Here is a 131629-nt window from a genome sequence, read left to right on the forward strand (position 1 = left end):
TTTAATATATTTATAAGTATAATTTTTTTTAAAAAAATAACTGCAATTATATTCTTAAACACGAATATACACACAATTATGCATAAATATCACATGATGATCTTCTCGTGCTTTTGGACAGGGACGTTTATAGAAAAAAAATCAGCACAAAGATGTCATCACAGCCCCCCTTTTGTGAGCCTGAATGCTAATTTCATAAAAATAAAATGTTCGAGATTTAAAATATTTCATTGAATTAGCATAGATTTTGATTAGATTGTAGAGTTTTCTATGCGATAAATATCAGTTTAATGAACCAAAACTGAGTGTCTAATTAGCATCATTTTAGTTCTGTTTTTTAAAGTGTTTTTTATTTTAAAAATATTAAATTAATATTTTTAAATTTTTATAATAGTTTTAATATATTAATTTTAAAAATAAAATAAAAACCTGAAAAAATATTGTTTTTATATATTGTAATTATTTTTTAAAAAACATTACTCAACGCTTTACCAAACAAACATGTTCCTCATAAAAATTAGAAAAGAATTTAATCTTCATAGATATAAAATGGTTTGTATCGAAAAGTGAAATTCAATTTTGTTAGGTAAATTTGGTGTCCATAACGTGTTTTGATAAATACAATCTCGATAGATGTAATGTGTTTTTTAAAGGTTTTTTATTATTATTTTAATGTGTTAATATTAAAAAATTATCTTAATATATTTTTAATTAAAAATCATTTTTTTTAAAAATATTATACATTATATTACCAAAAAAATATATCTCTAGAAAAAAATTAGAAAATAACTTAATCTTGATAGATGTGAAATGGTTTATATCGCAAAGTGACTGCAATTTTGTTAGGAAAATATTGTTTTTAAAATGTTTTTTTATTTAAAAATTTATTAAAATAATATATTTTTTAATTTTTTAAAATTTATTTTTGATATTAGTAAATTAAAACATAAAAAAATATAAAAAATAATAATTTAAAAGTAAATTTTTTTTTCAAAAAGGTTGTTGAATAGCCATGGCAAACATGACCTTTAATCAAGTAATTAGAAAGTTTGGTATAAATTTATTTGGATAAATTAACATGAATATCCGCTGGGATGATGAAATAGAAGTTTAGCATATATTTTGGGATAAATTTTCTAAATCAGATATAAAAAGATAATTAGAGAAATACCTTGATATATCAGGACAAATTGAGTTATCAACTTTAAATTAACTTAAATATAATACTAATTATGGATAATAGAATTTTTCCTGCCAGGGCAAGAAGCCAATAACATATTACATGCATGGATTTGTACATAACTTCAAACCAAAATCCAACCAAACTAATCCCACGAAAAGAAGTGGTCATCTCCCTCCCACTTTCACAACTTGTCCCCGTTCTTTCCAAAGAACATCCTTTTCTTCCAATAAAAATGTTCTCGGAATCTACCCCCTCTCTCTCTACAGTATCTATATCTCCTCACTGTCTCTCACAGCCACAATATCAAACACCTAACAATCACCCCTCTCTCTAACATTTTATCTTAAAGCAATTATCTTTCTTGCTGTTTATATATAACCCATTTGTTTTTACATGTTAAAGACCACATGGAATGCTTAATTATCCTCTAATAACCTGGAAGTCTGCAAGTTTTTCTGTCTCACAATGCATAACCCCTCGGCAGTAACCACCACCCAAGAATCAGGCTCTGTCTTTGAACTTGTAGCTCAAATGGGTGGCTTTGCTTTTAATAGAGCAGTTCAAAGCATAAACTCAAATGGGTTATCTTTTTCTAGTTCAGATTTTCTGTTTTTTGATAGCCCGGTTGGTCTAAAAACGAGAAAGGTTAATGCTTCATTGAGTTTGAGTAGTAGAAGTGGTTTTAGAAGTGTTTGGAGTGAGTTTAATAGGACTATTAGGCTCCATTCCGAGAGAATCCCAATTGGCTTTGCTTCAGTTCAGATTGGTTCAGGAGATAATAATGGTAATAATAATATTGGTAGCAATGATGGTAATAATACTAATGGGTTAAGAGATGATGGATGTGGTGCTCTTTTGGATGATGGTGTGCGTTTGAATGGTGTAGAAGGTGGGAGTCCTAAAAGGGTTCTCATTTTGATGAGTGATACTGGTGGTGGTCATAGAGCTTCTGCTGAGGCTATTAAGGCTGCCTTCAATGAAGAATTTGGTGATGATTATCAGGTCAGTTTTTCTAATATGATACTATATAAATTTGCTTTCATTGCTTAGGGAATATCTCGGTGCATTGCCAATAGGGAATTAAAGGAAAGGAAATGGAAGAGATTTTTTTTATCATTTGGAACCTGAGAAAATGACAATTTATGTTCTTTCAAGTGTTGTGCAGCTATTATGTTAATTGAGTTTCTACATGTTGGTTTATGATAATGAAAGTAATGAAAAAAGAAAGGACTGTGTATCCAGTTCTTTTTCTTTTTTTCTTTTATTTTTGTGGTTTGTGAGCAATTTAGTGTAGAAGGGGGGAGTGGTTAGTTGATGATAGGATACGTTTATGTTGATCATGTTCTGTGTGTTAAGAGTGCATGTCGCAGGTGTTTATTACTGATTTGTGGTCAGAACATACGCCTTGGCCATTTAATCAATTGCCCAGAAGCTATAATTTCCTGGTGAAACATGAGGCATTGTGGAAAATGACATATTATGGAACTGCACCACGTGTGATTCATCAATCTAATTTTGCTGCAACTTCAACATTTATAGCTCGGTGGGACTTTCTATCTTCTTTGGATATATATCTGTTAGTTATATTTCCAAGAGCAACATCAGCTTTTGTTTTATCATATATTCTTGGTGGAAAAAAAGGCACTATCAGTTATAATTCCCATTGGGCAACTCTAATGACCAAATTTTGTTTGTATTTCTTGTCCTGATTCTTCATCATTTTCTCAGATGTTGAACTTGTATTGTTTGTTCAGGATAGTTTCTATGGTAGCATGCAATTCTGTTCTTATTTGATTATTAATTTCTGTTTGTGGTAGAGAGGTTGCAAAAGGATTGATGAAATACCAGCCTGACATCATTATCAGTGTCCATCCACTGATGCAACATGTTCCTCTTCATATATTGAGGGCAAAGGGACTTTTACAGAAGATAGTTTTTACCACTGTTGTCACCGATCTAAGCACTTGTCATCCTACATGGTTGATTCTGTATATGCTGTTTTTGTTGTTTTAGCGGTACCTCATTATTAGAATTTTGATATCTTACATCTGTATGGTTAGGTTCCATAAGCTTGTGACGAGATGTTATTGTCCATCAACAGATGTATCAAAGAGGGCAATGAAAGCTGGGCTCAAGCCCTCACAGATTAAGGTTTATGGCCTTCCTGTACGGCCTTCTTTTGTGAAGCCTGTTAGACCAAAGGTTGGTTATCATTCTAGTTGAATACTTACCTATTTCCCTTGGGCTCTTGGCAGCCTGATGTATTAACATTGCACCAGTATTGAACAGTTTTATTCTCAGGAACATGGCTTTTATATTGAAGTTATGTTTTTGTGTATGCAAACTTGAAGTTGAAGTAAGAAATGATATCGAGCAGGTTCCTTAGAAAGACAATTTGACTTGATAAAACTTGACCCTAGGCATGAAAAATAAAGTCATTAATTTAACTCCTTTAGGTTATTTCACTTGGATTTATTAGGGTGAATTAAGAAGAGAACTAGGAATGGATGAGGATCTTCCGGCTGTGTTACTGATGGGAGGAGGGGAAGGGATGGGTCCCATTGAGACAATTGCAAGAGCACTTGCGGATTCATTATATGACGAGAATCTTGGAGAGCCCAAAGGTCAAGTCCTCGTGATATGTGGTCGCAACAAAAAGCTCACTAACAGATTACTCTCGATTGATTGGAAGGTTCCGGTCAAGGTATCAACTTATTATTTTTCTCTCTCCCAATCAGAGTCTCATGATTTTTCCAGTTGAACTCTAGATTCTATTTGTGTCACAGAGTTGGGCAGTGCTTGCTGCCCAATAGTCTTTTTCTACTTCTCACGACAATGATTCGAATCCTCTTTAAATAATCCACTGCTGTCTTCTCATTGATATAGTCCATCAACATACTGCAGCAGTCATTTGGATGACTATAGTGTAGGGATTTTACATCTCTTTCATATTCACAAGGCATTAAGCATCCTTGTGCATTCGTAGCCAGCCACTAAGGCATGCATAGTACTGAATATGATGCTCCATCATATAGGTGGAGGGTTTTGTCACTAAAATGGAGGAGTGCATGGGCGCTTGTGACTGTATTATCACAAAGGTTAGCTTCCCATGACTCTGCTGTTATTTTTTCTTCAGCCTCGTTATTATCTGCCATCTTGTAATAACTATGTTTCTGCAGGCTGGACCAGGGACTATTGCAGAAGCAATGATTCGAGGTCTTCCCATAATTTTGAATGATTACATTGCTGGACAAGTAAGTCGGCTAACTTTATTGTAGACTTCAGCATATTATATGCTGTAATCAGGCTTGAGCTCCGATTGGTTTTGGCAATGCTGCTCTAGCATACGGAAATCCCTCATTGGCAAACCTGCAATGCGGAAAGACCCTAAAATAGCGATACCAGACAATTGTAGGATGAGGCCTGTACTCTGGCAGGATCTCTGATGTGTGCTCTTTAAAAAAAAAAATTAGCTTAATAACGAGTAGCAGTGCAAGCTCTATCCTTCCTGAATTCAGGGAATTGTGCATTAAGGAAATTAAGTATATTGAAGTCTTATGGAAAGGGCCCGAAGCTAGGAATATGATGCTTGGTACCGAATTCAGCCAATGTAAAGTCATAAGCATTATCCCTCAGGGCGTTCATTGCATTTATTAACCTCCTTGTTCATCTTGCCAAGATCCTGTTCATCTTGCCAAGATCTCTAAGAAATGACTCAAGTCAACCTCTTGTTTGTATCATACCTTTTAGAGTGATCGGTATCAGACAAGGTTGAATTACCAGTTAAGATGCCCCTTTCTCCTGTATCTGCATGGATTCTGCATAATATGTTTCTATAACGTGGATGGAATGTTAGATAATGGGTACCCTGAATACATTCTTGTTGAAGCAGCACTTTGCAGGTCCCCAACTGTGCATGCTTTTAACTCTCACCTGATCTTTAATAATACAGGAAGTAGGCAACGTGCCTCATGTGGTAGAGAATGGATGCGGGAAGTTCTCAAAATCACCGAAAGAGATTGCAAAGATTGTTGCTGAATGGTTTGGTCCAAAGGCAGATGAACTCAAGGCCATGTCACAAAATGCACTGAAGCTGGCCAGACCTGATTCTGTATTCAAGATTGTCCATGATCTCCATGAGCTGGTTAGACAGAGAAATTTTGTCCCCCAGTATTCCTGTGCTACTTGACATTTTTCACCACCTATCAATTTTGACGAGTTCAGAGTGGTGTATAGTGGGTTAACCCAAGGCCTGTTGAGCCTCCCATTCAAGCCAAAAAAAGAAAAATAGAGCCATGTTTGTTTGCTGGAAAGTAGTTTTTTTTTTAAAAGTGAATTCCGCGAAAGTAAATTCCAGGAAAGTGAATTATTTTCCGATGTTTGGTAGTGTAATAGAAAATAAGTTGGAAAACATTTTCTAGTGTATGTTAATGTCATGAAAAATGAGCTGGAAAATAAGTTATTAATGTTTTATTTTCTCAGTTTATTAAAATAATGAGGAATAAATCTTACAAATAAAAAAGTTGAATGAGGATGAAATTGAAAAAAAAATATAATTTCATAAATTATCTCAAATAAAATAAATAATAATCAAAATAATAGAAATCAAATCTAAAAAAAAATGAAAGATGAAGAAATTAAAATAATAATAATAAATATTTCATAAATTATTTCAAATAAAATAAGTAACAATCAAAAGAATGAGGACTAAATTTGATAGATAAAAATTTCAATAAGAAAATGATAAGAGAAAAGCAAATAACAATTATAAAAATGAGAACCAAAGTTAATATAAAAATTAAATTTTAAGAGATGAAATTGAAAAATAAATATTCAAAACAAAATATATATAACAATCAAAAGTTTGAGGATCAAATTTAATATAATCAGCAAATAATATGACATTTCTAATTTTTTCACAACTTCCGGAAAGTGTTTTCTGTCCAAATTTTTCAGGAAAACACTTTCCTGGAAACCAAGCCAAATTATTTTTTGACTAGAAAGTGTTTTCCGTTAACCAACTTTCTTAATGACAAACAAACATGGCCTAGATTTGCCTTTTCAATCTCATATCATTCGATGACATTGTATTGATTTCATACCCCTTCTCTCTTTGTTTTTTTCTATGAGTGTCTGATATTGTGGTAGCGGTTATTTTTTAAAGTATTTTTCATTTAAAAATATATCAAAATAATATTTTTTAAATTTATTTTTAATATCAACATATCAAAATAATATGAAAACTTAAAAAAAAATATTAATTTCAAGTAAAGAAAAAAACTAAAAATTTCAATTTTTTAGAAAAACATTTTTAAAACCAAAAAACAAAGAAGACTTCCTCCATTAATTCCATTATTCCATGTACTATTTTCCTTTCTTTTGTGTGGCGTGTAGTGTATTAATCATCACGAAATAGTCCCCCAAATACAGTTTAGAAACAAGATTACGCCTGTGTTTCCCAGTGAAAATCATCATTTTAATGCTTTTCACTAGAAAACGGGCACTAAGAAGATGGCATGAGGATTAAAAGGAAGAAAGGCAACAAAAAAAAACAATTATAAGAGGGTCAATTAGGCAGGGGAAAAGTATGCATAGGAGTCAAAATGACCAAAAACAAGTAGGGGGACCAATAGTGATTTTTGGCCTACCTGTGTACTTGGGCCAAGTATGATATGACGAGGTTGAGAGAAATCTAAAAGCCCATTAAGGATCTATAAAAACCCTCAACACCCCGGTGTTCCTCACCATCTCTCAAAAACCCTAGATGACTGCACAGCCGCTTTATTTCATTTTACATCTTGCGTCTCTTATGTTTCTTCCTTCTTTAGGGCCGTGATGAAGAGTGCTTCATAATTCTGACACCTCTTGTATGAGAGGAGCTTTTCGGAGCTCTTCTTTGAGCACATACAGCAACTCTCTGAGCCATCTTTTTAATATTTTTATTTTCTTTTGGGATTCTTGACGTTTTAGCAAGAAACTACGAAAGATATCTTCTCTCTGTAGTGATCCCAGATTTCTTTTATCTTGAAAGAAGATTTAAAATTAATAGCTTTATGCCTGATATAATTTGGTTTGATATATTTCACTGGCAAAGCATGAAAAAATTGTTTTATTATGGATCATAACAGCTGTGATGTGTCCTTGACATGAGCCGAACCACTGGTTCAATGCATTTTTTTCCAGATACTTTACGTTTGCTGTTGCAAGCTATCAGGCAGGCCATCTTTAAACAGTTCCTGCCCTCCTGCATTTCTCCATTGACCATTTCTTTAAACCTCTGTTTTTGAGACAGGAAAGCCAAATCATGATGCCAGACCCTACTCACTGTGAACAATGAATGCTTGGAACTTACCTTTAAGATAAGAAACGGTGTCCATTGGATTTCCACCAGAAAATCCTGGACCTGAACAGATGGTGGCCGGTTTTAACCCTTTCTCCTCTGCTCTTTTTCAGCCGGCTGTCTGCCCTTGGCTTTCCCAAGGCATCCCAGCATATTCCAAGGCTCATCCACTACATTTGGTTTTTTAACACCGGTAAATTTAACGAAGTAACCATCTAAGTTCCCTTTGATGCGAGTAAGAAGTATATTTTGACAAAAAAAAGGGAGCAAGCACAGCATTATGCAAAAACTAAAAAATTGATGTATTTGTTTAATTTAATGAATAAAAATTACACGAGTTAATATATTAATATTAATTATATGACAAGGGAGCTTTTGATTTTTCGATTTAATTATATGACAATGAAAGAAATATATCGATTTTTGATTGTCGAATAAGAGATATATAAAATATTAATTTGTTGTTTCGATGATTTGACATCCTTTTATAAAATTATCGAAAAGCTATTAAAAAAACATAATATTATATATTTTTCTAAAGGTTTTAACATTTTGACATCTCTCCAAATTTCAGTGTCGATATACATCAAATGAAACTTAACAAATGAAGAACTTTCAAGGATGCGAAGTAACTGAAACTGTGTCCCAAAGGAGAACTGATCCCTGTAAGTACGAATACAGAATCCACAAAGTATTGCCATGGCATCTGAAACTCGTGTGGTAAATCCCTTCGATTTTCTTTTCCAGGGAACCTCATGAGCTGCCGGTCTTCTCAAGAACTGGATGCGTTTGTGTTAAAAAATCACCACTTGTCAGAAGTTTCTGACTCTAAGAAAACTGAAAACATCAATATTTTTCATGTTATCCGTATGAACCCTCTGACAACGTCACACAGCGAAAAGTCCTGTTCTAATTCTGAAATCTTGACAGCATCCTCGCCCCAGTCAGTATCAAACTCGAAAAAGCAATATTGAGGCGATGATAAGAGCACATACTCTTACAAATTAGCTTTCCTGGACACAGGTTTTTGCAGGTTTTATTATAGCAAAAGTTTCGGATAAATTCTCTGTAAAGAGGGAGGTTATTTTAGCAGAGGCTTGTAAACAAAGAGGAATTATACACACACTTCGGGAAAAACATCTCTCCCACCTGTTGTACCATGAACAAAAGGAAGCAGCCGCTTCTTGCCCTGCATCTGCCATGCTAGTCTGTCAATTGTATTTACTGGTGCAGTCATCCTTCATCCATGGAAGTAGAGTTTCTCATTTGAAATTCGAATAAGTTGCTAAGACCTATGCTATAATGATACCATTATCTCACAGAGGTTAAGCTCTAGTCAGCTTATAAGCTTCATCTGCCAGCTCTCTTTGAAAGGCATTTTTATGATAAAATCTACTGCAATGCCCTTTTACAGACTTTGGCACTTTTTTTTCTTTTCTTCACATGTCCTGGCTGAAGTAGCTAAGAGATTACTGTGGCAGCTTCTGTTTTTTTACCAAAACTCTCTCGGTTCAAAATTTAATTTTATTTTTAAATTGATTTTTTTAGTGTTTTTAGATTATTTTAATGTGTTGATGTTAAAAATAAATTTTAAAAAATAAAAAAAATATTATTTTGATATATTTCCAAGTAAAAAACACTTAGAAAAACAACCATTACTATAATACCAGAAAAACTCTTAGTAAAATAATTTCTATTTTTTACATTAAACTTCTAATTGCATTTCAAACCTCTTTTTTTTTTTTTATAAACACTAAAATAACATGTTTTTGTATTAATAGATACTATTTTCATTTATTTTGTATGTAAAAATTCATTTCAAAATAAACAATTTTAACTAATCATGTCTTTTTTTAAATTTATTTTTTAAAAAACTAAAATTATTTTTTAAAAAACCTATAATTTTTTAACAGCACTATAAAAGTTATCACAACATGAAACAACCCACCAAGATTACACTTGGTTGAGCTACTTCCAGCTTCCTATCTGGACTTGAAAAACCTAACTAGGAGGGTGTTTGACTGAAAATATGAGTGATTTTTTTTTTAATAAGATCCACATAAAAATTATATTTTTATTTTTACGAGATGTGATTTGTGTTTTAAGAGAGTTGTATCTTAAAAAAAAACCAATCATATGTTCAAGCCAACACATGCATGTGGACTGTCTTAATGCATCAATTAATCAAGTTACTAATCAAATTATTTTAATAGATGTGTGAAGATTGAAGAGTCTTTTGTTAAATTAATCTAAGCATCAATTAATCGTGTTTTAATCTTAATTTATTTTAATCAAATTATCTTACTTCCTAGCATTACCAAACACAACTTCCTTACAACCATGCAAAAAGATGGTAAAGGAAAATTGACAACTTTTAAAAAATTACAGGGGTATGATTGAAAAATCATAAATTATTGAAATATAAGTGGAGTATTAATGAAACTACAAGGGGGGAATTATAGTTCATCAGAAAAAACACAAACACATATGACATAACAAAAAACCGAACCGTTTTTTGTTATTTTAAGAGACTTCCGTTTACAAACCCGCCACTCTTCTTCTCTTCCTTGTAAGCTCCAAAATATCAGAAGATCACGCAAAAAAACAGTCGAATCTGACTGAATTTGCAAAACCAATCGAATGGACAAAGGGAAAGCAGTGATGGGATCAGGGAGAAGATGGGCCGTTGATTTCACTGACAATTCAACCACTCCTTCTTCTCGTGATATCCCTGATCCTCCTGGCTTCTATCGCACCTCTCAAGAGCAGGTACAGTTCCCATAATCCCCTTCTCTCTCTGTTGATTTGATTTGATTAATTTTTTTTTTGTTTTTGTGGGTTTTTGATTGTGATATGTTTTGCAGGATGATTCGGCCGTCACCAAGCAAAAAAAGGATGCTGAAGCTAATTGGAAATCTCAGGTTTCTTTTCTTTTTTCTTTTTATTTTTTGGTTAAAATCTGGGGTTTTGTTTTTGATTGAAAAAAAATTGTGGGTTTTTGTTGTTGATTTATTGGTTTGTAGGAATTAATTTATATGCGTAGAAATAAGAGAAATTTCGCGATTTACGAGTATTACATTTAGTAGCTTCAGAGATGCATGGGACTGTAAAGAAAGTTGATATTCTATTTATAGAGGGTCTTAACAAGTTCAAGTTTTTATCTTTAATGGGTAGTGTGTAAAAGGGTAGAATATAAAAGGGAGTTACTGTGAGGATTATTTTGTGTAGTTTTTTTGAAAAAATAGCTTAGCAGCCAAAAATATTTGGCAAAATAGCACAGTTTGATGAATGAAGATTTCATTTACCTTAGCAGGCTGCTCAAGCCTGCTACAAAGCAATTACTATACCAACTAAGGAATCAAATAACTATTGCAAACTCCAGTCAATTACAAATAGCAATATACTTTGAATTGTTCAGTGCCTTCTGCAATGGCAACGTCTTATATAGCGTCAACTGGACAAAATTCTTAACCATCTCTTTGAGAGGTTCAACAGAGAAGTTGTCTGGCACACTGAAAAAAACCCTGCACCAATCACATTTCTGTAAGTTGGAAAGCTGCAAAGCATGTTGGAGTTTACATTTGTGTAAGAGATGGATTAAAACAATGTGATTTTTGTTTTCTTAGAAGAGATAGTGGTTAATGTGTTAGTTTATGATCATGAAAAGATTGAGTGAAGGCACTGTAAGTTAGTATGGTGTGGAAGTTTGAATTTGTGGAAAATGCGATTGTCAAATTCATGAGTTTGTTTTGAATCTGGATATTGTTTATTTGTTGATAAAAGGCGATGGCTAAAAGCAGCAATGATTTGAGATAGGGAAATTGGGTGAATAATGGAACAGCAATAAATGTTGTTGTGAATGAGGGAAAGAGAGAGGGATTTTGTGAGCTGAGTGGTCAAAACTATGGGGTCTTGAATGACACTGTTTTGAATCTTGAAACAAGTAGTAAACCGTAGATTTCAGGTTTGGCTGCTCATAGAAAATTGACATGGCCAAGGGACGCATATGCCTTTTTTCCTGCAAGCTGTTAAGTACAGCTCTGTGCTGTTCATTGATCATAAATTACTTTGATTTACATGTTTCTGAATTATTATTTTCTTTGAAGTTTTTAAATGCTTGTATTGTTAAAACATCATCTTTGATATGTAAACAGAAAGCTTGGGAAGTGGCACAAGCCCCCTTCAAGAACTTGCTAATGATGGGTTTCATGATGTGGATGGCTGGAAATACAGTGCATCTATTTAGCATTGGGATTACTTTTTCTGCTCTTTGGCAGCCCATAGGTGCTCTTCAAGGAGTTGGGAAAGGTAAGCTGGTCGGAGTCCTATTTTTTACTGCTCTTTTTCATGTTCCTCTATTCTGCTCCTTGTTTCTATTTGTCTGGAATTATAATCTAGGAAAAGGGGGGGACAACACACATTGTCTGCCATCAAGTTTTTCATGCCTTCATGGTACTTCTGCCAAACCTTTATGGGTATAAGGCAATACAAAATTAAGCAGGCATTCTGTATGTTCTAAAAATCTTCGAATTCTACTGTTGGTTTTAGGAAGAAATCAAGCTGCTTCTATTACTCTCTTTTTCTCTATATCTGGGAACTTCTCTAACAATACAAGATGTCTTTCAAAATTCAAACCAGTACCCTGTCCTCCCTCCAATATGATATTATTTGCTACCATCCAGCTCCTATAAAGAATATATTGTAGAGGGATTGTATCAATGTTCATCAACTGCTTAATCTGTACATGAGAATCAGATCATTTTATGGGCAATCTGACTAGACCCTTCTTTTTCACTCGATAATTTCCCTGAACTTAACCTTCAGAGTTTTGTTTTTAACTATCTTTATTCTGTTTATTTTCTAATATGTGGCCTTTTCTTTTTGGCTCTTTCCATATTGACCTTGTTTTATTCACTAACTTTCCTTGTCAAAATTTGTACCTGCATCTGCCATGCTTTTAGAGTGGGTTGGGATTAGATAGGTTCCCATAATAGCTGGCATTTGCATCTTTATGCCCTGAAGCTCGTTAATCTGATCATCAATCCCTTCTGATTTTCTTGCAGTTTTTGAGCCATACAAAGACAGTAAAGTGGATCTTCTTGCACCGAAGTTAGTCTTTATTGCCCTAAATTTGGGTGGTTTAGCATTGGGTATTTGGAAGGTAAGATGCATTTTCTGCTTCTTTCTTGCATGGGTTACAGTTTGAGAAAGAACAAGAAAAACAGAAAATTCAAAGCTATATCCAACAATTTGTTTTCATGTTCAATTTTTATATTTATTTTTGCAGCTTAACACATTGGGACTTCTTCCTACACACGTGTCAGACTGGGTTTCATCCCTACCCCCTGCTAAGGTTCATTTCTTCTTCCCAATTTCAAGTTGCAATTAAGCATTAAAAAGAAAGGAGTAGAAAAGACAGAACTAACATGTCATCCTCCTTTTGTGTGTTGCAATTCGTTTCTTATATTGTGTGGTAAATGACTTCTGGTTGGAGTAGAAGGTTTTTCTACATTTAAGACTGAGGGCTTTTTAAAAGTTTTTGCCACTTGGACTCTATGGCTCCGGTGTGTGGATTTATAGTAAAATATTCGTTATTTTTGCAAGGACATGGATACTGCAAAATGTGTTGCCTATTATTGCTATCCATCTCCATTCACTGGATGGTGCCACTATTCTTTCTTTAAATGCTTGAGACTTTGACTTGAATCAGTAGTTATTTTTACATTCTACAAGAAAAGAAATACAGAATTGAGCCAATTATGAAGCCTGTTAGAGTAAATTAAGAAAACCAAGGAGAAAGGAGATTGCTCGGCTTCCACTCAAGCTCTGCAGATGGGTCCTAAGAGTTCCAACCAAGCTCATGCTTTGTATTTTTGTTTTTATATGCAATCTCTACCAGAGACTGCCACAACTGGCCGCTGGATATAACCTCAAGTCATTATCCCAAGGACACCAATGATCTGTGATTCTGTCTCCATATCTTGACTATTGCTATGCTGTGCTCTTTCGTTCTGCAAACTGGGGGTTTGTAGTTCATTCAAAGATCCTCACATGTTGAAGAGATGCTACAATTGCCTTTAAATGATTGCACGTTGCCTCATCAAAGACTCAGCAATTTAGTTAAAAACTGTTTTATGTCGTCAAATTTGGAAGCACAAATGTTTTTGAAGTCTCTCCTCTAGGACTAGTAACCTTACCAATACTCGTGTACTTTCTTGTTTAATTTTCAGGAGGTTGAATATTCAGGTGGTGGTATTCCTCTGCGCTAGTGTGCTTCTTTTATATCATCATTCACCATCTGGTGGGGAAAAAGAAGATCCCATGGCAGGACCAGATTTGGATCTATTCTTGGCTAGTGGCTTGTTATTCATGGGTGTGGTCACCATGACAATGTACCGTTTAGGCTGTTTTAAATTTCTTAAAACCAATCAGACATTAACAGGCTTGGGTTTGTAGCTATGGCATAAAGTAGATCATTGTTGAATTTGAGGTAATAAACTGATAGTCCTTCTTGTACCTGTGATAAATTTTGTCCGTCTTGGAAAATTAATGACATTCCCAAATTTCCTGCCATGATGTTTTCGAAAGCTCTGTCTTCGAGAGAGAGAGAGAAGAAATATTTTGCACAGGAAATGGAGAAGCAGATCTTGACTCCGAGTACCAGGATGACGGCATGTTGTTCATTAGCTCACAATCACGGTCACGTATATGCTAGTATTGGCATTATTTTTTATGGGTTTAATATTGATGTAGCGATTAATGATTAATTTTGAAAATATTTTTTTGTTTAAAAATTTATATTAATTATATTTATTTTTTAAATTTTATTTTGAATAACAGCACATTAAAAATAAAAAATTAAAGCAAATAAAAAATTAAGTTTTTTAAAGTGTTTTTTAAATTGCTTTACTTGAAAAATCTATCAAATTGTTGTTTTTCTTTTTAATGTTTTTTAAATATTTTGTTATATTAAAATTAAAAATTAAAAAAAATCTGAAAAAATATTATTAAAAAAATATCATACATCATAATATTAAACACAATTTATTTTTAAAAAATCTTTTCAGTGATCATTTATGCAGTAATCATTTACATGGGATGTAGAAATATTATAAAAATTATTTTTAATTTTTTTTATTTAAAAGTATAATAAAATAATATATTTTTATGATATAAACATATCAAAACAATATAAAAATACAAATAAAAAAAATTAACTTCACTGCACAAACAATCACTGCGGCAGTATAGGAAATGAATCTAATTATTACCCAGATTGAAATCGAATAGATCCAATTTATTTTTATAGGCTGAAATAATTAAAGAACCATCAATTAAAACTTACCACCTTGGTTAAGAAGTGTGGTTAAAGAGAAAGACATTAGTTAAGAAGCAAACCTCTTGTTCAACTCAAAGCCTCTCTCACTGTTTGCATACATGTTAAATAATCCGAAAAATTAGAGTCTCTATATTTTTAATTCAATAAAAAAAAAGATGATGATCTCATATAACTTGATTGAGTATTTAATAATTCATATGGATTAACTAGACTTAATTGGATAAACATGAAGAAAACCCCATGTCTCATGAATTTAAAACTATATTTTGTCTAGATCATGATTTCAAAAATATATTATAACTTCACTCACTCACTCTGCTCACTCATCGTACTCTTTTCCTATTCAACTTCCAAGTTGGATCTATGCCGTCCAAACATTAAGATGTGGTTAAAAACTAACCGCAGATAGATAAACAGGTTACCAACAACTCTCTCGCTCTCTCTCTATCTTGTCATCTACCAAAACGCACCAATGGATTTCACAGCAGATCAACTTCTTCAGTACAATGGTACAAACCCTTCAAACCCCATATATGTAGCAATCAAAGGAAGAGTCTTTGATGTGACAACAGGCAAAAGCTTTTATGGACCAGGTGGTTCTTATGCAATGTTTGCAGGCAAGGATGCAAGCAGGGCTTTAGCTAAAATGAGCAAAAATGATGAAGATATCTCTTCTTCATTACATGGACTTACTGAGAAGGAGATTGGTGTGCTTGATGATTGGGAAAAGAAGTTTGAGGCTAAGTACCCTGTTGTTGGTCGTGTTGTGTCTTAGAAAGATCGGAGCAGTGTGGTCAATCTGTGTTTTCCAATAATGGGTTTATATGATTTTTGTGAAAGATTGTGACTTTTGATGTTCTTGTTGGGTTTGGATAGTGAAGGCTGTGTGTGTGCGCGCGTGTGTGTAACGTCTACAATTTGGGGGTTAATGAATAAATCTGGGTTGTGTGAAGTTGAGTGTTTTGTGTTTGTTTAATGCTTTACTCAGAAATTATGTTATTTTAGTACTATTAGTGGTGCTGTTCTAGGGGATAATGGCTGTTTTGCTTTGTTGGCTTTTGATAGTTTGGCTGTTTTTTTTCTTTACTGCTTGCAATACCTTTTGGTCATTGCAACTTGATTTTATTCATTTTGTGGGGATTGTTTTGTCTGTTCCCTGGTGTATGCTTTTGTTGATTAATAGCAATCCTTGCTTTACTTGTTATGGACAATTAATGGAGTGGAAAGAACAATTTTGAGGTGTTGCAGACGTGGTTGTTTGATGGTGGGAAAGAATGCTAGTACGTCGCTGCTGAAAGAACAGGTGTGTGCTTTGAATAGGACAATATTTGACTGGTGGATCTATTAGGAAGTGCAACTTTTGAGTATTGTCCATTTTCAGCAATGGTTTAGTTCATGTTGTTCAACTAGGAAGTTCTTATCAAGTTTTAGTTGTGTTGTATAAGCGTTTTGTATTGTTCCATAATAGCCTGATGGTGGATATCATTTACTAGATATGAATGAACCTACACACTTGAAAATAGATTTCACCAATATCTGTAAGGAAAAGGTTGCGAACATGGGGATAGGTTTTATAAATATTTGTATATTGAAAAGTGAGTGATACTTCACAAGAATTGACTCGTGGGAAGTTTCCATTTGATTTGTTGATGTGCTATGGCTGTTTTCTACTTGATTTGTTTGAAGCCTTTTTAGTATGAAAGAACCATTCATAAGGAACATTCGTATCAGTTGCCTGGAGAAAGTAGAGTGTGTGGTGTTGCAATTTACAAATGGCAACAATTTATGCATGCTGTTATGTGTGATATTTGAGAACTCGTGCCTTCTTGAATGCGCATGCCATGTCTTTTGAGTTTATGTTTTAAGTAGCAGCAGAAGTAGGAACTTTTAATTAGGGCTGAAGTGATCTGAATGTGACTTGGAACTCAGAAGCAGACTCATTTATCAAGTGATTCAGCATATGAGAGCTGGGAATCTAAGGATGAAGATGTATCTCCTACTCTTGAAGGCTTTAATGACTTGGAGAATGCCACGTACCTTGTTGTTGGATGTCTTATTTCTTGAGTTCCTAGCTTTTATTTGCTTCTACGCGTATATGCATCTCATTATGGTGACTGGTACTTTTTGCTGTTTTGTCGGTTTAGGCGAGGATGGTTGTGTCAATGCTAATAATCCATGGAAGGATGGATGGATGAATATGGTGACTTAACTATTAGCTTATCCTCCTCCCTTTTAATGAACCAAAACTTTTTAAGATGTACGAAGATGGAGGATATGGATATTGTTGATGTGCTGTGGCTGTTTTAAACTTCATTTGTAACCCTTTTTAGGATGAAAGACCATTGATAAGGATCATTCTTACTAGTTTCTCAGAGAAAGTTCTGGCACTTAGATTTTTAGTGTGTGCGCTGCTATTTTCACTAGAAACAATTTAGCCTTCTCGAGTAAAAGACTAAGCGATTTAATAAACTAGCACGTGAGAATTTGGATTCTAAGGATGAAGACTTCTTCCCTACTCCTGAAGGCTTTAATGACTGGGAGAAGGCCAAGCATCATGTTGTTGGATGCCTTATTTCTTAAGTTCGTCGCATCTTTTTGTTTCTACGTGCATGCGTCTCATTATGTTGACTGGTAAGTTTTGCTATTTTCATTGGTTTAGGCAAGGAGGGTTATGTCTATGCTAATAATCCATGAGTGAATTGATGGATGGATGATGAATAACTAGCTCGGGATTTGTTGGCATAATCCATGAATGAATTGATGGATGGATGATGAATAACTAGCTCGGGATTTGTTGGCTGCTTCAAATTCAGGGTAATTTCTTTGTACTTCGGTTTTGTACTCTTGAGTAGTTGATATATCTCAAGATTTGTTGGCTGCTTTGGATCTGGAGTACTCTCTTGATGCTCTCGATCTTTTTCTTTGAGTTGCCGGCGTGCCTTTTACCTCCAACTTGGGTTTACTGCGAGAATTGCTTATATCTTGGCATCTCTAGCTTCGCTTTTTTGCTGGTACCTTTTTGGCTGGGTAGATGAATACTGGGTTCTCCTAACATTGGCAGTTTTAGGCCCCATGTTTCTTAATGAATCAAAGATGGTTGACTGAAACAAATTATGGACGTGTTTGGAACGCAGCTGCGGCTGCGTTCTCAAAAGATTTAATTTTTTTTTGTTAAAATTTAATATAGTTTGTACGTTTTGGATTATTTTAATGTGCTGATGTCAAAAATAATTTTTAAAAAATAAAAAAAATCATTGGTATGTATTTTGATATGAAAAGTTATTTGAAAAACATCTACAATCACATTGCCAAACATGTTGTATGCCGTGTTGTTTTCTACAGTTTCTTGATGAATATGATCTACAGATCAACTCCATGATAGTTTTCCACACTTGCATAGAACTGGGGCACTTTCACTTTCATTAGAGGTACTACGCAGTACGCAGAAGATTAAACTCTAAAGTCAATGTGTGCCAGGTTAGTCCAGTACATTGAAAGAATCATTTTCCCCCCAAACATGTAACATTCCTTTCAAAATGAAATTTGAACCTGAGACCATGTTGAGAGCAGAAGTGCTGCTCACAACAGATTTATTAGTCAGATCTTGCTATTGCATGCTGCACTGACCCCTGACATGATAAACCTTTGTAACCATTGATCAGGGAAATGATAAGACCCTCTTCAAACTCTTCATTCGAGATTCTCGAGTAGATTCTAAAGAGACTACCAAATTTCCAGGTAGAAATGAAGGGAACAGGACGTGAAAAAGGGAAACAATGGACAAATCCCGTTAACAGGCCAGCGTTCCGATCATTGTCTAGACCCTCGTATAGTAAGAGGATACCTAATTATGTTTTATGTACCATACCAAGAAGTCGATATGTCCGAGTGGTTAAGGAGATAGACTTGAAATCTATTGGGCTACGCCCGCGCAGGTTCGAACCCTGCTGTCGACGTTTTGTTTTTCCCTTCATGCCCTCGCAGCATATACAACCAACCTTACACTGTAGACGCATTGTCTTTATCGTAAATTAGCCCGTAGCCTCAAAAGCTGCATGCCCTGGCAGCATAACAACCGTCCAAGACACATTAAAAAAAATATATTATTTTTAATATTTTTATAACCCAAACGCATTTTAAAAAGTACTTTGGTAACGGAAAACAAAACTACACTCTAACAGAGTTACCAAACGGGGTTAAAAGGAAATGAGAAGCAAAGAGGAGACATATATATAGATATATTGTAATGAAGGGAAACGAGAACACAAAACAGTCGATATGTCCGAGTGGTTAAGGAGACAGACTTGAAATCTGTTGGGCTTCGCCCGCGCAGGTTCGAACCCTGCTGTCGACGCTTTTCATCTTTTGACTTCTGTATTAAAAATTGTATTTTTATTTGGTCCTTGAAGTTTCAGATTTTATTAATGTGGTACCCGTACTTTTTAATCTTGCATGGATCCTCCATTAAGGTTTTTCTCCATTCAACTTCTTTCCAACTTACGATTAGTTGACGGAATTGGATAGGTAATGAAACTATTTTAAGAAATTTTCTTGAGTGAAGCCTTAATGTTATCATAATAGTAATCGGTATTGAAGAAAAAAAAGAATTTAATTTTGAATTATTTAAATTTTTATTTTAACCATGTATTTTAAAATATTTAAACTATGTATGAATTTTATTTGAAACATGTATTTTAAGTACTTGAACTATGTATGAATTTTTATTTGAAGTATGGATTTTTTTAATGTATATTAAAATTCCTTATGATTTTACGATATGTTTTTACGATTCAAGTTTATTTTATATTTTTCGTGCCGTGTTAAAATCTTAATTTTAACAACCTTCACTGAAGAGAATGAATTTAAAAAAATAAAATAAAGGAGCTATATTGATAAAATATCAAGAGTAAAGGGATCACATATACCATCAATTTTGTTTTACTTATAGGATATTGATAGTTTATATTGGTTTTGATCAAATCAATAAAATTATTAAAAATCTAGTTAGATTAGCTGAGTTTAATTAGATTAATTAATATCTTATTTAATTTAATTAGAAATATTAGCATAATTAAACTTTTAATCCTGAATTTTATAACGATCGTAGTTTAATACAAATTTTAAAAATTAATTTTTTATTTATCAATGTGGATGTCTAGGTCAGTTTGCATGTATTTCTACTGATCTTATGAACCCTAAAGTTAATAATCATATAAACTTTTAATGATCTTAATATTTATGAGGCTAAAATTAATAAATTCTAACTAGCAAATCTAAAACATGATCATTAAACTAATCATGTTAAAATTTTAACATTGCAAAATAAAAAAGCAAATGAAAATATCTTTCGTCACAGTAATTAAGATTTAACTCCAACATCACTGTAAGAATGTAATCTTCGCATGAATCTCCAAAGTGTTCTACTTCCGACTAAACCAAAAAAAAAAAAAAGAATTTAGATCTTGATGCCAGCCAAATAAACCAGAGAGAACTGTGCTCTGAATCAATAATTGCTGGAGGTGTTAGGTTGTCCAAGCTCAGTCCCATGGAATGCCCTAACTGTCACAGGCTATTATCCTCTCACTTTCAAAAGAAACTTCCACTGAGCACTAACACCTTCTTCTGTATTCAGATATCCCATTCCATACCCTTCTCTGTAGAAAACCCAAATCATCCATGGAAGGCTGCCATGGACAAGTGGTGCCTGCTACATCATTGACCCAGTCTCTATATTGTTTTTTCTGCCTGCTAAATTATTATTGACATGGTATCTTTTTAGTACTGTGTTAATGGATATTTTTTAAAATATATTTTATTTGAAAATATATAAAAATAATATATTTTATTAATTTTAATATTAATACATCAAACAATTCCAAATAAATAAATTTTTGCCAAGGATTCGGACCCCGTTCCCGGACGGTATCTTCGTCAACAAAATGGACGGTTCAGATTCCCGTAAAGGAGTGAACAGAGTCTTTTCATTTGTATAGAAAGTAGAAACCGAAGGTTTGTCTACTCATCAGAAACAAAATAGAATCTCTTCTCTTCAAGTCATTCCCTAAAGGTCCACCAAGCTTTCCTTTTTTCTTCTTCTTCATCATCATCATCTCTCTTTCGTCAAATCTAGAAAATCCCATCTAAATAACAAACTTGCAAATCTAATCTTAGATCTTTCCTCTCCTTTATTATATCTTATGGGTAGTTCTATTTAAAGATTGAGTCTTTTTGTAACCGAAACATCAAAGTTACTGTTTTTTTTATTGATTTTGTCATTTTGATCTAATAAGTCCTTGTTGTGTGGTAAAAGATCAAAACTTTACCGTAATTATTTTCATGGCTACAAGGAACTCTGTTTCTGCAAACCCAAAACCCTGTGAACATCTTGCAGATTATAAACTGAGGCATGGCTTGGGTGGATACAAATCCATTCAAAAGTGGCTCAAAGCAAGTCCATATGGAAAGACAAGCATTAAAATGTGTGAAACAAAGATGCCCACATGCCGTTTTTGTAGTGGGTTTCATCAAGGTAGACTGTTTCTGTGTTTGATTTGTTCTTCAATGTCTTGTTCGGACCACACCCTTTTGCACACTCAATCTGAGAATGGTCATGATATAGCTGTTGATATTGAAAGATCGGAACTTTATTGTTGTTTATGTAGTGATCAGGTCTATGATCCTGATTTTGATAAGGTTGTCGTGTCTAAAAATATTATGGATATGCCAAGTAAGACACATGATAGTGTTGTTGATGATTTAATGAGGAGATCAAGCAAGAGGAGGAGGTTGAACCCAGTGGTGGATTTGGATTTGAAAAGGTCCAAACTTCTGGTTTCAATGATGGATCGAAGGGCGAAATCGTGCTATCCGTTGGGATTGAGAGGACTGAACAATTTGGGGAGTACTTGTTTCATGAACTCTGTGTTGCAAGCATTGCTACATGCACCACCATTCAGGAATTACTTCTTGAGTGAGAGACACGACCCCGAAACTTGTAAGAAAAGATCATCAGATCAATTGTGTTTGGCTTGTGATTTTGGTGTTATTTTCTCAGCTGTGTACTCAGGGGATCGGACTCCTTATAGTCCAGCTCAGTTCCTTTACAGGTCTGACATTGTTATATGTATGCACCCTTTAGTTTCAGTGTGTTTTGATAGCAAATCAATTCTCATTATCATGATTTTGTTGGTTGATTCATGCCAAATTGTCTACCATATCTGTTTTAGACCGTTGACAGGCAACGTAATCTTTCAGATTTTCTTTCTCTTACAAATTTTAGTACATTCACATAGCTTGTTTATTAGATTCATTTTTCCCTTCAATGTTAAAATAGACTGGATCCCACCGCTAGCAGAGTCTTCAGGAATTTTAAGCAAATTTTCTTCTCTTCTCTTAGATCTCTGATTGAAATCTCATTATCTTGTGCTGGAATTGGTTGTGCCTTGGGTGTATCACTGATTGTAATCGGAAGTCTTCTGTGATGGTGTAGTGGCTGAGCTGTTTGTTGTTCGGATTTTGATATTGATTTGAATGTGGTTTAGATCCTTTCATAGGCCTTCCATTTAATCTCCCAGCAGATGTTTGGAGATGACTTATGCTTTAGTAATGAAATTTTGTTTCTATATGAAGTTGGTGGCAGCATTCAGCAAATCTAGCTAGTTACGAGCAGCAGGATGCTCATGAATTCTTCATTTCAGTGTTAGATGGAATCCATGAGAGAGAGGGAAAGGAGAGGAATTCAAATAAAGGTAATGCCTCTAGGTTCTGGGATATGGTGTACTTTCTACTTTGTGTTGTGTTCTGTTTATCAGATGATGGTGTTTAGAGATGATATATGGTTTCTTGTCTCTTGTTTATCAGCTAACACCTAGAAAATGATTCCTAGATGCATTAGAGTATATTTGGGATTTCTACCAAGTAGTTTTCCTTTGTAAGATAACTTCTGTATTTGATATATTAGACACTTTATTCTAAAAAATTTGGAGGCTGATTCCTGGAGTCTGTGTTGAGGAGGGTGTGGGAGCAGGGTTTCAGCAAATGACTATGGATATGGGTACAAGGATATGCTGCTGTTCTTGTTCCCAATTTCTGTGAAATAACTTGTGGACAGAAAAAAAAAACTTTGATTTGCTTGCAGTATCCAGGGTGCTAGGGGATGGTTCATGCAGTGGTGAATTTTACTTAACTTGTCATCTTTACTCTGATTTACTTACAATATACAGATTTTTTTGTGTAGATAATGGAGGTTGTCAATGTATTGCTCATAGGGTTTTCTCAGGGATGTTGAGATCTGATGTGACCTGCACAACTTGTGGATTTACTTCCACAACTTATGACCCTTGTGTTGATATTTCGCTCAACATGGACACAACCAACTTCTCTTCAGTGAACGTGGCTAACAAGTCTGTTAGAGAGGACACAGGCAGATCTACCCTTTTGGCTTGTTTGGATCTGTTCACAAGGCCTGAGAGGTTGGGGTCTGACCAGAAATTGTACTGCCAAAATTGTCAAGAAAAGAGGGACTCGTTGAAACAAATGTCTATTAAAAGGCTTCCATTGGTCTTGTCGTTACATATCAAGCGGTTCGAGCACTCTTCCCTGAGAAGATCGTCAAGAAAAATTGATTGGTACTTGCAGTTTCCTTTTTCTTTGGACATGACCCCATATTTATCACCCTCAATTGTCAGGAACAGGTTTGGAAATAGAGTTTTTGGGTTTGAGAGTGACAAACCAGATATCTCTTCAGAATTCGAGATTTTTGCTGTTGTCACTCATTCAGGGATGCTAGACTCAGGTCATTATGTCACTTATCTGCGCCTACAAAACCAATGGTACAAGTGCGATGACGCTTGGATTACTGAAGTTGATGAGAGAATTGTGAGAGCAGCACAATGCTATATGATTTTCTATGTGCAGAAGATGCTTTATTGCAAAGCAAATGAGGATTGGAGCTGCATGCCAATATCCACAAGGAGGGACCCATTTGTTCCAATTGCTGGTTGTTGCTAACAACAGTTTTCAATTATGGTGATTGCCAGGATGTGAAATGACTTTGCCAAATGCGTCCAAGGTTGGTTATCTGTGCCTGTGAGATGAAAGAAATGGCCAAGGTTGGTTATCAATTTACTTTGCCTGGAATGATAATACTGCTACTATCAAGGCTAAACCCTCCAGAAGTAATCAAGATTGCAGATTCTTAAAGACCAGCCATTTGAACAAGATATTGGATACCAATTTGAATCATCCCCAGATTATTTCTCAAAGACTATTTGGCATTACGCTTTGAGAAATTTTGGCAGAGAAGAAGCAGCTTGCTTCTTCGTATGACATTCTCGTGGCTCTCCTTTCCTGATTTTCTATGGGAATTCTTTGACTGCAGGCCAGTCATGCTCAGAATAAATTTTATGTAGCAACTAATGCAATCACTTATTCCTGAATGCATATGTTTCTTTTATGTGCTGTGTAAACTATTGGTTTCCAAGAATGAAAAGCAAAGAAGCTATAACTTGCACAGACATGCTCATGCACTATCTTGGTTTTCTATCCCTGCAAATAGCTTTGTTCATCTATTACTAAAACGAGAGAAAGTTGCCCTTCATGTTCAATGCTAAGCGGCGCAATTTGACAAAATCCGAAGGTGTAGGTAAAAACTGAAAGTGCCGTCTGCTCTGCTGTAAGAAGGCCAGCCGCTGCGCCAAGCTAGTTGCCCAGCTAGTCATCAATTATCCCATGAGTTTCATGGGAGAAGTGGGCAGCCAGCCAAATACAGTGCATTTCTAAACTTGTTTGAGAGGATTTGAGCTTGTCTCTATAATAGCATGAACACTGTGACTCGTTTGATTTTACCTAAACATCGGTTCAATGACACCAGAGGTCATAATGGTTAAGCGGATGTTAATATATCATCTTTTTTTAACAAATCGTTGGTGTAACTCGAATCCAGACCTCAAGATGAATGGATATTCTTTTTAAGAAATAATTTGGTTATTTTTAAAAAAATATATTAAAATAATATTTTTATTTTATTTTTTAAAATTTATTTTTTATAACGGATATTAATCAAAACGATTTAAAATATCAAAAAAATAATAATTTAAAATTAAAAAATTAAAAATTAATTAATAAAAAATACAAACACCACAATTGGTTATAAAACTCCAAATGATCTATCCTTTAGGTAACATTTGGAAATGCAGCCTAGACACTATTTGGGAAAAAATAAATTATTTTTATTTAAAATTAATTTTTTTATATGGTTTTTTGTATTTTTGTATTTCTTAAATTCCAACTGAAATTTGTTCAAATAAAATAAGTAAGATTATATTTAGAATATTATTATATTAAATATTATTGAATGTTGAATTTGTTTTCAAATAATATTCTAATTTTTTTTATAATATATGTACATGATCTTTTTATATAGCTCTTCATAATGTTTTTTGAAATCTTAATCAAGATTAATTAAAGTTTAGTAAACAAAATTATATTTAAGATATTATTCCATTGGATATTATTCAATTTGAAATTTATTTCCAATTAAGATTTTAATTTTTTTTTTAATAATGTTAACGATCATTTCATCAATAATTATATATGAATCAATATGTAGTCTCTTTTTATGTTTTTGGTCATAAATATCTTATGAAAATGGATTTTAAGTGATTATTTTTAACATTAATTTTTTTTAAAAAAATTGTTATTAAATTTTATTCAATACTATGCATCTTATAAAAATAATAAATTTTTTTTTTTAAAAAATAACATTACATGAATCAAAAAGAAGATTTTGATGAAAAAATACACTTTTTTCCATAATTGTATTCATTGGATTTCCTGTTAATTCTTTATTATTATCTCACAACTAATTAAGAAAATAGATTTCAAAAAATCACATATGACAATGCATGAGTAATATCATATGCTTGAGTATTATGATGGTATAACTAATTAATAATTTTTTATATATTTATTAATTTATGTAATTCTAGATTTATTTTATTAAATACATGCATCTATAAATTTTTTTTTAAAAAAACTAATGAAGTAAAGAATCGTCAACTATGGTCAAATGATTATTTAATATTTTTTTGATAATATAAGGATGGATTAATAATTTCCTTCTAATTAATAGGGACTCAATTATATAATTTACTCTACAAGACCGCCAACAGACTTTTGCTCTTGTTTTTTGTCCCATTTGGCAACTACTAAAGTAACCTTGGACTTCTAAAATCCTCTCTTGATCAGACATGACATGCGCTTCCGAAACTAGATCCATATGAACCTGTCCCTACTTGAAGGGGTGCAATGGGAGTCCGCCACGTGTATCTCGTAGATGGTAAAAAGAATGGTTATCTGATTTCTTCGCAGTTGATTGGTTTCAGCACAAGGAAAAAAAAAGTAGCCAATCATATATGATTTTTTTAATTATATTTATTTGAGATTTTTTGGGTAAGTATTGCCTTATAGGGCATTGCAGCCATTTCTTGCAAATGAAAATCTTGCTTAGGTACTAATCTTCTGGTTTAGCAGCTTGATTGGTCAATATGGTAATTAGCAAGGGATCTTTCTCTTATATAGAAACTGCCTCCTCTTTGTTTGTTCTATGTTGAAAAGATCTGTCTTCTTGTTGTGGATCATCAATCCTTACAAAAACCAATAGAGATCAGAGACATTAGCTTCTAAGCTTTTAGATTTGAAGAAGCTTAGATCAGAAACGACTGAGTTTTGAACTGGGTTGCCATTCACATTTCTTGTACCCTCCTTGGAAAGTCTACATCTTGCAGAGATATTTTGCAAGGCTAAGGAAACTTATTGATTTGTTAGTAAAATTTGTGTCTTGGGAGCTTTCAAGTTGAGCCCAGGTTAAAAAGTTTTTTACTTTTTTATAGGAATTCAGTCAGTTGCAAGATGCACAGTTAAGGAAAGATTGAGTTTTGAGGTGATCAGGTTGTTTTTCTCTCCTGTTTTTTGTCATAAAATAGTGAGTTATGGTGGAGGATAAAAATTTGGAAGCCTGTAGTGAGGTTGGGGGGGGAGAAGATGAACGAAAAGGACGGTTCTTTGACTGTTTTTGGACTCCAATTTATTGGTTCAAGATGCTCGCTAATGAGACACATTGGAGTTTTGTATTTGGTGTATTGGTTGTGTATGGCATAAACCAAGGACTTGGTGGAGCTTTTAATCGTGTTGGCACTGACTATTACATGAAGGATGTTCAAAAGGTGCAGCCTTCTGAATCACAGATTTACCAAGGAATCATTTCAATTCCATGGCTTGTCAAGCCTCTCTGGGGTCTCCTCACTGATGTTCTTCCAATTTTAGGGTACCGGAGGCGGCCTTATTTCATCTTTGCTGGTAAATTTTACCCTAGGGCTCTCATTGCATCTGAATGTAATGGGCAAAGATCTTATTTTGTGGTATTGCTGGTTTCATTCTTCAATTTTAGTTTGTAAATGATGCTTTATAACTTTCATTACTTGTGTATGCTTTTGTTGGATTATTCATTCATGCACCTGGTAATCGATCTATATGGGTCGACATTATGCCTTAAAAAGTGGAAATTTAGGCTCCTCTTTTAAGTGCAGGATAAAATATAATCCTGGGCACTCTAGTTTCTTAAGTAGCATGCTTTATGTTGAAGTGTTTGATGGTTTTGTATGATATGGTGAGAATGAAAGTGGCTAGTGTAAGTAACTATGCCCAAGTAACAATAGGCACGTATCAATTGTCTCGTTGAACTTGGGTGGCATACAGGGAGTGAGATGTGTATGCTGCTGGAACTTTAAAAGAAGGGAAAGACTCAGTAGTGTTTCTGAATTTTTAGAGTGATTCCTATGAAGTTTACTTATTTTTTATAGAGTTGTGCATACATGTTATGTGCATATTCGAAGGAGGTCATGCGGACACAATTTAGGGTGTGATCTATAGTTCCCAAGTTAACACAATTTAAGATGATTAATATCTACTTAATTAGGTAACTGTTTCAGAAAATCATCATCTCAGTTGAAATAATTGAGCATATCTTGAAGGAGAGATTAAATGGGTAGGATGTGTTTATTCTAAACAGGTTGAGGATAAATAACTTCTCATCTGAGCCACATATCCCATAATTGGTGTGGCCATCTTGTGACGGGATGCTTATGTCTTCTGGTGCAGAACTTGGTTTTCTGAGACATATATGGAGCATCTTTTGTGGCCTTATGAATTATACTAGTTTTACCTCGTAGAATGAAGCAAATGCTCTCTGTATGTCATTAAAGAGCGACAGTATGCGGTGCCTTCATTCTAAATTCAGAACTCTTGATAGTCCAAAATAGGAATCTACTTGATTTTCCCAGTACGTTATCATTTGTTAATAAAAGCTTGTTCTTTTTGTGTTTGGTTTCTATAATAGGTCAGAAAACTAACTCTTTACCCATCTAATGTAAATTTCAGGATTGCTTGGTGTGGTCTCCATGCTCTTGTTGTCGTTCCATGAGAACCTCCATATTGCATTTGCTTTGTTGTCATTGACAGCTGGTAGTGCTGGTGCAGCGATAGCAGATGTAACCATCGATGCCTGTGTGGCTCAGAATAGCAATACTCTCCCATCCCTTGCAGCTGACATGCAAAGCTTGTGTGCTCTCAGTTCATCCATTGGAGCATTAATGGGATTCTCTCTCAGTGGTATTTTTGTGCACCTAATTGGCCCTAAGGTTGACTGCTGTTTAAGTTCACTGTCCATCCCCCCAGCACTTTCTTTTCGCTTTTTCATTCTTTTCTTTAAAACAATAAATCAGTTTGCACACTAAAACTTGGATATTTCCTCCTCTTCCCTGGTAGGGGGTGTTCGGCTTGCTATCAATTCCAGCTGGACTTGTATTTTTAGTTGGAATTTTGCTTGATGAGCCCTTCATGCCTAACTTCTCTTATAGACAGGTACTCTTTGCAGCTTCTGTTCACCCTTTGTCACTTCTAGCTTCATATTCTTATGTTTCTCTTTGTTGCTCAGGTAAACCAGAAGTTTGTGGATGCCGGTAAGGCAATGTGGAGAACTTTGAAATTCCCAGATGTGTGGAGACCATGTGTTTATATGTACTTATCCATCGCATTGAGCATAGATATCCATGAAGGTTTGTTCTACTGGTATACAGACTCAAAGGGGGGTCCATCTTTTTCTCAGGTACATGGTTCTGCATTCATTTTCCCTGACCGTCAAGAGAACTGAGAACCGATTGTCAAATTGACTAGGTAAATAGCTACTCATAATGCCCTCTTATGCAGGAGACTGTTGGTTTCATATTCTCAATTGGTTCGATAGGATCTCTCTTAGGAGCATTACTCTATCAAAATGTTCTGAAGGATCACCCATTTCGAAACCTACTTTTCTGGATTCAATTGCTATTTGGTTTGTCTGGAATGCTAGATTTGATGCTGGTGCTGCGTTTGAACTTGAAATTCAGCATACCAGATTATTTCTTCATTGTCATTGACGAGAGTGTGTCTCAGATGATTGGAAGGCTAAAGTGGATGCCCCTTCTTGTGCTCAGTTCTAAGCTTTGCCCCCCTGGGATTGAAGGCACTTTCTTTGCTCTACTAATGTCAATTGATAACGTTGGACTCCTCTCATCTCAATGGGGCGGAGGCTTTATTCTTCACTTACTAAAAGTTACTCGGACAAGATTTGATAATCTCTGGCTCGCCATTTTGACCCGGAACATATTGCGAGTCACTCCACTTTGTTTACTATTCCTTATTCCGAGAGGTGATCCCAACGCTTCAATACTTCCAACTGAAATCTTAAGTGCAAAAGAGGAGCCTGAAAATGAGAATATCGAATTAGTGTCCCTCGTCAGCAGTGTTGATGGTAAATAGCTTAAACAAGATTGTTCAAACTAAACATGTTCAAGTTTTCTTAGTGCAAATACAGAGGCCTATGCTAAAATCTCTCAAGAACACAGATTACTGACTTTGGGGGATCTGAAACAAGAAACTGCTGCGAACAGCGCAACGTATAATTGCACTCGTCATCTTCTGATTTATTTTTTGAAATCATTGTTCAACCTGATAAGATTGAGTTCAGAAAAGATGCCTGAATTAGCAAACAAGGAACGTTATTTTGTATTTTTTCAACACAATCATTTGATTCCGTTTGTAGGCAAATACTAGAGAATTTTAGTATGTAAAAATGCACTGCAGGAGCACTTGGGAGTTGATTTATATAAGCTCAAGAAATATGAACTATATTTTAGCAGCTGCATTAAGCTTCTCAGCTTTTACTCGAAAATTTCTTGGATTAATTTCATGGAATGAGGTTCTGCTGACACTCTTTGTTTTTGAGTTTGGAAATGTGTTTTAAAAGTGTCTAGCTTGGAAAAACATTAAATTAATGATTTTTTATTGTTTTTTATGGTTTTAATGTAAAAAAAAATTGAAAAAAAATTATTTTAATATATTTTCAAGTAAAAAATATTTTTAAAAAGCATCTTATACCATTCCATATACCATTCCAGATGTCCTGAAGCAGATTTGTTAGCCAAGAGAAGAGTGGGACTCTTTTAACATAACCTGCCATCTCTTCTCTTTTCCAAAGATAATAGGGTTAAGTATACATGAACATACCGCAGGTGGATGGCCATTGACACATTGACCCGAGACTTCACTAAACATTAGGGGAGGAAGCTCGAAACATGTTCTTGTAAATATACTAGTGTAGTGTTGATGTTGCTGGCAAACTTAAGAACCTAACAAGAACGAGACTTGGGCTCTCTTTAGCATGATTTTTATAGATTAATTTGTGTTGTTTTTCAAACTATTAATTTATAGAAAATCAAAAAAATATTTGATTATAAATATTTTCTGATATAAAATTAAACGCGTCGCAGCACTTTAGATGATGAGCTTTCGTCAGATGCTTCTGATCTTCTGGAAGATGAGAGGAAGGCGAAGAGCAACACTGCGAAAGAAAAGGTTATCAAGAAAACTACGTGCAAAAGAGTCTTTGCAACTCCGAGGTCACTGTACTTGGCCAGTTGCAACGCAAACTGATGAATAGCAATGACTGCCGGTGTTGAAAAGAACAGGAGGGTCCCACATAATACCAAGAACCCAGAAAAAAATGATTAAAAATCAACTCATATTAACCAGAAGAAAAAAAAAACAAATCATTGCATCAGAGAAAAATTATACATTTGATGACAGATTCAGAAACATGTGATTTAATGCAGTAATGAGCACGAATTTTAACAGGAACTGAAACACAGCCAATATAAATTTAATTGTGAAACCGAAATACATGGCTGTTGGAACAAAAAAAAATTCAAGGTAGACATTCTTTAGCATGCCATGTCTTCTTGGTGTTAAACGTCCCCCCTATAATGTTCATAGGATGATCACATGTTGCACGAGGAATAATAAAATCCCTGTCTGCACACACCAATAGGCTCATTTTACGCGTCTCCTCCTGTCCCTGTCCCTGCTTCTGTCATGATCATCCAGCTCTCTGCTTCCACTCTTTTCCCGGCGATCACGGTCCCGTCTTTCACTTTCCAATCTCTCCCTATGCCCTTCCCGGTCCCCTATTGAGTCATTTCCCCTCTCCCTGTCCCTAAGTGATAATTTTCGTTGTGGGCTTTCACTTCTGCTTTCATTGCGGTGTCGTTTTCTTGAAGAATCATGATTATCACTACGTCTATCCCTCCTTTCAGAAGATATGCTCTCTGCAGTTTCAAAGCAAAGGGAAACTATTATGTTTTCCAATTTTAGAGTTTGAATTGTTCTGGCGTCTAGGCTGACCAAATACACCAAGCAAAGAAACATGTGACTAATGACCAAATCAACAGAGACAGTAAACAATATATATAAAACTTGCAGAGCACAGGGAAACAAATATCCTAACCAATGGAATGTTACGGGAAAGATTCAGTCTTGCAAACTGATCACTTACTTTTGCTAGTGACATCTTCATTAGAACTTGATAAGCCATATTCAGACTCCAGCCATTTCCGATGTATTGCAACTTTCCCCTCAATTTCCACTGAACTTTTCATTCCCCGCTCCTCAAGGGATTCACGATACTCAATTAAAGCAACTTCCAAACGTCTCAATTTTTGTCTGCAATATCATGAGCCAAAATCAGACAAAGCATAAACATGAAGTGTGCAATAGTGCAAATTGGTTATGCCAAGGACAGTTATACATGACTGCCCTAAACAGGGACAAAAGGAGGGAGTGGGATGGAAACTCAATGTGACAAAAGATGATGTTTCCAAAACCAAATCATTTGAGAAACAAATAGGTATGATGACCATAGAAGAAGTGGGTATGTACCTCTGCTCTTCGTTCATTCCACTATCAGGTTGTGTTGGAATGTTTGCATCAGTTGCGAATTCCATTTCATCTGCCTTACCTTGACCATCACCAGCATTTTCACTTCCAGAAGATGAGTAGCTCAACCCGAGATCCCTAGCACTTCTCTTTTGTTCATCGTCACTTTCATCATCATCTCTAGCCCATTTAGATGCTGGCAGAACAGGATCGTTCTTCTCTTTCTTAGCAAAGGCTTTTAGTTCAGGTTGCTTAATCGGGAGGGTTGAAGCCACAGATACAGAACCTTTGTTCTGAGATGGCATCTCATCCTCCCCATAAACATTCCACCCTGTCGATCCCACTGGCTCTGCTTCAACATTCATTTCTCTGTGAACACTTGAATATCTACTGGAACTTGAATTGCTCTGAGCAATTTTCAAGTCATCATCTAATTCATATCCCCTTTGTTTTTCTGCCTCTTCCAGGCTCAGCAATCGTGCCACCATCATTTCTCTACCACCAACAAGCGACAATCCATTATGTCTGCAACGTCTTTCCAACTCACCAAGAGGAAGATTCATTAGCTCCTTCACAGCTGCTCCTTTGCCCATTGCTAATGCAGCATCTTGATTGATCTTTCCCCCTTCAACTGCGTCTTCTGAACTACTTTTTTTCTCTATTTCAGGTGCATCACCACATATAGAATGAAAAGGGATCACACCAGAGTTACTAGAACGAAGAAAAGTAGCTCGTAGTCCATTCACATATGCATCTGAAAACAGAAACCAATCTGACCATACTTGCAACACTTTCAGAACCCGTTCCTGTTGAAAGCCACATGAGCTCATATTTAAAGCGCAGAAAAGATAACAAAATTGGAACTGAAAAAAAAAATTCAGTATTACAGCTCACCTTAAGGGCCTCAGCAGTAATCCTTCCAGTTATACTACGATACAAGTCATTGAAGCTTTCCATTATGTCAGGTAGAGCAGCTTCAAACTTAGTGCGATATGCAGATGCATTTTTTACAGGAGCACTACTATTATGAAGGATGTCAGAGACAAGCATGAGTCTTGCAACTTTTGTTGGAATGGGAGTTTCTTTAAGTGTCAAAGATTCTGTCAGAACTTCAACTACCTGCAGGGCAAAACAAAGAAATTAAGTACAATAACAATCATCTAGATAAATAGCACCAATGCTTCCATTATTTATTTACTTATAAGATGGATCTCGACATCTCATTTGCAGGTCTAGTTGAAACAATTTGTAGGCTAATGACAAAGAGAACATAAAAAAACTGGATCACATAAAGTGCTTTTTGTGACTTCGATGGAGAACAACAGAAAATGGTGCGCACTCAACCATCAAACAATGTATGAAAAAAGATAATGAAAACAAAATGCACTATTATAAGGCTGCACCTCTCCTGCAGCATCAGCATTATCCAAGGAAAAACCCATAGCATTATCCAAGGAAAAACTCATTTGCAGGTCTAGTTGAAACAATTTGTAGACTAATGACAAAGAGAACATAAAAAAAACTGGATCACATAAAGTGCTTTTTGTGACTTCGATGGAGAACAACAGAAAATGGTGTGGACTCAACCATCAAACAATGTATGAAAAAAGATAATGAAAACAAAATGCACTATTATAAGGCTGCACCTCTCCTGCAGCATCAGCATTATCCAAGGAAAAACCCATAGCATCCTTTATCTGACTTCTTTCCAATGTTAATGCACGCAACATATCCTCAAACTCATCCCTTTGTGGATCAGTCAGTGTTCTTTCAGAGTCAACTCGCTGAAAAAATTCAATCAGTTAAATTAACTCTGCAATTATACAACTTAGGAAAGCTATTCCTACCAGAAAAAAAGTAAACATACCCTGCTTCTCCCAGCAGCATATGTACTACAAGACTCCTTTTCATGCTCCGGGCTCTTTGCTGTGGGCAGAGGTGGTGGCACCCATCTAAAAAAAGGATAATGCTATGTTATTCTCCAGTACAACATAACAACATATTCAAAATTTTACACGAGTCCTTCAGAAAAGGCTAGCACAAATAGCCATTGAAATAGTAATAACCTTCCGCTACCAGTTATCATGATAAAAGGCTCTGTTCGCCACCTTTGAAGAGTATCACCCTGCAGGCCAAGCATAATTGATCATTCTCAAATCCGCATACAGGTGAGTAAATGAAATGATAGTTTCTCTTTGCAAAAGAGATCGCTTATAGGAAATTTTGCATAAAATACAACAAGTAAAAGAAATCAAGAAAGATGATTGTGGCCACTGAGAAGACAAACCTCAAAAGTTTAAGCATAGTATTGAAAATATGAGATCTTGGATTAAATCCTATTTGGAGGGAGGGGATGTTTACGACATTGGGAGACCTATCTCTAGTTATCAAACCAAGGTCCAATGAATGTCGAAGGGCACTGGAGAAATGGCAGATGCCATAAAATCTAGCACTCTCAGCCTCATACAGTAAAGTAAGGTCATTTTTCTAAGAATGTCAGAAAATTTCTATAAAAGAAGTACAAATACATCTGAGTCCTGTGATCCATGCATACAAGAAGGTATACCTGAGCAAAAGAATAGAGCCTCCAAACATAATAAGTATGTTCTTTTGATCCAAGCTCAAACAAGAAGTTGAAAAGAGGATTCCCACGACCCCTCTGCATGATAGCTTGTTCAAAAGCACATCCTCCATCGAGAACATATAGAGCCATTGTATCAATCACATGGTGGAGGTGATCATCCTCAGGTGGAGCAACCATTATATCAGGAACATTTGGAGTAAGAACCTAGACACCAAATTAAGTCACTAACATGTGCTTGGAATAACATATTAAAACTTCATTATATCATCTCTGACCAATGAATCCAACCATCAAATTCGTGAATGGACCATGGGAACTATAATTCAGAATTTCGTTATCATGGGCTCAGTTAAAATATGAACCAAAAATAATTTCATTTAACAAGTAATCAAAATTATATTTCAGAGGGACAACAAAAATAACTGTTTTGAACTTTTGATGCTTGAAAAGCATAACCTCAAGACAGAAAACGCTTTATACCAGGATCAGATGGCCATCCAAGAAAAGAAAAAACCTCATCATTCCAAAAGGAATTCATTTATCAATAAAACATAACGATGCTCCAGTCATGTTACCACATGACAGTTCATTTTCATAAGTATCATAGCTGCAAAACATTCTTGCTAGAATAAAGCAAGCAGACAGTTAGTGAACCTACCAGTTCAGAGTTCTGATTTGGGACAGAGGTGACTGGTGGACCTGATGGACCAGAGAGAATCACAGTGGCACCCTATCAAACACAATAAGAACATTTTAGAAGCATTCCATATGAAGAAAGAAAGCAACCCGCCTTAAGCTGCCCATTTATGCTAAGAATGTTAAATGAAAACGCATTTATTTTGTTCAGAGGAAATTAGTCTCGCGGCATCAGATTAGTATGTGCATCAATGTACCATATATCAATTACTGGTTCACAAAAGGAAAAGGCAGTATGCGTATAGATCAACCTGATATGAGCAATAGGGTAAGGTGGAAAACTATAACATACCTCTTTACTCCTAATAGCCATTTGTCCAGGTGGTGGAGCAGGTAATGCCTGTGATGGAAGAGCCACGGATTTTCCCCACCCAATTTTCAACTCATATTCATACACAACAACTCCTATGACATGAAATAAATTACTTCAATCACTTTAGAGTTCCGCTCCATATAATGAATATTTGAATAGTAGCTCAAATAAAATGGTATCCAGCTAAAATAAACCACAAATTAGTGATATTGATACACAATGACCACGAAAGATGTGCAGTGCTCGTCATATCAGGAGATACCTTGGCACAAAGTAAATACCCGAAAAACATGGATTAAAAGAGTAAATGACCGAACCTTGCATTTCATCCTTTGCAGCCTGCCCATCAACTCTATTCATGAATGCTACGAATCCACAGTTTCTTTGCCGTCTTCGCTCTTCTTCTGTCCTGGGCCACATTATCTTCACACTAGCTATGGGTCCAAATCTTCCAAAAGTTCGCAGAAGAAAATTCTCATCGACCTAGACATAAAAGCAAGAATTAAAATGTCCTTGGCTGTACAAATAGCAGAGAATTAACAAGTAGAGATGCAAAAAAGAAATAAAAATTCGAAGTAACAATCTGACCTGTGGTGAAAGATTCCCAACATAAAGATTCGTGGTTTGTGGATCAACGTCATCAAATGATCCAGGCAGCTTTCCACTTGGATCAAAGTCATCAGGTAGTTCATCAAAACGACTAGATGGCTGGGGAAAAGAACAAGAAAAGGAAAACCTTAGTTAAAGATCCATTTATGTTCAAGAGTGGTGAAATATGCAAAGTGTGAGTATATAGTGTGTACGCATTTGCACTAGGGACTTACAGCAGAACTTTCATTATGGCGCCCTTCGCGCCAATGTTCCCGTTCTTGATTTCGCCTCTCCCTCATCTCATGTTCATGCTTCAGCTCCTCCATAAAATGATCTATGTTTCGAGTCTTTCCCTTTTCCTTCTCCTTTGGTCTCTCCTCCTCCCTCTGCAAAAATATGAGAACACATGAAATTGACCGTTACAGGAAAAGGCTTAAGAACCAACAGATACAGATGCCTTCTATCAAAATGCTAACCTTCTTCTCAAGTTCTTTTCCCTTGGATGCCATAGGAGGTGGTATGAAAGATGGAACATACCTGCAGAAGTAATATTGCAGATAAACTTCTATGTCACGGAGACAAATGTTTATTTTGCTGTTGCAGCCATAATCTAACAAGTGCTATCCACATCCCTTTCAAGGATGAACCTCATGCTGTATTCTCGTGTTCTCTATTTTCAAATTTTTTAAGTGCCTAGAACTATTAAAATGTATTAGTTATTTGACTTTGCAGTCTCTTTTTAGCCCTTCAAATCCAAAAATTTTAAAAATTTGGCAGTCAACAAATAAAAACGACATGGTTATTATCAGTCAATATTATTCCTTTAAAAATACATCTTAGAATATCACACTTTTGAAAAATTCAATCAAAGGTTGCTATTCTAAGAGATTGAAAGTTTGCTGTGTCGAAAAAGCGTAAATTAGGGATCGACACAAAATCTATGCTCACTTATAATTGGTTCAAATGATTATCAATTTCGATTTTTAATGCCACCAAGTATGAAAAGCACACAAATAAACTTTTTTTTCCTATTTTCTTCTATGTACAAAGCTAACAAATACAAAACTACACTTGAGGATTTTATCACCACACAATTCTCTCATTTCTAGTGATGCCTTACCAAATGAGCATGGGAACATGGTTAATCAATCAAAAGCATTAATTTACCTACTTCCCTTCTTTGGAACAGATACCCCATCTTTCGACTTTTCACCTGCCATCCGCGAATGATAAAAAAGGCCCATACTTTTATTAATGTGTCCGGTAACAATATAAAACTATTTATTTATCCATAGTGTGAAACAGTTAAGAATAAAGAAAAACAATGGGAGAAAGAGACTCGTGCATTAACATTAATGAGCAATCAAAATTCCTAACTAACCTTTAGAATCAATCTTCAATTTCTCATTGGGATTGATAGTTCCACCTCGAACAAAAGTCTTTGATCCGGGCGCATTATCCCCTTGAAATGACTCCACAAACTCCGCATACAAACGAGCTGTTTCATCCTCCGCTCTCTTCACCAAAAAAATCAGAAAATCAGTCCATAAACAAAACTACCAAATTTCTTCAACCAATAGAAACCGCATGAGCTCAAAACTCAGGCAATGACAGCAAACACACACACATCACACACCTTTTTCCTCGCCTCTTCTTCCTCTCTATGCTTCTGGAATGGAGTCTTTTTTCTCGTGATGGAGAAAGAACTCATCTTTGCATTAGATTCTGACATTATCAAAGTTCAAAGTTCAGTCAAAACTCACAAAAAAAAAAGTATCCAAGCTCAAATCCGTTAATTAATAAATCAAAAAAAAAATGAAGTCAGCATACAATAGAGCACCACAGCAACAGCAACAGAACCCTAAATTCAGTTCCAAAAACCACCAAGTTTGCATACCAATCAAACTAAACCTAATTATTCAACTAACAAATTCTAAGATCGCCAAACTTCTGGCCAAACTAAACCTAATCAGTCAACCAATTAGAAATTAGGGCTTCTTTCAAATTACTGAACCAAGTCATTGACATCAATTTTCTAACTTGCAGTTACAAAAGTGTAGCAAGAACGAAAGAAAACTGATGTCGAAGACAAATTGAAAGAGAGGGGGTGAGTGAGTGAGTGAGTGAGCAGCAGAGAAGAACGAACCGAGTAGAGCTGAGCTGAGCGAGTTGAATCAGTGAGCGAATAGGGGTTTTGTGGAGGGTGATTTGGGGCTGGTAAAGGGAGTTCTCGGTTTCGTCTTCGTCTTCTTGGTGATGTTGTAGCTGTTAATTCAATCTAGTAAAACAATCAATCTCGATGGAGAAAGGAGGCGGGTGACTGTTTTGGGCTTCTTTTTTCATTAAAAGATGGATACTAGTTAATGGGCCCAAATTTAACCCATAAAAAAAAATTAGTTGATAAAATCATAGTTGTCAAATTCAACCCGAATTGTCAAATTCAACCCAAAATATGATTTAACTGAAGGCCTGGGTCACTATATTTTTAGGTCAATTCCCAAATCACCAAATCAATCCTAAAACAATGTCTTTTTATTTAGGACAAGAAGTTTTAAAAAAATCCTTAAAAATAAACCAATTTGGAGTGAAGTTTTACTCTAAATTGTATGTCTCACTCAAATTTAATTAGATTAACTGATTAAAAGTTGGGTTGAATTGCTATCTCATTTAAATTTTAATATAAATTTGAATAATGTAATTTATTCCAAGATATTAAAGAATTTTATTATTATGCTTACAACTTTTAGCTCTGGTGTGGATATTTATTTTTATTGAGGTTAGTTTCAAGTTATCTCAAATGCAAATTAGAGTGAAGTTTTGAGCAATTCTTTTTGAATTTCAACTCCAACTATAAATATTTTTATTTTCTAGACCAATTTGAAGTATTGAGACATGGTTGAATACCTAAATTAAAATTTTGGAAAAACAAAAGGAAACAAAAAAAAATAACAAAAAAAGACAAAAAAAACTATTTCCTCTCTAAATACATAAGAACTATACTCCTCTTTCATTTCTTTTATTGCTTTCATAGTTTCTAAAATTGATTTGGAAGTTCTGAGTCATGAATTAGATGGTTTGGTTCAGGTTAATCCAAGTTAATTTATTTTTTATTTTATAAAAATAATAAAAATGACATTATTTTAAAAAATAAAATCAACGAGTCTTGATTGGTGTAGATAATTAGCTGATCTACTAGTTTAAACAATTTGATTTATTATTTATAGTCAAGATATATAGTAATTGGTAGTAGGTGATATCTAGTAAGTCAAGTGACATGTAGTTATGATAGTATCAGGTGGTACCTGGTAAACCGATTGATCGATAACTGATACCTATAAAAGATCTTATTTGATGAACGTGGGGATTCTCTGATAATAAAGTCAACAACTTTATAAAAAGAAAAAGTGTAATGATATTTTAAAAAGATAAACTTTAAAAATATATATACTTAAAATGTTAAGAATAAAGATACTATGAACATTTAATTTAAAGAATTCGTAAAATATTTATAGTCTATAAATTTGGAAAAAGAAGTTGAAATGTAATTTTATATTAGTAATATTTTGAGTTATATGTTATTTAAATAATACATATTAAATTAATATAAAATATCAAAAAAACCATGTAAAGTTAAAGAAAATCTTTTAATAAGTATTGAGCTTGAGACACGTGGATGAGCCCATGAGGTTTTTTTAAGCCCTCCTTCAAAAATAATATATATTTTTAATTTTAAAAGAAATGGTAAGCAATAAAAGTAGAGCAGCAGCAGCAATAATAATATTTATTATTATTGATAGTATAAAAAAAGTTGGCATCCAACCATGAATCGTTCATGCATCACATAAAATTTTGAACAAACAAGAAATTAATTTATAATGGATTTTGAGATGTTGATATGACAATTTCTGAAAATTAATTATTTGGGCAATGGGCAAATTTGAAGTTTTACCAAGTGTACTGAAAGATCTTGACATAAAAATACACTAGCCAAACAACAAAAGTGGCCTCATCAGCAACCTGAGCAAAGCTTCAATTGTTATGATTATACATGCATGTTGGAAAGATAGTGAGATGAACAGAGAAGCGATACAATTTCCAAATCAAACAACATGGGATTTAGAACAAAGCCTACGCAATACATTGAATCGCACTTTAATATATTTCGCATTTCTATTGGATTCAACTCGCAGAAAACTTGAATACTAGTTATCATTTTAGTGTGCCAATCTCTTAAGATGTTGAAGCAGCCGCTGTTTGATCCACTGTCTGTCATTTGGAAGGTAGGCCTGAATTGAGTGCTCATAACTGCAACACAGAAATAAATAAACAGGACATCAGCTATCCCGCAAAAGCAATCATAAAAAATCCATGCGAGTCTTTGTGCTAATTACATAAAGCTACATCTCATTCAAAAAATCAAGCGAATTTCCATGCTTCTCCCCTGGATATCAATATTAGAGTTGGAATGTAGTTGGCTCGATGAATATAAAGAGACAGCAGAATGACCCAGCTTAGTAATAAATGCCTTATTTTCCCTTCAAGCATTAGCCCAAATGGCCCGAGGTTCCTTAGTCTTTCCAATAGAAAACTCTCATTCTCAAACAAGATGAAATCTAAGTTTTGTGGGCCATTTGCTAACAGTGTTTAATTGAAGAAAATTTTCTTGGCAATCAACACAAGTACACAACTGCTTGGGAAGAAGATTGACATTGAATGTGATGGCAGGAATACATACTCTTCACCAGCCAGGTTCATGGATATGTAAATGCACATTAAATATTTTCACCTCCCAGTAAAAATAATTTTGAGAGTCAAAATGCAATACTCTTAGCTACCCAAGCATGATAGTAGACATGGACGTCTAAAGGTATTCAATAGCCAGCTTCAAAGTCTTTGGATGTGTGTGTGAGTGGAGGGAGGGAAGGAGAGAGAAATACACTAATGCGCTCATGTCTGCAAGGCCATCAATGAAATTGTAGAGATCTCCAATATCATAAGTGATGTTTCTGTTGGCTGGATTTAGGTCCTTGAGCTTCCTTTCGTATAGTGCACAAATACCTACAAATGCTCACGACAAAAAACCTCAATGAGTAGGGAAATTTTAACAACATTACATTCATTGAAAAGTAAATCTAAGCGCTAAGCAAATGGTTAAAAAGCTTATGATGGGTTCATTTCATAATTTGACAGCCTATTTCTTAAGAGTCACCTCAGCCATTATACAAGCACAGACAGATGGTTTGGGCCTTTAGGATAAAATGAAAAGCTGGACTACCAAATAACATTAAGATGTCACGTGATCAGAACAGAACCAATCCACTTCCAAACACAGTGTATAAAATACCAACTATCTTCATTTCCTGCTAAAAAACTAAAGGGAGTAAAAGTAAATGAAGAGAGTATAACCTGTATCAAAAGTAGACGAGGGAAGGAGAATCAATAACCCTAACAAGGGAATACGGGGTTGACTGACAAAGAGATAACAATATTCATGTAACTACAGCAACTAAGATGGCTGAATGAAGTTGACAAAGCTACTTAAGCTGTAAATTGCACAACACAACCATAAACCCACAATCCATTACACCAATTCCATTACTTCTGCACTCTATATTGACACAGGTACTATGTTAAAAGCAACAAACATGAGAGGAGGAAAAACCCTTCCTGACTGAGGGCATAAATAAACGAAAAACACAAAAACCCTTTAAGCCTAACAAGCTACTATATCTACTCCAATCTTCAAAATAAAAATAAAATCTCACAGAGCCAATCATAATCAACAAAAAACTCCACAGTAACACAACAACAGCAGGACATAGCTCACATACCATCCATAGCTTGACTTATGGAGTCATAATCCATGAAAGTTCTGGTAGCTCTATTTTGAGAGGTCTGCATCAAAACTATAGTGTGCCTATTTGCCTACACATCGAAAACATAACCAGTCAAAAACAACCAAAGAAGAAGAAGCAAAGCATGAAACTTAACCAAAATTAACAAAAGCCCATTTCTTAAGAAACTAAAAAGTTCAATAATTTACAATTCAATCAAACAAAAATTTAAATCTCATTCAATTATTTCGAAACCCTGATTTAGAAATAGAAAACGAGATTGAGAAAAAATTATGGATTTGAAATAGAATCGAAATGGGGATTTAGTAAATAATGAAAATAAGAGGAGAAATTCGGGTACCATAGCTTGAATTGCAAGCGGAAGCTGTGGATTCTTTAGGGCAAGGGTTTATGGCCTTTTTCTTGGTATGAAATGAAAGGAGACTGAAAATAATTCTTTGAGAAAAGTTTGTGGGTCCTACAATTATAAACAGCCACTATAAATTTGCCACGTTAATTTTCTAGGCTTTTTTTATATATATGATTGTGTCTATAATAAAAATTGGATTAAATTTAAAAAAAATAATAAAAATTTGATGTAATTTGGTTGACTCAGCAAGACTCGGTCAAAAACCTGATTGTAACATGTTGACTTTTTTTTACTAAAACGACATCGTTTTGATTTAAAAAAAAAGAATTGACCTAGGCCACCCGGTCAAACTCGAAACCCGAGCCTTGGACCGGACCGGGTCTAAAAACTATGGTTTCAAAGCTATAAAATACAAACCTTGTTAATTAAGTTCCAGATTATATTATTATAAGTAAAGGGAAACACAATATGGATGATCAACAATGTGTTTTTCCCAATTTGCCCCTACTAAAACTAGAGGTGAGAAAAAAAATTAAAAAATCGATTAGATCGAGAAAACTAGAAAAAAAATAACCGAAAAAACCGAACTTTGAAAAAAAACCGATTAAAATTTTGAAAAAACCAACCGGTTCGATTCGGTTTTATAAGCCTGAAACTGAAAAAACTGAACTAAACCAAAACAAAAAAAAAATAAAAAAAAACCTAGCCAAATAAAAAAAAAACCAAGTCAAACCGGTTTGAACCAATTTCTCTTTGTTTTTTTTTTAATTTTGGTTTGGTTACTTTTCTTGATAAAAACTGAATCAAACCGAAAATAATCACCCCTAACTAAAACAAACTAAATACATAGTAGTTGGGAGCATTTTTATCATTTTGTAATGCCATTTGTCTACTACAGTGATATGATGGGGGTGTGTTTATTTTTTTATGAATTTTATTTATGATGAAATGACTTCATTACATAATTAAAATTTTAAAAAATTATTTTAAGAGATTTTTTTATACATAATAAAATAATTAAATTACCTCTAAAAAATTATATCTTGCTCACCTATGTCTTTCAATTATGCTATTTATTAATAATTTTAGTCAAGTTAGTCTCTCATCGAGCCTTTAAAGAGCAAGATTAAGAAAAAGAAAAAGGATAAAAAAAAAGAACTCATGGGCAGAATCCACAATACCCATTGGTCTCTCTCTCTCTCTCTCTCTCTCTCTCTCTCTCTCTCACACACACACACACACACACACACGTCACGTCACGTCACGTCACGTCACGTCAAGACATAGCAGTTGTCGTTAACGAACTTTCGCAATTTATACGTAAGCCCGCTGTCATGCATTGGACAGCAGCAAAGAGACTACTGCGCTATTTGAAGCAGACCATTTATCATGGCATTCATATCCGCAAAAACCTAAACTCAGTCTTAACCACCTACAGCAATGTTGATTGGGCAGGAAACTATGATAGCAGGAGCTCAACATCTACCTCCATTTGTTTCCTAGGTCCAAATCTCATCTCCTGGAGTTCGCATAAACAAAGGGCTATTGCCAGATCATCAATGGAGGCAGAGTATAGGGCCCTTTCCAGAGCAGGATCTGAAACAATTTGGTTAGTGTCCCTATGTCAGGAACTCGGCCTCCCTATCTCTTCGCCGCCAACATTACTCTGTGACAACTTGGGTGCTACTGAACTTAGTCTTAATCCAGTGCAACATTCTCGCATGAAACACATTCAAATTGACCTGCATTTGTCCATGATATGGTTCAAAAAGGCATGCTGGAAGTTCATCATGTTCACACTCAAGATTAGCTTGCGGATCTTCTCTCCAAGCCTCTGTCTAAGCATCGCACAGAACAGTTGCGGTTCAAGATTGGTCTTGCTGACGGCAGCCCTATCTTGCGGGGGCGTATCAGAGATAATGGCGAGAATCCTGCAACAAACAGATCCCACAATGCCAGCCAATATCCAAGCATGTAACAGTCAATTGATTGTAAGAATCAATCACGACAGTTATATCTCTCCTAGGCACAATATCAACTAAATTTACTATAGCAGATTTGTACTTCTTGGATATATATATAGACTACACTTACTGCTTGCATGAGTGGTAGAGTTGTAAGAGGAACCTTTTGATAAATACATCTTCAATATCTTCATCATAGCCAAACGCTAAAGTGTATTTATATCAGATTCTCATTCAAAAATTTGTACATCATTTAAGTTTCAATGAATTCTCTTCGTCAAGAAGCAACCGGGCTTCTTCACTTGTCTCCTTGACAGGAGCAAGTTCCAAGCCATCATCATCTAGACTTGCATCAGAATTTGCTGTCAAAATATCCGGGGGAATCAAGTCATCCTCTCGATCACCCTTGGGAACAAGAAAGATCAAACCTATTGTTGCAAACCTCAGAAAATTTCTTATGAGAATGGCCAACCATAAGTTTGTGAAATCAGTTCTTGTTACATGAAACAGATGAAGAACAACTCCTCCACCCCATTTGGAAGAGAGCGAGCCAAGACTATCGATGCACATCAACAGTGCAAAAAAAGTCCCTTCAATGCCTAGAGGACATAGCCGAGTGCTTAAAACAATCATTGGGATCCACCTAATTCTGGATATGATTCGAGAGACACATTCTTCCATAATTACAAAGAAGTAATCAGGAATTCCAATGACTAAGTTCCATCGAAGGAAAAAGATAACATCGAGCATTCCGGACATGCCATATAGGAGTTGTGCATAAAGGAGTAGGCTTCTGAATGGATAGTCCTTCAGAGTCTTCTGATATATCAAGACCCCCGCTATGGAAGCCAATGCACCAACTGCATAAATCATCCCGACAAACTCCTGTTCACAGGAAAACATTGGATAGAGAATTGCTCGCTGTGATTTAATCTAATGTGTAACGTCAAGACTTGTCAAAGGATTCAAGATTGATTAGTTTATAGAAAGTAGTGTGAACCTGTGAGAATGCAGGGCCAGCTTTTGGATCTGTATACCAATAAAATTGCCCTTCATGAGTGCTTATACTGAGAGCCAAAGATAGATACATGTACAGTGATGGCTTCCACACTTGCGGCAGCTTAATAGTTTTCGACATGCCCCTTAATGCTATTTGTAAGTCCTCCACTGCCTGCAAAAACATCATTCCAGAAGTTTAAATGAAAGGCACAAGTCATCATATATTAATGATTTCGAAACTCCTTGAGTAATTTACCACTTGCATTCAAGAGGTAATTCCTTATGCAACAGTTCAAGTTTAAATTACATAAATAGCTAAAAAGAAAATAAACTCTCCCTAGCTAAAATGACTCCAGCTGGAATTCTTGCCACACAAACTTGGTTTAGAGCAAGTAATTAAGCAAAGAACTGCCTGTGCTTAATTTCATAGCTAATGGCAATGAAAGAACACAGAATTTACAACTAACATGTTAATGTGTTTGGTATTGTGGTAGTTTTTATGGTTATTGTTTTAAAAAAATAGGTTTAAGAAAATCATTTTTTGTTGTGATTGGTTAAATTAAAATATGTGTTTGGTTAAAAATACAGTTGAAATTATTGTTATATAAAAAACAGAATTTACAACTAACATGTTAATGTGTTTGGTATTGTTATAGTTTTTGTGATTATGGTTTTAAAAAAAATAGGTTTAAGAAAATCATTTTTTGTTTTGGTTGGTTGGATTAAAATATGTATTTGGTTAAAAATACGGTTGAAATTATTGTTATATAAAAAACAATTAAAAGATGTTTGGTTAAAATTATTGTTAGAAGTGTTGTTAATAATAAAATAACTGAAAAAAACATAGTAATTTTGTAATTTTGAATTATATTATTGTACACTAGATTATTAATACATCATTAATACAATAATGTGACATTAAAATTATATTTTTGTTCCATTAATTACCTCTTTATTAAAGATTTTGCTAAAGTATAGCAAATTATTTATTAAGAGCTCATTCTGGCATGTGTATTGCTAATGGTTCTCTCTTTCTTTTCTTTTCTTTTTTTGTCGGCAAAGATAAATTTAAAGAAAGGTAAAGGTCAAGGTTATTTTGTTCTCACTTGTATTTTCAACAATTCTTTATTTGTTTTGAAAGAAATAAACTTACAAAGATAAATTAATAACTGAGATCATACCTAAAAAAACCAAGTTAAAATTGCTTCATAATAATTAAGATCAGATCTCAGTTATTAATGAGACATACTATTTAAACTACAACTTTTTATAGTAAACCAAACACTATAAAACAAAAAAACAAACGAAAACTCATTTTCGTATGTATGTTTGGTATCGTAGTAGTTTTTGTGGTTGTGATTTGAAAAAAATTGTTTTATAAAAAGTATTTTTAGTTGAGGTTGGTTTGATATTTATATATGTTTAGTTAAAACTTGTGGCTAAAATTGAGATTGAATTTAATTCACTTTACACTAGTTTTTCAGGAAAAAAAATATTGTTCACATAATAGTGTGAGTGAATTTAATTCACTCTAAAAAAAAACTGTATAAAAAATAAACACACTGAAAAAAAACTGTTCACGTAAGTGAATTAAATTTCACCTGCATTATTTATTATTTTAAGTGAAAAGTGCAATTCACTCGTACTGTTATAGTGCGAGTAAACTGCACTGTTTACTAAAACATTGAATAGTAAAGGAGAAAAATATAGCTTGGAGCTACTTCGTTTAGAACGTGAATTGTACTGGCGCATCAAAAATAAATTACATTTTTAATATAATTGTTTTGGTGTGGTTGTTTCAAAACGTAGAAGCAACCACACAAAAGTGGTTTGAATAGAGAATTGATAACTGTCAGTAGATAATACAGGTAAACCATTTCTTATCCACTGAAATCAGCAAGGAGTTTCAGCCCTCCAGTCGAAAAAATAAAAACTAGAAGAAGAAACCTCCCCTTGATCCTAATTAAGAGATTGTTCAACAATTAATTATTCAAGGAGGCTTCTAGAGAGTGGACAACAAGACAGAGAGACCAAATTATTGCTTATAATTCTTTAATTGTTTTCTAGTTGATATCTGGGGAAGGAGAAGGAATCTGTTAGAATGGAAGGTGACAACTAGGGTAGACAACAACTAACACAATTTAGTTTATAGAAGCTTAAATTGGCATGCGAACAGGCTATTGGCATAGGAATTTTCAGCTTCAAGTGGGTGCTTTTATGACCAAACAAACCAGAGAAAATTCAACTTAAACAAAGTCAATAAGCACACATTGAATGCAAAAACAACTACATTGGCGCCTGCCATATGAACAATGCATTCCGTGATACACAAACTGTCAAGTTGTCCCTGATATAAGAAAGCCAGGTCCTTATCCAGTTATTTTTCAGTAATGGAGAAGTTGTTCTGAATCATTAATTGTAGAATTTGAAGAACAGTTTAGAAAATGAAAATAAGGTGGATTTGTTACCTTCTTCTTCTCAGATTGGAGAGTTGTAGATCTCACTTCATAGATCACAAACCCCAACACTATCAATATAGCCGGTGGGACTGCCAAAAGAACCAATGATGCCTACAAAAACATGAATTTCCCTATCAAGAAAAGAACAATAGGAAAGAACAAATTAATTCAATGAAAAATATAAACCTGCCTGAGGTCCAAGATGGTGAACAAAAAAACCACTGGAAGAGTAACCAATCAAAGCCCCAAGTGAAGAACAAATCCCACAAAGAGACTGCATGTCTGGCGCCAAAGACCTGATCTCAATACTGTTTTTTGCAATACATGCATCAATAGTCACATCTGCTATTGCAACCCCAGCAGTTATACCTATCAAGCAACTCAATGCCACAGCAATAGGCACCTTACCAAGAGTAGCTACCATCAACGCTGAGACACAACCAAGAACACCAGCCACTAAAAAGTATGGCCTTCTTTTATATCCTCTGACTGGAAGAACATCAGTCAAGAGGCCCCAAATTGGTTTCATGACCCATGGGATGTAGTATAGGCCTATGTACAACTGCACTGCTGATGGTTGAACCTTTTGAACATCTTTCCAGTAGAAGTCTGTGACAACTTTAAAGAAAGATCCAGAGAAGCCCTGGCTAAGACCATAAACCACAACTACACCAAAAATGAATGTTGGGTTTAGCTGGGAAGAGAGCATTTGTAACCATTGAAATGGTTCCATAAAGATGGATAGAGGACTTGCTCTGGCACGTGTTTCTGATGACTGATGCCCTTGATCTTGTTCTGAAATGGGCAAGGCCTCTTTAGAAGAATCTGTTGGAGGTTTCCCAACTAGTTCTTGGGTCTCAAGGGGATCCATGTTGAGGGCTTAGGAAGGTCTGTCCTAAAAAATGATATGTTCTTTGAGAATGAATATATTAAGGAGTGGTCGAGAAGCAATCTGTGTTGACTTCAATAACTCTAAAATGGTGTTTGGCGGTCTTTGATCCTCCACGTGCTGTTTAATGCTTAATGAATTGGCAAGTAGATGCTGTGAGAAAAATCCTAGCGTGGAATCCTAGAATCACAGCTTGCCATGTGCAGACAACGTTATTTTACCATATGCGTTTGGAGAATTGTAGCTGGGTGATTTTTAAAATAATTCTTTGATTTTATTTATTTATTTTAAACATCAATACATCAAAACTATTAAATAATACTAAAAAAAAATAATATTTTTTTTAACTAAATATACTCTTAAAAATATCTAAAAACAATTTCAATCTAATCCGAACACGCACCAAAGATATGCGTTTTTGTCACCTGGTAACTGCTAAATTATCCTCCTATATTAGTAACTATTAACATTAATCTATTAACCATTAATATCAATCCATTGACTGTCTAATTAGTGAATGTATATTGAGGACATCAACAACAACAATCTTTCAGGTTGAAGACCATAATAATAATCTTCAAAGATCTTTGGTCGATATTCTTACATAACACAAGTCCTGATTGACTGCATCAGCTGACCAATATTTTATTTTCTTCCGTTGACCATGGGTGCAACTTGCTCTAATTCTCCATGTCCTTCAATGAAACGTTGTGTTCTTTGGTAAAGAAGTAATCTTCGAATCTAGCAGGGAATGTTACTGAAAATTAAACAAGCTGAGAGGCAAACACTTGATGGGAGGTTGGAAAAAAGAAGATGACACCAAAAACAATATGAACAAAGGAAACAACTTCAAAATTTCTGGCAATTTAAACAAAGTTTTCTCAGATTCCTATTGCAGAAAACACTTGTGGATAAACTGTGATGACTGGAGCACAAATTTACATGTATTGATTTGTTTTTCTTCCTTTAACACTGATGACAAACATGCATTCCACGATGAGCTTCTGAATGTCCTTCTGGAACAGCAAAAGAGGAGAAGAAAAATTAAGAAAACCGATTGATACATGAATTGTGAAGACATTAATTTTTTTTTTAGGCAGATAGCATGTTTTATAGAACAGATGTTAGTTTTTACCACTTCCTATCAATCATGTCAATTAGAAGAATTCTAAGGAAATCAAAAGGCTTGAAAGCAGAAGAGGAAATGTAACTTGATTTGAAAAGGTGATGTTGGCAGTGGATGTCGCTCCACAACCTTGCTGTTTTTGTCCACCAAGAACTTCTCCAAGTTCCACTTGATCAGGCCACCTAAAAATCCTCCAGCACTTGATTTCAGAAACTGATAAACTGGAGCTGTACTTGGTCCATTCACACCAACCTGTTGTGCAACACCTTGAGTAATTAATTGTTCTTTTTCCAAGAGACATTTTACTGACAGGAGAGAAATAATTCTGCATACCTTATCGAATATTGGAAATTCTGCTTTGTACCTGGCACAAGCAAATTGTTTAATTTCAGGGTTCGATCCAGGTTCTTGCCCACCAAACTGATTGCAAGGAAAAGCCAGAATTTCAAATCCTGCAATGCAAGTAATATAGTCCGTGCTGCTTCATCGATTCAACGAAAAAGAAATATTTTCACTGAGCTTTAAATTTTTCAAATCGATTAAAGAAATGATACGTAGAGGCTACACAATGGTGCAGGTATGGGAATATCCCTATTCCCTATAGATATTCTCTTCCTTGTATTGATATGTGTCCATGAATGCTTTATTGATCTGACCATATTGTTACTGTTACAGTCTTAACAAAGCAAGGAGCCAGCCATGATCTTGCAAATTTTCAATGTCCTCTGGTTGAAGGACACCATGCGAATAAAAAGTCAGAAGAGCTTTAGATGCATGACAAAACATTAGATTGCTCGTTAAAAAGGGGTAGCAGAAATTATATGTACATAACACGCATGAGACAGACAGATCCCTATTCTAATAGTACTCAAACACCAGAATTCTATCACTCCCTAGCACAAATCGGGCCACATCACATGTTTAGATGTGTAAAGGCTTTGAGAGCCAGGAGCAAGCAAGAAGATATCAAACAGAGAGAAAGATCAACACCAATTCAAATGACAGCCTCATTGCAAAGGTATTATTAAACTTACTGAAACAGATATTCTTTCCACAACAATCAGAGTGCGGGTACCAAAATGCCAAAAAACCAAATGTTTTCCTTGAAAAATATTAGCTTACCTTCAGTCTTGTACTTCTCATATAGGTGTGTGAGTTCTGAATAATTTGTTGATGCAAAACCACTGTGAGTCAGAGCAAGCACTTCCATTAAGATCTCATGTTTCAGCACAAAGTTCAGTTAAATGAAAAATCTGGTCCGTTTTACAAGCATAGAATCTAATCAGATAGCTACTTAAACTACATTAATTTGGTTAGTGTCATAGGATAGAAGGGAAAGATACATAGAACGTGTGAGATTGAAGAAAGATAACATAAAATAAATTTGTCTCATGAAGTACAAACTACAAAGAGTTTCTCTTATGTCCTCATCTTCGCACGGTAACCAAACGCTAACAAACCAGATCACTAAAGAAAACATTGTTGAAGGAGAGAGTACCATTTCGAAGCAACATTAACAATCAAGAGAACTTTCCGCTTAAATTTGCTAAGAGGAACATCCTTCCCATCAATATCCTGCGTAGAGTAAATGGAAAAAGTCATTCCCCACTTTACATTTCATAGGCAATTATGAATCAAAAACTTCAAATCTTACAGGCACAAACACTATATTCCAGGGGGGCAGAAACCTATAAAGAAGAAAACAATCAACTCAAAATAAGTGACCTTTGATTATTAGACGCTGTCTGCCAATACAGGCAGTCCAAAAATATGTCAAGTTCAAAACTTTCACCATTGCATGCAGCATATAATAACAATTTGGCCTGTTTCATACATACCAATTATCTCAAAGTTTAAGTTTTGTTGATGATTACGCAGCAAATATTCATCTTTCACTCTAACAATTTGACCTAATAACTGCAAGCAACACACACTCATACACACAACAAAGTCCAATGTTTTCATCGCAGCAAAAATAAGAAGAAGCTATTTTTCAGAACTCATAAACACCACAAGGTAAACAACTGAATCAGTTGTTGCAACACGTGAACTTTCTCAAAAGAGCTACAACCTTCACAGTGAAATCATGACAGACTTCTCAGTGGTAGCTCTAGCAAAAACACCAAGGGAAGGAGCTTTAGAGGCAAAACCAGGAAGATTTGGAGATTGTAGAGAGAACCCATGTTGCAAAAAGCAGATTTAGATGACACAGGTGAGGACTTGATGGCTGAGACAAAGGAAGCCATTGTTGGGCTTGTTTTATTGGACTGGATGTTCACACCTGGTAAAGATAAAGAAGGGAAAGTTGCAGAGAAAGTTAAGGAAGCCATGTGTTAATGCTTGCTTAGCGGATTTTGGGAGTTGGTGAGAGTTTCGAGAGAGAGTGAGACAAGCTTATGTTTGTGTCCTCACTCCTCATGGAACGTGAACTGGAGGTGGAAATTGGAACTGGAACTTGGATTCTCTGCGGGACTGAAGTTAATGTCCCACGTGGTCTTTCTCTGTCTTGAATGTTTTTGGCACAGGGGCATCGAGCGTGTCCGAACACTGACTCTTAACATATCTAGCTTGATATGGTGGATGAAGAGCGGGTCTGAAATTGTTTTTTTTAATTGTTTTTTAAAAGAGTGTTATATATATATATATATATATATATATATATATAGATATATAGTTTGGAATCTTTGGATTCGTTTATATTAAAAATAAAAATTTATTTTAATATATTTAAAAAATATTCTACATCACATTATTCTTAAATTAGATGGAGTGTTGGGTAATGTAGTTTAATTCACTTTAAAAAAAATTATTTATTAATATTTTTTAGATATTTTAAAATAATTTTAATATAATAAAGTGAAAAATAAAAAAATTATAGAAAACACATGCAATCTTTGTTAAAAATTATTTTTGAAGCATTTTGCATCATGTTACTAAAATACATACTAAATTAGATGAGAATTGACCTGATTAATCTAGATGAAACTTTATTTAATTTTATTAAATGATATCATTTTATTTTTTAAAAATATTAAAATAAAATCTCTTTTTATTAAGTTATATTAATATAGGATAATCTTTCCGATGACCTGATTTAATAATTTTGCTAATGACACTTGGATGATTAATCTAGATAATAAGATTCATGTTTCAGCAAAAGTTCAAGAGAGATAAACTTTTGGTTAATGCATCAATGGAATATGAAAGGAATTTCAAAATACCAGCCAGGCAAAATTATTTTTTATATGTAAAAGATGATTTAAGGATATTTTAAATTTTTTTAACAATTATCTTTACAGTTAGAATAATCTACATGTCAATCAAAATTTGATTTTATTCTAGACTTAACATCAGAAAAAATATTTTTTTAAAAAATACTTCTAATTATAGTATATATATAAAAATAAAAACAAGAGCACATGTTATGCCTGGTCTGCCTAGTCACAAGGTTTTTGGTGTATAGTTTTCTTTCTTTTTTTATTTGTTTACTATGATGTTCAAAAAAACAAAATATAAATAGATTAGTAGTAAAATTTACATGTTGGATAATTGATTAATTTTTTAATTTTATCAATTTGATTTATTTTACTTAGTCAAGATGGCTAGTAATAAATACTTGATGTATGATAAGTCAAAGTAATTGATGATTTGATACCTATAAAATATCATATTTGATAGATTTAAGGACTCTCCAGTATTTAAATAAATATTTTTTTAAAAGAAAAAATAATAATATTTTAAAGAAACTCTTAAAATAAATATATAGTAAAAAGTTGAGATTATAAACTTTTTTTTTTGAAGGATTTATAGGATCTTTACAGCTCACGAGTCTTGTCTTTTTACAAGGAAAAGAGACTAAAATGCGAGCGTGTTTTGTGTTTGGGCATTTTAAAAACGTATTTGGCTTGAAAATACATCTTATTAATGTTTTTTTAGTATTTTCCAATGGTTTTGATGTGTTTATATAAAAATAAACATGAAAAAGAATTATTTCAATTTATTTCCAAGCTAAAAAAACTTTTAAAAAACACGATGTATCACAATAATTATTGTAAACGTTATTTTTTAAAGTGCTTTCACCTGTAAATACATCAAAATTAAATATTTTTATTTTTTTCATATCTTAATATTTAGGATATTCTCTCACCAATTTTATTTATTAAATCCTCGCCTTATCAAGTTTTAGACTAAAAAGCATTTATAAATAAAAATGTTTTACACCAAAAAAAAATATTTCATGAATTTTCTAATAAGTTTCGGACATAATGTTTTTTTATAAAAAATAAAAAAATAAAAAATTTTATCAAAAATAAAAAAATAGAAAAAATAAATAATAAAACGTCAAGATCACCAAAATTAAAAAAAAAAAATACAAAAAGAAGTAACAGCTAGTGGGAGCACCATAAAAAGGGTTTTTTCTCACGGCTCCAGCCTCCTCTTTCTCTCTTGCAGACAGGGAGGGAAAACCAAAATCCCTCTTCTCCTTACCCCTAAATTAATTAGAATAAAATCCCTCATTTCAAAACCCTATCTCTCTAAACAATTGCGGTTTAAGTTATGCAGGCAGATCAGACAACGGTGATAAGCTTGAGACCAGGAGGAGGTAGCAATGGTGGTCCCCGTGGCACCAGATTTTCCACCTCTCGCTTTGAGCCTGCTTCTGCTTCGCTTTCTGATGCCTCTCAATCTTTCCCTTCTTTCAAGGTACCAAAAGAGACTCAATCTATCTTTCGTTTTTCATGTTCTTAGATCCGGGTTTTTGAAAAGATTCAATCCTTTCATTGTTTTTTACAGTTTTTTTTATTGTGATTTCTTCTGTGTAATTACGTTAAAAGTTTTTTTTTATTTTACAAGTTTTTATTGCCATTTTTGTTGTTGTTAAAAAGAAGTAATCTTTGTAGTAATGTGAAAATTGTAAGTGAGAATGTGATTAGATTGTCCAAATTCTTGGCGGGGCACTTTAGTTTTTGTGTTACCTGCTGTAAATATGGACACACAGCAATGTTTATGTGGGATTTAGGTGGGTTTTCAAGGAGTTTAGTGATGCCCATAAAGAACCTACATTACATGAAAACACCCCTTGGAGGATGCAGTATGGTTGTGTTCGCCTTTTTTTAGTCTTTTCTTTATCAGTGTAAATGATTTTAGGGAAAGGAATGGAAAAGAGTAATACAGATGAAATTAAACCACTTTCCTTTCCTTTAGATGGAAAAGAAAGGAAGGGAAGCATTGACTTTCCTTTTTGACACACAAAAGTTTTCCACCGTAGATGGGAGGAAATGAAAAAGTTGACTGCATTTTGCTCATTGTATCCCTTAAACAAATTTTCCCCTTTCTTTTCCATCAATACACAAAGAAAACTTCATAACTCTCACCTCTCTTAATCCAAACAAAATAAATTTGATTTCCCTTTTTTTCCTTAGTTTAGTTTCTTTCCTCTTCCCTCTTTTTTAGTCGTCATACAGACTGCATGTGATTGGCATGTTGGTTTCCTGGTATCTGTTTTTTCTGATATAGGATTTGTGATTGGGTTGGTAGATAGTTTAGTTTGTTGATTAGTCTTTGGGGTTTTTATTTTTATGCATTTAATTCCAATGAATTGGCTTCCTTTTTGGACATGTTTTCTAATTATTTCCATTGAAGGCTATATGAAACATGCTTTGATTTTGCTGATTGATTGCTATTTTGGAGTAGACTGGTGAATTGCGGTTTGAAGACCACGAGCGCATTCGCTACACGCGAGACCAACTGTTGCAACTTAAAGAGGTAATTGTGTGGAAGATTGTTTTCTAGTTTTGAGGCTGGAATATGGATAGTTGGTCTTCTTTTCTTCTTTTTTTGTTGCATTTGTTGAGGTATATAATATGGAGCAACTGCTTTAATACTTCTTCATTGAACCTATTTAATAAACGCAAATTGGTTTACATCTTAACTTTATGTGGCCACTCCTTTTTTATAGGTTGAAAATGTTCCAGAGGATATTCTGAAGATCAGACAAGAAATTGAGTCCGAGTTTGTTGGCGAGGATCAAACTTGGAGCCATGCAGATGGCAGCGTAAGTATTCAGATTATGCCTTTTCTTCATGTTCTCTTTATACTGTCAATATAAATGTCAAAATTAGGTGTTGCTGTCAAGCTGTGGCTTTTGTGATTTTCTATCCTTTTCTCATTTCTTCTTCATTTCGGTGCCTATGCCTGACAAGTCTTTTCTTCTCATGTTTATGTTTATAGATACCGAAAAATTATAACTTTAATAATCTATTTTTCAACTTTGTGTAGCTCCAACCTCAATCTCAGAGTCGTTATTCTGAGCCAGACAACCGTGATTGGCGTGGTAGGTCAGCAGCTTTTGGAGAGGACAGATCTCGGGAAGCAATTCGAGAAAATAAGGAGTTTTACAACAGGCAAGACCAGCTAAACTCCCAGTTTGCAAGTGCTCAAATCACTGCTAACCAGCGGGTAACTTTTTAGCTAGATCATTCTGAAATTCATAGTTTGCCTGTTTATAATAATGCAAAAGGTATTAACACTGCCTGTGTGATAAAGAAATGATGTCCATTGTCATTTTAATGCATTTTTAGCATTATTTCAATATTTTTTGAAACAATGGTCTTAACATCTTGTTCAAACCAGGTAGGGCCTGCTCCTGCTCTGATCAAGGCTGAAGTGCCATGGTCAGTTCGAAGAGGCAATCTCTCTGAGGAGGAACGTGTCTTGAAGACAGTGAAAGGGTATGTGGTCATTTAGTTGATCTGTTACTCTTAACATTCCTCCAAGAAAAAGACCCAGATTTTTAGAGGCTTTGACCTTGGAAACAATTTTTGAATGTGGTTAATGCAGCGGCTTCTTGTAGTGGATTTATGTTGTAACTAGTGCTGTATTTGCGGTGCAGTATATTAAACAAATTGACACCAGAGAAGTTTGATGTTCTCAAGGGGCAACTGATTGACTCTGGAATTACGACACCTGATATTTTAAAGGTTCCCATTATACATCGCTTAAGCACGTTGGATTTTCAGCACTTTTTAATTTTATAGTTGATAATAGAACTGGAGCTGTTTGTATTTCAGGGTGTTATCTCACTAATATTTGACAAGGCAGTGCTGGAGCCCACATTCTGTCCCATGTATGCTCTTTTATGCTCTGACCTTAATGAGAAGCTTCCTCCATTCCCATCTGATGAGCCTGGTGGGAAAGAAATCACTTTTAAGCGGATTCTTTTGAACAATTGCCAGGAGGCATTTGAAGGTGCTGGCAATCTGAGGGCAGAAATTAGCAAGTTGACTGCTCCTGAACAAGAAATGGAACGCAGGGATAAGGAACGATTGGTTAAGCTGCGAACTATGGGGAACATGCGCCTTATTGGGGAACTTTTGAAGCAGAAGATGGTGCCTGAAAAGATTGTCCACCATATTGTTCAGGTGCTTATTAGAACCAATTTGTTTCTCATTGTTTTTCTTTGCAGTAATTAGATTGCTGAGTGTGGGTATCTTGTGTGATGCAGGAATTATTGGGCAATGACAGTAAAACTTGCCCAGCAGAAGAAAATGTCGAGGCAATATGTCAATTTTTCAACACCATAGGCAAGCAACTGGATGAAAACCCAAAAGCTCGGCGAGTTAACGATGTTTATTTCAGCAGGTTGAAGGAGTTGACAACAAATCCACATCTTGCACCACGGTGTAGGTTCATGGTTCGTGATGTACTTGATCTTCGGGCTAATAGCTGGGTCCCTAGACGTGAAGAGGTTAATTTTCCATGCTCTCCCTACTTTTCTTCTTTGGTTTATTGTTTTGGAGGTGGGGGCACCAGGGTTAGTTCATACTTGTTACTGATTTCTTAGCACATGTACTCATGTAGAGGACGGTAATGCTGCATAGATTTCGTTTGATGTTTGTTTAAAAACTGAGTGCTTCTGTACTGAACTATTTCTGTGGCAGGTTAAAGCAAAGACCATCTCTGAAATCCATTCAGAAGCTGAGAAGAATCTCGGATTGCGTCCAGGTGCAACTGCAGTCATGAGAAATGGTCGTAATGTTACTGGGGGTGTGGGCCCTGCTGGTTTCCCCATTGGCCGACCTGGCTCAGGGGGTATGATGCCTGGAATGCCTGGGATGATGAAAATGCCTGGAATGCCTGGGCTTGATGCTGACAACTGGGAAGTTCCTAGATCTAGAGCAATGCCAAGGGGCAATAGTTTTGGCCCAACCCACGTTGCCGGGCATGTCCCCACTTCCCTGATCAACAAATCACCACCACTTAATGCAAGACTTCTACCTCAGGGAAGTGGTGGCGTCATAGCTGGGAAACCAAGTCTGCTATTGCAGGGCAGTGGTGCTCCTTCCCGACCTGGTTTTGGTACAAGAACTGAACCTGCAGGTCAAACTCCTAAGCCTGTTGCTCCAGCTGTGTCAGCAATTCCTTCTCCTCAGAAGCCTCTTGCTCCTACTACAAGGTCAAATCCTGATGATCTTCGCAGAAAAACCATTTCTCTGCTGGAAGAATATTTCAGTGTTCGAATTCTTGATGAAGCACTTCAATGTGTGGAGGAGTTGAAAGATACTAGTTTTCACCCTGAGGTTGCTAAAGAAGCTATTTCTCTTGCACTGGAGAAGAGCCCACCCTGTGTGGAACCTGTCGTAAAGCTTCTTGAATTCTTGCTCACTAAAGATGTCCTCACAGCTAGAGATATTGGAACTGGATGTCTTCTTTATGGCTCATCGTTGGATGATATTGGCATTGATTTACCCAAAGCACCAAATAACTTTGGTGAGATTCTTGGGAGCTTGGTTGTGGCTCAGGGTCTGGACTTCGAGGTGTTTAAGGAAGTTCTGAAGAAGGTGGAAGATGACAGGTTCAGGAAAGCTATATTTAGCAGTGCCATGATGAGCATCAATTCAAACCCTTCTGGGCAAGAAGTGTTGGCAACACAGGGTTCTAATATTCAGGCTTGTGAGAGTTTGCTCTCTTAATTAGAGCAAAATTCTCATTAGCCCTCATGGGAAGTTGTGCAGCCTTGTGGAGCCCACGAAACCAAACCATTCCGCCCTTTGGCTTTCCATAATTCACTGAAATTCAAAGATTACCGCATTTCAGCAGCAGACCAGGAAGAACAGATAATTTAAAAGAGTTGTATATTTTCCAAGGTTTCCTCATGATCTTTGCTTGTTATGCTAGAAACATGAAGCTTTTGTATTTCTTGAGTGCCCATTAAGTCTCTCTCAGAGAGGACACTCGAGATCAACGAGTCTTTACATTTTCCAGCTTCCCAAATTTAGATTTCAAGTCGTGTACCACAGTTGAAAATTTTGTTACTTTCCCATTGAAGGGGCCCAATTTTCTCCATTAATGATGTCTTTTTTCCTGTCTTTTAGCTTAAATGAATGTTCAGCTTACCTTATTCTTCGAGAATCTCTTGGTCCCCAATTTCTTGCCCCACAAGTTGCCTGTGCGTTCTCTCTCCTTACAAAATCCATCGGCTAGATTGAAAGAGAGGAGGAGCAGTGAACAGGCGAAAGGAGAATGAGAAACAAAAGTTTTAAACCATTGGAGATTGTTTTGTCAATGAACTCGACTGCTTCTTGCCCTCTGAAGCGTGGAAATGCAATGAGATTATCAAGAAACACATGCTTAAAGGTGATGCAGTCCAGGCTATGGTAACATGTGTGAATCTGCAAGAACTTGGCTTTCATGCTGATAACTAGACGTTCCCTACCCAAGCATATGGGAGTTGGTCTAGCCAATGTAGTGTCATGTGTGAATCTGCAAGAACTTGGCTTTCATGCTGATAACTAGACGTTCCCTACCCAAGCATATGGGAGTTGGTCTAGCCAATGTATAGTGTACCCAAGCATATGGGAGTTGGTCTAGCCAATGTAGTGTCATGTGTGAATCTGCAAGAACTTGGCTTTCATGCTGATAACTAGACGTTCCCTACCCAAGCATATGGGAGTTGGTCTAGCCAATGTATAGTTAGTTAGTTAGTTAGTTAGTGTGTGTGTGTGTGTGTGTGTGTGTGTGTGTGTGTGTGTGAGAGAGAGAGAGAGAGAGAGAGAGAGAGAGAGAGAGAGAGAGAGAGAGAGAGAGAGAGAGAGAGAGAGAGATTTATTTATTTTTAATATTCATCAAATATTTAATTAATAAATCTAGAGTAAGGATAAGTTCTTGAGATAAAAATACTTTGCAAAGAAAATTATAAATTTGTTATAAATGCTCTATTAAAAATGAATATTAATTGAAGTTGTTGAAACTGATACATATTAGTTCTAGTTATCTCTCATAAGCTAATATATGAGAGATACTTAGAACTAATGTGTAAGTGTTTGTTAGATTTTATGTATACTGAACTGATCCGTATAATAATTCCACGTGGAGAGATTACTTGATCCTTAGACTTAAGATAATTAAATTATTTTATATAGAGAATATTATGGTTTGATCCTGCTATATGTTGTCCTAATCAAAGGTAACAAACAAACAAATATTAGTTATAACATGAACTATATGAAGATATTTGAATAATCAAGAGAGAATTTATCACCTTAGGTGAATTAAAGAAAATGTTTTGTTTATTCTCAAATAATATTGATTGTAAAACCTTGCACAAATTGAAATGAGATTCGTAAATAGTTTTAAATTTTATTTAAAAAATCAATGACTATGGTGTTGAGAACAAACATGATTTGACATAGTAGACACACTCAATGCTATAATGTTTAAATTAAAACATTATTTATGAAAAGACAATAATTACACTTGAAAATTGATTATTAAAAGGTTAAATCAAATCACTTGTGACTTTTATAATATATTTGGGACCATGATAGATTAACAGACATTATACTTGTTTTTTTTAAAATATAAATGAATCAATTGTTGAATTGATAATAAATTAATTAATTTAATTCTATTTTATTTAGAATTATTATTTATACTTGGGTCAAGTTATTAGAGAACCTAATGGGTCACACACATAAAAACTTTTAGTCAGAAATTAAAATGAGATGATTAATCAAGTGTGACTTGATTGTAAATAAATTTTAGAAATTGAGGATTATAATGTAATTTATACAAAGAATTACAATTCTAGACCTTGAAAAATCAAGTAAGGACTTGATTTTATGAATTTCTAAAATTATTCTGAAATAATATATGTAATATTATATAGTGGACAAATTGATATTTTATTATTTATAGGGTTTTCAGGTTTTCATATACATAAAATGTTGTGCCTTTTATTTTTTGTGTACTAAATTGTACAATATAAAACACATAGCAAACATTAAAAAAAAAGAGTTAGAACTCAAAGGCATAATAATCTCTCTCTTCTAAATGAGTTTATGAGATCTCTCCTTGGTGGTTTATATGGATTACCGTTAGAGGTCAGATACTTGGATGACTTGTAGTTTGCCACAACCAAGCCTTAAAGCAATCATTTAAAGCCGAAAGCAAATCCAGGTGGCGCTCGGGCCTGCCTCGCACGAAGGCAGTACCGTATATGCGCCACAGGGGTTGGGTTTGGGGTATGGTTTCGGATGCAAAGGGGTTTGGGATGGGTCTTTCCCTGTCTGCACCCCAATTAGTTTGGGGTGGGGTGGGGTCGTTATCCGTATCCAAGGAAGTTTGGGTTTGGGTCCTTCCTTGTCCGGATCAAAGGGGTTTGGGTAAGGTTTGGACTCCGGACCCAAGGGGGTTGGGTTTGGGGTCCATTCCAAATGGGTTTGGGTGCAGGCCCTTCCCTGTCCATAACCCAAATGGGTTGGGTTGGGGTTGGAGTGCGGACCCAAGGGGGTAGGGGGCTAGGGGGCTAGGTCCATGTCTGGACCCAAGGGGATTGGGTCCTTCCTAGTTAGGACCCCAAAGGATTTGGGGTGGGGTTGGAGTGCGGACCCAAAGGGGTTGGGGGCTGGGTCTCTATCTGGACCCAAGCGTATTTTGGTGTAGGTCCTTTGTTGTCATGAGCCAAGAGGGTTGGGGGATGAGTTCGTGGCCGAACCCAAGAATGTTTGTTTTGGGTTTGGGGTTTACGTCCGGACCCAAGACAGCTGGGTTTCGATGCCTGGCCCAACATAAAGGGGTCTTGCCAGCGGACCTTGCTAGCTTGGTTGGCCAGGCAACTCGCGTGTATGACCCCAACGCCAAGGCATGACAACCTAAGCACTAGGTGTCCACAGTCGGAGGCGCAACCCCCCTGCAGCCTTGGAACTTTTGTGGTTGGGAATTAATTGTCCTTGCGTCAAGTGTTTGTGCCTGGGGCTGCAGCATGTAATGCCCTCACAAATTGTACAATCAACAATGCAAAGTTTTATGTATAATTTTGGGCCAAAGTGCACCCCTTTTTAACTATAAAAAACTTTTTTTATAGAAAAAAGTAAAATCTCAATGAAATAATCATTAAGTTTTAGAGATTATCTTCAACTGTAAGGGGATATTAGAAATATAAATTGATTCAAAGACACCTCTTCCCATTAAAACAAATAAGTACATTGCCAACCACTTCATGATTTCTTGAATGGATGTTAATGGGTGTTTAGTTTTATGTATAATATTAAAAATATAATTTAAGGCCACAATTTGCCAACCTACTTAGATGATTTTAATATGTTAATATTAAAAATATAAAAAAACAACATTATATTATTATATTTTTCATTAAAAAATCGTGGCATGCACAAAGCAGACCTAAAAAAATAAACGCAAAACCTAAGAGTCGAAAGGCTCCTCGGCACCTTCTGCATTACATTATTCCATGCCTGCTATCTTCCCTTTTGCCCCAACATTACTTAAATCTTATTGTATTCTTCTCCCACCAACTTTCAAGGACCAAAGGGAAAAGAAGCCATCAATACAAATACTTTTTATTTTTTTAGTTAAATATAAAGAATATTTGTTTTTTAGCTGAAATTACCTTTTAAACTATTAGCATTAAATTAAAATATTTTAGATATTTTCAATGATTTTAATTTTAAAAAATTTTAAAAAATATTATTTAAATATATTTTTAATTAAAAAAACAGCCACGCACTAACTTGCATTGAAAGTGACACTCTTGAGCTCCCTGATGTCTTTGGAAGCCAGCAAGCAATCTAAGCTGTTAATTAATTATATATATTTCTTTATGTATTTTAATTAATTCCTAGGGGCTTCACCCATAGTTTTGCATCTTCTAATTCAATTCCTTGCTCAAAATTTGTCACATCCTTTGTTGCTGGTTGGTCCATGGTGATAAATCATATTATCCTCTCACTATATTAATAGGAAACATGGAATTAAATAAAATTAAGGCCATACCTAATCAGTATTCTAGAAAAATTTGGTTGGTGTTCTTGATCTTGTTGGGCAGAAAAATAACAAAGATTTTATTTTTAATTATTATTATTATTATTATTATTTTTGCTTGGACCAGAAAGGAGAAGAGATTATGAGTGCCATGTGAAAATAGCTAGGGCGGTCTTAAATATTTACTTTCGGTTTGTTTTTTAGATGAAAAATATTTTTTTAAAAAATTAATATTTTTTTGTTTTAAATTATTTTTTTATTTTTTAAATTGTTTAGATATGTTGATGTCAAAAATAAATTTTAAAAATAAAAAATATATTATTTTAATAAAAAATATTTTACCATATAATTACTCCATAAAAAAATCATAATATCATAATGATTGCAAATAGTAAAAAAAATTGAGAATCGGAAAATAGAGAGAAGGGTCAGTGTGGATTGGTAAGAAAAAAATGGATAAAAAATGTCTGCATAGAAATGGAATTAACTTAACTAATTATTTACTAATTTTCTACTAATTATTTTTTCATTATCTCATGGGGGAAAATAATTCTATTTTTATATTTTATTATAGATAAAACCCGGCGTTTTCAACATTAACTCAGATAATAGTAGCTTTACCAGAAGTTGATTTAAAAATAAGATAATATTAAGGGGAAAAAGGTAATAAAACTTGCTAAACTTTAAGGAAAAATCAACAAAAATCACACATAGGCTGGCCCAAATTGTTGACTTCTTTTTCTCTTTAGGACCAAATTATTGACTTCAATATTATAAGTGGACTATTTTATGAAACTATACGGGTTTTACAGCCGCTCGAAATGGATCCCATTTTAATTACGGGTTAATTGAGGTAAATTAAAACGACGGAGTTCTATAGATTTCCAAAGCCAACTTGGGATTGTCTATGGCAAGATTAAGTTTCGAGGATTAACCTATGTCATCCAAAGTATTTTATTTAAAAAATATTAAAATAATATTAGTTTGAAAAAAAAAAAGGAGTTTTTGATCAAATTTCATCTAAATGACCAGATTTGAAATTAACCTAGGTTTTTAAAGGGTTAAACTAGACTAATTTCTTTCTCTATTTTTTCTTTAATCTAGACCGGTCTAGGCTCCATTTTTTTTTGGATTCGAGAAAACTTCACCTCCCAAAAAGTACACTTTGTGGGTCCAGGTGAGCGGTTGTCCCAGGTTCTTACAAGAGGTGCACACCCTGACTCGAACTCGAGACCTGCTGTGCAGATTTCAAGCTCTTTGCCATCACGTTACATCCTTTGGGGACAAGGTCCAGGCTCCATGCTTAACCGCTATATCAATCTAGATTTTGGGGTGTTTGAGAGTGTGGTAGCGGTTGCTTTTCAAAGTGATTTCACTTGGAAATGTATCAAAATAATTTTTTTGATTTTTTTAAAATTATTTATGATATCTGCATATCAAAATAATATAAAATTACTAAAAAATATTAAATAAATAAAACTATTTTTTTAAAAAGTATTTTTAGAACACGAAAACAAACACCATCTTAGTTACCAGAGAAATTATTACTTGCAGTTGTGAAGGATGAAGATCATTTGTGGTGGGAACATACATTCCTTTGCAAATCTTCCTCGCATGTTTATGCACATGGCTTGTGCATTGTAAATGGTGGACGTGAAATTCTATATCTCCCACCTTCTTGATTATTGTAGTAATTAAGGTATAATGTGCATTTTCAAATCCTTTATTACATTAAAAAAAAATATTCATCTGGCTAAACATTACTTTTTTTTTTCATATAAATAATTTGTTACATGAAATCTTTTATCCCATCATTGGAATTAATTGGCACATGAGTTTAATTGAAGGCTTTTTTCTGTGAAAAAAATATTAAATTAATATTTTTAATGTTTTTCTGATAATTTTAATATATAATTAATATCTATTTAAATGAAGGAATTGGTGGCCTTGCCATCCAAATTCTTGGAAAATAAAATTAAACATCCCTATAACGATACCTAACACATAAATATGGAAATTAAGTGTCATGAATCTTGGAATTAAATTAAATTACTAATAAAAATCCCTTTAGTTGTTAGATTAAATTAATAAATAAAAATATAGCTCATAGATCGATACATTTCACATTCCTTCCTCTCTCTTGCTGACAAGACATGATTACCAAAATCTTATCAAACTCAACAGTACAAAACTGTGAACAATAAATCAAAGCAAAGGTCCAGTCTTTGATCTTCCAGAATCCAGACTAATCAAATCCTTTTTGTATAAATGTAGAGAGAGAGAGAGTTCTTTCTTCCTTTCTTTATTATTTTTTCCTTCAAGTACTCGAGAAAATACCATCATCTTCCTTGACTAAGTCTTCACCTTTTTCCCATCCCCCCCATCAAGCTCCTGTCTGTCTTTTTCATTCTCGAATTCTTGCTGGTGTCATTCACTCTCTTGTGTTTTTTCCTCTGAGATTATCTGAAACTTCTGATGGGTCTTTCTTAGTTTTGGAAAAGGTGTTTGTTTTTAGGTATTTTAGATTCCCTTTCTGCCTGCCTGTCTGTCTCTCTCTCTCTGTCCCCCCCCCCCCCCCCCCCCCTCTTTCTATCTGTTCCTTTGTCTCTGATCTTTCCCTCCCAATAAGGTACATGCTAGTTTAAAGTTTTGAACTTTCTTGATTTATGAAGTATTTTTTTTTCCTGTTGTGTTATAGTATCTGAAATTGTTATCTGGGTCTTGATGTTATGTAGTGTTATTGATATCGTTTGATGGGAGTTTGGCTGTTTGTTATTATTATTTTTTTAATTCAAAGTAGGTTTTGCTTTGTGGAAAGTTCTTTTTTTTTTTTTTTTTTATTTACTGTGGTCCAGATTACTATCTGGTTAATGTTGTATCTTTCTTTATTTTAACATATATTGGAGTTGCAACTTGGGATGCGTATCTAGTTTTGTTTTTTTCTGCTGTTTTCTTTGATCTGAAACTTCTGTTATCCAGTTACTGCTTTTTAAATTGGCTTTTGGGTTTTTGTACTTACCTGATTTGCGTTGATCTTGGATCTTGATATGCAGTCACAAGGATATTAACTATGGCTTTAAATCCTGTTAAAGATTGTACATTTTTTAATTGAAACCTCTGCTTGTTTGTTGTTGGTTTGGATTTGATTTAATCAGTTAATGGCGTAATTCCTGACTTGGTGCACTGTGATGAATCAGGAATAGAAACAAGTTTGGCGATAATCTTAATTTAAAAGCTATTTAAAACGAAATGGCTTGATTTTGTCTGAAGGTTTGGCCAGTGTTAAGCATCAAAAGCTGATTTTTTCAGAATTTTGGTAACTGAAGAATATATTAGGACTAGGACTGAAGTGCGCCTATGAGATTTTAGTTATGTTGTAGTTTGCGTTTCTGTTGGATGGAGTTGTTTGATCCAAATTTTTCTTATTTTGGTGTTTACTCGTAGTTACTTGCTCTTTGATTTCAGATAGTGATGGGGATATACCTTAGTTCTCCTAAGACGGAGAAATTTTCAGAGGATGGCGAGAATGGTAGGCTTAGATATGGTTTATCATCCATGCAAGGTTGGCGTGCAACCATGGAAGATGCAGTGAGTAGTTAACCCAGCATTTGATCTATGCGAATATTCCAAGTTTTTCAGTCTTGTTACCAACGACCTTGATGCCCATTAATTAGTCCGGAATATGAATGTGTTAATGAATTTAAGTGGGGATGTCTTGAAAGATTTGTTATGACAGTACTAATGATAAATTTGGTTAAGCAGAAACTTTCCCAACTGGGACTCCTCCATTAACTTTTTTTTTTCATGGCATGGTTTCGACAAACAGTTGATCACTGCTCGAAAACTTGTTAAGCATGAACATATCACTTAATTTATAATTTGTCTGTCTTGTCCGTTTCTATTCTGAAATATTGTTGTCGAGGTCTTCATTCACATGTTAGCAAATTTCAGAACATGTGTTATTGCATTTGTTTTATACTTTATTTTATTTTTTACATAAACGATATGCTGTTTATTATATATTTATTGTTATTTGTGTTCCTAGCATGCTGCAATAACTGATTTGGACGCTACCACTTCATTCTTTGGTGTTTATGATGGACATGGAGGTAAGGCTTGCAAGTTTCATGTATATTTGAATATGCTACATATCATTGCTTAACTAAAATGTTATTTCCTGAATGTGCACCATGTCTGATTTTGTTGTTTTTTAATTGACTTCTGGCTATGCCCTTAGATGAACTAAGTCAAAGTAATCTCACCATGTTCAATTCCAATTTCATGTGAATATATGATTAGTCTCTGACCATTTTAAAAGCTTAGTATTATCTTGCCTATACTTTTTTTGGGATTAATTTTCTTCTGTTACTCACTTTAAGTTTGTGATCTGCTAATGATTGCGGGAAAGAATCCATGTGGCCAAATTCAACATGTTCAAAACTGAGACTTAGTGGAGTGGGCTTATGGAATAAAATTTTCAGCCATTGAATTCCTTTTTTGGTTTCCATTGATGCTTGTCTCTTATGGGTGGTTATTCAGTTCTGGACACGTCCCTTGTTATACCTCTTGTATGGCTGTACCTAGGTCAGTATGTTAGTATAATTGGCATTTAGGTCATTATTACTCACTTTAGTCCGGTAACTTGCAGGTAAAGTAGTTGCAAAATTCTGTGCCAAGTATCTCCATCGGCAGGTTCGCAAGAATGAAGCATATGCAACAGGAGATATGGGAACTTCTGTCCAGAAAGCATTTTTCAGGTTACTTGATTGTAGGCTATTTTAAGTGAACAGTAATGTACCAATCTAATAATGTTTCGATGTTTAGAATTATCTTGATGTTGTTCTCCATCCTCGATGCAAGAGTTCTGAGCCTCATTAGTAATTGTAAACTAGTGATAGCGATAATATGTCTTATTAATATTTTAAAGCAATTTTGATAATGTCAGTTTCATTTCTGTGTTGCATTAATGATTTTTTTGACTCATAAATTTTTTTCTTTAGCATGCATATTTGGTCATTTCAGGATTTATAGTTCTGTAAATGCCTACTATTTTCTCAAAACAATATTGTAAAAATGCTTCCTGAACTTCAATCAAAGATACATATACTCATGATTTCCTTTTATGCATTTCATGCAGAATGGATGAGATGATGCGTGGCCAGAGAGGGTGGCGGGAACTAGCTGCCTTGGGTGATAAGATAACGAAGTTTACTGGCATGATAGAAGGGTTGATATGGTCCCCAAGGGGTGGTGATTGTCATGAACAGCCTGATGACTGGGCTTTTGAAGAGGTATTTTAGAAACAAATGGAGTGCACTGCAGCTACTGCCTTTGTTTAATTGTCTCCAATATGTTAATTTCAGTGAAACATACCTCTTCTATCAAATGCATATGTATAAAATACCCAGAAACATAACTAAGTTAAAAATGGATCTTTATTATTTTATACACAAACCAAATGCATATGTTTGGCATCAACAATACATACTGTAATAGTGGATCTTTGTATCACTCAATATAAATGGTTTAAGAACTTATTTTACTCTTAACATGGTGATCAGGGTCCTCACTCTGACTTCTCTGGACCAACTTCTGGGAGCACAGCCTGTGTTGCGATTATTAGAAACAACCACCTCATTGTTGCGAATGCTGGTGATTCTAGATGTGTGATATCAAGAAAGGGTCAGGTATTTTTCATTTAACCAGAAATGATGGTTTGGTTTTCTCCCAAAATACTAAAGATTGTTTGTAGGGTAGGGTTTGTTTGGAATGTTGAAATTTCCTACAACTTTACTTCTGCCACAGCTAATCAATTCACCTTTTCTCCAAGTTTTAAGGTGATGGGATAGTATCTTGATAAATGGGCTTTAGAGGCATATGGTTGATATGGACAAAACCTTGTATACTTTTTTCGGTAAACATAGCTCTCTTTGATGCAGGCTTACAATTTGTCTAGAGATCACAAACCTGATCTTGAGGCTGAGAAAGAACGGATTTTAAAAGCTGGTGGTTTCATACATGCAGGGCGGGTCAATGGCAGTTTAAATCTTTCAAGGGCTATAGGTACCTAACATTCCTGTGAACTCCTGATCCCAGTTTGGAGACTCAATCTCTGGTTCTCCGTCTCTGGATTTATAAGTGATTATACCATAGAGCACAAGGCTGAAACTGTTCTGTTTTCCATATTGAAAAGCTTTGGGCATGCACTGCCATTCAAAAGCATGTTTGCACCGACCCTCCATGTGCACTCCCACTGACATCTGTACTTTCATACTCATGTCTGTGTTTGTATATCCTTGATGCACACATTTTACTTGGTATGCATCTTAATGAGCGGACGACCATGCTCGTGTGCATTTTTTTATGAAAGAGGTATCTTCTTTCAATTCTTCATATTTTTGTTTGTAATGCAGGTGATGTGGAGTTCAAGCAGAATAAATATCTACCTGTTGAAAAGCAAATCGTGACAGCCAATCCAGATATAAACACTGTATGCGTTTTCTACTTTATGCTATGTTTTGATTCAAACAAATTGCTCTCCTAATAGGCCTTGTTTATCATTGTCTCCAAATCTTGGTTGGTCATGCTGTTATGGTCCTGTGCGCATCTTCAATACCACCTTGATTTTCTTTTATTGCTTTAACATCTACTTTATTTTTCATACCTGAAATTCTTTGTATTCAATTAAAATTTATTTTGTTGACCTTATTCTGTTCCTGCATCAGCTTGAGCTTTGTGATGACGATGATTTTCTTGTGCTGGCATGTGATGGAATATGGTATGCATCTAATGCTATCTTTCTTAGTCAGTGCCTTAGAATGTCGATCCATGATGTGCTGATTCTCTTAACAAAGAAATAGAATATGCTTGGATTTTAGTGATGAAAATACAATAGCAAAATACTGAGTGGAGGCTTTGGTAGTTTTAATTGAAGGGAACTCAATGGAATACATAAAGCGAGGTTTAGCCCTTGCTGATGGCCACATATTTACATGACAAGAACTAGGAAATTAATGAACACTGTTTCCTTCGAATTAGAGGCTCAACACTGCTAAGTGATATAAAAGTATAGATTGCGGTTGTTTGTGGGATTGAGGCGCTTTTATTGTGTTTCCATGACTTGAAGATTACACTTCCTTGAAGTTTCAGAAATCATCTAAAGTTGAATCGCAACTGCTGCCTTTGAATCTTTTATTGACCTTAAATTAATCTGTGGATCACTTGGATAGGCCCTGGGCAGTGTGCTGATAATCCAATTTTATTCATTTCGTAGAACTGTCAGTAGCAAAGTCATGAATAATTAATTACAAGTGGATAAGTGGTCATTTTTGTTGTTTCAGGGATTGCATGTCAAGCCAGCAACTAGTAGATTTTATTCATGAACAACTACATTCGGTATGTGTGGTTTAGACCTCTTCTTGTTAGGTTATGAAATATTACTCTTTCATTCGGTCCCTCCACTTTTGTTTTTCAAAATTTAGATGTTGATGGAATGTTTGGGTAGAGAGCTTATGCTATCAACATTAGTACCAATCTACCTTTCACGTGGAGGGGAAAAAAATGATCTTGTTGATTCTATGATGTGAATCTACATTTGCGAGGTTATGCATTGCAAAAATCTGACAGGAAACCTCAATAATGCAGGAAAACAAGCTCTCTGCAGTGTGTGAGAGAGTGCTTGATAGGTGTTTGGCGCCATCAACAGCAGGTGGTGAGGGATGTGACAACATGACCATGATCGTGGTACAGTTTAAGAAACCTATAGGGTCCCCTGCTTCCGCAGATGAGCAATCCTCACAATCTGAACCTGCTGATGCCGAATCTAAACCAGAGGAAAGCTAATTGAAGTACGATCCATCGCTTGCTGATGTCTCGGATGCTGATGTCTCGGATGCTATTTTCCAGCCTCTGGATGGAAAAACATTATAAGGATCCTACATTTCCATGAAAATTCACGTCCTTAGATACATATTTGTAGATGGTTTAACATGGATGGATGAAATATTAAGAAAAATTGTTTGATGTTCTGATGCGTGCTTATATGCTTCATAAGTTTAACCACAATTATCAGATTCAATAACCTTTACAGCTTTTTGACAAAGACAATCAGTTATGCAAGTCTTTGAATTTTGATTGTATCTACCACTAGATTATTTATGAATTTTGATTGGATTGTGAGTTAAATTAATTAATTCTAAATTGATTTTTTTTTAAAACACCCAACCCATAATAAATGATAAAACAACGTGGTTTCGATTAAACTCACAAATCCAAGATGGATTTTATAACAATTACATTTGTTTTGGTGCATTCAGATTTTTGTTTTTAATAAATTCCTTCAAATGCAACCCTCGAATTTAATTCTAGAAAAAAGAAAAATAGAACATAATCTTCTAACCATCATATCAACTTCTTAAAATTATTAATTAGTATACATTATCACATGTAACATGATGAATTCATATTTATTGTTAGGGCAAAGTTAAACCGACTTGAAATTGATTCACGGGAAGAGTTATTAAAACCAACTTGAAATTGACTTCGATAAGGTTCAAGTTTCACATCGAGATAATTAGTCGAACTCATCTAAAGTATTTTATTAAAAAAAAATTAAAACAATATTAATTTAAAAAAATCATAAAAAAAAAATCAACAAGTATTTTATTATATTTTACTTGTAGACCAAATCACGAGTCAATCTAGTTTTTTATGGGATTAAATCAAATCAATTTATTTATTTATTCTTTAATCCAAATTGATTTAGGCTTTGTAGCTACATCAATTTAGATTTTATAATTTTGTTTATCGGGTAAATTATTGTATTATTTTTGTAATTGTGGGTGTTCGGATTACCTTACATATATTTTGATTAATTCTTCAAAGCTATAAAGTTAATGATCAAGTAAATCTTCAATACCTCTGAAATTTATAATATATGAATTGATAATTTTAAAAAAATAAATTTTAAAACTGATAAGTAAAGCTATATCCATTCAGGAAAATTATTACTTGCAGTAGCGAAGGATGAAGATCATTTGTGGTGGGAACATGCATTCCTTTGCAAATCTTCCTCACATGTTAATGCACATGGCTTGTGCATTGTAAATGGTGGACGTGAAATTCTATATCTCCCACCTTCTTGATTATTGTAGTGATATTACGTGACTCTTTTGTTTTTTCTTTCACCCTAAATTCATCCATTTTCCCATTTTTTTCCCATAGAAATAATTTGTTATATGAAATCGTTTATCCCATCATTGGAATTAATTGGCACATGAGTTTATTTGAAGGCCTTTTCATGTGAAAAAATATTAAATTAAAATTGATCCTGACCGGTTTTTTTTTGTGGCCCTCCAGAAGAGAGAAGTGAATAAAATATGAATACATGTTTGTCTTTTAAATTGTTAAATATTTATGTTGCTATATTATTGTAATTTTCATGTTCACCTTCCTCCCAATACAAGTTTATGCTTTAATTGATCCTGGGGTAGGTTATTTTTTTGTGGCCCACCAGAGAATGGAGAAGTGAATAAAATATGAATGTATGTTTGTCCTTTTAAATTATTAGATATTTGTGTTGCTATATTATTATGATTTTCACGTTCATCCCCCGGCCCACCTGAAGGGAGGAGTGAATAAAATATGAATGCATGCTTGTCTTTTTAAATGATTGAATATTTGTGTTGCTATATTATTGTGATTTTCATGTTCACCTTCCCTCCAATACAAGTTTATGCTTTAATTGATCCTGTGGCTAGTCAGTTTTTTGTGGCCTACCAGAGAAGGGAGAAGTGAATAAAATATGAATGCATGTTTGTCTTTTTAAATTATTAGATATTTGTATTTTGCTATATTATTATGATTTTCATGTTCACCCCCCGGCCTATCAGAAAGGAGGAGCGAATAAAATATGAATGCATGTTTGTTTTTTTATATTATTGGATATTTGTGTTGCTATATTATTGTGATTTTCATGTTCACCTTCCAATACAAGTTTATGCTTTAATTGATCCCAGGGCAAGTTATATTTTGTGGCCCAATAAAGAAGGGAAAAGTGAATAAAATATGAATGTATATTTATCTTTTTAAATTATTAGATATTTGTGTTACTATATTATTATGATTTTCATGTTCACCCCCCGACCCATCAGAAAGGAGGAGTGAATAAAATATGAATGCATGTTTGTCTTTTTAAATTATTGGATATTTGTGTTATTATATTATTGTGATTTTCATGTTCACCTTCCCCCCAATACAAGTTTATGCTTTAATTGATCTTGGGGCAAGTTATTTTTTTGTGGCCCACCAGAAGGGAGAAGTGAATAAAATATGAATGTATATTTGTCTTTTTAAATTATTAGATATTTGTGTTGCTATATTATTATGATTTTCATGTTCACCCCCGGCCTATCAGAAAGGAGAAGTGAATAAAATATGAATGCATGTTTGTCTTTTTAAATTATTAGATATTTGTGTTGTTATATTATTGTGATTTTCATGTTCACTTTCCCCCAATACAAGTTTATGCTTTAATTGATCATGGAGCAAGATATTTTTTTGTGGCCCACCAGAAGAGAGAAGTGAATAAAATATAATGTAATGAATGTATGTTTGTCAGTTTAAATTATTAGATATTTGTGCACCCCACTCTCAATATAAGTACATGCTACGTTTAAAGTTTTGAACTTTCTTGATTTATGAAGTATTTTTTTTCCTGTTGTGTTATAGTATCTGAAATTGTTATCTGGGTCTTGATGCTATGTAGTGTTATTGATATCCTTTGATGGGATTTTGGCTGTTTGTTATTATTATTTTTTTAATTTAAAGTAGGTTTTGCTTTGTGGAAAGTTCTTTTTTTTTTTTTTACTGTGGTCCAGATTACTATCTGGTTAACATTGTATCTTTCTTTATTTTAACATATATTGGAGTTGCAACTTGGGATGCGTATCTAGTTTTGTTTTTTTCTGCTGTTTTCTTTGATCTGAAACTTCTGTTATCCAGTTACTGCTTTTTAAATTGGCTTTTGGGTTTTTGTACTTACCTGATTTGCGTTGATCTTGGATCTTGATATGCAGTCTCAAGGATATTAACTATGGCTTTAAATCCTGTTAAAGATTGTACATTTTTTAATTGAAACCTCTGCTTGTTTGTTGTTGGTTTGGATTTGATTTAATCAGTTAATGGCGTAATTCCTGACTTGGTGCACTGTGATGAATCAGGAATAGAAACAAGTTTGGCGATAATCTTAATTTAGAAGGTATTTAAAATGAAATGGCTTGATTTTGTCTAAAGGTTTGGCCAGTGTTAAGCATCAGAAGCTGAATTTTTCAGAATTTTGGTAGCTGAAGAATATATTAGGACTGGGACTGAAGTGCGCGCATGAGATTTTAGTTATGTTGTAGTTTGCGTTTCTGTTGGATGGAGTTGTTTGATCCAAATTTTTCTTATTTTGGTGTTTACTCCTAGTTACTTGCTCTTTGATTTCAGATAGTGATGGGGATATACCTTAGTTCTCCTAAGACGGAGAAATTTTCAGAGGATGGCGAGAATGGTAGGCTTAGATATGGTTTATCATCCATGCAAGGTTGGCGTGCAACCATGGAAGATGCAGTGAGTAGTTAACCCAGCATTTGATCTATGCGAATATTCCAAGTTTTTCAGTCTTGTTACCAACGACCTTGATGCCCATTAATTAGTCCGGAATATGAATGTGTTAATGAATTTAAGTGGGGATGTCTTGAAAGATTTGTTATGACAGTACTAATGATAAATTTGGTTAAGCAGAAACTTTCCCAACTGGGACTCCTCCATTAACTTTTCTTTTTCTTGGCATGGTTTCGACAAACAGTTGATCACTGCTCGAAAACTTGTTAAGCATGAACATATCACTTAATTTATAATTTGTCTGTCTTGTCCGTTTCTATTCTGAAATATTGTTGTCGAGGTCTTCATTCACATGTTTGCAAATTTCAGAACATGTGTTATTGCATTTGTCTTATACTTTATTTTATTTTTTACATAAACGATATGCTGTTTGTGACATGGTTATTGTTACTTGTGTTCCTAGCATGCTGCAATAACTGATTTGGACGCTACCACTTCATTCTTTGGTGTTTATGATGGACATGGAGGTAAGGCTTGCAAGTTTCATGTATATTTGAATATGCTACATATCATTGCTCAACTAGCTAGAATGTCATTTCCTGAATGTGCACCATGTCCGATTTTGTTGTTTTCGGATTGACTTCTGGCTATGCCCTTGGATGAACTAAGTCAAAGTAATCTCACCTTGTTCAATTCCAATTTCATGTGAATATATGATTAGTCTCTGACCATTTTAAAAGCTTAGTATTATCTTGCCTATACTTTTTTTGGGATTAATTTTCTTCTGTTACTCACTTTAAGTTTGTGATCTGCTAATGATTGCGGGAAAGAATCCATGTGGCCAAATTCAACATGTTCAAAACTGAGACTTAGTGGAGTGGGCTTATGGAATAAAATTTTCAGCCATTGAATTCCTGTTTTGGTTTCCATTGATTCTTGTCTCTTATGGGTGGTTATTGAGTTCTGAACACGTCCCTTGTTATACCTCTTGTACGGCAATACCTAGGTCAGTATGTTCGTATAATTGGCATTTAGGTCATTATTACTCACTTTAGTCCGGTAACTTGCAGGTGAAGTAGTTGCAAAATTCTGTGCCAAGTATCTCCATCAGCAGGTTCGCAAGAATGAAGCATATGCAGCAGGAGATATAGAAACGTCTGTTCAGAAAGCATTTTTCAGGTTACTTTTTTTTTAATTATTGACGTGGGTGTCCGGGCTAGTATGCGCACACCTCAACTAATCCCACAGGCCCTGAAGTTAACAACTATGCAAGCCTCTAGTGACCATCATATTAGCAACCACGGGGCTCGAACCCGAGAATATAAAGGGAGCAAACCTCTTAGTCCTAAGTCTTTACCAACCATTAGCCATCTACTGGCCACCTACTATATGGTTATATTTTATAAGTGAACCACCCCTTGATTTTATTAGTGGAAGTTTTTCCTATAGAAGGTTATTTTAAGTGAACAGTAATGTACCAATCTAATAATGTTTCGATGTTTAGAATTATCTTGATGTTGTTCTCCATCCTCGATGCAAGAGTTCTGAGCCTCATTAGTAATTATAAACCAGTGAGAGCGATAATATGTCTTGTTAATGTTTTAAAGCAATTTTGATAATCGCAGTTTCATTTCTCTGTTGCATTAATGGTTTTTTTTACTCATAAATTTTGTTCTTTAGCATGCATATTTGGTCATTTCAGGATTTATAGTTCTGTAAGTGCCTACTATTTTCTCAAAACAATATTGTAAAAATGCTTCCCGAACTCTTAATTAAAGATACATACTCATGATTTCCTTTTATGCATTTCATGCAGAATGGATGAGATGATGCGTGGCCAGAGAGGGTGGCGGGAACTAGCTGCTTTGGGTAATAAGATAACCAAGTTTATTGGCATGATAGAAGGGTTGACATGGTCCCCAAGGGGTGGTGATTGTCACGAACAGCCTGATGATTGGGCTTTTGAAGAGGTACGTATTTTATAAACAAATGGAGTGCACTCCAGCTATTGCCTTCGTATAATTGTCTCCAACTATGTTAATTTCAGTGAAACATACCTCTTCTATCAAATGTATAAAATACCCAGAAACTTAACTATGTTAAAAATGGATCTTTATTATTTTATACACAAACCAAATGCATATGTTGGGCATCAACAATACATACTGTAATAGTGGATCTTTGTATCGCTCAATATAAATGGTTAAGAACTCATTTTACTCTTAACATGGTGATCAGGGTCCTCACTCTCACTTCTCTGGACCAACTTCTTCTGGGAGCACAGCCTGTGTTGCGATTATTAGAAACAACCACCTCATTGTTGCGAATGCTGGTGATTCTAGATGTGTGATATCAACAAAGGGTCAGGTATTTTTCATTTAACAAGAAATGATGGTTTGGTTTTCTCCCAAAATACTAAAGATTGTTTGTAGGGTAGGGTTTGTTTGCAATGTTGAAATTTCCTATAACTTTTCTTCTGCCTCAGCTAATCAATTCACCTTTTCTCCAAGTTTTAAGGTGATGGGATAGTATCTTGATAAATGGGCTTAGAGGCATATGGTTGATATGGACAAAACCTTGTATACTTTTTTCGGTAAACATAGCTCTCTTTGATGCAGGCTTACGATTTGTCTATAGATCACAAACCTGATCTTGAGGCTGAGGAAGAACGGATTTTAGAAGCTGATGGTTTCATACATGGCGGGCGGGTCAATGGCATTTTAAATCTTTCAAGGGCTATAGGTACCTAACATTCCTGTGAACTCCTGATCCCAGTTTGGAGACTCAATCTCTGGTTCTCCATCTCTGGATTTATAAGTGATTATACCACGGAGCACAAGGCTGAAACTCTTCTGTTTTCCATATTGAAAAGCATTGGGCATGCACTGCCATTCAAAAGCATGTTTGCAACGAACCTCCATGTGCACTCCCACTGACACCTGTACTTTCATATTCATGTCTGTGTTTGTATATCCTTGATGCACACATTTTACTTGGTATGCATCTTAATGAGCGGACGACCACGCTCGTGTGCATTTATTTATGAGAGAGGTATCTTCTTTCAATTCTTCATATTTTTGTTTGTAATGCAGGTGATGTGGAGTTCAAGCAGAATAAATTTCTACCCGTTGAAAAGCAAATCGTGACAGCCGATCCAGATATAAACACTGTATGCGTTTTCTACTTTCTGCTATGTTTTGATTCAAACAAATTGCTCTTCTAATAGGCCTTGTTTATCACTCTCCAAATCTTGGTTGGTCATGCCGTTATGGTCCTGTGCGCATCTTCAATACCACCTTGATTCTCTCTTATTGCTTTAACATCTTTTTTATTTTTCATACCTGAAATTCTTTGTATTCAATTAACATTTATTTTGTTGACCTTATTCTGTTCCTGCATCAGCTTGAGCTTTGTGATGACGATGATTTTCTTGTGCTGGCATGTGATGGAATATGGTATGCATCTAATGTTATCTTTCTTAGTCAGTGCCTTAGAATGTCGATCCATGATGTGCTGATTCTCTTAACAAAGAAATAGAACATGCTTGGATTTTAGTGATGAAAATACAATACCAAAAAACTGAGTGGAGGCTTTGGTAGTTTTAATTGAAGGGAACTCAATGGAATATATAAAGCGAGGTTTAGCCCTAGCTGATGGCCACATATTTACATGACAAGAACTAGGAAATTAATGAACACTGTTTCCTTCGAATTAGAGGCTCAACACTGCTTAGTTTTATGAAAGTATAGATTGCGGTTGTTTGTGGGATTGAGGCGTGTTTATTGTGTTTCCATGACTTGAAGATTCACTTCCTTGAAGTTTCAGAAATCATCTAAAGTTGAATCGCAACTGCTGCCTTTGAATCTTTTATCCACTTCAAATTAATCTGTGGATCACTTGGATAGGCCCTGGGCAGTGTGCTGATAATCCAATTCCATTCATTTTGTAGAACTGTCAGTAGCAAAGTCATGAATAATTAATTACAAGTGGATAAGTGGTCATTTTTGTTGTTTCAGGGATTGCATGTCAAGCCAGGAACTAGTAGATTTTATTCATGAACAACTACATTCGGTATGTGTGGTTTAGACCTCTTCTTGTTAGGTTATGAAATATTACTCTTTCATTCGGTCCCTCCACTTTTGTTTTTCAAAATTTAGATGTTGATGGAATGTTTGGGTAGAGAGCTTATGCTATCAACATTAGTACCAATCTACCTTTCACGTGGAGGGGAAAAAAATGATCTTGTTGATTCTATGATGTGAATCTACATTTGCGAGGTTATGCATTGCAAAAATCTGACAGGAAACCTCAATAATGCAGGAAAACAAGCTCTCTGCAGTGTGTGAGAGAGTGCTTGATAGGTGTTTGGCGCCATCAAAAGCAGGTGGTGAGGGATGTGACAACATGACCATGATCGTGGTACAGTTTAAGAAACCTATAGGGTCCCCTGCTTCCGCAGATGAGCAATCCTCACAATCTGAACCTGCTGATGCCGAATCTAAACCAGAGGAAAGCTAATTGAAGTACGATCTGCCGCCTGCCGAAGTCCCAGATTGTCAATGAGCTATATATATTCCTAATTAGTGAGAATCAATTATGTGATTCTGCAAGATTATAGGCTCATAAAATATTCCTAAATAGTTTCCCAGTCTATGTATATATATTCACGTTTGCTGTTATACAAAACAATGAATAAGAGAATATTACAATCACCAATTCTGATATGGTATCAGAGCAGTCGATCTTGACTGTCTCTTGCCCTAGTTCCAAAAATCGCTTCCGCCACAGCAGCCGTCAGCACCCTTCACAGTAGCAGTGATTTCGCAGCAGCAACCATTAGCCACCCTTCACAACCACTGTTCATTGTTCCCTCAACCATTACTCTGTTTGTTCTCTCTACTTCTTCCTCTCATCACTTCTACGCCAAAATCATGGCAGATGATGATGGTTCAGTAAACACCAATAAATCCTTCATGTCAGGAGACTCCAACACTACCACACAAATACTCACGTTGCAAAGTGACACATCTAATTTCTCTGCAGGAATCAAACTGGATGAGAATAACTATTCTCTATGGCATCAAATCACCTTCTTGATTATTGTAGTGATTAAGGCATAATGTGCATCTTCAAATCTTCTATTACATTAAAAAAAATATATTCATCTGGCTAAACATTAAACAATACCATTACGTAACTCTTTTGTTTTTTTTTTTCACCCTAAATTCATCCATTTTCTCATTTTTTTCCCATAGAAATAATTTGTTATTTGAAATCGTTTATCCCATCATTGGAATTAATTGGCACATGAGTTTAATTGAAGGCCTTTTCATGCGAAAAAATATTAAATTAAAATTGATCCTGGCCAGTTATTTTTTGTAGCCTACCAGAAGGGAGAAGTGAATAAAATATGAATGCATGTTTGTCTTTTTAAATTGTTGAATATTTGTATTGCTATATTATTGTAATTTTCATGTTCACCTTCCCTCAATACAAGTTTATGCTTTAATTGATCCTAGGGTAAGTTATTTTTTTGTGGTCCACCAGAAAAGGGAGAAGTGAATAAAATATGAATGTATATTTGTCTTTTTAAATTATTAGATATTTGTGTTGTTATATTATTATGATTTTCATGTTCATCCCCCGACCCACCTGAAGAGAGGAGTGAATAAAATATGAATGCATGTTTGTCTTTTTAAATTATTGAATATTTGTGTTGCTATATTATTGTGATTTTCATGTTCACTTTCCCCCCAATACAAGTTTATGTTTTAATTGATCATGTGGCCAGTAATTTTTTTGTGGCCCACCAGAAGGGAGAAATGAATAAAATATGAATGCATGTTTGTCTTTTTAAATTATTGAATATTTGTGTTGCTATATTATTGTGATTTTCATGTTCACCTTCCTTCTAATACAAGTTTATGCTTTAATTAATCTTAGAGCAAGTTATTTTTTTGTGACCCATCAAAAGAGAGAAATGAATAAATTATAAATATATGTTTGTCTGTTTAAATTATTAGATATTTATGCCCCCTTGTTTTTTATATTTTTATTTTACAAATGTTTTTGGGCCAACCAAAATATTTTTTTGTGTAACTTTTAGATTGAACATGTGGCATCTTATTTTTTACATTTTTATCCTTTTTCTTTGATTTTTTTTTTTACAAATCTCACCTATGCACTCATTACGAGAAGCAAAAGGACACACTCAAAAAAAAAAAAGGAAGAAGGAAATAGTTGAGGTGATTCATTGTTTATATAAATAGTGTTTCCTCCCTAATATTTTTTAGTTGTATTATTAATTATTGAGGGAACATAATTAATTCAAGGGGTAGCATTGATTTTGTCCCCAAACTATTTATTTTTTCAATTTTTCACCTTCCATGGTTCATAAGCCATGGAAGAGTGCCCTAAACGGTCTTCACAAATAAAATCTTAACAAGTTGTTTGGCACAAAAAGCCAAGCAACACACGAACTTTTTTTTTTAAGTTCAATTTTTAATTAATATCCTCTTTTTTATTTTTAAATTTTTAGTTTAACTTCTTTTTAAATAGAAATTAGTCTTTTGGATTGTTTCTATAATTTTATAATATCTCAAAGAAATTATTTTAGTTTATTTTTAATTTTTTTCTTGTTAAATTTTATATAGGTAAGTTGTGTTTGTATGATGTATTTATATATATAAAAATTATATGTAATTAGGGAGGGAATTAGATGCAAAAAATGTCTCTTCCTTTGCTTGAATTTAGGTTTTTGGTCTATGTCTTTAGCTTCAAGCTGATTTTCTATGTCTTGTATTGCTCTCAAAGATGTATGAATAACAATAACTTGCTCAAAGATGTATGAATCATATGCAAAAAACTTATCCCCTTAGCACCACCAACATATATGAATGACAATAACCTTCCTATACAATAGCAAGAATTTATATGTTAGCATATTGTTTCCATGACTGCAAATATGGAGTTTCCTTCTCATATTAAAGGTTGTTGGCACCATAATACTTTTTATATACTTTACTATTCTATTATATATTCCAATAAGATTTCTACCTTTCTTTTAAATTATGTTAAATCACGTGACATGTTTTATAAATTTTTATATTTACTAGTAAGATCAATATTATCTGAAAAATAAAAAGACATAAAAAAAATAAAAAATGAATTAAGAAACCCGAACCTATAAAAAATTATTAGCAAGTAAAATAAAGTGAATTAGCATCTAACCAAAGTTTTATATGAGAATTAACTTAAGAGATTCAATAACGATGTGTTGTTACTAACTCACATTGAATAAATATATATTTTAACTTCATTTAAAGAATAATTAAATAAATAAAAGCAAAAAAAAAATATTATGAATCATTGAAAATTCTTACCTCCTCTTTAGGTCTATATATTAACCTTGCATAATCCTTATTTTTAAAAATATCTTTAAAATATTTACCCACATCTGACATCCATTGTCATGGCAGCTGCAAATAACCTTTTTATTTTTATGGTCACGCTCTTCGCAGTTGGAGTAATGTTAAATTCTCCAACACACACAAATGCTTTTTGGAACCCGTCAAAGTATCCTGAACCAGTTCCAGGACCTTTGTCATGGACTTTGTTGGATTTAATATTTTTTAATATTTTTTATTTAATCATATGATAAAAATAGATGCTCACAGAATTGAGCATAAACCTAAAAACAGACACTTATTTGAGACAATTATCTCTAGAAAGCAAACAAAAATCAATAATGTGGTTCATTTCTCAACCAATCCAATTTAAATAATGAAATAAAAAAGGAATAAATTAAAAATAATCAAAAGACCAAAAACAAAAAAAACACATATTATATCGATGGATAAACTCGTCAAAACCTGTGAACTGGATAAGCCGGGGTAGTATGTCAAACCTGTGAACTGAGTTATGGACTTTTTTTAATATATTTTTTATTTAACTACATAATAACAAAAATAGATGATTGCGAAATCAAACACCAACCCAATAATCTTAATTTTAAAAAATAAAATCAATAAAAATAGGTTTGAAAAAAAATCACGAAATTTTTTTTAAAAAAAAGGCAAAAGAAAAAGGAAAGCAAAACAGTCAATGACTTGTCCTTTCCACTCAAAAAAAGAACTCGACTCTTATCTCGATCATTTTTTCCTATCAAACAATTCTCCCCTCACTCAAAAATGAAAATGGAAGAAATTTTTGCAGCTGAGATTGCAAAATCCCTTTTAGGGAAGTTAGGCTCTTTTGCTGTTCAAGAATTTCGTTTGGCATGGGGACTTAAAGATGACCTTGCACGTCTTGAAGAGATATTGAAAGCCATCAACGTGGTGCTGTCCGATGCTGAGAAGCAACAATCAAAGAATGACAGGATTCGGCTCTGGCTCCATATGCTCAGAGAAGTCTTGTATGATGCAGAGGACGTGCTGGACGAAATCGAGTGCGAAACTTTGCAAAGGCAGGTGGTGAAAACTAAAGGGAGCACCAGCAGAAAGGTACGACGCTTCTTTTCAAGCTCTAATAAGATTGCACTCCGTTTAAGAATGGGTCATAAGATAAAGAGCATCATAGAAAGACTAGCCGAGATTTCATCTCTTAAGTCTGACTTCAACCTCAGCGAGCAGACTATTGATTGTAGTCATGTCTTGCATGATGAAACAGAGATGAACCGATCCTTTGAGAGCTTTTCCGGTCTTATCGGAAGAGATGAAGACAGAACGCATCATCAACCTTTTAGTAGCACCTTTTAAGGTTGGTGATGCACATCCCCTTGTCCTTCCGATAGTTGGAATGGGAGGACTGGGGAAGACATCTCTTGCCAAATCGGTGTGTGATGCTGAAAATGTAAAAAGTCATTTTGAACGGAAGATGGAGGTATGCGTTTCAGATGATTTTTCCTTAAAACAAGTGATACAAAAGATTATTAAATCTGCAACTGGGGAAAGATGTGCGGACTTGGATGGGGGTGAACTAATACAAAAACTTGAAGCGATTCTGAATGGTAGGAAATACTTGCTTCTTTTGGATGATGTTTGGAATGAAGATGCTCAAAAATGGTTGTTGTTGAAGCCTCTGTTATCAAAAGGTGCTGATGGAAGTAAGATTATAGTGACTACCCGTGGTCAGCGTGTTGCTGAGATTATGGGTACTGTCAATACTGCATACAACCTTAGTCTTCTTGGTCAAGAGGACTGCCTGTCGTTGTTTTACAAGTGTGCATTCAAGGAAGGGCAAATGGAGTTGTATCCAAATTCGGTTGGAATTGGGAAAGAAATAGTGGCAAAATGCAAGCAAGTTCCTCTGGCAGTGATTAACATGGGGACTCAACTGTATGGTAAAACTGATGAAACAGAGTGGAAATCGGTGAGAGATAGTGAGAAGTGGGGAGAAGAGGGAGATGGTATTTTACCTGCCTTGAAAATAAGCTATCAAAGACTGCCGCCTCACTTGAAAAGATGCTTTCTTTATTGTTCGGTTTTTCCAAAAGATTACCTATTCATGGATCTCGTATTGGTGCAATTTTGGATGGCACAAGGGCTCATTCTTCAATCATCAAATCCAAATGAGAAGTTGGAAGATGTTGGCTTGCGTTATGTGCGCGAGTTGATCTCAAGATGTTTCTTCCAAGATTACGAGGATAGGATAGTTATAGCTTACTTTAAAATGCATGATTTAATGCATGATCTTGCATCATCATTGGCTCAAAATGAGTTTTCAATCATAAGCTCTCAAAACCACCGATTTTCCAAAACGACCCGTCATTTGTCAGTCATCGACTCTAATTCTTTTTTTCATCGAATTCTCCCCAAGTTTTCAAACGAGTTCGACCATGTGCGGTCAATCCTCTTTGCAGATAGTATAGTGGGGCCTACATGCAAAACAGACTTTGAGAAATGTTTGTCAGGATTCAAGCATTTGCGGTCTTTGGAATTAATGGATGATTCTGAATTTAAGGATTTTCCGGAGAGGATTGGCGCCTTGAAACATTTGAGATATCTCCATTTTTTTTGGAACACAGAAATGACAAGACTCCCGAAATCTCTTTTCAAATTGCAAAATTTGCAAGCTCTGGTTACGGGTGCAAAAGGATTAGAAGAGTTGCCCGAAGATGTGAGGTACATGATCAACCTTAGATTTTTATTTCTAGTTACTCAGCAGAAGCGGTTGCCAGAAGGTGGGATTGGGTGCTTGAAATTTCTTCGAACTTTATACATTTTTCTATGTCAAAATCTCGAAACTTTGTGCGAAGATATGCATGGTCTTAAATGTCTTCGAAAATTGTTTATTGTTGGCTGTGATAGCTTGATTTCTTTGCCACCAAGCATAAAATACTTAACTACTCTGGAAGAATTTTGTATTCTTGATTGTGAAAAGCTTGATTTGATGACAATAGAAGAAGAGAAAAAGGAAAAAATTCAACCACTTTCCCCTCCTCTTCGTATTGTAATATTTGACAACTTACCAGAAACTCTTGCCTTACCAGAACAGCTTCTTCAAGGATCTGCAGAATCCTTACAAACATTTATCATCAAATACAGTCCAAACATTAGAGAAATGCCAGAATGTATCAGCAATTTAAATAAACTTCAAAATCTTGAGATCACTCGTTGTCCAAGGTTGAGCAAAAGGTGCCGAAGAGGAACAGGAGAAGATTGGCCCAAGATCAAACATATCCGTAAAATCGAGGTTGACGATGATGATAGTGATGAAGAAACATCTCATTAGGTATGGTTTATGAGGATTTAAATCTATCATATTTAGTTTCATATTTTTTTCTTTTCTTCCATTCCTTTTTTTTTTCCCTGAATTTCTTTTCCCCGAAAAGAAAATGCAATGATTATTTGACATAATTAACTTCTTGTGTTTGTCTAATTTCTTCAGGTTTACTGCTGTGAGGGTCCCGTCGGCAAGGATCTTGTACAACAACTAGTCATACGAAGATCAGCTTAAGGCTCGGAGCAGTCTGCTTTGTGCAATTTCCCCTGCCTTAATTTCCTTGGCTAGCTGTGTGTGATGACTTTCTAATTAAATTGCCTTCTTTTGATTTTGATGAGTGATCCACTGGCTTAGAGTTATGTTTTGCTCTTTTTTTCTTTCCACAACTTTTCCCTGACTACAGATTTAACTGGCTGATAACAGAATTCAGAGGGACTATTTCTTCAGAACTTGGTCCGTGTATTCCTTTGGTTAATTTACGTGTTTTTGATCTCCTTGATAGATACATGAAGAACTCGTGTAACTTCTTCATTGCATGCATTCTCCATATTTCAATACTTTTATTATTATTATTATTAACGTGGGTGTTTGGTCAGCTTAGTAATCTCACGGGTCCTGAAATTAATGACTATATAAGCTTTTAATGGCCCTGAAATTTGTGGGATTTGAACTGGTGATCTCTAGAGAACAAATTTAGAATTTGACCAGTTGAGATACATCTCTCAAGGTTATATTTCAAATACTATTATTTCTTAAGATACATTGAAGAAATTGCCAGCAACAAAGTGTAGAAGCACATGCGTTATGATGGAGGTGGCCATTGAAGTCTTCTAAATGATGTAGAATGGTACAGGGACTGATGGTCTGGAGTTGTATCCTTTTCTTAATTCTCCGGTGCTTGTTTGAGAAGTTGCTACAGTATAACACCATCTAAGCATTTCCATAATTAACCAGGGAACTGAGGTTTTATGATTAGTATCAAATTCTTTTTTTTATTATTAGTAAGTGTTCGGGCCAGTATGCATGCACCACGACTAATCTTACGAATCTTAAAGTTAACAATCACGTAAGTCTCTAATGTTTCTAAAATTTATGAAACTCAAACTGGTAATTTTTAGAAAATAAATCTAGAGCTTGATTACTTAAGTATAGACGGCCTCTCATAGTCATGTATATAAAATTCTTACGTGACAGGGTTCTAACGATAACTCTCAATTCTCTCATCACCACGCACCTGTTACTTGAATTCCATGTGCGAGAGCACATCCTCACAAATAATCGTTTTCCTTTTGCTCATTCCGTCCTTGCTAATTGTGCTTTTTAACATTCTACAGCCCATAATCCCATTTTAAGATACCCGTAAAAAGACCAGAAGTGAAATCTAATGGGATTTTATCATTGATTAACAATTAAATTCCATACCTATGGCAATAGGGTTCATGCAACAGGACAGCAATTCTTTGAAGAGGGTTTAGGCTTGTAGGTGATCTTCTAATTAGTTTTCAAGGGGCGTAGCGTGATGGCAAAGGGCTTGAGATCTGTATAGCAGGTCTCGAGTTCGAGTCAGGGCGTGCACCTCTTGTAAGAGTCTGGGACAGCTGGAATTTTATTCACTCACCTGAGCCAACAAAGTACGCTTTCCGAGAAATGGGGTTTCCTCGAATCCAAAAAAAAAAGTTATCTTCTAATTAATTATGCTTAGCATATAAATTTCTAATTCTAAACAGTCGAAGTTCTCTGGAAATTGGGAGGAGAAGGAGCCTTTAGGCTTTTGAAAATCTAAATTTTTATTTAGCATAACCCTTTTTTTTTCATGCTCAAAAGAAATTATCTAGGGGCTGGTTTTCTTCATACTGGATTTTATAGCTAAAATATTGCAGGAAACCAGGAGATTGTTTTGGCAATTTTTAATAAACTTTAATTGTTTTAGGTTTCTTAATTTATCTTTGTTTATTCATGTGTATTTTTATTTTTCAGGCGATAATGATCTTATCAGTCAATATACAAATTTTTGATAATATGTGAAGAACCCTAGATTTACAGCCATGGTTATTATGGATACAATAAAGAAAATGATATACTACACATAATTATTGCTATTATATAGAAGGATATTGTTATTGATATATATCTTTGAGTGCAATAGAAGACATGGAAACCCAACTCAATGCGAGTGATGAAGACCAAAAACAAATATTCAGGCATAGGAAGAGATGTTTGTTGCATATGATTTTTTTTCCCACTAAGTAAATATAGTTTTTTTCTTATAAATACATCATGAAAATACAACTTCCATATCTAAAATTTAATGGAAAAGGAATTTAAAGATAAATTACAATATTCACTTTGAGATATTATGAAATTATAGAAACAATCTAAAAGATTAATTGATATTTTTTAAAAAACATTTAACTAAAAAATTTAAAAATAAAAAAGAGGATATTAATTAAAAACTAATTTTAAAAAATAAGTAAATAAAAAAATCATGTGTTATTGAGATTGGTAAGCCACGCTTGCAAGCATGGCCTAAAAACAATGCCCATGTGTGCCTCATACTAGAAGCCCAAGGCAATACTTCTAGTTTTGTTTTTTTTTTTTCAAAGAAAAAAGAGTAGATGATACATCATTTATGTAATTATTTTGTTTTTTACTATAACATCATAATATTCTTTGGTAATTTCCATAAAAGAGGGAATGCAAATTTAAGAAAATCTCAACATATAAAACTATGCTAATGTAACTTGTGAGGAAAAAATTGAAATAAATAAAGTATCATAATCAAATCGAAAAACAAATTGGGGACCTAAAAGATTAAAAAAAAAGGCTATGAATAATAGTGTGAACAATTAAATGAGTATTTGTCAAAAAATGTTTGCTACAATTTCTTTTGCAATGTTTTAGTTTATTAGAAATAATCTAAGATATTTAACTCTATAACCCTCATTACACCTAAGATATTTAAACATATTCCTATCAACAATTGAAAAGGTTATTTCTTGCTATCATTATAATGAATGTCAAATATAGATAAATTTCTTAAAAATATTTTTTAATGGAATAAAATGAGGATTAGGTAAGGTTAATTTATAAAACTAGAGATGAGGTATGGATTTTCAATGATTCATAATATTTTTTGAGTTTTAATTACTTAATTAGATCTTATATTCATTTCATTTTTCATTAATTAAAGTTAAAATAGAAATTTATTATAAGTTAGTAATGTCATTCTACTACTAAATCTCTTATGTTATCCTATAAATTTTGTTAAGATGTTAATTCACTTTATTTATTTATTAAATAATTTTTTATTGTGTTTAGTTTTATGTTTTTAAGTATTTTTATTTTTATAATAATATTGATCTTATCTGTCAATACATGGATTTTTAACCTATATTATATTTAAAGTGAATTAGCATATACATGGTAACTTAATATAATTTAAGTATATATAACTTAATATAATTTAATGGAAAGGAAGAAATCTTTTTTTTTTAGTTTAACGTGGGTGTCCAGGCCAGCTTGCGTGCACCTCGACTAATTCCATAGGCTCTGAAGTTAACGACCATGTAAACCTTCAATGGTCATCATATGAGCAACTACAGAGGAAGCAAATCTCTTAATATCAAATTCTTACCATTGAGTCACCATCTAAATGGTTGGAAAGGAAGAAATCTTATTTAGTGCAAAGCAAGTATGTTGGCCCGTAGCATATACATGGTAACTGAGAGGGTATTTGAAGTAATTAACATATTTAAAAGAGAACTTGAAATCGGGAGCAAGTGGTTTGCCATCTTTGACAACTCAATTATTGACATCAATACCCTTATTGTTCACTTTACTGAAAAAATTAAAATGCATTAAGGTGCTTCACAATTTTTTTCTCAAACTTTTTTTCTTTTTTTAAAAAACAATTCTACCTTTCAATTTCTTTCTTCCAATTCTAACCTTTAATATTTTATTAATTTTGAATTGATCATCATAATTTGTTTTAATTTTCTTTTTACAAGGTTATCTTACTCTCAAACAAACATTCTGATATTTGGTTGGTACTTAATTTTGACAAACATTTATTTTTGTTATTATATCATTAAATAAAAGATAGTTTTATTTTTTCTTAAAACCTATTAGAGTTCATGATCCGAGTCGTCAATTTTGCAAGTTAAGTCGTAAAGCTTGAGTTGATCTAATATGTCTTCATCTTAATATTAACAAAAAAATATCAATTTAATTTTTTTTTAAAGTTAAACTACACTTTTACTGGTCATCTAATTACCTTTGAACCCTTTTCTTACTTTTATTGCATGAAAAGGAAGTGTTGCCTTGGACTTCAAGTCTCAAGCACACTTGGATTTTTTTTCAGAGCTAGTGTGTGAGCTTGACCTACTAAGCCAAGCAACACATGACCTCTTTTTTAGTTTAAGTTTACTTTTTAATTAATATCCTCTATCTTATTTTTAAATTTTTATTTTAACTTCTTTTTAAATAGAAATTAGTCTTTCGAATTGTTTCTATAATTTTATAATATCTCATAGAGATTATTCTAGTTCATCTTTAATTTTTTTCTTGTTAGATTTTATATAGGTAAGTTGTGTTTGTATGATGTATCTATATATATATAAAAATTATATATACTTAGGGAGGGAATCATATGCAAAAAACATCTCTTCCTTTCCTTGAATTTAGGTTTTTGGTCTACATTTTTGGTTTCGAGCTGGTTTAGTGCTCTCAAAGATGTATGAATAACAATAACTTGCTCAAAGATGTATGAATCATATGCAAAAAACTTAATGTGTTAGCATATTGTTTCGTTGGTTGTACTCATAGTAACCATGACTGCAAATCTGAAGTTTTCTTCACATATTAAAGGTTGTTGATACTTTTTGCCCATGTACCATCATTGTTATTTTCTTATAGATTTTGCCTTTACATGATACTTTTTATATACTTTTCTATTCTATTATATATTCCAATAAGATTTCTACCTTTCCTTTAAATTACGTTAATCATTTGACATGTTTTAAAAATTTGTATATTGACTAATAAGATTAATATTATATGAAAAATAAAAATACATAAATATATAAAAATAAATTAGGAAACCCGAACCTATAAAAATTTATTAGCAAGTAAAATAAAGTGAATTAACATCTAACCATTTTTTTGTAGGAGAGCTAACTTAAAAGATTTAATAACGATGTGTTGTTACTAAATCACATTGAATAAATATATACTTTAACTTCATTTAATGAATAATTAAATGAATAAAAACTGAAAAAATATTATGAATTATTGAAAATTCTTACCTCCTCTCTAGGTCTATATATTAACCTTGCATAATCCTTATTTTTAAAAATATCTTTAAAATATTTTCCCACATATGACATCCATTGTCATGGCAGCCGCAAATAACCTTTTTATTTTTATGGCCACGCTCTTCGCAGTTGGAGTAATGCTAAATTCTCCAACACACACAAATGCTTTTTGGAACCCGTCAAAGTATCCCGAACCAGTTCCGGGATATTTTAAGGTTTTGGATCGATGTGAAAAGCCTCTAGCAACAAAATTTCCATCTTGTAGTAATGCAACCTTGGCAGCAATATTTAAGAAAAAACGTATTCCTAACAAGTGTTGTCCTGAAGTCACCAAGTTTTCAAAATTTTGCTACCATGCTCTAGGGTTGTTTGTTGCCACTACACCGGATTTTATATTGACTGTGCCAGAGTTTTTTGAACGGACTCAAAAGGTTTATGATCATTGTCTTCGAGTAGTTCCATCACCTTCGAAGCCTCGTCGTAGTCGTAAGAGAAGAACTCAATAGGGATGCATTTGTATTCAATGTTCCTCACATACAATTATGCATTTTTTACCGACCATCAACACATGAATAAAATATATAGTTAATTATAAATATCTCAAGCTTTTTTTATATCGTCAATTTTAATTCATTTTAGATGGTTAAGTTATTAATACATTTATATCGTCAATTGGTTTCTATTGTTTATAAGACAGTTGTTGATAGGAATACACTTAAATACCTTATGTCCAGTGAGGATTGTAGATTTAAATTGGCCACATTTAAAATTGGTTTTGAAAACTTGTACTTTTATATTTGTGTTTGTAATTTGCACCGAGAAAGTTGGCATGCTAATTGGCTAAGATTGAATCTGGCCTTATGCAATCACATCACAATATATTTATGTAAGTATTTAACCTGGCCATAAGCTTTTTTTGTTAGACTACTTTTAGATTGGGGTCTTGTTGTGATTTTATGGGTAAACATAAAAATGTATGCTTTGGTGTAATTACTGTTATTGAGAAGTCCATAGAGCTAAATTGTGTTGATTGTCTAGTCCTAGAAAAAAATAATAGAAGTTAAATAATAGTAATGAGTCATAATAAATAAGAATGTTCATACCATGAATCCATAAAGACAGTAAATTTTTATTTTTGTTATAATGGTTGGGGCACCCCTCCATAGCAATCCTTTCTAATAATATTGAGAGCACAATTAGTAGAGTGTTGCTAATAGGTGTCTTCTTAGAATTATTTAACACAATATTAATAGGGTGCCGCTGTTAGCAATAGACTCATGTTTATGAATTATTTACATTTGTTAGGCTCAATCATTGGATAGTCTCGAGATTGACTTGTTTGAATTGTTTAGTAAATATATAAACAAGCTAGTCTTAAACTTTCACATTTGTATAATATTATAAACTAATCCCTTTTTCATATAATATAAAAAGATTGAACATGATAAAATAAATATAAAACATGTTTATTTTTCTTCATTATAAATTCTATGATATATTATAAACGTGTTTCAACTTAAAAAAATTGATAAATAACTCTATTATATCTAATAAACCAAAACACATTATTGTTTTACCATGCAAAATAAATTATTCCAAACATTGTTCTATTCGTCGTAGCCATGGCTGCAAATTTAGAATTTCCTTTACATATTAAAGGTTATTGGCACCTTTTACCCCAATACCCTTAATAATTTTTCTTTCTTCTCCTGGATTTTGTCTTATATAATTTTTATTTATTTATTTATTTATTTTATCATTCTATTGTCTATTTTGATAATATTTCCATTACGAGACACATGCTCAAAATCTGGATGTTGACTAATAAGATCAATATTATTTGAAAAATAAAAAGACATAAAAAAATTAAAAAATAAATTAAGAAATCCGAACCTATAAAAATTTATTAGCAAGTAAAATAAAGTGAATGAACATCTAACCAAAGTTTTATAGGGGAGTTAACTTACGAGATTCAATAATGATATGTTGTTACTAACTCACATTGAATAAATATATATTTTAACTTCATTTAATGAATAATTAAATGAATAAAAACTGAAAAAATGTTATGAATCATTGAAAATTCTTACCTCCTCTCTAGGTCTATATATTAACCTTGCACAATCCTCATTTTTAAAAATATCTTTAAAACATTTATCCACATCTGACATCCATTGTCATGGCAGCTGCAAATAACCTTTTTATTTTTATAGCCACGCTCTTCGCAATTGGAGTAATGTTAAATTCTCCAACACATACAAATGCTTTTTGGAACCCGTCAAAGTATCCCGAACCAGTTCCGGGATATTTTAAGGTTTTGGATCGATGTGAAAAGCCTCTAGCAACAAAATTTTCATCTTGTAGTAACGCAACCTTGGCAGCAATATTCAAGAAAAAACGTATTCCTAACAAGTGTTGTCCTGAAGTCACCAAGTTTTCAAAATTTTGCTACCATGCTCTAGGGTTGTTTGTTGCCACTACACCGGATTTTATATTGACCGTGCCAGAGTTTTTTGAACGGACTCAAAAGGTTTATGATCATTGTCTTCGAGTAGTTTCATCACCTTCAAAGCCTCGTCGTAGTCGCAAGAGAAGAACTCAATAGGAGTGCATTTGTATTCAATGTTCCTCACATACAATTATATACTTTTTACCGACCATCAATACATGAATAAAATATATAGTTGATTATAAATACCTCAAGCTTTTTTTATATCGTCAATTTTAATTCATTTTAGATGGTTAAGTTATGAGCAATTGATTTCTGTTGTTTATAAAACAGTTGATAGAAATACACTTAAACATCTTATGTCCGGTGATGATTGTTTCTATAATTTTATAATATCTCAAAGAGATTATTCTAGTTTATCTTTAATTTACTTTTTTTAAAAAATTTATATAAGTAAGTTGTGTTTTAGCACGATGGATGCATTTATAAGAACAAAAATCATATCGACGTAGTGAATAAAAATCATATGCAACAAACATCTCTTCCTCTGCCAGATTTTTGGTTTTTTTGTCTTCGTCTTCTGCACCAAGCTGGATTTCCATGTCTTGTTTGCACCCAAAGATATAAGAGCAAGAATTTAATGTGTTCTGATCTTATATAATATTTTTTTTATATAAATTTTACTATTCTACTATATATATATATATTTCCAATAAGATTTATACCTTTCCATTAAATTATGTAACATATGTCGCAAATTTATATATCGATTGATAGGATCAATATTATCTAAAAAATAAAAAGAACTTAGAAAATAAATTAAAAAACCCAAACCAATGAAAAATTACAAGAAAAAAAAAAGTGGAATAGAATCTAATGAAAATCTCATAGGAGGGTTTAATATAAGAGATTCAATATGTCATTACCAACACAGTTAGAATAAATAGCTAATTTAACTTCAATTAATGAAGAATTGAATGAATATATAATCAAAACCAAAATAAATAAAATGTTATGAATAATTGAAAATTTTATAGGATAGTTTAACATAAGAGATTCAAAAGAAAGTGGAGAACTACTTGAAGATGGTAACTGAAACAGAATAATTATTTGAAGCAATTGCATATTTACAAGAGACGGTGAATTCCTGAGCAATAGGTTTGGGTTGTTGATAACTTGAAAGAAATATGATCGGATCGGACGCGTTCATACCCAACTTTATATTTGGGCTGCAAATAATTGTATTTATCTAAATTTGGATTTGAACGCATTCATGTTCAACCCCACGTTGATTTTTTTAATATAATAATATGTGTTATAAATATTATTAATTTTTTTATAATTCAAAGTATTCATATTAAAAATATTATTATTTGTGTTATAAATATTATTATTTTTATTATAATTCAAAGTATTGATATAAAAAATATTATTATTTGTGTTATAATCATCCTTGTAATTTTTAATATAATTATTTATGTGATAAATATAATTATTTTTATTATAATTATTAGTATGAATATTAAAAATATTATCATTTGTGTTATAAATATTTTTATTTTTATTATAATTAATATTATTAATAAAATAATTAATAAATTTTTTAAAAAATATTGTTAATATTAAAAAAATTATTTTTTATATTATAAATTTTTACAGTATTTTTTATAAAAATAAAAAATAAACCCACCTACTAGCACAGGCATTCAACTAGTATATCCTAAGTCTAATGAGGATTGTAGGGACAAATTGCCCATAACTGAAAAGATGACAGAAACTTCTATCTTTGTATTTGTATTTGTTATTGTAATTTGCACTAAAAAAATTGGTATACCACAATATATTTATTTGAGAATTTGGTATGTATAGTGGTATTTTTCTATTACTGTTAGGTTTTAATTTGTGATTAAGCGGTAGCGTTTGTGTTTTTTAAAAACACACTGATGCATATGTTTGGTTACGACATGTTACAAAAATTTAAAACGCGGGTCCCACCAGTAAAATGAGGCATGACCGTGATTTTGGAGAAGCAGTAAAATACTGCTTTTTTGCAAGTTTAACCACGGGTTCAGCTTTTCTGATATAACAGAGATGAGAAATTACCAGCTTATCCTCTTCCTGGCTGCCCCCCCCCTCCAATCCCTCGACTGAACCTTATAAGGCCGTGACGACTTTCTGCGAGTCTCTTGTCAAAATGAAAAGCTAGCAAAACAGCAGTTGGTGTGCAGTCCACTAACAACGCCTTACTCTGTCCCTTGTAGTGAAACGTAGATGTAGAAAGTGATGTTTATTGCAGGGACCAATCTTTAGACAAACGGATCTTTGTATTTCCTTTGATAAATCAACTGTTTTTACTCTTGAAAGTTTAAATTGCAATTGTTTCATTCATTTCTCTTTATCAACATAAACGGAAGAAGAAGAGCAAATTGTCTGTAATTATTAATATTATGAATGAAGTCCTTTTAGGTAAATGTATCATAATATCAAATTCAACTATAATTTTTAACCAAACACAATAAACTACTTTTTATTCAACCTCAATTTCAACCATAGTTTTAACCAAACATATATTTTTCCAAACCAACCACAACTAAAAACACTTTTTATAAAACTATTTTTTTCAAACCACAACCACAACAGCCACCGCAATACCAAACACACACTAAATATAAAAATACAATTTTTTTGAATGAATTCTTCTTCGGAATTGAGTTGTGTTGATTTTTTAAATCTGAAACAAAATAATAGAAGTTCAATAATATTAATGAGTCATAAGAAATAAAAGTGTTAATATATTCAATAAATATAGAATTATTTTTTTATTTATTTACCAGCAATACATGAATAAAAAATATAATTAATTATAAATACCTCAAACTTTTGTTAATATTGTTAGTTTTAATTCATTTTAGATGATTAAGTCAGGGGCAAGTAATTATTACTTTGGACGCGATAGTTTCATCACTTTTTTTTTATGTATACATTTCTTCTATTTTTATAAAAAAAAATTACAAAAAAATAGCATGTTAAACATGATAGAAAATAATGGCTGTCTCAATTCTCAAACTCATAACCTTTAATTAAAATACCTGCAATAAATAAGTTGCAATACAAAAATATTATAAAATAATTAAGAAAATATATTAACCTATTCAATAATTAAATCAATCTCATTTCATTTAGTTATTTTGTTAATACATGAATTGTTAAATCAAATCTAGAATCATTTCCAATAATTTGACTAGCATCATTTGCAATTTATTTATTAATAATTCTCAAGTTCGAATCAAGTAGAAAGTGTAATCTTTATTTATAAACGAGAGAGTTTTTACACATACCAAACACGTTTTAAATAATAAAATAGTACTATTTATGATATAAAAATAATAAACATTTTAAGTTTATAATAATTGAAAATAGGTTTTTTATAATTCAAGTGTTGATTTTCTCTTCTTTAAATCAATAAAAAAATAATAAAACTATACTTGCTGAGATGAATCATCTAAATTGTATTAAAAAGTGAATATATTTAATATATTTAAGAATTTGGAATTATTTATTTGTTAAAAAGTGAAATATTAGTTATTTTACTAGGCATTGAGTTGTAATTATATAATAATTTAAATAACTAAAATAATTGTAAAAAAATATTAAGCTGTAAGATAAATTATTAAAATATAATAAATAGAAATATTTTATTTTCTAACTTGAAAGTAATAGAGAGAGAGAGAGAGAGAGAGAGAGAGAGAGAGAGAGACCGAAACTGAAAACGATAGTAGAAAAAGGCAGTGACGTGTGAAACACCAAACACAAACAGAACTCTTCACTCTGAAGTCTGAACGTCAGCTGCCTGCCGCCATAGACCTCTCAGCTTCCGTCCCAGAAGCCCTGGACATTAACTCACCAAAAAAAAACCAAACACAACATCCTCCTCAAAATCCTTACCAAAAAGAGGCACACAGAGAAATCTTTGTAAAAAAGCTTGCTTTCTTTGCTGTCTAAGAGAAGCTAAGATGGAAAGCAGCAGCAGTATTAGTGGAGGAGTACCAGAATCAACCATCGAAGCAGTAGAAAGAACCTTGGCAAATCTAAAACTAGTGGAGACCCATTTGCTTGAATTCTTGTCTCTTGCGAACCCTGATGTGCTTGATGAAATGCCTCCTCTTCAAAGGGCTCAATCTCTCTTTATGCTTGCAAAGGCTACTTCTACTATCTTTGCATGTATGTATATATGAACAGTCTATCAAGACCAGTTTTTTTACCAATAATATAGTTTGTTTCAGTTTGACCGGTGTTGATTTTGGTGATTTCTTGATTGTTTTTGTTTAATTTCATGATTTTTTTCAGTGAGATTGAGAACTACTGGAATTCACCCTGATGAGCATCCTATTAAGACAGAGCTTGTATGTGTTCTTGTATCCGATAATTTTTCCTTAAATCTCTGAATTTAGGCATCTGGGTTTGTTTTGATGTTTAATTTGATGGGTTCTGGTTTTTGGATCAGGATAGGGTTACTGTATGATGTCTCTGATTTGTTTATTTTTGGTTCTGAGGTTAAAGTCTGTGGGTTTTTTCTTATGGAGTTTTTATTTGTTCTTCTTCATTGTGTTGGTTTATTAATTTATTTGACAGAAAGCTTATGACTTCAAGATGATGTTCATGAGTTTTACCTGATATATGCAATTTGGTGATTTGTGATTCTTAGGAGAGGTTGAGCTTGTATCAAGACAAACTAGAGCAGTTCATCAATATAAGTAAAGGTACTTATTTTGTCCTCTTATCACACTGTAATTGATGCATGCCAAGTCGCAAACTGTCATTGCCTATGACTAGTGAAATTCAATTGACATAGATGGAAAGTTGTTGCGTGTTCAAGTTCTTAAACTGCGATGAGGTTGGTTAGATCAAAAGTGCCACGTCTAAGTTTTGAAACTACAATGAGCGCTAGATGGAAAGCTGTTCGCCATGTTTAAATTTTTAACTGCAACAAGCTTATTGATACTAGTCATTTCACATATCTCTTATTGATTAATTGAGTCTGAATTCGTTCCTGAAGAACCATCGCAGCGTTCTACTACTTTAAATTACCAGGCTGCAACCCGTTTCATCGGGCATTCGTTGCCTGACCTTACCCCTGGTAGGTAGTCAATCACTTTTCTGCATTGCCACTTTTTTTTCCCGTTGTGATCTCATATTTTCGTATATTAAACATTTCTTTTTGCAGAACAACGGAAAAGCATGAGGGATATCAGTAGAGGAGAAGGGTCGAAGATTAAGTATGTGGAGAGGAGCACCCACAAGAAGAGAAAATATGATACATCCGAAAAACAATCAGTTAAAGCCGCTGCCCAAGAATTTCTTGAAAAAGCTGCCCGCGAGCTTTTTGGTGGCAACACAGATGGTTTCAAGGGACCTCTAGTTGACTCGGCATCTGATGACAATCCTGTGGACTGATTTCCTACTATATCTTGGTATATGGTAAGATTGCTTTTTATCCATAACAGGGTTCCTTTTTCCTCAAAGTTTCATTTTTTTCTTTCATATTCTATTATTTTACCTTGCTTTTCTTGAAAAAGTATGAAAGTTGTTTGCATTTAGCTGTCAATGTCGGTATATGTGGGCTATCTTGATTGAACTTGATTGTGTGATCTTCCTGATTTTCCTGTTAATCTTTCTAGGTCACCTTTTTGTTTGAAGTAACTGGATAGGTTTGTTTGTTTGAATTAACAAAATAGTACCAGTTGAACTGCAAATGCTTTTGTCCCAAACAACGACGAATGGTTAATATCTTAAATTTGAGATTTGGATAGCTATGGAAATATGCTGTGTAATCTGTGACAGTAGAAAAGAAAACAAAACTCAAATTTTGCGTAACGAGATAAAATCTTAACATGTTAATATGCTATGTCGAAGTCTTTCAAGACTTATTAACTTGTATATGATTTATAATTTATATGAAAGCAATAGACAAGCTGGTTGTGGTTGGTTGTGTGATGTACCATTGTTTGGCTCATACAGCCCATGAAATAGAAAGCTTTGCAGCTGTGGTTGAAGTATCTAAAATATAATTAAGATAGTTGCAAAGAGATAGATGTGAATGCTGAACGAAGTTGCAGAAAGATGTGAAAGGTAAAATCTAATCTTTCTGCATCTTTCCAGTTCTCACACTGTTGTTTGATTAACCAAACTCAAATTTCCTCTAGTCAATGGATACATACTATTATAACAACTTCATGAAAACCCAGTTCTAAAACTATTTCCCCCCCTGCACTTCACAGGATTTCACGGACAAGATCTGCCAGTGTTTGTCATCAGCCTCGAGCAAGTTGTAAACTTTGGCCTATTTTGCGAATGAATCTGTTATTGTCAAAAGGTGGCGCCGCTAGAAAAGCCTCAGGAGCACCCCCGCTTGTTATTTTTGGATTTGGAAGTACAGTCAGTATCTCTCTTAAATTTAGGGAGAGAGTTGTGGTTGTGTTGAACTCTCATCATGTGATCCAAAGCTTTTTTTTTGGTTTTTTTTTTGAGGCGTGTGATTCGTCATAGGACCGTCATTTTTTAGCCTGCTTATTTTGTCAACGGCCTTGGTGATGTTCTGAAAAAATATGACCTTTGTTGACAGAAAGTTAATCCTTGCGCCTTAATGAGGGCAAGGTGAAGCTCGTGAACTCGAAGTGCTTTTGTTTCTTCTTTTTTTGCAGAAAGTATGCCCAAGGACAATATATTGGACTCATCAATAATTCAGAAAGGTAGGCATTCTATTAAGAAATTGGAAGGTCCAAGTATGAATAAATGAATTGCTATAATCAAATGAATGAACAAATCAAGCCCAGCACAATGAACCTTTACATCAGAACAACCCCAGAACCAAAACACCCAAAGCCACCAATAAGCCACCTTTCAAGTTTGAAGCACTGCTTGTTCGAGCCACAGCAGGACCCACAAACTCAACTGGAGAAGGAGCAGGAGATCCTACGTATCCTACTTGCTTATGCTTTTGAGACAGAACCACCACAACAATTTTCTGCCCTTTCTCACAGTGACCCTCAGCTCCACTGATGAAGTAGAATGGCCCTGATTTGTCAAGCTTCACCTTGGTGTTTCCATCCTTGTATTCCTCAATAGGGTTTGTAGTGTTGCAGGCAGCATAAGCCTCCTTAGTCACTTGCAAGACTGAATCTTTCTGGCCATCGTACTTCCACACTGTCAAAAAAAGAAGAAGTTATTTTAGACAATGAGACTAAAGTAACTGAAACCCAGATAATATTTCAACACACTAAGATTAAAAAACGAGAGATATACCTAGAGAATCGCCAATGACAAAACGGGCTTTTCCAGCCCATTTGTTAAGAGAATCAGATTCTGAAGATGGGATTTTCCATGCATCTGTTTTGCCACCAACCAGCAAATCTTTAGCTTGTGACGAGCCCCAGAGCAAAGATATTAGCACCAAAGAAAACACTACAGCTCTTTGAAAGGAAGCCATGGATGTTGAGAACTTATAAAGTTGGAGGAAGAGGGCAAAAAGGTGAGGATTTTGCAAGTTTTGGAAGAGAGGCTATGGAAAGAATTGTAACTTGCGAGTTGCAGAAGGCAAAAGCCTTTTTTGTTGTATTTATAAGGGGAAATGAAAACTAGCCGTTGGTGCGAAGGAAATTAATGGAGGGCAACCTGGGACAGTGTGGGGCCATTTTGTCCGTTACTGAAAAAAGGTGATAGAATCTTAAACGGTCAAAAGAAGTGGAAATCTATCCATATAACTCTTTTTTTAAAAAAAAAAACAAAAATATATTCAAATTTGGTGTAATTTGAATTTTATTTTAGTGGTATTTTGCTCCAAGAAAAATAATATTGAATGCTCAAAGGATAGAGCTCAATGGAGTTCATTGTACAAGCTTTGAGAGTTGATAGAGATAATAAATAAGTTTATTCTCTATTTTCGTAGCCTTTTTTAGAATAATAAATAAATAAAAGATTTGGCTATAGATTCTTTCAAGTCACTTGTTAAAATTCATTTAAAACTCACAATTAATCCATATCTTTTTATTTGGAACAAGATTTATTATAAATACCTAAAAATATTATATAAAAATATGATTTCTTTAATATCTCAGTTGATTTGATATTGCATTTTATTCATTTATATAATTCGCATAGTTGCTGTCAAATTAGTTAAAAGCCTCTGTTACCAAATCATCAGTCAATGATCAGGTCATCATATTAAGTCAAATTAATCTATATTATTTCAGTGGATTAAAAAAATTGAAACAATGATTGCTTTTGATAAAAATAATTTAAAAAAATCATGGAGATGACTTAGTGTTAATTGGGTCAACTAGATTATGGATTAATTTATCAAGTTACTTAAATTTGATCAAGTTTAAAATAATTTAGAAAAAATATAATAGCTTGGTCTAGACTCAAGATCAATAAATTATTTATGGGATATTTGAGAGTCTGATTGTAGTTACTTTTTAAAGTACTTTTTTATTTAGAAATGTATGAAAATAATATTCTTTTATTTTTTAAAATTTATTTTTGATATCAGCACATAAAAACGATCAAAAATACTAAAAAATTTAATTTCAAACAAAAAAATCAAAATTTTGTAAAACGCGGTTTCTATCGCAAAAACAAACACTCTCTAAGTCAGCCAGGTTTAGGGTGTTTTTAGTATTTTGATAGTTTTTATGATTACAGTTTAAAAATAAATAAATTTAAAAGAATTAATTTTATTCGTGATTGGGTGGATTAAAATACATGCTTGGTTAAAATCTTTATTAAAATTGTTGTTGAATAAAAATTTGTTTAAATTGCTACTAAAAATACGTGTATTAATTTCTTGTTTTTGAATTACATTATTGTATATTGAATTAGTAACGCATTATAAATGTAACAATGCCACATTAAGATATTACTTTTATTATCCCATTAAACTGTCCACTCTTTACTTCACCCCATTTATGTTTGTCTTTAGGGAACATCAAGCCATAATTTGAAGCTGAAAAATAAGATGGAAAGAAAATGTTTAAACACTGCCGAATCAAATTTAATTCGAACTCACCCAAAGAGTTGCCGGCATCTAGAAAACATGAAGATTTGTCTGTGAAATCTCTCCAAACTTTGTAGGGACGGTTTGTGTAGATCTGATGGAGTGTTTCTTATAGGCAAAACTAGACTTCTGTGAAATTTTAATATCAACTATCTGTCAGGTTTCTTGTTTGGCCAAGATTTTGATATCCGCCTCTCGTCAGAAAAGCCCCGCCAGTTTCCTCCTGGCAAAATTGATGGAAGAAACTCTCTCTCTCTCTCTCTCTCTCTCTCTCCACCCGCTGCCCGCTGCCATAATACTGTTCTATGTTACCGCCATAGCCGTTTACTGGTGAGATGATGAAGAAGAAGAAGATGAAGATTTTGGAGGAAGTGTTCTTCTATTATTATTATTAAGGGAAAATTGAAATTTGTTTGCCAAGGAATGTTTCCTCATCAAGTAAAATCCGAAACGACCACCATGCTAATTCAGGGGCAAATAATCCGCTTAAGATGCCAATGAAAACGGGCCTACCTTGACAGCCCATTACTATTAAAGCCCATATCTTGGTTTCGATTGTCTAGCCCAAATCATCAATCAATTGGACTGGGCTTGTATCCAGCTTAACATACCCATATTCAAATACAAGCCATCTCCACTCCACTTGTCGCGGTTGCTATGAGCCTCTTGCATGCAATTGCTACGTGTTCAAGGACTAAACCTTCATGTCAAACGTGGCAACCATTGTTGCACATGTCTTGGGTGATAAATTTTGAAAGAGAATTGAAGCTCGGGGAGGAAAACGCAGTCACCCACAAGATGAGTCCTGAAGAAGTGAGAAGAACAGGTGCAGAAGGATCCAAGAGGCCACCAGGGAACAACAACCCAGGTGAGGTTTTGCACCAGAGGCGCAAGCTGCCCTTCAGCCCAGCTACTATGGCAGTTACTGGGTTCGGGATCACCGCTGCTATAGGGTATATGGTGTTGTATGCCAAGAAAAAACCCGAAGCTAGCGCCAGTGATGTCGCCAAGGTAGCTACCGGTGCTGCCGATCCTAAGGACACTCATCCTAGGGAGTAGAAGGTTGTGATTGTTTGTTCCTTCTGTTTGTAGTCTGGGGAGGGATGTAGTTTATATTTGAAATGCTGATTAGTTGCTTTCTGTTCTCTGCTAATCTCCTCTTTTCTTTTCTTTTCTTTTCTTTTCATCATCACGAGGGCGAATATAGCCACGATAAATTGTATCCATTACCAAGTGCATTTTTGTTTTTGCAGCAGAGTTTTAAAAAAATTTGGTGTGCTGAACAGATATTTGCTAGCTAGCTAGTTAAACACTCTGAAGATAATATCAAGAGGAAGAATCACAAGCTCGGTCAAGAATCTATATATTTAAAAGGGCAGTGATTCTTAAAACAGATAGAATAAAAGAACTATCACATCAAAGTCATGAAGTCTGAATCCAAAAATGTGCAAATTGGCTAACATCTGAAAGCATAATTTTATCTACTAACTTTGAATCTTACCCTGTCTGCTTGAGTTAATCAATTTTCACTGAAGAATAGATGAGCCTTGTGAACCAGAAGCATGCATAGAATCCGATTGTGCCGGTTAGTACGAAGAAGGCGTACGATGCAATTAGCATGTAACCGAAGTATAATGCCCCTGAAACCAGCTTGGTTATCTCAAGCTTTGTGAAGAAGTAGAATGTGGCATAAAGGAAGAGGTACAGCGCTGAGGAACCAGATGTGAGGTAAGATCTCCACCACCAGAGATAGTCCTCACTGCATAACTGGAAGTAGCAGAGCACGATGGTTATTTCAGCACAAGTGACAATGAGGATTGCAAAAACGAGGAACAGGAAACCAAAGATGTAGTAGAATTGATTCAGCCAGATCGAGGTGAGAATGAAGAACAGCTCGATGAAAACAGCTCCAAATGGAAGAATTCCTCCTATTAGAATTGAGAAGGCTGGGTTCATGTACCATGCTTGCTCTGGGATTTGTCTTGGTATTTTATTTGTCTTCACAGGGTCCTCAATTGCTGGCTTCTTGGATCCAATATAACTTCCAACAAACACTAGTGGAACTGAAATTCCAAACCATAAGAATACCAGAGCAAACATCGTTCCAAATGGCACAGCGCCAGATGATTTCTGGCCCCAGATGAGAGCATTCAAGACAAAGAAAATGGCAGAGACGATCCCTGGGAACATGACTGCAGTCCTGAGAGCAATTTTCTTCCATTCTGATCCTTTGAACATTTTATATAACCGGGATGAGGCATAGCCAGCAAAAATGCCCATGAAAACCCAAAGCAAGAGCATGGCTGTCATAAGACCACCTCTGTTTGAAGGGGAAAGGAATCCAAGAATCGCAAAAATCATGGTAACAAGGATCATTCCAAAAAACTGAACACCAGTTCCAACATAGACACACAACAAGTCCGAATTTGATGGGGGCCTGAAAACATCTCCATGAACAAGCTTCCATCCAGTCTCTTCTTGAGCTTCTTCCTGGGTCTCAAGTTCATTGTACTTGGATATATCACGGTAAAGGGTTCGTAGCATGATCATAGCCACCATCCCCGAGAGGAAGAGGACAATCATCAATGAATTGACAATTGAGAACCAGTGAATTTGGTCATCAGTCATTAAGAGATAGGCATCCCATCTGGAGGCCCACTTCACATCGCTATCCTGAGAGGTGAACCGAGAGAAAAATATAAGAGTGCGAACTCACTCATGAGGAAGTACGATATTTCACTGTTTGCTGCCCATGTGATAAATGAATAAAGCAGTAATTAAAGAAATTAACAAATGAGACGCTGGATAATAGTTTGTCAAGGCATGTAGGGATCAAAACCGATGATTCTGTAACTGCTTATCATGTAACAGATAATGATAGCTGACTATCTTAGAAGAAAAACAAAAGAGAAATAAAAACTTAAATGTAAGCTGTATAGTCGTGTGCAAGATCTCACCTGGAATTCAACATCATATGTGAAAATGATTTCAGCTTTGTCTTCAACTTCTTGGGGAGTGTTAGAATTAACGACAGTATGTCTTGTGTGGGGGTCACAAGTTGTTAAACGAGGATTCTCATCACTCCACTTCCCTTCATATGCATGTTTAACACTGGTATATTAAAAAAAAAAACAATAAGTAATATAATCATGAAATCAGGTAAGAAGCAACCATTTTAAAAATATCATATGACCCTTGAATTACTGACCTGAATGGTTTTACTTCAAATCCAACAATCCTTGCAGAATCAGATTGCGTATCTTTATGATACTTGACAATGAATGACAGGTGATTGTGGATAAAATACTTTTCTTCTTTGCTCTGCACATAACCAGACAACGTGAGCACCAGAAATAACCAACACATTAAGAAGTACTGGGAAATTGAAGTGCAATAATGAACATACCCCACTGTATTGGCCTTTGAGCCCAACATGATAACCAAGCTGATAAACAGGGAGAGATTCCTGATCCGGCCTTTGGATGGGAACAACAAGAGGAAGGTTATCAAGGATCCTGTCACATGAGTGATAGAATAGTCAGAAAAACAAACTTCACATTTCTCATGAGATTTGGTAGCTAGCCTGCATGCCTAAAGAGAGTGTTTCATACATGTTAACCCGATACTCATCATCAATCTTCTCTTTAAATGCCTTTGCGGTTTTGGCATCAAGTGTTTTCCGGCAAAGAATATTGCACATCTTTGCATCCCCCATTTTAAACTGCAATAATTCCAACTCAAAAGGTCAGCAATAATAGTGTACGTGTAAGAGTTAGAATAAACTATCCAGCATAATGAAACTGACCGTGTAGGGGGAATTTTCAATGCGGTCACCACGGAGCACTTCCCCAAGATTCTCTGCACTGTCTACAATCTTGGATGGGGTACAGAAAGGAAGAGTATAGTATGAGTATGGAAGTTGTGTCTTTATAGAGGTCAATTTGTTCACTTTCACCGTCAACTCAGCACCCTGCAACCAGAGGAAAAACAACAAATAAATAAACTGAAAAAATAAAAATTAAAGTCTCCTACATTTCTTACTGATTCTTACTTAGTTCAGCAAGATGTCAGAATGTAATCCCTGTACTGTCTCATACAATCACAACCAACAAGAGCAACAAAATTCATAAGCAAAACAATTGAAAGGGGAAAAAGTAATACTTAAGCTCCCTAATTACATAAACCCAAGCCCAGAAACAGATGTCAGAAATAGGCGGCTCTCACACTAAAAAACTGGCAAACTCAACATTAACTTCTCTATATGAAGCCATCGCCACAAAGTAACACTCCAACTCAACTTACACAAACCATTCGCTATAGCATCTTCAACTCTTTAATATAACCAAAAACGAAAAACAAAAACGAAGAAAGAAACACAATGTCTATAACATAACATAAAGCAACAACAAATCTCACGCTCCCATATGCTAGCAAAAATTATAATGTTGATTAAGATTAACGCAATCAATACCTAACCTCAAACTCATCTTCTCATTTGTTTATCCACTCGGTCAAAACCAAATGGCCAAACAAGTAAAACCAAACGTCCATTTCTCCTCCTAACCGCAACGTCCAAAAAGATTAACGTAAATTGCAGCTTAATCAATCCCTAAACCACCTTAATTAACCTTAATAAAATCAAACATTTTCAGTAACTGAATCCAAACACAACACTTAACCAAACAAAACCTAATCAAAACTCGAAAAAATCTCTAAGCAAGTCGTCTAAGTAACTATCTGAATCTAAAAATCAAATGCCATACTTAACTACGCAAAGAACAACGCGAAACCTAACAAATCACACATTCTCCTTGCACAAATCAAACAAATAAAGCGCAAAATGAGATCTGAAACAAAAACTTGTAGATCATAGTAAGAGTGAAAGAGAGATAGAGAGAGAGCTGACGTTAAAGAAATCCTGAGGAGCGACGCCAGGGAGGTAGAAGGAGTGCGCGCCATGGATTAGGATTGCGAGAATCGTACAGATCGTTAACAGCAGAGATCGAGATCGAGATCTCGCCATGGAGAGGATGAGGTGATAGATCTAGAGGTTGTGGATTTGTGTTGGTCTCTGGTATGGAAATTTGGTGTTTATATTATTATTAAGTGGGAGGGGAGGGAGGGGAGGGACGGGAGGGTCAACACGTATTTTGTTTCGAAAGAAACGATGCTTTGGGACTGTTGGATCTGGTAGACTGGGCTTTTTTTAATTTAATTTTTTTGTTGGAATTCATTTTGGTCCTTATAGATTGAGTAATCTATTTATTCAATTTTGTAATATTATTTTTAATTTTCAGATTATTTTTTTTATTAACCCGAGTGTCTTATACGCACCTCGACTAATTTTATGAACCCTGATGTTAAAGACCATGTAAACCTCTAGTATCTCTGAGAGGACTCGAACTCGTAACCATTTTCAAATCGTTTTTTATATTGATAAATATTTTATGTTAAGTAGATGTTATTAGAAAAATTAATTATTTTATTTAAAGAGGGTTTTTATAAAATTTTAAAAATAATTGAAATTTATACAGGATTTGCACATATTTTAATACTCCATCTACATTTAACAAGAGAGGTAAATGTAATAAAATTAATTAATGTCCAATTGTGTTAAATTTAAATCCTCAGCCTAAAAATGTTATCGCTAATCAATCTAAATTAATTAATTCTCAAATTATTCAAGAAATTCAAGTGTGACTTTGTGATAAATAATAAAAAAAATATTAAGAAATTTATTTTTTATACTTTCTTTTTCATTTTTCTTTATGACTCCTTAGTGATAATATCTTATAAATGCTCATGAAAAGTTTTCATTGACATTCCTTAATTATCTAAATTTTAGAAAACAACTGAAATTAGCTTTATTGAAATAACAAAAATCCCTCAAATCTACGTCTACATGTATTATGTTAGGCAATAGGTAGCATGTAGGGGCTTAAGTAAATTGTTTCTAAGTTTGAAGGACCAAAATATAGTTAACTTTCTTCTTACTACAGTGAATTTGATAAGGTGAGGATTGGTTAGGATGTCGCGTTGGGGCATCTACAAGGCCGATCCAGCTTTAACGGGCCCACGGTAAGGACATTGCACTTGATTTGGATCTCCGTGACGTGTCGGTGGTGACTTGCTGGCGTGTGTGGAGAAAGCCGTCGGTGGTGTCGGGTGACATGTCGGGTTCATCAACTACAAATGCATATTATTATTTGCTGTCATTATTTGATTTATTAATTAATCAACAAAAGTGTGGAGCATGTGGATATTCATTTGGTACGGTGTTTAGGTTTATGTTTGATAGGTGATATTTGATTATACTACAGTTGAATTTTTCATTACTTTTACATGGTTAGAATTATAGTTGTCAACCCGATATTAATTTAGAAAAAAATATTTGTCATTGATTATTGAATTATTTATTTTTATTGAAAGGATAATGTTTTGATTTTTTACAAGATAATAACTCAAATATGTTTAGCCAGATTAAATGAATTACTACAAATTTATATAGATTAATGAGTTTTGATCGAGTAAATATTTTATTCATCAAACAAATTACTTATCCTAATAATATTAATTGATGTCCAATTAATTTGATTAATTTTTCTTGTAATTCTTCACATAATTAATATTATTAGACAGCACAAGTAGGTCGTCGAAGGAAATCGATCCAATCAGACTCGTGGAGACTAAAAGTTTTAAGTATTTAAATAAAAATCTTTCATAAACAAACTATATAGATGTTCTACTAGATAATTTTATAAATCAATTGGATAAATTTAGGTTTTAAAAAATGTATATTCATCTTAGACCAGAGTAGTGGTTAAAAGAGACCATAATATTTGGATCAAGTTTAAAATTTTACAAGAGATTCCTAAAGTGTTTTCCATTGAAAAACCACTTTATTAGTCAACCACCTTCTAGATCTCCTAAAATTAGATTCATGATATCCTCTACGAGTTAATTTTGTTATTTTTTTTAATTTTCTATATTTATTGTTTTATTTTGGATATTATTTAATTTTTTTATTGCTTTCAGATTTTAATTTTGTTTTCTAGTAGAGATAGATTTTTTATGTCATATTTAAAGGATATATAATCTTTTTTTTAGAGGCATACATTATTAGATTTATTTTCAAAATAAAGCTGTGAGCTTAGAATTTATATTACATTTTTTTTTTGCTCATCAAATGTCTTTTTGCGATTGTTTTTTGTATTTTTTGACTGCATAGAGATTTACAATAGCAAGAAGTAGTTGTATAACTATACTTTAATATGTGCTGCCAATGTGTAATTGTTGCTGCCAATTAAAGCAATCCTACCATGTGCTGCCAATGTAGAGTTTAATGTACAGCAACGGAAAACGTAATTAAGGAGTTGTTTCTGCCTCAAATAAATCACCTTCTTTCTCCGTCTCTTTGGCAGCAGTGTTTGACGAGCAAACCATCCCATGCTCCTGGAAGTAAGTTTGCCAATTATTTGGTTCGAATCAAAGTTTAACCCGACTCGGTGATCAATCTAACCCAAGGTTATAGGTCATGAGTCTTGATCTGGTCACCAAATCATCATGCGTGGACTCTTATTTTTTTATATAAATCAAAACAATGTTATTTTTATTAAAAAAAAATACAAATAGTCAATAGGTAGGTTGCAATCGGGTTTTTTATTGGGTCACTTTGTCAACTAGGGTTCTGATTGGGGCATCCGAGTTTTTGTCTTTCTTTATTTTTTCTTAAATCTGGCCTGGTTCTGGCTTCTGGTTAGCCTGCTAGGCTAGTCTAAGTTTTAAAAATATGATTGAAATTCATTTAATGGTAGCAAGTAATAATTGACGAGAAGCTTTAGACAGTGTTTGATATGCTATATAAATATGAACGGGACATAATAATTGTTTTTTGAGAAGTCGTTTGTGCATTTTTGGACAATACAAAATGTTACAGTAATTCAGATCCAACATAAAAGGAGGCTAGAATTCTCAATGATATGTTTATTATGAGTGCTTAAGTTAACCTAAATACAAAGGAATTATATATAGGTTAAACTGAAAATACTATTCTACCCTTAATAAATAAAACTAGATAAATATTATTTAACATCTCCCCTCAAACTTACGATGCGGCATCTACAAGCATCGAGAGTTTGCCAACTAGAAAATAAAAATGAGATATGGAATGCGTCTTGGTAAAGAAATCTGCAATCTGCAAGGAAGAATGAACAAAAGGCAAAGTAATGGTGTCATGCTTAAGATGATGACGAGTAACATGACAATCAATCTCAATGTGCTTAGTTCGCTCATAAAAATCGAGTTGTGAGCAATCTGAATAGAACTCTGGTTGTCACAATTCATAAGAGTAGGATGAGAAAAGAAAACTCTCATATCAGTAAGTAACCAACGTAACCAAACAATCTTTTTGGTAGTAGATGCCATGACAGAAGCTGAAGGAAAGTCGAAATACCAGATTTTGCAGAAGTAGAAGACAAATATCACTCCAAATTTTTTATTTTTCTTGCAGAAACTTAATTCAAATACCAAATTGCAGAAACTAAAGAGAAGACGAAATACCAAAATAATTGCAAAGACAGAACATAAATACCAAATTGCAGAAGCTGATACCAAATTGCAGAAACTGAAGAGAAGATGAAATACCAAAACAATTGCAGAGACAGAACAGAAATACCAATTTGCAGAAGCTGATACCAAATTGTAGAAACTGAAAAGAAGACGAAATACTAAAACAATTGCAGAGACAGAATAGAAATACCAAATTGCAGAAGCTGATACCAAATTGCAGAAAATGAAGAGAAGACGAAATACCAAAATAATTGCAGAGACAGACAGAAATACCAAATTGCAGAAGCTGAAGGACAGTCCAAATACTAGATTTTGCAGAAGCAGAAGACAAAATATCACTCTAATTTTTAATTTTTTTTGCAGAAACTTAACTCAAATACCAGATTGCAGAAACTGAAGAGAAGATGAAATATCAAAACAATTGCAGAGACAGAACAGAAATACCAAATTGCAGAAGCTGATACCAAATTGCAGAAACTGGAGAGAAGACGAAATACCAAAACAATTGTAGAGGCAGAACAGAAATACCAAATTGCAGAAGCTGAAGAATCTAAAATAAAGTTTCAGATATTAATTCTTCAGCCGCAAACACAAAACTTGATCTTCATCCTCCATCTTTTAATAGGTCAAACAACTCATGTCTGATGTTTTGAAAAATAAATCTGAAGTTAAGCTTCAAAGGAATGCATTGAGCGTGCTGAAACATCTTACAGGGAATGAAATGGATGATGATAACGATTTTGATACGAGCAGTGGCTCTGACATTGGTAAACATGATTTCTACAAGGGCATCGAGTTTCATAAAATTAACAAGCCAAGGGTTCGATCAACTAGGCTCTGATACCATGTGAAAGTAATTCAGATCAAACATAAAAGGAGGCTAGAATTCTCAATGATATGTTTATTATGAGTGCTTAAGTTAACCTAAATACAAAGGAATTATATATAGGTTAAACTGAAAATATATTTTACCCTTAATAAATAAAACTAGATAAATATTACTTAACACAAAAATCATTTTTGTCATGTGCAAAGTTGTTTTTGTGAAGAAAGTTTTGTCCTACTAAAAGGGCTAGAACAAGTTTATTTGGTTCTGTGCACGAGGGCAAACCAGGTTGGTTTAAGTTAATATAAATATAAAAGTGATTATTATTATAGTTTTAAAATCTGACTCGAGGGTCGGCCGAGAGCAATACTCGAGTCATGGGTTGAGATGGTCAACATGGGTTAATCCGGGTTAGCGTAAGAGTAAAAGTAGTTATTATCATAGTTGAGATGGTCACAGGTTGGGAGAGTCAACCCAGGTTAACCCAAGTCAGCATATAAATAAAAATAATTATTATTATAATTTTAAAATCTAACTAGAGAGTCGACTCGGGTTCCATATTTTTTATCAGGTCATGTTAGATTAATTTTTTTTTATTTTTTTTTACTCGGGTCGGTGGTGTCTTATTTGACTTCTACCAAACATGCGAACCATCACCCTCAATTGATTCAGAACGCCTTGTTTAAGTGAAATCACGTGTTAAAAACATTGAATCATTACTATCATTTGCATCAACCATTGTGCTCATCGTGGGAATCTGGGGGATGGGTGGTATAGGTAAGTCAACAATGGCTGAAATCACGCCTTGAAGGCCATTGCTTTTTCAGAATGTCAGGGAAGAAACAGAGAAGCATGGATCACGAGCTCATGTACAGCAGGAAATTCTTGGTGAAGTATATTAGAGAAGAAAGATCTGAATATGCGCACAAAAGTTTTACCCCGGCCCTTTAAGTGAATGCTTCAAAGAAAAAAGGTCCTCCTAGTTCTTGATGATGTCTATAATACACTGCATTTAAAATATTTAGTAGAAGATGATGGTTTATAGTGCGGTAAATTTTGATTTTAAATGTTTTTTAAAAATACATTTGTTATGAAAAAATATTAATTTTTTATTTTATTTTTTAGTATTTTTCAATGATTTTAATGATTTGATGTTAACAATAAAAAAAAATTTAATATACTACAAAAAAACACTTTTAAAAATCATTTCCATCACAATATTAAACAACAGCTCTTGCTTTTAAGCAAAACAATCCAATGGAAGGATAATCGGGGCTATCAAAAACTGTGGTAAGCTGTGCTAAAGGCATTCCACTAGTTCTCGAGGTTTTAGTTAGATCAGACACAGAAGAAAATATTTCTTTAATTACATAGCATATTGTTTCTTTGGAAGGTGCAAAAAGGATTTTCTCCAACAAACACTAAATCTTGAAGAAAGAAATGGGATAGATCATCACATAAAAATTGTTCAGAACAAGATCTGGATGCATGCTGTACTACAAAAACTAGGGCGAGACATTGACCCTCGAGAACCTTAGCAGGTTGTGGGAGGCCATGCATAGTCAAATCAGGTGGAGTTAACCCACCTTTCTACGCAGGGAAGCAAAGTTTATAATTTCAAGAGAGACTTCGAATTATCAGGTTTTAAATTTGTTTTTTAATAATTATAAGTTTGAGTTTTTTCAAGATTATTAGAGACTTACATGGTTGTTAACTTCAAAACCTATAAGATTAATTGAAATACATACAAACTAATCCGAACACCCATGTTAATTAAAAAAAACCAAAGCAAAGTTAATGGTTAAGTTCCAAGAGCTGATCTCTCACTATACACCATATTGTAAGCCTGCAATTCATGAATGAATCTCGAAAATTCTTGCCATTCGATTAATTAAGCTATGTGGTGCGCAGCCTGTGATTCAATTTTCATGGGAAAGAATCAAAAAGAGATTAACTATAGTAATAAAACGAGATTAACTATTGTCAATGATGGGACGATTAATAGAAAGGAGGAATGCTAGATATCTACCTTCATTTAATTAAAGAAGTGATTTTACTTATTATTTATCATGTTATAACTAAGAAACTGGAGTACTTTCATCATGTTTATAAAATTTAATTCTCATAACACACAGGAAATCTGAAATTCTAGTAACCTTTTGTGCTATCATCCATGGTTATTAAGCTTTACCTATCCGATAAATTAATTTATAAAATTTATAATCTAAAAGCTAGTTCTAATTGGATTTTAATTTAAACCGATAAAACTCAAGTGATTTAACAAATTCATCTACAAACTAGTTAATCCAAGCAAGTTAAAATTAAAAAAAAAAATGTTTTTTTTAAACTCTAAGCAATATTAATTTAGATAAAAAAATAAACTTAAGTTAATCCAACAATGATAAAGTTTTTTTGGTTTTGGATCAAACCCTTAATCCGACAGCTATATCACCTTTTTATTTTCAAAAACCCAGAGATTTTCTGATGGTCCTTCTTGCCAGTCATATTTCCTGGATCGAACTAGACTCCAAGGCCCATTATCTTTCAGAAAGACTAAACATAGGATTGACATGAAGCTCTCTTCCTTCATACACAAAACCAAGTTTTTGAACCCAGGTTTTGTTCCTTGCCATTGGTGCACTTACTGCTTAACATTGAGCCAAATGGGTTACAACATCTCTTACTAAGAACTTGGACTCCATCTTTACAAGGAGGGCTCCTCGTAAAAGAGCTATATCTTAGCTGCCAAGCTGCTTTCAAGCTAATAGTTGCACAAGAACGGTTTAAAAGTCCTACTCAGGTGTCCATTACTTCACCCAAATGCCTCTGAAATTGTCGATTTTCCATTTCCTCAAGATTTGACTGCTAAGCACGCAATGGCAAAGGCCAAAAACCATTCAATATAGTAACTATCCTATCCATGGTCTTCAATAATGCATGCAAAGAGGTATACAACAACAACTTGAGAATATGCAGTGATTGTCCACTATGGCCTGCTGTTCAACCCCATTGCAGGATATAGTAACAGATATTTTGGAATTGTGTGCCTTCAAGCACACATTTCTTGCACCTAATTTCCCAAACTGTTATGTAGTTTCAAGGTTTTAATTATTCGAACTTTTCAATCAATCTCTATGTCCAGAAGTGTGCAGCTTCAGCTATCTATATTCAATTATAGCCTCATTTCATTGTGGTGTTGTTACCTCTCACCATCAGAAAAACTACTGTGAGTATGCCAGTAAGCAAACTTTATTGTTGAGAGGATTAAAATCGATATTTGATTGTTTGTTTTTGTTAAAGTTGGCCCAAGTAATGTTAATTAATTTTACTAAAAAAGAAGTTTTCGAAATGCATGGTTTTTGATTGTTCATATCATTGGATGTCAATTAATATTATAGGCAGGTTATTACGCCTGCAATATTTTTCCACATTGAACTATCTTATCTTATGTGATGCACGAGGGTTTTTTGAAAAATATTTTCTTTTATGCTGGTTTTTTTTTTTTCATTTTAATTTAGAAAATCAAATATTAAGATTGATAATTTTATTTTTTTTCTTGTTTATTTGAGACTTTTATTACTTTTCTTTTATTTTTGGGTCTACTAATTTGTTTATATTGGTTTTTGAGATTATTTAAGTATTTGTAAACTTTCTAAAAAGACAAATCATAATAGAGTTTTCTCTTCAACAATAAAATTACAAATTAGAGTTTTTGTGTTCTACTCTATTTCAATCATTAATCTATTTTCTCTTGTTATTATCATATTGTTTGTGCTTCCGCCTGTGTTTAGTTGATATTAAGCTCAACAATCCTAGGTTATTATTTGTCGTGTGCTGCAATCCCAGGTTATTTTTTATTTGTTATATGCTGCAGAACAATAATGGTAGGAATATGAAGCAGGGCGTGTTCAATAGGAGAGGATGATGAGGTTTTTTTTTTTTTTTTTGGAGAGAACCATTCAGGAGCTCATGATAAAGAACATGGAGAGTCAAATTGTGAAGCTTACCCTGCGATTGGCAGAAAAGCCCTACCATAAGGAATAAAAGACTGACCAAGGGTCTTTATCCAATACAGAAAATCCATTCCAGAGAAAAATACAGAGCCATTGCTCTATTCTCGACTCGAAATCTATAAAAAACTTTAAGGGAGAGAAAATAAAGGGCCCACATCATATATCTTGTCACCTTAAGACGAGTGCATATTAAATCATAGCAAAGTGACTAAGTGCCCATTTGGCACTGCGACTGCGATTGATAATAAAAGCAGGACTGAGGTGTTTAGTAATCTCAAACCATAATTTTATTTGAGATGGGCCCCACTCAAAACTGAGGTTGGACCTCAGTTTGTGAAAAGTAATTCACACCTGCTTTTCACTGCGTGCTCTCCTCTCACCGACACTTTTTTTCTTGTAACAAAAAACTTTCCTTGCCCGAGCTAACAACTATGTTCCCTTCCCCTCTGTTTGATCAAAGTAAAATCCATCCAAAGCCATTGAAAATATCAAACTAGGGTTTTTACAATTGTTGAAAATAAAGAAGAAAATGAAAGGACCGCAAAACCATAAAGCCATCTTAGCACAAGCTACGTTCAAGCGCTTTTTGGGTGAAATAGACTGGCCTTTCGAGGGAAAGATTGAACCTTGTGAAGTGGAATCAGCTCCAAAAATTCTGCTATTTATAGGAATGAAAGAGGTGTTGGTGTTTGAACCACAGTTGATAAGGTAGTTGTCTATAGGAGTGAAAGAGGTGGAGAAAGAGACGAGAGAGAGCGGTGTCAAGGAGAGCAAAAAAAGTTGTTTGGTTTTCATTGAAGCATGTTTTTTAGGGTTTCATCAAGAGAGATTTAAGAGAGAGCTTTTAAGACATGGAGAGCAGTACATGATTTTAGTGAAGTGTTGAAGATAGGTGTGCTTGTGCATGAACAGGATCAGTTGAAATTTGACTTTTAAAATTAGTCTCCAAATCAAGTTTGACAACTACAAGAAAAAAAAGACTAATTCCTCTATATTTTTGTCTATTGGGAAGTGCTGCTACCTAATTTTTCATTTCCAGAATCTAAACATTAACACAACAAAAAAATTTGAAAACTTTCTATTAATCTATTAATTAAAAAGTATTTTAATTCACCTGATCCACTAGCTAGCAATGATATAATTATGCACTGAGATGGTGGAGACGAAGATTTGTTATGGTAGGGAAGTAGGAGCATCGAAGCTGTAGGAGCCATGTCAAAAAAGAAATACAGAGGTACATAAATATAGATGTATGTTTTTTTTAATTAATTTTACAATTAAAACCTTATATAAAAAATACAAAAAGCATATTAATCAAACACAAGAAATCATTTTTTTCAATCACAATTTCAACTGCAGTTTTAACCAAACACATCAAATTTTAAAATAAACCTCACAAAAATCACTTTTTATTAAACTATTTTTTTAAAACCACAAACACAAAAGCAACCATAATACTAAACAGACTTAAATGAAGGTGAAATCTCCTTGTATAAGGTTGAACGTTCTTGTGCACTCAGCATCCTATAATAAAAAAAAGGTCTCATTATTATAAAAGCATTTAGTCTAGTTTTCAATAAGGACATTTAGGCTTTTAACATAGAAAAGGCTTTTTGAGCTTACTCTGCTACAATGAACTATTAACAAGGTCGGTGCCATGGTTTGTGGGTTTGAAGGATGTTAGTGTCATGATAAATGGTATCAGAGACAAGGGTTAGGCCAAATGATGGCTAGTAGGAAGAACCCGTAGGCTAGGGTTGTAAACTCTCGGCTAAAAAAAAAAGGTTAAATTAAAATTTTATATCGAAAATGAAATTGGAAAAAGGCATAAAAGGGAAAATTCATATTATAATTAAAATGGGAAATTCATATTAACCTATTTAGGGAAAACTTACTTAGAATAAGGGGGCTTGGATTTTTTTTCATGCAAATATGAGAAATTATTATTATTCATGTTTAGTTGTTTGTACTCTCACTTTTTTTTACTTTTTCAAATTGAGAGCCTTTTCATATAAATCCATCATTTTGACTAGCTAGTAAAACTAATTTGATCACAACAATTTTGACTCCTATAAAAGTAAAAATAAAAATAGAAATTTTTATTTTGGTATCTATGACGATTTAGAAAGTCTTCTATGATTTCTACTAAAAATAGACATCTTATGAAAAAGTTCTTCAATAAGAGCACTTATTGTTAAGTTATGCCTATAAGTAAAGAGTGCTCTCGATAGGAAAAAATATCATAGAGATTTTGATTTTCAAATTAAACTTCCTATTTGTTTAGAAATTTTACAAGCAGATGAGATCATCAATCGGTTAAAAAGAGTTAGATGAATTTTTAAGTATAAATTAAAAGATTCCAGAACATATGAAAGTGAAACTAGTTATGATCCAATTGAAGGATTAGGCTTATGCCAGGTAGGAACAATTAAAGAGGCCATATGAGAGGTAAGGGACGTCAAGAATTAGTGACTGGGATAAGATATAGAAAAAGATGAAAGGTAATTTCCTTCTTTTTAGCTATGTGTAAACACTATACCAATGACTCCATACGTTGAGACAATGAGGTAAATCTATTAATGACTATACTGATGAGTTTTATCAATTAGTGGCAAAAAATGACTTGGCATAAATAGAAGAGCAGTTGGTGAAAAGATATCTAAGTGATTTATATTATCCATCTAGGACGTGTTGTGCTTTCAGTCTTAGTAGACAATTTCATAGGCATATCAAGGGGCTTTGACCGTTGAGAAGCAACAAGTTAATAGGATAGTTAGTAGGAGTTTCCGATCATATCAGTACAATAGAGAAGGACTCAACAATAATCAAAAGTCAACCATCCCCAAGCTATACCTACTTAACAAACTCAATATACAACAAGTCGAGCCTTTGATTCAAAATTTTGAATTCATTGTTATAGGTGTGGCGAATTAAGGCATTATGCTAATGGGTGCAGTAAACTAGAAAGTCTTATAAGTAATAATCTATTGATAGAGGAGAATAGATAGAGGAGCATGCATATGATGTGGTTGATCTTGTTTTTGATGACTCGGGATAGTGTTGGGAGATTCTGCAATAAGATGGTGGTATTACCTTAATCATACAAAAAAGTTTGTTGACACCTAAATGTGATTTGGAAGAAGATTGACAGTTTACTAGCATCTTTCATTCAACATACACTATAAAAGATAAAGTTTACAACTTAATAATAAACGTTCGTAGCTACGAGAATGTGGTGTAAACAGCCCTACATACGAGCTAGCTTGGCTAAATAAATACACCGAGATAATTGTGGATAGGCATTGTCTCGTTTTGTTTTCTATAAGTAAGAGATATTTTGATAGTGTTTGGTATGATATAATATCTATGAATGTGTGTCTTCTCCTATTGGACAAGTCATAAAATATGATAGGAATTTTTTGCATGATAAATGATATAATACATATACCCTCAGTATAAAAGAAAAGCATATAGTATTGGTGTTCAGGAGATAGGAGGTGGTTATTGAAAGCAAAGGTTAAAAGATGTTGTTTTATTCATAATTATAGAGAAGGAAAAGAAGGAGAATGAAGAAAAAGTGGAGAGTCTGGATAATATGAGTACAAATATAATGTGGAATTCGTCATTGATGATTAGTGATGGTTCTGTGAAAATTAAAGGTGTTTTGAAAATTGATTCTTGAAATATCTTATATAACTAAGTGTGGAATAAGTCAAAGGAGCATAATGAAACTAACACTATTTTAAGTGGTCAATAATAACGATAAAGTGATGATCAAAACTCGAGGATGAGTTCTCTCCGACCTAGGAAAACTGATATAGGAGGATTTGTAGGAAAAATAAATTTCTTAGTTATTATTATTTTCTATTTAGTTTAAGAAAATATTTCTTATTGTGTGGTGGATTTTTTTCTATTTAGTTTAGAAAATAAAATATTGAGATTAATAATTTTATTTTTCCTAATTTATTTTATTATGACTTTTATTACTTTTCCTTTATTACCTTTTCTCTTGCTATTATCTTATTGTTTGTGTTTCTGCTTCCATCATTATGACAGTATAAAAATGCTTGATGCTTGCTGCTTGATGGAATCCTTGAATAACATGACCACAAATTTCAAACAATATTGAAACGTAAGAGATTTTCTACTAGATATATTTCCATGAAGTCTCCAATGGTTGCACTTCAATGGCTTCCAATACTAATGCTCATTCCAGTTATGCACTCTACTTCTGTGACTGCAAAAGGGTTGCGCATTCCACGGTTGGCTCGACTGGGAAGAATTTCAAGGAATTCTGCAAGTTTTGCTGCATCAAGTATTTATCACAACTTGCAGACATTTTATTACAATCAAACACTTGATCACTTCAATTATAGGCCTGATAGCTTTGACATGTTTCAACAAAGATATGTCATCAACTCAAAGTATTGGGGTGGTGCTAATTCCAATGCACCGATCTTCGTTTACTTTGGGGAAGAAGCACCATTAGAATATGACTTTGGTGATATTGGAATCCTCGCAGAAAATGCCCCTCGTTTTAAGGCTCTTCAAGTTTACATAGAGGTAATTAACAGTGTGGGAGAATGTTGCTCATCTGTATAAAATGCTTTCCTTCTTTGTTTTCATGGTCAGGTGGTGGTATTCTCAGGTCGTCTCTCGTGCCTCGAGACCATGACCGCCTTTTCGATTTCATTCAAAGAAATATCCATGCTGAGATAAGGAATACCATGGAAATTCAAAGACAAGGATTCTGGTTCTTCCATTTAGAATAATTCTTCTTACAGAATTCTAGACAGTAATCCTGAACAGCTTTCTTACATCTCATTGATTTTATTCTTGTCAGCACCGATACTATGGGAAATCAATCCCATTTGGATCAAGGAATGAAGCTTTCAAAAATGCTAGTACACTTGGATATTTCAACTCAGCTCAAGCTTTAGGAGACTATGCAGAGATTATCATCCACGTAAAGGAGAAATTCCATGCTCAACGCTCTCCTGTGATTGTCGTTGGAGCATCATATGGTGGAAGTAGGCTATTTGATTACAAATTTGTTTTCGACCCTTTGTTGATTTGCTTTAAATTTCTTCTTTTGATTCCAACCTGTTCTTGTAGTGCTTGCTTCCTGGTTCCGGCTTAAATATCCACATATTGCCCTCGGAGCTCTGGCCTCTTCTGCTCCAATCCTGTACTTCACTGATATAACACCAGCGCATGCTTATGTTTCTATTGTCACCAAAGATTTCAGAGTAAAGAACAAATTCTGATATTTTGTTGATTTTGTTTTGTTTCAAAGCTCAATGTTTTAGTCAATACAGGTTTGATTTATGCTTGCAGGAAGACAGTCAGAGTTGCCATGATACTATAAAAAAGTCATGGACTGTGATTGACAAAATTGCTTCCGAACCTGATGGTCTTTCAATCCTGAGCAAGAAATTCGATACTTGCAAGTAATGCTTTGGCTTTTGCTATCAGGTTTTGATTCTTAGACTTGAAAATTGATGGTCCTGCCTAATTTTTACTCTTCGTTCAGGCCCTTGAACAATTCTTCTGAGCTCAAAGACTACTTGGCCGGCATATATATGGCTGCTGCTCAATATGATGCGCCTCCATCCTATCCAGTCACCATGGTCTGTAGAAGCATTGATGAACCTTCCTTTGGAAATGACATTCTAGGTAGAATATTTGCCGGCATGGTTGCTTATCAAGGAGAACTCCCATGTTATGTTAACGAACCCACCAAAGAAACCGAAACCGATGTGGGTTGGAGTTGGCAGGTAATCAATATTAAAAAATAATATAATCAATATTAAAAAATAATATAAATCATATATTGAAAACTTATTTAACAACTTAAGTTTTTTAGTTGAGATGATTTTTTAATATGATATTAGAGTTTTGATGATCAAACGGTAACGAATTTGAATCTCATCACTCCTATTTTTTTTTATAAAAAATAAGTACAAAGCCAAACAATCATGAATTCGAATCTCACCATCTCTATTCTATTTAATAAAAATTAAATATAAGATAGCGTGGACATCTCCAAGTTTCAAATTCAAAGAAAAATCTCACATAACAACTTCATATTTTAGATTGAGATGGTTCCTTAACAATTAAATCATTGTAAAACTATGTTCTCTTATCTTTATTTAGAGCTCAAAAAGATGGAATCAATCCTATATTTTTACAAAGATGACCAACTTTGCATTCTTGTGATTAGACGTGTGCTGACATGGTGATACCTTTCGGCATCAGCAATGATTCCATGTTTCAACCATATCCATTTGATCTAAATGCTTATATCAACGACTGCAAGGACGAATACGGAGTCCCTCCTAGACCACATTGGGTTACTACTTATTTTGGAGGCCATGTATGCCGCGCTGCCGTTCTCCTTCCCCCTTTCCTTTCCCTGGATCATTTAGTATTGCATAAAACTAGTCTGTTGATTTCAATGGAAACCTGCAGGATATAAAGCTGATTCTCAAACGGTTCGGTAGTAACATCATTTTCTCCAATGGACTAAGAGATCCTTACAGCAGCGGCGGGTAACTAATAACAACACATCTGATATCTCCTGCTAATATTCAGAAGCTTATGTTCATAACATTGTTTAACACAGTGCTGTTTCTCATCACAGGGTGTTGCAGAACATATCAGACAGTGTTGTTGCCATCACTACTGTGAACGGTATGTTTTGATGATGAACTTGATTATCGTCGTAATGAGGAGAAGATTTACATAACATATGCTCACCACGACAGGTTCTCATTGCTTGGATGTACTTGCAACAACAAAAAGCGATCCGCAATGGTTGGTAACACAAAGAAAGGAGGAGGTCCGGATCATTCGAAAATGGATTAGAAATTACTTCTCGGATTTGGATGCTTGCGAAAAAGGAAAACATCACTAGCTCAGTAGTTTTCAGAATGTGTGGTGCTTGGTACTAGCAAATCAGGGTAAACCAAAGATCTCAAGGCCAAAATATAAATAAGAACTACCTCCATTGATCAACTCTCCAGTTTCTTCTGCATATCAGTTTTTCCCACAGCATGTAAAACTTAAATAATTCAACTCAGCAGGAAGAGGTCTGTCACAGAAATATACATGAAAAGGACAGCTTAAGACTGGTCCAGCAAATCAGAACTGACCACTCAGAGGAATTCTCAATGCAGCCATGATTTTCTGCACTGTCCATGAGGAAGATCATAATCTGAGTAGAAGTCTGCATCTTCCTAGAGGTCAAATTATTCACTTTCAAAACATCTGCCTGTATCCACAGTGTAAAATAAACAAGCAAGCAGAAAAACTAATGAATTCAGACAGTGAGTTCCTGCCATTTGGTAATGATTTCTTGCTTAGTTTGTCATTATGTTTAAATATATCCTGGCTGCCGCACCGTCCACCATAGAACTGATGAATTCAGACAAAATGTTAACAGTAAGATTAATTTCTGAAGCTCATTATGCTAAAAGAAGATAGCAAGTGTTTTTTAAGTTTGAGCAAGAGATTAGGAATGGATTAAGCTATTATTTTGTTAATCTTGATCAAGGTTATCATAAACCTGAAATGAATGCAACAAGGACTTGACTGATCTGAAGGTTATACATTATAAAATAAAGGGGAATGTGCTTCAGCAAAAACAATGTTCACAGATTGACCTTAACAGTGACTAAAAGAACAAGATTAAATACTGTCAACGTTGTCTGTCTAGGCACAAGGACAATAGCAAATGGCTCCTTCCTGCCCAAATGCCAAATGTTTTTACAGTTGTGGTTTGAAAAAACTATAAATTAATTATAGTTTTTTTAATGAAGATTCTAAAACGAGAGTTTTCAATAGATTCATGCAAGATAATAGTATGTATTAATTAACCAAATATTTTTATAATTGTGACAGGAGCAGAACGCAATTTCAACTGCACCTTGTTATACTACCAAGCGAACCCTGAACGCGATCCAGTGCTAACCTAATCCATGAGTGGTGAATTTAATCTCGATTAACGCAAAGACTGATTATAAGATGATGTCTCACTAACTGTAAATTCAAATAAGAATATAACATGGAAAAAATATGAATTCGGGTTCAAAGAGAGCATGCCATCCTTTTATTTTCAAAGATTCTCTGTTATTCCTCTCAGTTCTCACTGCCACTTCCTGCATACACTAAAATGCAGGATTAGGGTTATATGCTATCATTCTTCTTTTCCTTTTTGGCTACACAGTGCAAATTGCGGTGTGCATGAAAAAGCATCATTTTTTGTGTTTTTTTTTTTTTCATGTGAAACACAGTTTGCGCTACAGGAGCAAACCAAACAGTCTATGAATATCATGACATTGACGCAGTTATATCTCATCTCAAACCCAAGATCTTGAACCATCTCCACAGAAAACAGGCATCCCCAGCTATACTACGACAAATTTAGTAATGTAGAGGGAAGGATGACGATGTTACATGGGTGGTGGGAGGGCGTTTGCCGTGACTATTAGCTGCCCAGTTGCTTTCATGCTAGTATTAGTTACACAAACACTGTAAAGGGTCGGCCTTATTTATCCATAAACAGTACTCGTATTGGTAGGAGCTTTGGTGGTTGGTCGATTTTTCCATTTCTTCAAAGATTTTACAGCCAAGCACCCCATAGCAACAGCCAAAAACATTAAAGCAGATTGGAGGCACACTGGGCGCACATGATAAACTTGAGCCCAGAAAAACACCAAGTCCAGTCCAATAGCCTCACTTAACCAATCTTGGCCACAGATTTATACATCCTCATTGAATGGCTTGCCTCCCCTTAATTATTAATCCCAGCCAATTAGTTTGACTTGGTGACTCGGTGATGTAGAGTTTGTCTGGGAGATACGGTTAAATTATTTTTTCATTAAATTTTAATTTTTCTTTTCTTTTTATACTAACATCAAAAATAAATTTAATATATTTCTGAGCTAAAATAACTCTAAAAAACATATTTATCACTCTTAAACAAGACTTCTATCCCAGTCAAGTTTTGCTTTTAATTATTTTAGATATTTACCTTTCTAAACTTGGTTTCTGATCCGATTAAATCTATCAAACTTTGGTATTTTTATTAAAAAAATAAAACAAGATTCTTTTGAATAAAATAATAAAACTCAGTCGAGCTAAAACTCAAGCTCTATTCGGTGGCTGCGTGGATGAATGTCTGCCAATGTTATCGAGAGGAATAAAACTGATGTTGATTATATTAATTAATTAACGGTTGAATTTGTCTAAAGTAGTGCTATATTATTTGATTTGAGATTCCACTCATAAATGCTTAGATTAAGGAATAATGATCTTACCAAAGAAATCTCTTCCAATAATTACCTTTTAAAGATCTTCTTCGTGGGGTTTTATTCACCAGTAGTTCGAACCCACGAGACCAATAACTGAGATTTTCTCCTAGCAATATTCTAATTTCCAAAACAAGAAGACTCTCCTCTTAAAATAGTAACAATTGATTACATATCTTCTCAGTTCTTCACCGATTTATCTCATGTTTCTGTCTCCGAACAGTAACCAAACGTAACGTAATTCCTCGTAGTATATTCAACGACTTGTCGTGTACATATAAGAAGGAAGAAAAAGCGGGGGAACAGACAAGACTCGAGGAGACGAAAGTCTTGACCTTGCCGAGATGGGTGTTCGAATTCTTGATTTATCTGAAGGTATACAGGTGTGGATGGCACTGTATCGCCCTACAGGGAGGAGAGGGGGGCAAGGATTGACTAAGGCGAGTAAATCGTACAATCATGTCGAGCTTTAAGAGCATAAAACCTGGAGAGAATCTACAAGTCATGACCCTCGGAGAAAAGCCATCGCTCGAGATGTGAAGTTATTCGAAGAGCATGAAGGGAGGTTGGGCATAAAGGGAGCCGCATGGTCCCCCACTTCGCCCTTTTTGCCGAGGTAAAGCCCGTCCACACCATGGCCATTATCGCTCTGGGTCCTCCATCATTCCCATCATCATTTATTTTATGATGGTTTATGCCCACGCCTCAAATAATTCCTTCCTTGGAGTCACACATGGGGATCATTTAGCCTCGGACTTGCTTTTTGTCAAGGAATATAGAGTTACCCTTCCAAGATATGGTTGTTGGAAGCTGTCCACAGCTAGCTAATTCACTCATTTAATCAAGTTAATCAACAGAGGAAAAAAAAAACAAAAAAAAAAAAAACAGAGGGAGAGAGATTGAAGCATGATTGTCAATAGTCCACACAGTGTAATTTCTCGATTTGATCTTGAAGTTTAAATAATGTTTTGATCAATTAATATTTTTTTATGGTCCTCGAGATATTAATTTATAGAGATTTAATTGTATTATAATAACTTCGCTAAAATATCATGAAATCATATAAACCATTCGAGAAAACAAAACTTGAAGATATTATAGAAATCTCATTTTGTATCTAATTTTTTTTAAATACTTTTTTTTTTGGTTAAAATGGACTGTTTTAAAATAGCAAGGATCTTTTGAATAAATATTAACCACGTAGATCATATTATAAATTACTAAATTTATATGTGTGTGTGTGTGTGAAAATGCGACAATTAGTATAAATATGTTAAATTGTAATCGCTAATAGTAAAAGATCTCTGCTTTTTGGATCGAAAAGCATGTTTTTCAACTCAAAAACACAGGAACAGTAACTTAGACAAACGGGTTCTAACCATGGATTCGACCCTCTTCAGATCAAGAAGGGGGGAAAGGGTAAAAATCCCAAGTTTTGACATGGAAATAAACGAGCAACAACCACCATTGTAGAAGACCTCCTCCTAAAACCTGCATTGTGTCCTTGTCTCTGGGCTGGGGACTACCAGGCTGCTAGCTGGGCAGCTGAATCAGAAATAGTAAATGTGATGATGAACGTAACTATCATTTGGAAAGGGAAACTTGTGGAGTAAAGGAACTGAAACAGAAGTCCTCGCCTGAAGCTCTTTCCTCCTCGCAATATTAATATTTATACTTTGGTAAAAGGTACAGAGGGTTGTTGAATCGCACAATTATGAGGCAGCTGTAAAGGATTAGGACCTCCTTGGTGGTGGTCTGAAAGGGGCATTGGTCCAAATTTACTATTCAAGCAATTAATTTTAGAGGCCTGGATACAGTTTTATTCAACTCAAAAGGGTCCCCTGCTGTTCTTACTCCTTCCCCCCTCACATGTATCTTGGGACCAAGTGAGGCTACATCAATCCAATTTTCCTTGTCAAACTAATAATAGATAAATCTAGGTTTGTCTGTTGCCAAGTTGACTTGAAAAATTCTTGATTTAAATCCTAATTTTTGACGTGTTTCTAAACAAAAATAATATTAATCTAATTAAATTTGATTGGTTTAGATTAGATTTTTATTGGTTTGATTGGCTCGAAGAAACTTAATTTTAATGTAACCAAATCAATACTAAGAAGTTTTTTTAAAAAAACAAATTAACACGGTTTTAATAAAAAATAATTACCAAGAGTGAAAACTTACCTAAAAAACCAGTGATCAAAATATAAAGAAAATGTTTTGGTGCCATAATATTCTTACATGATGAATTTAAATATTATCAAAGAATTAATTCAATCTAAAAATTTCAATGTAAACTTTGATACCGTATCAAAAAAATCATCTTAACATAATAATTTAAGCGGTTAGATGAGATTTCAAGATATAATTTATATTATTTTCTATCAAATATAAAAAGATAATTATGATACAAGATTAATTAGAAGCACTATAGCAGCAATTCTCTCTTTACTTTTTATTTTTTTTATAAGTGCATTTCTTCCATAATTACAAAAGATAAGCCTTGTGTAGCCTTGTCTCCAAGGAGAAACACGTTCGTTGATATTGGAAACTGGATATTCTTGATTTGGCTGTGGTCCTCAGCTTGGCTCGGGAGAGCAGTACAAGAAATCTGCCTGAGGATACCCACTGAAAACCATCACACACGGGGCATAATATGACACAACACACACACACACACACACAAGATGCTAAATCCAGCAGGGGATGTGTAGGGATATGCGAACCCTAGGGAAAAAGATGTAAAGATCAGAGAGCATATTGCACGAGCATGGCAACCTTACAGCATGAAAAAGAAAGAAAGAAAAAAAAGCTGACAAAGGAGAGGACATTTCTTCACCCAAAAGAACTGAAGAGGAGAGAAGGAAATCAACACCTTGCAGTTCCATACTTGTTTCGGATAAAGCAAAGTTGATTTATGCTTATAGAGATGTTAACTTTGGCTACTTGTAAATTTTGCTTTTTTCTACTATGATCTGTTTCTTTTTTATTTTAAAAGTAATTTTGAAAAAAATTAATTTTTTAAAAATTAATATTTTTTTAGTATTTTCATATCATTTTAATGTGTTAATATCAAAAATAATTTAAAAAAAATAAAAAAAATATCATTTTAATGTATTTATAAATGTTTTGAATCATTCGACAATATTCATGGTTAATATTTTCCATCTAAATATCCTAGAATGGGTTGCGTTTTATTGTACGAAGATGTGTGATGAAATTAAGAGTTGTGCCAAAGGATTGAGACAAGGTTGAAGTTTTTTCTTAATTTTTACGATCATCATGTAATTAACTGAAGTATCATTTTGAAAGATTTGAACAAGAATGATTGTTTGTAGATAAAATAATACTAAATTCATTGCCCCACCTTGGTATCCCATCTTCTTTCTAATTATGCTAGGAAATTATTGAAGCATTCTAAACCAAACGAGTCATCATGCTCTAGATCTCCCTCTTCCAATTAGCTGCAATTTGCATATCATCATGGAACTTGAAAAGAAAAATCTTCCCCATCGATTTGATTTGAAAAACACATGATTCAAAACATAATCCCAGTCGAGTTTCAACCCGTGACCTACCTAACCCGTGACTCGGATCCTTCTCCGATGACTCCTCGGATCAGGTCTTGGTATTCTTCTTCTAAATTCCTTAAAACTTAGTTAATGTGAAAGGCTAGTGATGGCTTAACAAGGTTGGAGGCTGCCTGATCTCTGTCTTATGATTTGCAACTAAAACATTAAAAAAGAAGTTGAGAAAAATTAATGGTTAGAGCCGTTTTCCCTTCTTTCACACGGCTGGTTTTACCTGCTTAAAAATCAGATTTGAAGGCCAATCAATTTGGTAGGGAACTAATCCTTATCAAGCACACCATCATCTCCTTTTCACTGGTCTTCTTACTTGACCCTCCCGCCCATGTTCTTAGAAATGGCCTTGAAGTAACCAAAATGACCTACGCAAGACCACCCACCGACCGTTATTTATTTCGGGGCTAAAAAAATGCTTATTTTCTAACCCTATAAATGAGATCATAAAAGTCTTTGTATAGCACATGCAAGCTGCATATTTTTCTTAAGATATGTTAATATTTTGATGATTTTCTCTTGATGTTTCAGTTGGAATTCGCGTAGCTTGTTTGTTTTTTTAATGAGAAAATTCGATAAAATAAAATAAATTAATTAAAACACTTCACAATTTAAAATTGTAATTTAAAAATAAAAATGAATCAAAACAATAAAATTAATCCTTCATCGTGCTTGGTTTTGGATCGCGTTTGGTTGTTGTTTCGAAACAAAAACCAAAAACATGATCTAAAACTAGGAAACAATAATCGAACGTGATCTAAACCTATCATGATTTGAAAAAAAACAAGTATAAGAAAAATAAAAAGAATATAATTTTTAAAAATATGTACATGTTTCTCGACCAAACATGTTTCTATTTTTTCCGTCCGGGGACGGTAACAAAACGCAACCGGAGCATCATGTAACGAGGAAGGAGAGCCAAACGGTGCCCCGTAGAGGGTGGAAACATGTGAGAGGGTTAGATCATGAATGCTTCAAGAGAAAACAAATAGAGCACAGAGGTTGGAGCTACAGTTTCATGGCGGAATTGGGAGGCAAGATTTCTGTACAGCGAGAGAAGGGAACAAATATAGTGGGCCAAATGGGATTGGACCATTTTTTGTTTTTGCCGGGTCCAAGCAGTAAAATTCCCCCGTGTTAAAAGAAAGTCAAAAGACAAAAAGCTAGGTGACAGAGAGGAAACAACAAAAGGGCAAGGAATGAGAATTTGAAGAATCAACAAGGGTGAAATTGGAAATGAAAAGGTAGCGTGCTTTAACGGCATAAAAAGCTTTCCCTTGAAAAGGTCACATCCCTCTCAGCGATCCACCTGTCTCTCACAGCCCCCCACTCCCGTACACATCATCGTAATAAAGTATCTAAAAAAATATAACTTTTTTTGACAATTCAATCCTTTATAACCGGTTATTAAGTTTACAATTAACATGGTAATTTTATAATTTAGAGCTTGATTTTGATTGTCTTTTAATTTAAATTGATTTTTATATTAATTCAAGCATGTCTAAATAATATAATTGGTTGGTCTACCTCGGGTTTAATCGGATTAAGTTAAAATATTTTTTTTAGATTTTTAAATATAAAAGATATAATATTTACTATCATGCATTATGTATTGCTGTCCAAACATTTTTTTATATGCATTATTTGTTTAAAAATATAGTTATAATTACTTTTAAAATGTTTTTTATTTTAAAATTATTTTTGATATTAGCACATGAAAATAATATAAAAATACAAAAAAAAATATTAATTTGAAGTAAAAAAAATAAATAATTTTTAATTTTATTTAAAAGTGCTTTTAAATATGTATGATATATTTTTTAAAAAATAATTTAATATTTTTTTATACCAAATATACTTTTAAAATGCACAAAAATAAATTCTCTAAAAATTAAAAATTACCGTTAATTCTAATCATACCACCTCTCGTAGTCTAGAGATTTTGATTTTGATAATTCTCTAACCCTAGCATAATTAGATATCTCTAGTTAATTGAATAAATAAACTTAATTTTGATGGCACAAAAAATCATTAGAGAATTCCTTTTCAACATAAAATAAAAACAATTGTAACAGTACAGTTGCACGCAATTTAACGCTATCATTTAGTTTTTATATATATAATTTATTTCCAATGAGAGATTCGTTTTTTTTTATTTAGATATTTTACAATTTTTTTTAAATAAAACTAATTCTGTGGTTTATAAATACCACTTTTAATAAATAGAAATTTTAGAGATCGAATTTTTATTTTTATTTTTATAAAAATATAATAATACTTTAATCATTAGACCAATACTTTATTAATTAATGAGAAATTTTGTTTAATTTGAAATTTAATTTTTTATTTTTATCATTAATATTTTTTAAAGAAATTGCATATTTACATTTGGTTATCTCTGTATGCGATAGTAACTAAAATTTTATTTTTTACATGCATAGGATAGATACAACAAAAGTAATTCTAGACTGAAATGAATAAATTAATTGAGTCATCTGAAACTTTTATAAAAATCAGCTCAAAATTAACTGTGTTGAATGATTTTTTTTTATTTTTTTAGATAATTTTGGTTATTTTTTTAAAAAATTTGGTTTAGATTTTAAATTTTAAAAATAAAAAAGATAAAATCAAATCCAACCAAACTAAACCAAGTAAAAAAATAATAATTATAAACTTAAAGCTCACAGAACTAAGATTAATCCAAAATTGCACTACAAATCAGTCAATAAATCAAATTGAATCTATTTTATTTTTAGAATATAAAATCAAATTAAATCAGTTTGAGTTCTAACTTTTAAAGTTTATTTGTTTGTGTGATTTGAAAATATTTTTATAAAAAAATAATATTTTTATTTTAAGTTAAATTATTTTATATTTTTAAATCATGATATTTTGATATTAAAAAAAATTATTTGAATATAT

The 131629-nt window shown here is 33.8% G+C and overlaps 17 protein-coding genes, 1 long non-coding RNA gene, 4 other non-coding genes and 1 pseudogene across 26 annotated transcripts; 17 read left to right on the forward strand and 6 right to left on the reverse strand.

Annotated features, from left to right (window-relative positions):
• Positions 1–1293: 1293 nt before the first annotated feature.
• Positions 1294–5641, forward strand: LOC133674929 (monogalactosyldiacylglycerol synthase, chloroplastic-like). 3 transcript variants are annotated; one of them, XM_062096227.1, is made up of 8 exons: positions 1300–2185; positions 2554–2726; positions 3001–3162; positions 3244–3385; positions 3663–3887; positions 4219–4281; positions 4363–4437; positions 5136–5641. In XM_062096227.1, exons 1-8 carry the CDS (start codon positions 1649–1651, stop codon positions 5370–5372), a joined length of 1614 nt encoding a protein of 537 aa, XP_061952211.1. In that variant the 5' UTR covers positions 1300–1648; the 3' UTR covers positions 5373–5641. The 3 variants fall into 3 exon arrangements, with proteins under 3 accessions (XP_061952213.1, XP_061952211.1, XP_061952212.1); XM_062096229.1 differs by lacking the exon at positions 3663–3887 and having other exon boundaries at positions 1294–2185; XM_062096228.1 differs by lacking the exon at positions 3001–3162.
• Positions 5642–6947: 1306 nt separating this feature from the next.
• LOC133674933 (uncharacterized) lies at positions 6948–8387 on the forward strand. Its single transcript, XR_009835283.1, has 2 exons — positions 6948–8188; positions 8271–8387. It is a non-coding gene; the product is annotated as an uncharacterized LOC133674933 (long non-coding RNA).
• On the forward strand, positions 7012–7107 carry LOC133674969 (small nucleolar RNA snoR1). The gene has a single exon (XR_009835297.1). It is a non-coding gene; the product is annotated as a small nucleolar RNA snoR1 (small nucleolar RNA).
• A 1653-nt stretch (positions 8388–10040) lies between the features above and the next one.
• Positions 10041–14096, forward strand: LOC133673909 (uncharacterized). The gene is made up of 6 exons (XM_062094840.1): positions 10041–10292; positions 10388–10444; positions 11678–11831; positions 12587–12684; positions 12811–12876; positions 13754–14096. Exons 1-6 carry the CDS (start codon positions 10164–10166, stop codon positions 13790–13792), a joined length of 543 nt encoding a protein of 180 aa, XP_061950824.1. The 5' UTR covers positions 10041–10163; the 3' UTR covers positions 13793–14096.
• Positions 14097–15211: 1115 nt separating this feature from the next.
• Positions 15212–15814, forward strand: LOC133674883 (probable steroid-binding protein 3). Its single transcript, XM_062096178.1, has one exon. It carries the CDS (start codon positions 15335–15337, stop codon positions 15635–15637), a length of 303 nt encoding a protein of 100 aa, XP_061952162.1. The 5' UTR covers positions 15212–15334; the 3' UTR covers positions 15638–15814.
• A 2922-nt stretch (positions 15815–18736) lies between these two features.
• On the forward strand, positions 18737–18818 carry TRNAS-UGA (transfer RNA serine (anticodon UGA)). The gene has a single exon. It is a non-coding gene; the product is annotated as a tRNA-Ser (tRNA).
• A 316-nt stretch (positions 18819–19134) lies between these two features.
• TRNAS-UGA (transfer RNA serine (anticodon UGA)) lies at positions 19135–19216 on the forward strand. The gene has a single exon. It is a non-coding gene; the product is annotated as a tRNA-Ser (tRNA).
• Positions 19217–20770: 1554 nt separating this feature from the next.
• Positions 20771–24377, forward strand: LOC133674397 (ubiquitin C-terminal hydrolase 22-like). The gene is made up of 3 exons (XM_062095478.1): positions 20771–21968; positions 22492–22610; positions 23099–24377. Exons 1-3 carry the CDS (start codon positions 21199–21201, stop codon positions 23869–23871), a joined length of 1662 nt encoding a protein of 553 aa, XP_061951462.1. The 5' UTR covers positions 20771–21198; the 3' UTR covers positions 23872–24377.
• A 1863-nt stretch (positions 24378–26240) lies between these two features.
• LOC133674803 (probable folate-biopterin transporter 2) lies at positions 26241–30130 on the forward strand. Of its 2 annotated transcripts, none has more exons than XM_062096056.1 (5): positions 26241–27219; positions 28300–28559; positions 28687–28782; positions 28856–29026; positions 29128–30130. In XM_062096056.1, the coding sequence occupies exons 1-5, from the start codon at positions 26853–26855 to the stop codon at positions 29716–29718; spliced, it is 1485 nt and encodes a 494-aa protein (XP_061952040.1). In that variant the 5' UTR covers positions 26241–26852; the 3' UTR covers positions 29719–30130. The 2 variants fall into 2 exon arrangements, with proteins under 2 accessions (XP_061952040.1, XP_061952041.1); XM_062096057.1 differs by lacking the exon at positions 26241–27219 and adding an exon at positions 27374–28201.
• An 880-nt stretch (positions 30131–31010) lies between these two features.
• Positions 31011–38673, reverse strand: LOC133674448 (protein RRC1-like). The gene is made up of 18 exons (XM_062095553.1): positions 38500–38673; positions 37990–38078; positions 37735–37870; positions 37521–37566; positions 36830–36890; positions 36587–36739; positions 36351–36470; positions 36080–36245; positions 35742–35854; positions 35412–35483; positions 34736–34957; positions 34236–34294; positions 34037–34121; positions 33816–33953; positions 33064–33288; positions 32173–32975; positions 31790–31956; positions 31011–31562 (listed from the first exon to the last, which is right to left on the reverse strand). Exons 2-18 carry the CDS (start codon positions 38062–38064, stop codon positions 31288–31290), a joined length of 2916 nt encoding a protein of 971 aa, XP_061951537.1. The 5' UTR covers positions 38065–38078; positions 38500–38673; the 3' UTR covers positions 31011–31287.
• Positions 38674–40249: 1576 nt separating this feature from the next.
• On the reverse strand, positions 40250–42679 carry LOC133674076 (enhancer of rudimentary homolog). The gene is made up of 4 exons (XM_062095045.1): positions 42549–42679; positions 42185–42278; positions 41291–41411; positions 40250–40658 (listed from the first exon to the last, which is right to left on the reverse strand). Exons 1-4 carry the CDS (start codon positions 42549–42551, stop codon positions 40568–40570), a joined length of 309 nt encoding a protein of 102 aa, XP_061951029.1. The 5' UTR covers positions 42552–42679; the 3' UTR covers positions 40250–40567.
• Positions 42680–44685: 2006 nt separating this feature from the next.
• LOC133674206 (probable folate-biopterin transporter 6) lies at positions 44686–49099 on the reverse strand. Its single transcript, XM_062095226.1, has 4 exons — positions 48170–49099; positions 47989–48090; positions 45522–45692; positions 44686–45406 (listed from the first exon to the last, which is right to left on the reverse strand). The coding sequence occupies exons 1-4, from the start codon at positions 48848–48850 to the stop codon at positions 44771–44773; spliced, it is 1590 nt and encodes a 529-aa protein (XP_061951210.1). The 5' UTR covers positions 48851–49099; the 3' UTR covers positions 44686–44770.
• Positions 49100–49699: 600 nt separating this feature from the next.
• LOC133674207 (phospholipid hydroperoxide glutathione peroxidase 1, chloroplastic-like) lies at positions 49700–52511 on the reverse strand (annotated as a pseudogene).
• A 1884-nt stretch (positions 52512–54395) lies between these two features.
• Positions 54396–59374, forward strand: LOC133674475 (eukaryotic translation initiation factor-like). The gene is made up of 9 exons (XM_062095586.1): positions 54396–54698; positions 55689–55760; positions 55954–56049; positions 56274–56453; positions 56628–56725; positions 56887–56974; positions 57065–57415; positions 57499–57741; positions 57935–59374. The coding sequence occupies exons 1-9, from the start codon at positions 54552–54554 to the stop codon at positions 58964–58966; spliced, it is 2307 nt and encodes a 768-aa protein (XP_061951570.1). The 5' UTR covers positions 54396–54551; the 3' UTR covers positions 58967–59374.
• Positions 54955–55065, forward strand: LOC133674984 (small nucleolar RNA snoR103). The gene has a single exon (XR_009835312.1). It is a non-coding gene; the product is annotated as a small nucleolar RNA snoR103 (small nucleolar RNA).
• A 6031-nt stretch (positions 59375–65405) lies between the features above and the next one.
• LOC133674776 (probable protein phosphatase 2C 60) lies at positions 65406–71336 on the forward strand. Its single transcript, XM_062096006.1, has 11 exons — positions 65406–65901; positions 66738–66860; positions 67318–67381; positions 67921–68029; positions 68410–68563; positions 68834–68959; positions 69212–69335; positions 69686–69762; positions 69998–70050; positions 70613–70667; positions 70917–71336. The coding sequence occupies exons 2-11, from the start codon at positions 66744–66746 to the stop codon at positions 71112–71114; spliced, it is 1077 nt and encodes a 358-aa protein (XP_061951990.1). The 5' UTR covers positions 65406–65901; positions 66738–66743; the 3' UTR covers positions 71115–71336.
• Positions 71337–73978: 2642 nt separating this feature from the next.
• On the forward strand, positions 73979–79592 carry LOC133674284 (probable protein phosphatase 2C 60). Its single transcript, XM_062095330.1, has 11 exons — positions 73979–74529; positions 74760–74882; positions 75340–75403; positions 75947–76055; positions 76693–76846; positions 77115–77243; positions 77495–77618; positions 77969–78045; positions 78279–78331; positions 78893–78947; positions 79197–79592. The coding sequence occupies exons 2-11, from the start codon at positions 74766–74768 to the stop codon at positions 79392–79394; spliced, it is 1080 nt and encodes a 359-aa protein (XP_061951314.1). The 5' UTR covers positions 73979–74529; positions 74760–74765; the 3' UTR covers positions 79395–79592.
• Positions 79593–83071: 3479 nt separating this feature from the next.
• Positions 83072–85812, forward strand: LOC133674648 (disease resistance protein RGA2-like). The gene is made up of 3 exons (XM_062095863.1): positions 83072–83573; positions 83668–84997; positions 85764–85812. The coding sequence occupies exons 1-3, from the start codon at positions 83072–83074 to the stop codon at positions 85810–85812; spliced, it is 1881 nt and encodes a 626-aa protein (XP_061951847.1).
• Positions 85813–97122: 11310 nt separating this feature from the next.
• Positions 97123–100081, forward strand: LOC133673860 (uncharacterized). 2 transcript variants are annotated; one of them, XM_062094775.1, is made up of 6 exons: positions 97128–97580; positions 97707–97762; positions 98065–98119; positions 98416–98496; positions 98584–98837; positions 99638–100027. In XM_062094775.1, the coding sequence occupies exons 1-5, from the start codon at positions 97373–97375 to the stop codon at positions 98811–98813; spliced, it is 630 nt and encodes a 209-aa protein (XP_061950759.1). In that variant the 5' UTR covers positions 97128–97372; the 3' UTR covers positions 98814–98837; positions 99638–100027. The 2 variants fall into 2 exon arrangements, with proteins under 2 accessions (XP_061950760.1, XP_061950759.1); XM_062094776.1 differs by lacking the exon at positions 98416–98496 and having other exon boundaries at positions 97123–97580; positions 99638–100081.
• Positions 100082–100096: 15 nt separating this feature from the next.
• Positions 100097–100962, reverse strand: LOC133673861 (early nodulin-like protein 15). Its single transcript, XM_062094777.1, has 2 exons — positions 100662–100962; positions 100097–100562 (listed from the first exon to the last, which is right to left on the reverse strand). Exons 1-2 carry the CDS (start codon positions 100843–100845, stop codon positions 100210–100212), a joined length of 537 nt encoding a protein of 178 aa, XP_061950761.1. The 5' UTR covers positions 100846–100962; the 3' UTR covers positions 100097–100209.
• A 1789-nt stretch (positions 100963–102751) lies between these two features.
• LOC133674649 (uncharacterized) lies at positions 102752–103470 on the forward strand. Its single transcript, XM_062095864.1, has one exon. It carries the CDS (start codon positions 103069–103071, stop codon positions 103468–103470), a length of 402 nt encoding a protein of 133 aa, XP_061951848.1. The 5' UTR covers positions 102752–103068.
• Positions 103471–103758: 288 nt separating this feature from the next.
• On the reverse strand, positions 103759–107586 carry LOC133673959 (transmembrane 9 superfamily member 8). Its single transcript, XM_062094907.1, has 7 exons — positions 107318–107586; positions 106217–106381; positions 106023–106132; positions 105818–105926; positions 105620–105732; positions 105369–105522; positions 103759–105084 (listed from the first exon to the last, which is right to left on the reverse strand). Exons 1-7 carry the CDS (start codon positions 107432–107434, stop codon positions 103927–103929), a joined length of 1926 nt encoding a protein of 641 aa, XP_061950891.1. The 5' UTR covers positions 107435–107586; the 3' UTR covers positions 103759–103926.
• A 12405-nt stretch (positions 107587–119991) lies between these two features.
• LOC133674650 (uncharacterized) lies at positions 119992–123075 on the forward strand. The gene is made up of 9 exons (XM_062095865.1): positions 119992–120381; positions 120662–120848; positions 120934–121067; positions 121156–121268; positions 121352–121595; positions 122042–122194; positions 122290–122369; positions 122462–122511; positions 122586–123075. The coding sequence occupies exons 1-9, from the start codon at positions 119992–119994 to the stop codon at positions 122732–122734; spliced, it is 1500 nt and encodes a 499-aa protein (XP_061951849.1). The 3' UTR covers positions 122735–123075.
• Positions 123076–131629: the final 8554 nt, after the last annotated feature.

The sequence above is a fragment of the Populus nigra genome, chromosome 15, assembly GCF_951802175.1.
Source record: "Populus nigra chromosome 15, ddPopNigr1.1, whole genome shotgun sequence".
In the NCBI taxonomy this organism is placed as follows: Eukaryota; Viridiplantae; Streptophyta; class Magnoliopsida; order Malpighiales; family Salicaceae; genus Populus; species Populus nigra.

Excerpts from the sequence above, each read along its gene's own strand:
- LOC133674650 (XM_062095865.1), top strand. The coding sequence starts at position 119,992 with ATGGTTGCACTTCAATGGCTTCCAATACTAATGCTCATTCCAGTTATG. Across the intron at positions 121,269-121,351 it reads AAGAAATTCGATACTTGCAA|GCCCTTGAACAATTCTTCTG; the intron begins GTAATGCTTTGG and ends CTCTTCGTTCAG. Across the intron at positions 122,370-122,461 it reads GATCCTTACAGCAGCGGCGG|GGTGTTGCAGAACATATCAG; the intron begins GTAACTAATAAC and ends TTCTCATCACAG.
- LOC133674649 (XM_062095864.1), top strand. The coding sequence starts at position 103,069 with ATGAGCCTCTTGCATGCAATTGCTACGTGTTCAAGGACTAAACCTTCA.
- LOC133674076 (XM_062095045.1), bottom strand. Across the intron at positions 41,412-42,184 it reads CATAAGTCAAGCTATGGATG|GTATTTGTGCACTATACGAA; the intron begins GTATGTGAGCTA and ends GAGCATTTGTAG. Across the intron at positions 40,659-41,290 it reads GCAGACATGAGCGCATTAGT|TTATGAGCACTCAATTCAGG; the intron begins GTATTTCTCTCT and ends TCTGTGTTGCAG.
- LOC133673959 (XM_062094907.1), bottom strand. The coding sequence starts at position 107,434 with ATGGCGAGATCTCGATCTCGATCTCTGCTGTTAACGATCTGTACGATT. Across the intron at positions 105,523-105,619 it reads TTTGAAGTAAAACCATTCAG|TGTTAAACATGCATATGAAG; the intron begins GTCAGTAATTCA and ends TTAATATACCAG. Across the intron at positions 105,085-105,368 it reads CATATGATGTTGAATTCCAG|GATAGCGATGTGAAGTGGGC; the intron begins GTGAGATCTTGC and ends TTCACCTCTCAG.
- LOC133674448 (XM_062095553.1), bottom strand. The coding sequence starts at position 38,064 with ATGAGTTCTTTCTCCATCACGAGAAAAAAGACTCCATTCCAGAAGCAT. Across the intron at positions 33,954-34,036 it reads ATGCTGCTGGGAGAAGCAGG|CGAGTTGACTCTGAAAGAAC; the intron begins GTATGTTTACTT and ends GAATTTTTTCAG. Across the intron at positions 31,957-32,172 it reads GGAATGAACGAAGAGCAGAG|ACAAAAATTGAGACGTTTGG; the intron begins GTACATACCCAC and ends ATGATATTGCAG.
- LOC133674648 (XM_062095863.1), top strand. The coding sequence starts at position 83,072 with ATGGAAGAAATTTTTGCAGCTGAGATTGCAAAATCCCTTTTAGGGAAG. Across the intron at positions 83,574-83,667 it reads ATCCTTTGAGAGCTTTTCCG|TTGGAATGGGAGGACTGGGG; the intron begins GTCTTATCGGAA and ends TCCTTCCGATAG. Across the intron at positions 84,998-85,763 it reads GAGTTGCCCGAAGATGTGAG|GTTTACTGCTGTGAGGGTCC; the intron begins GTACATGATCAA and ends TAATTTCTTCAG.
- LOC133674206 (XM_062095226.1), bottom strand. The coding sequence starts at position 48,850 with ATGGATCCCCTTGAGACCCAAGAACTAGTTGGGAAACCTCCAACAGAT. Across the intron at positions 45,693-47,988 it reads TCCAATCTGAGAAGAAGAAG|GCAGTGGAGGACTTACAAAT; the intron begins GTAACAAATCCA and ends ATGTTTTTGCAG. Across the intron at positions 45,407-45,521 it reads CTGGCCCTGCATTCTCACAG|GAGTTTGTCGGGATGATTTA; the intron begins GTTCACACTACT and ends TCCTGTGAACAG.
- LOC133674397 (XM_062095478.1), top strand. The coding sequence starts at position 21,199 with ATGGCTACAAGGAACTCTGTTTCTGCAAACCCAAAACCCTGTGAACAT. Across the intron at positions 21,969-22,491 it reads CCAGCTCAGTTCCTTTACAG|TTGGTGGCAGCATTCAGCAA; the intron begins GTCTGACATTGT and ends TTCTATATGAAG. Across the intron at positions 22,611-23,098 it reads GGAGAGGAATTCAAATAAAG|ATAATGGAGGTTGTCAATGT; the intron begins GTAATGCCTCTA and ends TTTTTTGTGTAG.
- LOC133673861 (XM_062094777.1), bottom strand. The coding sequence starts at position 100,845 with ATGGCTTCCTTTCAAAGAGCTGTAGTGTTTTCTTTGGTGCTAATATCT. Across the intron at positions 100,563-100,661 it reads TGTCATTGGCGATTCTCTAG|TGTGGAAGTACGATGGCCAG; the intron begins GTATATCTCTCG and ends TTTTTTTGACAG.
- LOC133674929 (XM_062096227.1), top strand. The coding sequence starts at position 1,649 with ATGCATAACCCCTCGGCAGTAACCACCACCCAAGAATCAGGCTCTGTC. Across the intron at positions 2,186-2,553 it reads AATTTGGTGATGATTATCAG|GTGTTTATTACTGATTTGTG; the intron begins GTCAGTTTTTCT and ends TGCATGTCGCAG. Across the intron at positions 3,386-3,662 it reads TGAAGCCTGTTAGACCAAAG|GGTGAATTAAGAAGAGAACT; the intron begins GTTGGTTATCAT and ends TGGATTTATTAG.
- LOC133674803 (XM_062096056.1), top strand. The coding sequence starts at position 26,853 with ATGGTGGAGGATAAAAATTTGGAAGCCTGTAGTGAGGTTGGGGGGGGA. Across the intron at positions 27,220-28,299 it reads GCCTTATTTCATCTTTGCTG|GATTGCTTGGTGTGGTCTCC; the intron begins GTAAATTTTACC and ends TGTAAATTTCAG. Across the intron at positions 28,560-28,686 it reads TGCACCTAATTGGCCCTAAG|GGGGTGTTCGGCTTGCTATC; the intron begins GTTGACTGCTGT and ends CTTCCCTGGTAG.
- LOC133674475 (XM_062095586.1), top strand. The coding sequence starts at position 54,552 with ATGCAGGCAGATCAGACAACGGTGATAAGCTTGAGACCAGGAGGAGGT. Across the intron at positions 56,050-56,273 it reads GGAGCCATGCAGATGGCAGC|CTCCAACCTCAATCTCAGAG; the intron begins GTAAGTATTCAG and ends AACTTTGTGTAG. Across the intron at positions 56,726-56,886 it reads GTCTTGAAGACAGTGAAAGG|TATATTAAACAAATTGACAC; the intron begins GTATGTGGTCAT and ends TTTGCGGTGCAG.
- LOC133674284 (XM_062095330.1), top strand. The coding sequence starts at position 74,766 with ATGGGGATATACCTTAGTTCTCCTAAGACGGAGAAATTTTCAGAGGAT. Across the intron at positions 76,847-77,114 it reads ATGATTGGGCTTTTGAAGAG|GGTCCTCACTCTCACTTCTC; the intron begins GTACGTATTTTA and ends CATGGTGATCAG. Across the intron at positions 77,619-77,968 it reads AAATCTTTCAAGGGCTATAG|GTGATGTGGAGTTCAAGCAG; the intron begins GTACCTAACATT and ends TTTGTAATGCAG.
- LOC133674776 (XM_062096006.1), top strand. The coding sequence starts at position 66,744 with ATGGGGATATACCTTAGTTCTCCTAAGACGGAGAAATTTTCAGAGGAT. Across the intron at positions 66,861-67,317 it reads GTGCAACCATGGAAGATGCA|CATGCTGCAATAACTGATTT; the intron begins GTGAGTAGTTAA and ends TTGTGTTCCTAG. Across the intron at positions 70,051-70,612 it reads CTGGCATGTGATGGAATATG|GGATTGCATGTCAAGCCAGC; the intron begins GTATGCATCTAA and ends TTGTTGTTTCAG.
- LOC133673909 (XM_062094840.1), top strand. The coding sequence starts at position 10,164 with ATGGACAAAGGGAAAGCAGTGATGGGATCAGGGAGAAGATGGGCCGTT. Across the intron at positions 10,293-10,387 it reads ATCGCACCTCTCAAGAGCAG|GATGATTCGGCCGTCACCAA; the intron begins GTACAGTTCCCA and ends TATGTTTTGCAG. Across the intron at positions 12,877-13,753 it reads CATCCCTACCCCCTGCTAAG|GAGGTTGAATATTCAGGTGG; the intron begins GTTCATTTCTTC and ends TTTAATTTTCAG.
- LOC133674883 (XM_062096178.1), top strand. The coding sequence starts at position 15,335 with ATGGATTTCACAGCAGATCAACTTCTTCAGTACAATGGTACAAACCCT.
- LOC133673860 (XM_062094775.1), top strand. The coding sequence starts at position 97,373 with ATGGAAAGCAGCAGCAGTATTAGTGGAGGAGTACCAGAATCAACCATC. Across the intron at positions 97,763-98,064 it reads ATCCTATTAAGACAGAGCTT|GAGAGGTTGAGCTTGTATCA; the intron begins GTATGTGTTCTT and ends TGTGATTCTTAG. Across the intron at positions 98,120-98,415 it reads GTTCATCAATATAAGTAAAG|AACCATCGCAGCGTTCTACT; the intron begins GTACTTATTTTG and ends TCGTTCCTGAAG.